At 43.9% G+C, this 144,179-nt stretch overlaps 1 protein-coding gene across 1 annotated transcript; it reads right to left on the bottom strand.

The window, feature by feature from the left end:
• Positions 1–45,292: 45,292 nt before the first annotated feature.
• NTRK1 (neurotrophic receptor tyrosine kinase 1) lies at positions 45,293–109,387 on the bottom strand. The gene is made up of 17 exons (XM_040411102.1): positions 109,146–109,387; positions 84,903–84,977; positions 84,021–84,092; positions 77,550–77,618; positions 76,945–77,099; positions 76,698–76,840; positions 76,282–76,417; positions 70,344–70,673; positions 70,050–70,067; positions 67,310–67,368; positions 65,284–65,386; positions 54,891–55,037; positions 52,876–53,006; positions 52,399–52,571; positions 49,254–49,494; positions 46,886–47,044; positions 45,293–45,478 (listed from the first exon to the last, which is right to left on the bottom strand). Exons 1-17 carry the CDS (start codon positions 109,385–109,387, stop codon positions 45,293–45,295), a joined length of 2,439 nt encoding a protein of 812 aa, XP_040267036.1.
• Positions 109,388–144,179: the final 34,792 nt, after the last annotated feature.

Here is a 144,179-nt window from a genome sequence, read left to right on the forward strand (position 1 = left end):
ATATCCTGTATTATACTCCAGAGCTGCACTCACTATTCTGCTGGTGCAGTCACTGTGTACATACATTACTTATCCTGTACTGATCCTGAGTTACATCCTGTATTATACTCCAGAGCTGCACTCTCTATTCTGCTGGTGCAATCACTGTGTACATACATTACTTATCCTGTACTGATCCTGAGTTACATCCTGTATTATACTCCAGAGCTGCACTCATTATTCTGCTGGTGCAGTCACTGTGTACATACATTACTTATCCTGTACTGATCCTGAGTTACATCCTGTATTATACTCCAGAGCTGCACTCACTATTCTGCTGGTGCAGTCACTGTGTACATACATTACTTATCCTGTACTGATCCTGAGTTACATCCTGTATTATACTCCAGAGCTGCACTCACTATTCTGCTGGTGCAGTCACTGTGTACATACATTACTTATCCTGTACTGATCCTGAGTTACATCCTGTATTATACTCCAGAGCTGCACTCACTATTCTGCTGGTGCAGTCACTGTGTACATACATTACTTATCCTGTACTGATCCTGAGTTACATCCTGTATTATACTCCAGAGCTGCACTCACTATTCTGCTGGTGCAGTCACTGTGTACATACATTACTTATCCTGTACTGATCCTGAGTTACATCCTGTATTATACTCCAGAGCTGCACTCACTATTCTGCTGGAGCAGTCACTGTGTACATACATTACTTATCCTGTACTGATCCTGAGTTACATCCTGTATTATACTCCAGAGCTGCACTCACTATTCTGCTGGTGCAGTCACTGTGTACATACATTACTTATCCTGTACTGATCCTGAGTTACATCCTGTATTATACTCCAGAGCTGCACTCTCTATTCTGCTGGTGCAATCACTGTGTACATACATTACTTATACTGTACTGATCCTGAGTTACATCCTGTATTATACTCCAGAGCTGCACTCACTATTCTGCTGGTATATAGAACATACCTGTGACTTACCTACAATAAAACATAGTGCAATAACTAAGGCCCCAAAGAAAACCAAAATGTCAGCCTGCCAATTGTGAAAAGCCTTGTATCTGCACAATGCTGGCGAGTGGTGTTTACCAATACTTCAGATACAAAAAGCTTTACTGGATACACTTAACAAATAAATAATAATAATAATAATAATAATAATAATAATAGCAGTGAATGTATTCTACTCAATGCTCGAAGACCAGCCTTATGGATGCTGTGGGGACAATTAGGTAATTGATGTCCTGGGATTATGTGGTCGTGTGGTGCTCAGATCTGAAAGCAGAGTCGTGGTGGTTGTCCACTGCAATGGCCTGTACTCAAATCTAGTCATCAAGTTACCAAATGTCCCATGCATTCCCCCGCTCAATGTCTGGTTCATTCAGGAGGCTTCTGTGCCAGAAAAGCATATGACATCCATCAAGGGAGATGATGCTCACACCAAAATGTCTTCACCAAGATGTACCTTGAGGTCATGGTATCATCTCCATCTATGCATTGTTTTACTCTCTTTGTACCATACTGATGATGTCTACAACATTCACAACATATTCCATACAGTTTTACAATTTTTATATATTGTATGAAAAATAATTCTTAAAAATGTCCACATTTCTGTCACTTCTCATGGACGTGCCTTGTCCTCCTGCTCCTCACACACACAATATGCAGGAATGTCCACATTTTCTATCACTTCATGGACGTGTCCCATATTCCAAGCAGTATTTGTAGAACCCCAGAGTGGTCACTACCATTTCTACAACCTTCTACTGTCTCTAATGCCTAACTAATTTGGCATAAGTGGGTTAGTCCTGCTTCCTACCAATGTAGGGGTTGCAGGAAGCTATAGGGAGTTGAGATATGGAAGAAGAGCAGACATGGCGCAATGAGGAGAGCGTTTCCCCCTCCTGCAGCAGTAGTCCCCCAGGGAATGCAGCTCCTAGAGCACCACGCAGTTCATAGACTGAGTATTATAAGGGGGTCAACAGCCCAAGGCACCCCACTGAAAGTTACTAGAGCTACTATAAAGTCCAGTAACCAGACTGAGACCGCAGGGAATTAGAAGGCAAATTGTTTAGGTTAGCCAAGAGAAAGAACCAGTATTGTTTGGATGCAATTTGATCCAAGTAAAAACTGTGGAACTTTACTACGCCTGGACTTGACTTATTTCTCCAACTACAGCTCCTTTTCACTATACGGAGCCTAACCCTGGGGAGTGATGGTATCCATGTAGGAGCACCGTGACACACAAACTCTCAAAGCCACATCACCACTTGGCATCCCTGAAGGGGGGCAGCCTGTTGCCTATGCAGGAATGTCCACATTTCTGTCACTTCCCATGGACGTGCCCCGTCCTCCTGCTCCGCACACACAGTATGCAGGAATGTCCACATTTCTGTCACTTCTCATGGACGTGCCCCGTCCTCCTGCTCCGCACACACAGTATGCAGGAATGGCCAAACCAATTGTTTATGGGCTCTTTGCTAATGGAACATCACCGCCCCATCCTTTCTTCTCCGCTTATAGACATAAGGATATACATCTGCCGGGGGCCTCAGCCCTCTGTAAATTAGTCACAATTACCATAAAGTGCCCGTATAAAGTGTGTCTTTAGAGGTAATTGATGTGACCGAGCTCTGCGCCTGGAGGGAAATTTAGTGTAGCTGACTTCACAGACAAATCCTCAATATGATTGTCAGATACTACAACTACTAGGAAGTGTGGTCTTATGGTTGGGGGTATATACAGTACAGACCAAAAGTTTGGACACACCTTCTCATTCAAAGAGTTTTCTTTATTTTCATGACTATGAAGGCATCAAAACTATGAATTAACCCATGTGGAATTATATACATAACAAACAAGTGTGAAACAACTGAAAATATGTCATATTCTAGGTTCTTCAAAGTAGCCACCTTTTGCTTTGATTACTGCTTTGCACACTCTTGGCATTCTCTTGATGAGCTTCAAGAGGTAGTCCCCTGAAATGGTTTTCACTTCACAGGTGTGCCCTGTCAGGTTTAATAAGTGGGATTTCTTGCCTTATGAATGGGGTTGGGACCATCAGTTGCGTTGAGGAGAAGTCAGGTGGATACACAGCTGATAGTCCTACTGAATAGACTGTTAGAATTTGTATTATGGCAAGAAAAAAACAGCTAAGTAAAGAAAAACGAGTGGCCATCATTACTTTAAGAAAGGAAGGTCAGTCAGTCAGCCGAAAAATTGGGAAAACTTTGAAAGTAAGGGCTATTTGACCATGAAGGAGAGTGATGGGGTGCTGCGCCAGATGACCTGGCCTTCACAGTCACCGGACCTGAACCCAATCGAGATGGTTTGGGGTGAGCTGGACCGCAGAGTGAAGGCAAAAGGGCCAACAAGGGCTAAGCATCTCTGGGAACTCCTTCAAGACTGTTGGAAGACCATTTCAGAGGACTACCTCTTGAAGCTCATCAAGAGAATGCCAAGAGTGTGCAAAGCAGTAATCAAAGCAAAAGGTGGCTACTTTGAAGAACCTAGAATATGACATATTTTCAGTTGTTTCACACTTGTTTGTTATGTATATAATTCCACATGTGTTAATTCATAGTTTTGATGCCTTCATAGTCATGAAAATAAAGAAAACTCTTTGAATGAGAAGGTGTGTCCAAACTTTTGGTCTGTACTGTATATATATACACTAACTTATACAATACTATATATAAACTATTCATTAGACAGACAGACAGATAGACATTGTGAAGAGTGGATCTCCCCTTTAAGTAGCTGTACGTACACCGTATAGCGATATTCACACTAGGCATGTCGCAGCCCGGTATATTTTCAGTACACAGAGCGGTTGTAAAGTTTCCAGTCCGTATCCACGATGTCCGAATCCCTATTTGGACGCAGACAAGTAAATCTGCTGACTCTGCGCATTATCGGCCGCAGGAACCCGTTATTTACATTTCCCATTCACCGCGCCCTCATACTTAAATGAAGCTTTTTCTCTCAATGAGGAAATTGACAAGAAAACCTAATATATCGACCCCGGCTCCTTAAAGCCCTCGCTCCCCCACATCTTAAGTACAGTATATGGAGAGAAACCTCTGTTTTGTGGTAAATAAGGGAGGAGATTCGACCTTTTGGGTCTTGAGATGGAGACGACCGTTAATTACATCTCACCGAGTTCTGCTCTTCAGTGGTTTCAGATGGATGCAGCTCACCATCAGGAGAGGAGATATCACTTAACTGATTTACCCACCAATGCATTGATGCCAGTAAAGACCATCTGGCCGCTATCAAGGCTTATATTGTGGTGTAAAATATTTAAAAGATATAAGAGCCCATGATATACAGCTATTAAAGGGGAAGTCCAGTCACCACAGATATCAGTGAAACTATATTATACCATTAATATTACTAAATACTTAATTTTTTTTAAATGTCACTCCCATCGTGCTACAGACTGCAAATTCTTAATTCATTGCTGTAGAGCGATTTTGTAATGCTTCCGCTACATTATTGACTATTCAGCAACTACTTTAATATATTAACAGTACGTATCAGATTTAACTACTATAATACTGCCTCCAATGTACAAGAATATAACTACTATAATACTGCCTCCAATGTACAAGAATATAACTACTATAATACTGCTCCTATGTACAAGAATATAACTACTATAATACTACTCCTATGTACAAGAATATAACTACTATAATACTGTCTCCTATGTACAAGAATATAACTACTATAATACTGCTCCTATGTACAAGAATATAACTACTATAATACTGCTCCTATGTACAAGAATATAACTACTATAATACTGCCTCCTATGTACAAGAATATAACTACTATAATACTGCCTCCTATGTACAAGAATATAACTACTATAATACTGCCTCCAATGTACAAGAATATAACTACTATAATACTGCCTCCAATGTACAAGAATATAACTAGTATAATACTGCTCCTATGTACAAGAATATAACTACTATAATACTGCTCCTATGTACAAGAATATAACTACTATAATACTGCCTCCTATGTACAAGAATATAACTACTATAATACTGCTCCTATGTACAAGAATATAACTACTATAATACTGCTCCTATGTACAAGAATATAACTACTATAATACTGCCTCCAATGTACAAGAATATAACTACTATAATACTGCCTCCTATGTACAAGAATATAACTACTATAATACTGCCTCCTATGTACAAGAATATAACTACTATAATACTGCTCCTATGTACAAGAATATAACTACTATAATACTGCCTCCTATGTACAAGAATATAACTACTATAATACTGCCTCCTATGTACAAGAATATAACTACTGTAATACTGCTCCTATGTACAAGAGTATAACTACTATAATACTGCTCCTATGTACAAGAATATAACTACTATAATACTGCCTCCTATGTACAAGAATATAACTACTATAATACTGCCTCCTATGTACAAGAATATAACTACTATAATACTGCTCCTATATACAAGAATATAACTACTATAATACTACCTACTATGTACAAGAATATAACTACTATAATACTGCCTCCTATGTACAAGAATATAACTACTATAATACTGCTCCTATGTACAAGAATATAACTACTATAATACTGCCTCCAATGTACAAGAATATAACTACTATAATACTGCCTCCAATGTACAAGAATATAACTACTATAATACTGCTCCTATGTACAAGAATATAACTACTATAATACTGCCTCCTATGTACAAGAATATAACTACTATAATACTGCCTCCTATGTACAAGAATATAACTACTGTAATACTGCTCCTATGTACAAGAGTATAACTACTATAATACTGCTCCTATGTACAAGAATATAACTACTATAATACTGCCTCCTATGTACAAGAATATAACTACTATAATACTGCCTCCTATGTACAAGAATATAACTACTATAATACTGCTCCTATGTACAAGAATATAACTACTATAATACTGCTCCTATATACAAGAATATAACTACTATAATACTGCTCCTATGTACAAGAGTATAACTACTATAATACTGCTCCTATGTACAAGAATATAACTACTATAATACTGCTCCTATATACAAGAATATAACTACTATAATACTGCCTCCTATGTACAAGAATATAACTACTATAATACTGCCTCCTATGTACAAGAATATAACTACTGTAATACTGCTCCTATGTACAAGAGTATAACTACTATAATACTGCTCCTATGTACAAGAATATAACTACTATAATACTGCCTCCTATGTACAAGAATATAACTACTATAATACTGCCTCCTATGTACAAGAATATAACTACTATAATACTGCTCCTATGTACAAGAATATAACTACTATAATACTGCTCCTATATACAAGAATATAACTACTATAATACTACCTCCTATGTACAAGAATATAACTACTATAATACTGCCTCCTATGTACAAGAATATAACTACTATAATACTGCCCCTATGTACAAGAATATAACTACTATAATACTGCTCCTATGTACAAGAATTTAACTACTATAATACTGCTCCTATGTACAAGAATATAACTACTGTAATACTGCTCCTATGTACAAGAGTATAACTACTATAATACTGCTCCTATGTACAAGAATATAACTACTATAATACTGCTCCTATATACAAGAATATAACTACTATAATACTGCTCCTATGTACAAGAATATAACTACTATAGTACTGCTCCTATGTACAAGAATATAACTACTATAATACTGCTCCTATGTACAAGAATATAACTACTATAATACTGCTCCTATGTACAAGAATATAACTACTATAATACTGCTCCTATGTACAAGAATATAACTACTATAATACTGCTCCTATGTACAAGAATATAACTACTATAATACTGCTCCTATGTACAATAATATAACTACTATAATACTGCCTCCTATGTACAAGAATATAACTACTATAATACTGCTCCTATGTACAAGAATATACCTACTATAATACTGCCTCCAATGTACAAGAATATAACTACTATAATACTGCTCCTATGTACAAGAATATAACTACTATAATACTGCTCCTATGTACAGGAATATAACTACTATAATACTGCCTCCTATGTACAAGAATATAACTACTATAATACTGCTCCTATGTACAAGAATATAACTACTATAATACTGCTCCTATGTACAGGAATATAACTACTATAATACTGCCTCCTATGTACAAGAATATAACTACTATAATACTGCCTCCTATGTACAAGAATATAACTACTATAATACTGCTCCTATGTACAAGAATATAACTACTATAATACTGCTCCTATGTACAAGAATATAACTACTATAATACTGCTCCTATGTACAAGAATATAACTACTATAATACTGCCTCCTATGTACAGGAATATAACTACTATAATACTGCTCCTATGTACAAGAATATAACTACTATAATACTACATCCTATGTACAAGAATATAACTACTATAATACTGCTCCTATGTACAAGAATATAACTACTATAATACTGCCTCCTATGTACAAGAATATAACTACTATAATACTGCTCCTATGTACAAGAATATAACTACTATAATACTGCTCCTATATACAAGAATATAACTACTATAATACTGCCTCCTATGTACAAGAATATAACTACTATAATACTGCTCCTATGTACAAGAATATAACTACTATAATACTGCTCCTATATACAAGAATATAACTACTATAATACTGCTCCTATATACAAGAATATAACTACTATAATACTGCCTCCTATGTACAAGAATATAACTACTATAATACTGCTCCTATGTACAAGAATATAACTACTATAATACTGCCTCCTATATACAGGAATATAACTACTATAATACTGCCTCCTATGTACAAGAATATAACTACTATAATACTGCCTCCTATGTACAAGAATATAACTACTATAATACTGCTCCTATGTACAAGAATATTACTACTATAATACTGCTCCTATGTACAAGAATATAACTACTATAATACTGCTCCTATGTACAAGAATATAACTACTATAATACTGCTCCTATACAAGAATATAACTACTATAATACTGCTCCTATGTACAAGAATATAACTACTATAATACTGCTCCTATACAAGAATATAACTACTATAATACTGCCTCCTATGTACAAGAATATAACTACTATAATACTGCTCCTATGTACAAGAATATAACTACTATAATACTGCTCCTATGTACAAGAATATAACTACTATAATACTGCCCCTGTGTACAAGAATATAACTACTATAATACTGCTCCTATGTACAAGAATATAACTACTATAATACTGCTCCTATGTACAAGAATATAACTACTATAATACTGCTCCTATGTACAAGAATATAACTACTATATGTAAACAGGGCGTCGTACTGCGCCATGTCCGTCAAGTAACATTGAATATACAATGGTGCATGTCCACCGTCATGTCTGCGCGGTATAATTACACATGAGGAGCATGACATAGAAGCACTTTAGGAGAATTTAGCCCTTTCAAAAAAAAAAATAACAACATAAAAATAAATAAATAAAATTGATTTCTCGGCCCATGTCCATAGACGGAAATGGCCCACCGTGCAGTAATGCTAAATAGGTCCAAGGAGGTTTGTCCTGATGATAAATAGGACACAGAGGCGCTAAATGCTCCAAGCTTTATACAGGATTAATCTGTTCTTCTAGAGACAAGTGGCTCCACTTAAACGACCCGTGTCTGTCAGGGAGGCTTATCCCAGGCCCCATATGTACACCGTGTAATCTGACACATACTGCATATGGCGGTACAACATACAATAAAACTTCACTTATGCTGGAGAAATGTGCAAGACTTGTACACAGATAACTAATTAGGAGAAGATACCCAGGTTCAGAGATGGTGTTGCAGTTCACCCGGCGGTTATTTCACGGCGCACTTTGCGCGTTCGCCGAACATACAAACATATGGCGATGTCCGATGGCGCCATATTCTTTTACAATGCGCCAAACTTCGACCCATGACACATCCATCAGGTGGGACAGGACAGCCAATTGTTTCAGCACATTGACACACCCCCTACCCTATCACAGAACCTGATCTGGCCGCCATTTTACATTCTGTGTTTTGCCAGTGTAGGGAGAGGTTGCTTTGTGGAGCAGGGACAGGCTGTTAGGGACACCAAACGCTAGCTAATAGGGCCACAAAAGTCCTTTTAAGGACTGGTATAGGTGTGATATACTGAGGGGTGTGATATACTTATAATATACTTTCTAACATAGAAAGTATATTATAGTGCATTTGTATTGTGCAGCAGTTGTATGCAGTTCTGCTGCGATACCGCAGCTATACAAAGGGACAAACGCTATTGGAACAACTAATTGTAACAGGTGCGATATACCTATTGCCCCAAAAAAAACTGATTGAGGGGTGTGATTTACCTATAATATACTTTCTAACATAGAAAGTATATAGTGCATTTGTATTGTGCAGCAGGTGTGTGCGGTTCTGCTGCGATACCGCAGCTATACAGAGGGACAAGCTCTATTGGAACAACTATTTGCAACGGGTGTGATATACCTTCTTCCACAAAATACTGATTGAGGCCTGCGATATACCTGTTGCCCCAAATAAACAGGGTGGTGTGAGATAACTGTTGTGGCAAAAAAAATAATTGAAGGGTGTGATATACCTGCTTCCACAAAATACTGATTAAGGGGTTTGATATACCTGCTTCCACCAAATATTGATTGAGGCCTGCAATATTTTTGCTTCCACAAAATTCTGATTAAGGGGATTGATATGCCTGCTTCCAATTATTGATTGAGGCCTGCAAGATACCTGCTTCCACAAAAAACTGATTAAGGGGTTTGATATACCTGTTTCCACCAAATATTGATTGAGGCCTGCGATATACCTGCTTCCACAAATACTGCTCTTCTCTAGGGACTTAGACACAGGGTCATTTTGAAAATGACAGGCAGAGGAAGAGGCAGGCCTTTCCACAGGGGTGGTAGGGGCCGGAGCCTAAGTGGGAAGTTGGAGAAGGCTTGTGCGAATACTTCAAAGGACGCACCAGAGTTGGTTGAGTGGCTCATTCAGCCTTCCGCTTCTGCACCCTCCTCATCCTTTGTATTTGCAACCTCCTCACTCTCTGCTGTGTGCACCCCCAAAGACACCACCACCACCACCATAGTCCCTCCACTCGAGTCAGAGGAATTATTTTCCCATCCATTACCAGACCTTACCGTGCGCAGCCATTCTTGACATCGGATGAGGAAGAGGCGGTAGCAACGGCCGCCACCCAGCGGTCTGACAACAGTACCCAGATCAGCCCAAGGAGGGAGGTCCCCGCTGTTGCCGTCTACTCCGAGATCTCAAATGTCAGTGGTGGTGAAGGGGACGATGATGACGTGTCAATGGACGTCACGTGGGTGCCCACAAGAGAGGAAGAGGAGGGGAGTTCAGAGGGAGAGACGGAGCAGCAGAGAAGGAGGAGAAGCAGGCAGAGCTCGCAGGGCACAGGAGGAAAAAATCAGACTGCAAATGTATCTGGAGCGAGCCATCCACCATGCACGGTCACTTCTGGCGCTCCCAGGACGTCGGCACACTGCTCCACAGTGTGGGCTTTTTTTAACGTGTCAGCTGCTGACAATAGTGTTGCCATCTGCAGCCTGTGCTGTCATGCATAAGTCGCAGTAAGACCAACACTCACCTAGGGACGACCACCTTAAGAGCACCTGGCCTCCCATCACCGAGCCCAGTGGGAGCAACGCCGTCAGAACCCACAAAGCCACACTCCCGGCGCTCCACGTCCTGCCTCTTCTCCTTCTCCTCCCCCCATTTGTCCTCCACTCCAGCTTCCACCGTGCCGTCTTCGCGTTCATCTCGCAGAAGGCAGGCTTCCGTGGCCCAAATGTTCGAGTGTAAAAAGTCGATGACGCTCGATAACGCTCTTGCCCAACAGCTGACCGCCGGCTTGTCGGAACTGCTGGCCCGCCAACTACTGCCATATAAATTGATGAACTCTGAGGCGTTTAGAAAATTTGTGGCCATTGGCACACCGCAATGGAAGGTCCCAGGAAGGAAATATTTCTCCCAGAAGGGCATCCCAGAGCTATATGGACACGTTCAGCAGCAAGTGAATATATCTCTGGCACACAGTGTCAGTGCCAAGATACATCTGACCACAGACACGTGGTCTAGCAAACACAGGCAGGGAAGGTACATAACTTTTACTAAAACAATACAATACTTCCAGTCCGTAAATAGATGGAATGTGCAGTGAGTCTCCAAAGTGATGTGGGTTCAGTTCACATGAAGCATAAATGGACAAATGAGACCGCGCGTTTTCCCTCCTCTTAAAAATCCAGGTGTATCCCTCTCACCACGTCAAGAGAAGACCGGGGTCCACAGACGTCCTTTCTTTTAACACGTCCTGTGAAACACCAAAGTGCGCTAATGGTGAAATACCGCTACTCTGATCTTATTATAATGCACTATTATACTCACAAGCGGGGGGCCTTCATGCTCCAGTTTGAAGAGGGACCCCCGTATAAATAGCATAAAGGGCAAGGACCAGTACTGGCTGGCAACGTACTTAGACCCCCAGTACAAACACAAAATGGCAGACATGTTACCAGCATCACAGAGGGCTGTCAGAATGCAGCATTTCCAGGCCTTGCTGCGAGAGATGCTGCATTCTTCTGTTGCGGGCACTGGCAGAGGAATTTCCACCCACAGCGAAACAGGTGCGGGTACCAATCCTACCGCACCTGCAAGAAGAGAGCGGTTTGAAGATGTGTTGTCACTTCGTATATGAGATCATTCTTGCAGGCAACCCATCGACAGCCGTCCTTTGGATCCAGCCTCAGGGAACGCCTAGACCGACAGGTGTCCGACTAAATCGGGTTAACGGCCGATGTGGACGCTCTGAGCAGCGAGGAACCCCTGGACTACTGGGTGTGCAGGCTTGACCTGTGGCCAGAGCTGGCCCAATTTGCCATGGAACTCTTGGCTTTCCCCTCGTCGAGTGCCCTGTCCGAAAGGACATTCAGCGCAGAAAGGGGGATCGTGACCGATAAGCGCACTTTCCTAGCTCACGACTAGCTCAGTGTGGACTATCTCACATTTCTAAAAATGAATGAGGCATGGATCTCTGAGGAATTCAACACCTGTGACTACCATGTGTAATTGAATTTCCTCATGCCAGCCCACACATATCCGCCACCACTCAGAACAAAGAATGGTCCTTGTCTTATGTATATACAGCGGCATAAAAAAACCTTTTCTGTCAGGTGAATGCCTAATTTTTGGTGCCTGTACTGGCCTACAGTAAAATTTGTATCCAGTGACCGCCTAATGTACCTCCAGCCACATCATCACAAGTTATTTTCTGTCAGGTCAATGTCTAATGTTTGGGGCCCGTACTCCCGTGGCCTAAAATAAAAAATTTTAGGCTCCAGCAGGGCACATTTTTGAGAGTTTCCCTTTAAGACGCATAAAAATGGCCCCTGATTAAAATACATATTTTTTGTGGGAATTTTTGCCATTGATCCCCCTCTGGTATATCACTGTCCATGTTGTGGGACTATTTGTGCACTTGAAGTAAGTATTTGGTGGCTGCAAATATGACTTGAAGGTTTTTCAGGTTCGTCTGCCATGAAAGTCAATGGAGCCCGCCGTGAACGCGCGTTCTCGAAACGTCCCGGCCAATGTTCGTCCATCACTACCCAGGTTATACCAGCATGGTTCATATCACTACATACAAGAAGATGTATAACTTATACCAGCTGTACATATATAATTATATACAGGAGATGCCCAGGTTATACCAGCATGCTCCATATCACTATTTACAAGAAGATGTATAACTTATACCAGCTGTACATATATAATTATATACAGGAGATACCCAGGTTATACCAGCATGGTCCATATCACTGTATACAAGAAGATGTATAACTTATACCAGCTGTACATATATAATTATATACAGGAGATACCCAGGTTATACCAGCATTCTCCATATCACTGTATACAAGAAGATGTATAACTTATACCAGCTGTACATATATAATTATATGCAGGAGATACCCAGGTTATACCAGCATGCTCCATATCACTATATACAAGAAGATGTATAACTTATACCAGCTGTACATATATAATTATATACAGGAGATCCCCAGGTTATACCAGCATGCTCCATATCACTGTATACAAGAAGATGTATAACTTATACCAGCTGTACATATATAATTATATACAGGAGATACCCAGGTTATACCAGCATGCTCCATATCACTATATACAAGAGGATGTATAACTTATACCAGCTGTACATATATAATTATATACAGGAGATACCCAGGTTATACCAGCATGCTCCATATCACTGTATACAAGAAGATGTATAACTTATACCAGCTGTACATATATAATTATATACAGGAGATACCCAGGTTATACCAGCATGCTCCATATCACTATATACAAGAGGATGTATAACTTATACCAGCTGTACATATATAATTATATACAGGAGATACCCAGGTTATACCAGCATGCTCCATATCACTATATACAAGAGGATGTATAACTTATACCAGCTGTACATATATAATTATATACAGGAGATACCCAGGTTATACCAGCATGCTCCATATCACTATATACAAGAAGATGTATAACTTATACCCGCTGTACATATATAATTATATACAGGAGATACCCAGGTTATACCAGCATGCTCCATATCACTATATACACTGCGTGCAGAATTATTAGGCAAATGAGTATTTTGACCACATCATCCTCTTTATGCATGTTGTCTTACTCCAAGCTGTATAGGCTCGAAAGCCTACTACCAATTAAGCATATTAGGTGATGTGCATCTCTGTAATGAGAAGGGGTGTGGTCTAATGACATCAACACCCTATATTAGGTGTGCATAATTATTAGGCAACTTCCTTTCCTTTGGCAAAATGGGTCAAAAGAAGGACTTGATAGGCTCAGAAAAGTCAAAAATAGTGAGATATCTTGCAGAGGGATGCAGCACTCTTAAAATTGCAAAGCTTCTGAAGCGTGATCATCGAACAATCAAGCGTTTCATTCAAAATAGTCAACAGGGTCGCAAGAAGCGTGTGGAAAAACCAAGGCGCAAAATAACTGCCCATGAACTGAGAAAAGTCAAGCGTGCAGCTGCCAAGATGCCACTTGCCACCAGTTTGGCCATATTTCAGAGCTGCAACATCACTGGAGTGCCCAAAAGCACAAGGTGTGCAATACTCAGAGACATGGCCAAGGTAAGAAAGGCTGAAAGACGACCACCACTGAACAAGACACACAAGCTGAAACGTCAAGACTGGGCCAAGAAATATCTCAAGACTTATTTTTCTAAGGTTTTATGGACTGATGAAATGAGAGTGAGTCTTGATGGCCCAGATGGATGGGCCCGTGGCTGGATTGGTAAAGGGCAGAGAGCTCCAGTCCGACTCAGACGCCAGCAAGGTGGAGGTGGAGTACTGGTTTGGGCTGGTATCATCAAAGATGAGCTTGTGGGGCCTTTTCGGGTTGAGGATGGAGTCAAGCTCAACTCCCAGTCCTACTGCCAGTTTCTGGAAGACACCTTCTTCAAGCAGTGGTACAGGAAGAAGTCTGCATCCTTCAAGAAAAACATGATTTTCATGCAGGACAATGCTCCATCACACGCGTCCAAGTACTCCACAGCGTGGCTGGCAAGAAAGGGTATAAAAGAAGAAAATCTAATGACATGGCCTCCTTGTTCACCTGATCTGAACCCCATTGAGAACCTGTGGTCCATCATCAAATGTGAGATTTACAAGGAGGGAAAACAGTACACCTCTCTGAACAGTGTCTGGGAGGCTGTGGTTGCTGCTGCACGCAATGTTGATGGTGAACAGATCAAAACACTGACAGAATCCATGGATGGCAGGCTTTTGAGTGTCCTTGCAAAGAAAGGTGGCTATATTGGTCACTGATTTGTTTTTGTTTTGTTTTTGAATGTCAGAAATGTATATTTGTGAATGTTGAGATGTTATATTGGTTTCACTGGTAAAAATTATTAATTAAAATGGGTATATATTTGTTTTTTGTTAAGTTGCCTAATAATTATGCACAGTAATAGTCACCTGCGCACACAGATATCCCCCTAAAATAGCTAAAACTAAAAACAAACTAAAAACTACTTCCAAAAATATTCAACTTTGATATTAATGAGTTTTTTGGGTTCATTGAGAACATGGTTGTTGTTCAATAATAAAATTAATCCTCAAAAATACAACTTGCCTAATAATTCTGCACTCCCTGTACAAGAAGATGTATAACTTATACCAGCTGTACATATATAATTATATACATGAGATACCCAGGTTATACCAGCATGCTCCATATCACTATATACAAGAAGATGTATAACTTATACCATCTGTACATATATAATTATATACAGGATATACCCAGGTTATACCAGCATGCTCCATATCCCTATATACAAGAAGATGTATGAGTTATACCAGCTGTACATATATAATTATATACAGGAGATACCCAGGTTATACCAGCATGCTCCATATCACTATATAACGTATATATCTGCTGTACATATATAATTATATATAGGAGACGCCCAGGTTATACCAGCATGCTCCATATCACTGTATACAAGAAGATGTATAACTTATACCAGCTGTACATATATAATTATATACAGGAGATACCCAGGTTATACCAGCATGGTCCATATCACTATATACAAGAAGATGTATAACTTATACCAGCTGTACATATATAATTATATACAGGAGATGCCCAGGTTATACCAGCATGGTCCATATCACTATATACAAGATGTATAACTTATACCAGCTGTACATATATAATTATATACAGGAGATACCCAGGTTATACCAGCATGCTCCATATCACTATATACAAGAAGATGTATAACATACCAGCTGTACATATATAATTATATACAGGAGATACCCAGGTTATTCCAGCATGGTCCATATCACTATATACAAGAAGATGTATAACTTATACCAGCTGTACATATATAATTATATAAAGGAGATGCCCAGGTTATACCAGCATGCTCCATATCACTATATACAAGAAGATGTATAACTTATACCAGCTGTACATATATAATTATATACAGGAGATGCCCAGGTTATACTAGCATGCTCCATATCACTATATACAAGAAGATGTATAACTTATACCAGCTGTACATATATAATTATATACAGGAGATACCCAGGTTATACCAGCATGCTCCATATCACTATTTACAAGAAGATGTATAACTTATACCAGCTGTACATATATAATTATATACAGGAGATGCCCAGGTTATACCATCATGCTCCATATCACTATATACAAGAAGATGTAGAACGTATACCAGCTGTACATATATAATTATATACAGGAGATACCCAGGTTATACCAGCATGGTCCATATCACTATATACAAGAAGATGTATAACTTACACCAGCTGTACATATATAATTATATACAGGAGATGCCCAGGTTATACCAGCATGCTCCATATCACTGTATACAAGAAGATGTATAACTTATACCAGCTGTACATATATAATTATATACATGAGATACCCAGGTTATACCAGCATGCTCCATATCACTATATACAAGAAGATGTATAACTTATACCATCTGTACATATATAATTATATACAGGATATACCCAGGTTATACCAGCATGCTCCATATCCCTATATACAAGAAGATGTATGAGTTATACCAGCTGTACATATATAATTATATACAGGAGATACCCAGGTTATACCAGCATGCTCCATATCACTATATAACGTATATATCTGCTGTACATATATAATTATATATAGGAGACGCCCAGGTTATACCAGCATGCTCCATATCACTGTATACAAGAAGATGTATAACTTATACCAGCTGTACATATATAATTATATACAGGAGATACCCAGGTTATACCAGCATGCTCCATATCACTATTTACAAGAAGATGTATAACTTATACCAGCTGTACATATATAATTATATACAGGAGATGCCCAGGTTATACCATCATGCTCCATATCACTATATACAAGAAGATGTATAACTTACACCAGCTGTACATATATAATTATATACAGGAGATACCCAGGTTATACCAGCATGCTCCATATCACTATATACAAGAAGATGTATAACTTATATCAGCTGTACATATATACTTATATACAGGAGATGCCCAGGTTATACCAGCATGGTCCATATCACTATATACAAGAAGATGTATAACTTATACCAGCTGTACATATATAATTATATACAGGAGATACCCAGGTTATACCAGCATGCTCCATATCACTGTATACAAGAAGATGTATAACTTATATCAGCTGTACATATCTAATTATATACAGGAGATACCCAGGTTATACCAGCATGGTCCATATCTCTATATACAAGAAGATGTATGACTTATACCAGCTGTACATATATAATTATATACAGGAGATACCCAGGTTATACCAGCTGTACATATATAATTATACACAGGAGATGCCCAGGTTATACCAGCATGCTCCATATCACTGTATACAAGAAGATGTATAACTTATACCAGCTGTACATATATAATTATACACAGGAGATGCCCAGGTTATACCAGCATGCTCCATATCACTGTATACAAGAAGATGTATAACTTATACCAGCTGTACATATATAATTATATACAGGAGATACCCAGGTTATACCAGCATGGTTCATATCACTACAGGGAGTGCAGAATTATTAGGCAAGTTGTATTTTTGAGGATTAATTTTATTATTGAACAACAACCATGTTCTCAATGAACCCAAAAAACTCATTAATATCAAAGCTGAATATTTTTGGAAGTAGTTTTTAGTTTGTTTTTAGTTTTAGCTATTTTAGGGGGATATCTGTGTGTGCAGGTGACTATTACTGTGCATAATTATTAGGCAACTTAACAAAAAACAAATATATACCCATTTCAATTATTTATTTTTACCAGTGAAACCAATATAACATCTCAACATTCACAAATATACATTTCTGACATTCAAAAACAAAACAAAAACAAATCAGTGACCAATATAGCCACCTTTCTTTGCAAGGACACTCAAAAGCCTGCCATCCATGGATTCTGTCAGTGTTTTGATCTGTTCACCATCAACATTGCGTGCAGCAGCAACCACAGCCTCCCAGACACTGTTCAGAGAGGTGTACTGTTTTCCCTCCTTGTAAATCTCACATTTGATGATGGACCACAGGTTCTCAATGGGGTTCAGATCAGGTGAACAAGGAGGCCATGTCATTAGATTTTCTTCTTTTATACCCTTTCTTGCCAGCCACGCTGTGGAGTACTTGGACGCGTGTGATGGAGCATTGTCCTGCATGAAAATCATGTTTTTCTTGAAGGATGCAGACTTCTTCCTGTACCACTGCTTGAAGAAGGTGTCTTCCAGAAACTGGCAGTAGGACTGGGAGTTGAGCTTGACTCCATCCTCAACCTGAAAAGGCCCCACAAGCTTATCTTTGATGATACCAGCCCAAACCAGTACTCCACCTCCACCTTGCTGGCGTCTGAGTCGGACTGGAGCTCTCTGCCCTTTACCAATCCAGCCACGGGCCCATCCATCTGGCCCATCAAGACTCACTCTCATTTCATCAGTCCATAAAACCTTAGAAAAATCAGTCTTGAGATATTTCTTGGCCCAGTCTTGACGTTTCAGCTTGTGTGTCTTGTTCAGTGGTGGTCGTCTTTCAGCCTTTCTTACCTTGGCCATGTCTCTGAGTATTGCACACCTTGTGCTTTTGGGCACTCCAGTGATGTTGCAGCTCTGAAATATGGCCAAACTGGTGGCAAGTGGCATCTTGGCAGCTGCACGCTTGACTTTTCTCAGTTCATGGGCAGTTATTTTGCGCCTTGGTTTTTCCACACGCTTCTTGCGACCCTGTTGACTATTTTCAATGAAACGCTTGATTGTTCGATGATCACGCTTCAGAAGCTTTGCCATTTTAAGAGTGCTGCATCCCTCTGCAAGATATCTCACTATGACTTAATAGGATGGAAGAATCTCCTCCGGCTACAAAACCTACCCTGCTATCCCCTTTAAATAACCACACCAACACTTACTCGCTTGGTGAAATGACCATGATGGCCTACTTTATTATTTCACAAATAACAAACCACATTGTACACCATATAACATCCATAATAATCATAATAATCATAACAATAACCATAATAAACATCAGGCATATTACACACACCTACTGCACCGTACCAAGGATCCTGGAGGGCAACCCAAACGAGCCGTATCCTCCTTCACCGCCTCACTTCGCACTTCAAGACTTACCCTTGGCCGCACTCACCGACCCAAGGGCACCAACTCCTTGAAGTATCCTAGCATCCCCCCCTGTAGGCCTTGTAGCCCAAACAGGGGCCCCATCCTCGGCATTAACAAACCATCTGAGATGCAGGCTCCAACATGTCCTGCACCTCTTAACCATTGAATTGCTCCCCAGGATCCAATTTCCAGCAGCCCTACTACAACCACCAATCTCCAAACCATAACAAAAGGGTGGGAGGGTGGGAAATTCACGCTGGTTAAGGCTGAACTGACCCTAAGCTCCACCTCCCAATCTTATATCCTCCCGCCGAAAACCCTGCTCCTCCCCACCTCACTCTACCAACCCCTTCACATACCACCATAACTTAACCCTTTCCTAGCCTGCGGTCTTCCCCCTAAGTCAGATAGCACTGCGCTATGCTGCGCCCCGCTCCGTTGCTTCTATGACTTAATAGGATGGAAGAATCTCCTCCGGCTACAAAACCTACCCTGCTATCCCCTTTAAATAACCACACCAACACTTACTCGCTTGGTGAAATGACCATGATGGCCTACTTTATTATTTCACAAATAACAAACCACATTGTACACCATATAACATCCATAATAATCATAATAATCATAACAATAACCATAATAAACATCAGGCATATTACACACACCTACTGCACCGTACCAAGGATCCTGGAGGGCAACCCAAACGAGCCGTATCCTCCTTCACCGCCTCACTTCGCACTTCAAGACTTACCCTTGGCCGCACTCACCGACCCAAGGGCACCAACTCCTTGAAGTATCCTAGCATCCCCCCCTGTAGGCCTTGTAGCCCAAACAGGGGCCCCATCCTCGGCATTAACAAACCATCTGAGATGCAGGCTCCAACATGTCCTGCACCTCTTAACCATTGAATTGCTCCCCAGGATCCAATTTCCAGCAGCCACCGACAACCACTGGTGACACCTCACCTGTGGGCGTCCCGCCACACCCTAATAGCCATCTCCAAACCTTCCTGGATACCCAACGCCCACATATCGATGCCCACATCATTCAAATGTACGCCATCCTCTCTCAAGAATTGAGGCGACGCCGCCTCCAACTCCCGATGACGCACAACAATACCACCTTGCCTGCGAACAAACCGCCCCACCTCCTTATTCAACTTCGCTCGGGCTTTGTTGATCCGCTCCACCGACCTCGCAAACCGCCAGCAACGTCTGGCCACCACCTCCGACCATACCAGCAACAAGTCCGGAAACTCCGACAATAAGCGCAGCACATCCAACTTGATATCCCGGATAACATCCCGGGAGCGCCGCACACCCAAATCGTTGCCTCCCACATGAAGCACCAATATATCAGGGGGACGATCTAAAATGGCATTAACGTGAATTTCGGGTAAAACCCTACCCCAAAGAAGCCCTCTCAAACCGATCCACCGGACCAGCAATTCCTCCATCGGAAAACCCAACTGTCGTCCATTCCTCCTCACATCTGCTCGTAAGGCCCCCCAATAGACGTATGAGTGCCCGAAGATCCATGCGAGACACGGCGCCGCCCCTAAAATAAATAAAACAATTGAGACAACACTACACCACATGCCACATACCGTTAACCAACAACACCCATCAATAATCACAACAGATGAGGCCGAATATAAGAGTGAAAACAATCCGACTCCCACCGCCCAATACGTTTTATAACCTCTTCCCCAAGCCCCCACCTGGAAGCCTCAGTCGCTGCACCTATCCGAAAAGAATGAGAAGCATACTCATTAACGGGAAGACCAGCTGCACCCAAACATTTTTTAAAAACAGCAATAAATTGAAAACGTGATAACCGTGAACCGTCCCGGTGAACTAACAACGAACCCCTACCATCAGGCCGCACTCCCAAATAATCCTCCACACAACGCACCGGACAAAGCACCGACCCAGCAAAAGGCCTGAGCCACAACACTGCCCCCTTACCTACCTGATCCGTTTTTGACTTGCGAATCACACACCGCAGACCGCCATCCCCCAGCCGAACATCCTCTCTCAACAAACCACCATCGCGCATACGACTGGAGGATACCAATTCCGAAATCCGAAAAGCTCCGAAAAAAGCCAATGAAAAAGCCGCCCTAAACAAAAGCGCTTCGAATACAGACACACAAATCAGCCCTGCCTTCTCCCAAAGGACCTGTAACACCTCAAAAGAAACCGGACGTCTACAATCCTTGCGAATCACTCCCCGCCGATATCCTTTTAGTGCCTGCCGAACCAAAAAACACCGAGAGACATCAGCAACACCCCGCAAGCGCAACCAGAAGGCGACGGCCGCCACCCTCTTAGACGCCACCGAGAACGACAAACCTTTAGCATAACACGAACCTACCCAAAAAACCAATAAGGTCCTAAAGTCATCAACCGAACTACACCCCCCAACCCGGTCTATCAACTCCTCCCACAATGACCACACCGACGAATAAGCCGACCACGTACCTCTACTGAGCGACTGACCAATCAGGCCCGCTGACACCCCAAGGCCACGCTCCAGAGCCACTGGGGACATGCTAACCCCCGAACTTCGGCGAACGGCGCCAAGCTGCGGAAACGATCCCACTGAAAACGAGAAAGGGAATCAGCGAGTGAGTTATCTACACCAGGCATATGCACCGCAACAAAACATGCATTTAACCGCAGCCCCCGCAATACCAAATGCCTGAGTAAATTCAACACTGGCGGAGAATTAGCCGTCTGGCTATTAATCGCCTGCACTACACCCATGTTGTCACAGTAGAAACGAACCCGCCGATTCTTGAGCCACTCCCCCCACAATTCCGTAGCCAAAACAATGGGAAAAAGTTCCAACAAAACCAAATTACTAAGGAAACCAGCCTGCTCCCACTCCACCGGCCACGCACCCGCACTCCATTGGCCCTGGCAAAAAACACCGTACCCACACGAACCCGCGGCATCAGAAAACAACTCCAAATCCACACTACTAATCGCTTCCTCCATCCACATAGACCGCCCATTATACTCCCCCAAAAAATCCTCCCAAACCGCCAAATCCTCCTTTACCGCCACAGGTAAACGCAAATAATGATAAGGGGCGACAACCCCCGCCGTAGCTAACGCTAAACGCCGGCAAAAAACCCTCCCCATCGGCAAAATCCGGCAAGCGAAATTCAATTTTCCTAATACAGACTGGACCCGCCTAAGCTGAACCTTCTTAGCTCTCCGCAAAAAAGCAACCTCCTCTAACAGATCCGACACCTTGCTGTCCGGTAACCGGCATTCCATGGCCATGCTGTCAATTTCTATCCCCAAAAACGTCATCACCGTGGAAGGCCCCTCCGTTTTTTCCCCCGCTAACGGAATGCCAAACCTCGCAGCCACTCGCTCCATCGTATGCAACAACACAGGACACACCCTGGATCCAGCCGGACCTAAGAACAAGAAATCGTCCAAATAATGCAGTACAGAATTCCATCCAGCCTCCTGTTTCACCACCCACTCCAAAAAAGAACTAAACGCCTCAAACAGTGAACAAGAAATTGCACAACCCATGGGCAAACAGCAATCAACATAAAAACAACCCTCCCATTGAAAACCCAGTAAATGCAAACTATCCGGGTGAATGGGCAACAACCTAAAGGCAGCCTCAATATCTGTCTTAGCAAGCAGGGCGCCTCGCCCGAAACGCCTAACCCACCGCACCGCCGAGTCAAACGACGTGTACGACACGGAGCACAACTCATCCGCTATCCCATCATTCACTGACCCCCCTTGTGGATAGGACAAATGATGAATAAGCCTAAACTTATTGGGCTCCTTCTTAGGCACCAAACCCAACGGGGACACCCACAAGTCAGGCAAGGGCCGCTCCTTAAAGGGGCCTACCACCCTGCCAGCCGACACCTCCTTCTCAATCTTCTCCTTTACCACCTCAGGCTGGCGCAACGCTGAAGACAAATTCCTTGCCGACAAACACGGCGCCATTGAACTACACGGGATCACGAAGCCCTCAGTAAACCCCGCCAACAACAACTGCCCAACCTCTTTATTTGGATAATTCTTTAAATAGGGCTCCATCTCTCCCACCCTCACCGGCGTCACCCCTCTTCTGCATAGCCTCGGGTCCCTTACCCCTCCCTCGCTTGAAGCAACGCGACAAACTATGTGATCCACCACAACCGGAACACTCGTGTTTATACCTGCAATCTGACAAGAACCTACAGTGTCCCTCGTTATATTGCCAACAACAGCCTTTTCTACCTCCTCCCTGGGATTCAGAAGCCGAGGCACCCCCGGCCGATCCCCGAAAGGGCTGAGGGCCACTCCTAGGCGCCGCCATCAACCGCATCCAGAGACCTATGTCCTTATGATCCCACCGTATGCTAGGCCTGACCGCCTTCCGCTGCCGGAACTGCTCATCATACCTAAGCCACGCCACACCCCCATAAGTCCGATGAGCCTCCCCTATCGCATCCATATAGCAGAACAATGCTGAGCAATGTTCCGGCGATTTTTCCCCAACCACACTAGCCAAAATCGCAAAGGCCTGAAGCCAATTCTGAAACGTCCGCGGGATCAACCTGTACCTCCTCCTTTCTTCCTCCTCTTTCTTACTCTCATCCTGCTTCCCCCTGTCCAGATTAAATTTTTCCAAAGGAAGCAATGAAAATATTTCGACATATTCATCCCTCCATATCTTCTCCCTGATTTCCTGCTTCAAATGAGCCCCCAACGGCCCCTCAAAGCACACATAAATCTCGCCTTTTGCCGCGTCCGCCAACCGAACGCTATCCCCCAAATCACTTCTAACCCCAGTCCCGGCCACAGCGGCCTGCCCATCACCTGTGACCACGCCATCCCCAACGCCAACCGAACCTTGCACCGTCCCCTGCTCTAAAGTCCCCACTGCCTGCACAGGCGCCCAGACCGACGCCGGAGATGCAGGGGCCCCTGACCCCAACCGTGACAACAAGGACAACATCCCTGACAGAACCTCCCGTGCCAAAACATCAGATCCCCCCACCCCCTGCGGAACTGCACCCCCAACTGGCAACTGACACGTCGTCATCTCACCTGGCCGTCCCCGGATGGATCCTCCGGCAGCCGCCGAATCACTCACAGACGTCCCCACCGGCGAGCTCACTCCACATGGCACAGCTTCTCCTGGACTCGCGTCGTCCCTTCCGCCTGCCGCAACCTCCTCTCCAGACTCCACTTCTCCTTCCTCCAGTCTCCATGCCTCCCCCTCAGGGCACCGACGTGAGGGGAGTGTAACAGTCCGAACCCCAGCCGGGCGGGCCTCATCCTCTGGCCGCAGTTCTAGTCCTTCTCCTGCCTCCAGTGACACAGACTCTGTAGCCATCCGGCCACCAGCCGCCCCACCATGCCGCCGTCCAGGGTGAGTAATCCCAGCATAGTCCCCAGCATCTGTCCGGCTGCCATGGCGCCGACCCGCCACAAGGGGTCGCGCCGCTCCAACATCCAAGCCGGCCGTTGCGCACTCATCCTCCTCACTCTGCCGGCCCAGATCCCTCCGCCGCAGAGCCGAAGACAAGCTCTCCTCCACAGAAGGTAGGCCCAGGCCTCTGGACAGCCCGGCCGCAACTTGACTGCCCACCACAGGTAAGGTTCTCCTGGCTCTCCCCCGGCGCGGAGCATCTCGCGGGGGCGTCGCCGCATGTGAACGTTCTCTCCCCCTCGCTGAAAGAGAGACGGGCCTAGGCGAAGCCTGACCCTCTCCCGCCGGCCTGCCACGCGATACGGAATTCCTCCCGCTGCGCCTGGGGGTCCGAGTGGCAACGGACACCTCAGACCGCAGCGGAGGGTCCCTGGCGGGGCTTCGAATGCGTCGGCGGACCCGAGGGGTGGCATCTGGGCTCAAGCGCTCAGGGGGGACAGATCGCCTGGCCCTGGCAGCGCGAGCTACTGCAACCGGCGGGGCGGGGGGGCAAAGGGCAGCTTGGATAGATTGCTGCATGAAGTCTATCCCGTGTACCTGCACCGCGGCCCGCACCGACGCCAACAGCTCATCCAAGGAGGCCATGTCTCCGAAATTCACGCTGGTTAAGGCTGAACTGACCCTAAGCTCCACCTCCCAATCTTATATCCTCCCGCCGAAAACCCTGCTCCTCCCCACCTCACTCTACCAACCCCTTCACATACCACCATAACTTAACCCTTTCCTAGCCTGCGGTCTTCCCCCTAAGTCAGATAGCACTGCGCTATGCTGCGCCCCGCTCCGTTGCTTCTATTTTTGACTTTTCTGAGCCTGTCAAGTCCTTCTTTTGACCCATTTTGCCAAAGGAAAGGAAGTTGCCTAATAATTATGCACACCTAATATAGGGTGTTGATGTCATTAGACCACACCCCTTCTCATTACAGAGATGCACATCACCTAATATGCTTAATTGGTAGTAGGCTTTCGAGCCTATACAGCTTGGAGTAAGACAACATGCATAAAGAGGATGATGTGGTCAAAATACTCATTTGCCTAATAATTCTGCACGCAGTGTATATACAAGAAGATGTATAACTTATACCCGCTGTACATATATAATTATATACAGGAGATACCCAGGTTATACCAGCATGCTCCATATCACTATATAACGTATATATCTGCTGTACATATATAATTTTGACTCCCGCTCAGCGCTTTCAGCTGAACAAGGTAAATTTGGAGCAGGATGGAGGGTGGAAGTTGCCCCCTAGTTATTTTATTATGATCGCCCCCTCGGGACCTGATTCCAGGCCTTTCCTTTTTAAATGCCGTTAATGAGCGGCAGAGCGGGGGGAGTCGGCCCTTTCTCCTGTGCAGGGTCTTATGTCCAGTGATTTTGCGGTCGGGGGTAATGCACTCCACTTACAGAGACCGAATAGGATTAATGTGCTCCACATACAGTCGAGTATCGATCCTCAGGCTGAAGAAGTAGGAAAGAATTGCGGTGGGCTGAGACGGAGGACCATGGTCGTCTAGCTAACATGGCCGCCATTTCTACTCCTCACAACGTCGCCATAAAGCAGCCGCGCCTCACCGTAGACGCTGAGATTTTTTGTAGAATGAAAAGCTTTTCAGCTTCATGATATACTTTGGGTTTCAAATTCTCACCATTTTTAAGATCTCTGCTTGCTGTCAATGCATGGGAATATTTGGCCTAATACAGGTGAAGGTTTGTTACAGTTTTATCCGCTATGCATAATTCTTTGCGAGGATGCCAGTCCAATACATTTTATCTGCACTGATACATTGTAACAAACTACCAGGACAGGAAAGAGATATGCTGAGCTCACGGAGGATTGCCTAGACTGGATACAATGGTAACAAACCCTCAGCTGTGTGTGGGTTCCAGTCTCTAGATGTACAGTAAGAAGGATGTGTCCATTCACTGACAGATGTTATGGGGGCACTCGAATATCAATAAGATCATGTTAGGACAACTTGCGATTAGAGATGAGCGAATCGAATCCAACAAAGTGGAATTCGATCCGAATTTCCGGATAAATTCGATTTGCCGCGAAGTCGAATTTCCTTGTGTTTTGTGGTAGCGAGTCCAGAAAGGTTTTTCTTTATCACGCCGCTTGTTCAAAAACGTCCTGATAGTTTCATTAAACTGTTCTTCAGATACAACTTCAGTCAGAGTTAGATTTTTTTTTCTATATCTGAACCCATGGCCAGGAGTGGGCCCCCCACAGAAATATGCCTGGCTGTGGTCCCCCTGCCAGAATAGCATATACCTAGAATCAGGGGCGTCGCTAGGGCCTTTTATCAGCGAACTGTGAGAGCTATGGGATAAAATAAAGGACCTTTGATGACATCATCACCATGTGACCAGTAACAGCAATATTACTGGTCACATGTCTATGAGGTAATCAAAGGTCCTTCGACTGCTTTTTTTTTTTACCAGGACTCCTTACTTGTTTATTTCAATCTTTTCACTAAAACAGTTAAGGGATTTGAACCAAATCACGTTCTTTAGGGAAATCACCCCACAGAGATGTTATTTTAAACATCTTCCGTGAATTGATCATCTCCCTTAGGGATTTGATCAAATCTCTATTCATTTTCATCATTTCCCTAAGGGATTTGATCAAATCTCCATTTTCATAATTTCAGACCATGGGACTGCTATAGGGCCCAGGGCAAGAGGGGGCCCAGTCTTAGGGTAGTTTCACACTAGCGGCAGGGGATTCCGGCAGGCTGTTCCGGCGGGTGAACAGCCTGTCGGATCCCTCCTGCCGCTAGTTCACGCGTGACCCCGGTCTGTCGCTCAGTCCCCATTGCCTAATGGGGACGTGGGCGGAGTTGTGGCGGCAGCACACGGCAACAGGCAGCCGAACTAAAAGTACTGCATGTCGTACTTTTAGTCCGGCTGCCTCTCGCCGTGCTGCTGCTGGAACTCTGTCCCCGCCCCCATTATAGTCAATGGGGACGGAGCGGCAGTCCGGGGGCACACGTAAAACTAGCGGCAGGAAGGATCTGACAGGCTGTTCACCCGCCGGAACAGCCTGCCGGACTCCCCTGCCGCTAGTGTGAAACTACCCTAAGACTGGGCCCCCTTTTGGGCTGGGCCCCATAGCAGTCGCATGGTCTGCCGGAACAGCCTGCCGGACTCCCCTGCTCCCCTGCCGCTAGTGTGAAACTACCCTAAGACTGGGCCCCCTCTTGGCCTGGGCCCCATAGCAGTCGCATGGTCTGCCGAAACAGCCTGCCGGACTCCCCTGCAGCTAGTGTGAAACTACCCTAAGACTGGGCCCCCTCTTGCCCTGGGCCCCATAGCAGTCGCATGGTCTGCCGGAACAGCCTGCCGGACTCCCCTGCCGCTAGTGTGAAACTACCCTAAGACTGAGCCCCCTCTTGCCCTGGGCCCCATAGCAGTCGCATGGTCTGCCGGAACAGCCTGCCGGACTCCCCTGCCGCTAGTGTGAAACTACCCTAAGACTGGGCCCCCTCTTGCCCTGGGCCCCATAGCAGTCGCATGGTCTGCCGGAACAGCCTGCCGGACTCCCCTGCCGCTAGTGTGAAACTAGACTTACAGTAGTTGGGATCATCTCCTCTTCTACTGGAGGTGAAAACTTGGTCAGGACTCTACCCTCTAAAAGGAACAACTTTTAGAAAATGAGCCAGTGGAAAAATGGCCCGAGGGTCATCGAAAGGGGTTTAGGCAGAAACCCTTCTGTCCTGTGGGGGGCCTGGTTTGATCCTTGCTATGGGGCCCTTACTTCTCTATGTACGCCACTGGCCTGATTTATAGCGATTCGTAACAAATCAAATTTCTTGTTGAACTTCGGCGAAGCTGCTGAATCGAATTTTTCAAAATTTCTCTCATCTCAATGTAATCATCAAAAGACCCAAGTGCAAGAAGTGTGTAACCAGTACTAAACCTATCTACTACATTGTAACATGAGCTAAACATGAACAAAGGCCATAAAGCCGTGAACGGTGAAATAATAAAATCCCGCTGTACTTTATTATGTTCTTATGAAACTAAAAGTCACAAAATGCAAGTCTCCTCCTCCAGGAGCATCCGCGAAAATCAGAACGCCAAGGCTGAGAACGAATGACAGAACGGCAAAAGTCCATTCTTAAAGGGTTAAATTATTATTAACAATATTATTATTACTAACATTACTAGCATTACATTATTATTACAACTACATTAATATTATATTCTTATTGGCACTATTATTACATTATTATCCATTACTTCAATCATTATTATCATTTATTTATAGTTATTTTCTCTAAATATTATATTTATTACGATTTTATGATGAGATATCACTTTGCTATTTCCGTCTCTACGTTTAATCATAATATGTGAAAAAGTATTAATACTACAAATAAAACAGTAATAATAATAATAATAATTAATAGTATTAATACTAAAAACATCAGTATTAATAAATATATAATAAAATAGTAATAATACAATATATAATAAAATTTTAATAATACTAATATATAATTAAATAGTAAGAAAAAAAGTATATAAAAATAGTAATAAGATCAATATATAATAGAACAGTAATAATAAATTAAATAAATAGTAATTATAAATATATAATAAATAGTAATAATAATTATGCTAATAATAAATATATCATTAAATAGCAATAAAAAATATATAATAAAATTGTAATAATAATAATATATAATTAAATAGTAAGAAAGTATATAACAGTAATAAGATCAATAAATATATCATAACACAGTAATAAATAAAATAATAAATAATAATATTAGTAATTATAAATATATGATAAATAAATAGTAATAATAATAATGCTGATAATTAATATATAATTAAATAGCAATAAAAAATATATGATAAAACAGTTATAATAAATAATAAAATTGTAATATATAATTAAATATTAAGAAAATATATAATAACAGTAATAAGATCAATAAATATATCATAACACAGTAATAAATAAAATAACAAAATAATAATAGTAGTAATTATAAATATATAATAAATAAATAGTAATAATGCTAATAATAAATATATAATAATAGTAATAACAAGATCAATAAATATATAAGGGCACAGTAATAATAAAATAATAATAAACACATAAAATACTAGTAATAATAGTAGCAATCAGAAATATATAATGGATAAAATAGTAATAGTCATTCTAATAATTTACATATTTACGTGCCTATTATGGCGGAGATTTATCAAAACTGATGCAAATGAAGACTAGCTCAGTCGCCCATAGCAACCAACCAGATTCCACCTGTCATTTTTCACAGGTCCCTTATAAAATGAAAGGATGAATGTGATTGGTTGCCAGTGTCTTATACTTTTCCACGTACACGTATTATCTACGGAAGGTAATAACTGGTCTGTAATAAGCTGCGATGTATTCTGTGAGATTTCCCTGTAAATCGTCATGTACATCTGTGCGGGGGAGGGGGTTATTATTGCTGACCTCGCTCTTGGATGGTTACGTGCAGGTGTCACAGGGGTTAATAGCGTTTCCACATTAATGCCGCCTGCGCTGATATATTGCGTTTTTTTTTTTTTTAAATGGAAACTGTTTTTGGCTGAGCGAGGCCAAGGAGGGATCCCCGTAATGGAAGGCGAATTTCAGAATTTCCATTTTTTGGTCTTCTCGCTGGAGGAAAGCACTCACCGGGGATGTAAAGGACTTAATTATTTATGGCCGGGAGGATTTATTACACAGCGAACCGCTCATCATCGCCGGATTTACCACAGCTGCAGCTTTGTTTCAGTGTCAACAATTCCCATCTGCCTCAGGCCTCCTGCACACGACCGTATGGCTTTTTCAGTGTTTTGCAGATCCGTTGTTCCGTTTTTTGTTTCCGTTGTGTTTCCGTTTCCGTTCCGTTTTTCCGTATGGCATATACAGTAATTACATAGATAAAATTGGGCTGGGCATAACATTTTCAATAGATGGTTCCGCAAAAAACGGAACGGAAACATACGGATGCATTTCCGTATGTGTTCCGTTTTTTTTTGCGGACCCATTGACTTGAATGGAGCCACGGAACGTGATTTGCGGGCAATAATAGGACATGTTCTATCTTTAAACGGAAATACGGAAATGGAATGCATACGGAGAACATTCCGTTTTTTTTGCGGAACCATTGAAATGAATGGATCCGTATACGGACCGTATATGGAACGCAAAAAACGGCCAGTAAACGGGGAAAAAAAACGGTCGTGTGCAGGAGGCCTCATACTGTAGGGTCCAACCGTACAGTATGGACTATTCGTGGTCACAGGATGGTTTCTACATTGTAGCAACGTTACCCTAGACAGCTGCCCACGGTCATGTGATAGGTCACATGACCACAGCAACATGGACGCCACAGCCCATCAGCATGCGTGGGCAGCGGTTCGTACACAATTCGCCATTTTCTTACAGGTTTCATGCCTGAAATAAGGGTTATAATAACGGCCAATTTTCAGTTTTTTTGCATTTTCATTTTTCACTCCCCGCCTTCCTAGAGCCGTAACTTTTTTATTTTTCCTTTCACACAGGGCTTATTTTCTGCAGGGCAAGTTGTTATTTATTTTTTGTTTCTATTACGGGATAAATATTGTTATTTTTTATAGCATGGGAGTTTTTGCAAGCGGTGATGCCCATGATGCGTATTTTTTTATTGCTTATGTATTTTGATTTTGGGGAAAAGGGGGTGATTTGAACTTTTATATTTTTAAAAACATTTTTACTTTATTTTTTATTATTATTTCACCGTGGATGACTATAACTTGCAATCCTCAGATTGACCGTTGTGTTTTGTGATGGGAATAAAGCCATCATAGAACACACCATTTACTATATAACAATACAGTGCTGCCACCTGCTGGTCTGTATTGATATATGGGTTGTAGGGATTCGCTCTGGTAGGCAGGGTAAGCGGACGCAGTACAGAGGCAAAACCACGGTAATAAAGCAAAAGTTCAGTGTTTATTCACACAAAAAAAGCTACAAAGCAAAAATAACACTGTGCAGAGTCCTGGTGTTAATTCACACCACATAAAGTCCGAAGCACAAACGTGTCTCCTGGTGGACTGTTTTGTCCAGGGCAATCCACAGCCGTCCACCGCAGGCTTCAGGCTGGGTTCACACTTGAGCATATTTGATATGCGCGTTTGTGTTGTGCATTTTTGTCCATAGTCAACGCACGTGTTACGCGCGTTTGTGTGATTAACAGCAGTGTCCTATGGCTGCAAACGCGCGACAAAACGCCCCAAAGAAGCTCAAGAACTTGTTTGAGCGTAGGGCGTTCAAACGCGCTGTAAAACGCTCAAGTGAGAACCAGGGCCATAGGGAAGCATTGGTTTTCATGTGTTGAGCGTTTTACAGCGCGTTTGAACGCGCTGTAAAACGCTCAAGTGTGAACCCAGCCTTAGGGCGCCTGATTTTCAGCACGCTACCAACTGGTTGGAACCCAAAAACCACAGTGCTTCACAGATCCACTATGAAAATGCAGGGTAATCCACACCCAGCTGAGCTGCTGGCTGGGTTTTTATTCCCAACCCAAAACCTGGCCCGGACGTGGGGAACAGCCACCCACCCTTCTCTTTGGCTGCTCCCAATAAGAACCGGCCCGGATTGACTTTACAGCCACACTAAGTAAAACAGTGTCAGCGAGCACTAGCTGCCGCTGACACACAAAATTACCAGTTCTTATCTCACTGAGGCCGGGAACCTCGGTGACACGTACCTTCCGTCAATGACGAACCCCTGCGCCTTCCTACATACCTCGACCCTTTTTTTTAACCCTGAGGGGGTAAACACACGCCAGACAGTGTACACAGGACAGGGCATCCGTGTTTCCCTGTAACCGGCCTGCCCTGTGTTCTACTGTTTTGCAGAGACAAGAACCACCTGGTGACCCGAGCATTCCTGTCATTGGCCTGGCTCATCCACATCCAGAGGGGAGTGATCGGTCACCAGACGGAACTTCCTCCCCAATAGATAATAGCGGAGAGACTCGAGTGCCCACTTGATGGCCAGGCACTCTCTCCACTATACTGTACCGGGTCTCTGCTGGGGTGAGCTTACGGCTGAGTAAGACAACGGGATGCTCCTCCCCGTTGACTTCCTGAGAGTACCGCACCAAGTCCTACTTCGGAGGCATCGGTCTGTACCACAAATTCCCTCTTGAATTTCGGGCGTCACCAAAACCGGGGACCCACATAGGGCCGACTTCAAAGCGGAGAAAGCCTCTTCCGCCTGGTCATTCCAGTGGACTAACACGGACTTCCGTCCCTTTAAGAGCCCTGTCAACTGAGCCGCTAAAGTGGCAAAATGGGGGACAAACCTCATGTAATAGCCCACCATCCCCAGGAACGACTTTACTTGTCTAGAGGTGACAGGTCGGGGCCAATTCCGTATCGCCTCTATTTTGCTCACTTGGGGTTTAATGACTCCGTGCCCAATGACATACCCCAGGTATTGAGTCTCCTCTAACCCTATCGAACATTTCTTTGGGTTAGCTGTTAGTCCCGCCTTTCGAAGGGAGTCCACTACAGCCTGCACTTTACCTGGCTTGGCCTAACTTTTCAATTAGTTCATCTACCCGAGGCATGGGATATGCATCGAATTTAGATATTTCATTCAACTTCCTAAAATCGTTAGAAAATCGTAACTTTCCATCTGGCTTAGGAATCAAGACTATAGGACTGGCCCACTCACTTCTAGATTCCTCAATGACATCTAGCCACAGCATGAGCTGCACTTCCTCTGAGATGGCTTTTCGCGGAGCCTCGGGTACTTGGTATGGCTTTAACCGGACTTTTGCCTGAGGCTCAGTGACAATGTCATGTTTGATTGCGGAAGTGCGTCCAGGGAGGTCCGAGAACACATCCGTGTTCCGATTAACAAACTCCCTGGTCTCCTGAGTCTGTTTAGAGGAGAGGCTGTCAATTTTTATTGTGGCAACCGCTTCCCTTGCATCAGACATAGGAGCCGGAACCTCTTCCCCTAGAAAACCCGGCCGCGGGCTGTCTTCCGTACACGTCTCCGTATCTTTCCAGGGTTTTAGTAAATTAACATGGTAAATCTGCTCCGGCTTTCGCCTCCCCGGCTGGTGTACCTTGTAATTTACCTCTCCAATTTTTTCCCGTACCTCGTAGGGCCCCTGTCCTTGGTCGGCACCAGAACCAAAACCCGATCGCCTGGGTTAAAGATCCGGACCCGAGCCTGCCAATTATATATCCGACTCTGGGCTCGCTGAGCGGCCTCCATATGCTCCCGGACAAGAGGCAAAACGCAGTTGTATCTTGGTAACATATTCAAGGACGCTTTTATGCGGAGTGGGTTGTTGTTCCCACGCCTCTTTGGCTACGTCCAACAAACCACGAGGATGTCTGCCATATAGCAATTCGAAGGGCGAGAACCCAGTAGAGGCCTGGGGCACCTCTTGCACTGTGAACATGAGATAGGGCAGAAGAAGGTCCCAATCCTTCCCATCTTTGGACACCACCCTTTTTAACATGGTTTTTAGAGTTTTATTAAACCTTTCCACCAGTCGGTCCATTTGTGGATGGTACATGGACGTCTGTAACTGTTTAATATGCAGCAACTTACAGAGTTCCCTCATGATCTTGGACATAAAAGGGGTCCCCTGGTCAGTCAGGACCTCTTTTGGAAGCCCCACTCGGGAGAACATCTCCATTAGCTCCTTAGCTATAAGTCTCGCCGATGTATGTCGCAATGGCACTGCGTCCGGGTACCGAGTGGCGTTAAGTACAACCAAGATGTGTTGGTGTCCCCTAGCGGACTTCGGTACTGGGCCTACTAGGTCAATAGCGATTCGCTCAAACGGTACCTCGATGATCGGGAGAAGTACCAAGGGACTGCAAAAAAGGTACTGGGTGCTAGTTGCCTGGCAGGTCGGGCAAGACTTACAGAACTCGTCCACCTCCTTAAACACACTGGGCCAGTAAAACCGTTGTAGTATCCGGTCCTGTGTTTTCTGCATTCCCAGAAGACCCCCGAGAACATGCTGGTGGGCTAACTCTAACACGAGTTTGCGATAAGCCTGGGGCACCACTAACTGTTCAATGGATTCACCTCGCAGCTGATTTACCCGATACAACATATCCTGATGAACCACAAACGGGGGAACACCAACTCTGCCCCTGGTTGTTGTGGTTCACCATCTATTATTAGTACATTTTCCCAGGCTCGGGATAAGGTTGGATCCCGGTGTTGTGCAGTACCAAAATTATCCCCGGAGACATTGAGGTCTGCCAGCTCAGGCCCCGGCGGCAAGTCCTCCATGTCTCCCACCATTACACTTAGCGGGGTTGTTTCCCCCTCTTCCACCAAAGTGGCAGTCACCCCTACCGCTGGCCCTTCGGACTCAGGTTCCCAGGGTTCTGGTCTCCCCCCTGAGCCGGGCCACTCTGCTAGGGTTACACCTGTCTCATGGGTATCAGTTACTCTCGGAACAGGCCACAGTGCCGGGAAGCTCGCGAAGTCTCTCCCTATTATAAGTTCATAGTGTAGGTTGGTTGCGACAGCCACCTCGTGGGTCCACCTGCCGGAAACCGTGAACAGAGACACTATAGCAGTAGGGTAGTCTTTTAAGTCCCCTTGTATACACATGACTCCGACCTTACGCCAGTGTACTCAGCGGAGTGTACCAGAAAAGCCCTTACCAGGGTCACCAGACTCCCTGAATCCAACAGAGCCTCCGCTGGAGTGTCTCCCACCTCAACCTGGCACAGGTGGTTCAGAGACTCCGGAGCACCCACTGCACACAGTTTTGTGGCATACAATGACTGACAGAAGCCATAGTTCGTGTCCATGGGTTCCCCCTGATGTGGACAGTCAGCTCGAACATGGCCAGGCTCCCGACACCGCCAGCAGATTATTGGAGCGGGGTCCACAGGGGTTATGTCCCGGGCGGGTTTGGGGGGCACCAGTCGCCGGGGCCGGGGTGGAGAGTTACGGGATTTGACTCCCCCCTCCCCCCATCCTGCAAGTTCCGGGTTGCCTCATAGCGCTCCACCAAGTCAACCATCTCAAGTGCATTACCTGGAGAGACCTGGCCAATTCATTGCTGGAGAGGGGGTGGCAGAGCCCTCCAGAACATATCTGCTAACAACCGATCCAGCATAGCAGTGGGGCTCAGCACGTCAGGCTGCAGCCACTTTTGCAAAAGGTTGAGCAGGTTATAATACTGGGGTCTCACTGGCTCAGCCGGGTTTAACCCCCACTGATGCACCCACTGGGCCCAGACCAGCACATTCACCCCAGTCTTGCCAAAATCTCACCCTTGACCTCTGGGTAGTCGGCTGTTTGATTGTCCGGCAAGTCGCAAAACACTCTGATGTCAGGAAAGGAGCAATGACCTCAGCCCACTGGTCCTGGGGCACCCTTTCCCTGGTGGCCACTTTCTCATACATCGCCAGGTAGGTTTCGATGTCATCTGTGGGTGTCATCTTAGGGATCACTGCACAGACTGCTTTCCGGGCATCGTGGACGCTTGGGGTTGCTCCTGCTGACTGCAAAGCCATCACGTGTTGTAGCAGCAACTGGTTGGTCTCTTGCTGCTGCTTGTTAGCCTCTCGCTGGTGCAGGTTGTTCTCTCGCTGTTGCAAATTAGCCTCCATGAGGGCCTTCACAAACAGCCTCCATTTTGTCGTGTGACACAGGTTTGAATTTAGCTGGCTTGATAACGGACATACAACCGTGCCCAAAAACGCAAACCAAAAATATTTCGGCGTTTACGCCAGCCTCACTGCGCTTGCCCGGTCCAAACCACCAACTGTAGGGATTTGCTCTGGTAGGCAGGGTAAGCGGACGCAGTACAGAGGCAAGAACACAGTAATAAAGCAAAAGTTCTGTGTTTATTCACACAAAAAAGCAACAAAGCAAAAATAACACTGTGCAGAGTCCTGGTGTTAATTCACACCACATAAAGTCCACAGCACAAACGTGTCACCTGGTGGACTGTTTTGTCTAGGGCAATCCACAGCCGTCTACCGCAGGCTTTAGGGCGCCTGATTTTCAGCGTGCGGCTCTCCAGCACACTACCAACTGGTTGGAACCCAAAAACCACAGTGCTTCACAGATCCACTATGAAAATGCAGGGTAATCCACACCCAGCTGAGCTGCTGGCTGGGTTTTTATTCCCAACCCAAAACCTGGCCTGGAACGTGGGGAACAGCCACCCACCCTGCTCTTTGGCTGCTCCCACTAAGAACCGGCCCGGATTGACTTTACAGCCACACTAAGTAAAACAGTGTCAGCGAGCACTAGCTGCCGCTGACACATACAATTCCCGGTTCTTATCTCACCGAGGCCAGGAACCTCGATGACCCGTACCTTCCGTCAATGACGGACCCTTGCGCCTTCCTACATGGCCTATAACAGTTTCTCCGATTTCAGCCGGGGAATGCCGCTACAAGTGCAGGAACACGCAGCTCCCATGTCCGCATCACCCAGTCACATTTAACCACAGCATCTGAGGGGTTAAATTCTGCTTTGTTTAAGCTTGTCCAGAGCCAGAGGCCTTTTGCATTCTGGACAATGTCTGCCATGGAGCCTATAAGCGTCTGGTTAATCAGTTTTTTCCACAGAGCTTCTGCTCGCACCTCCTCTCAACACTGGAATGCTGTTCACTTTAGCTGGTGTTTAGGCTTTAATGTGAGTTAATTTCTCCAGGGCTGTGTTCTGTTGCCTCAGCACATGCTACTCTCTGTAGACATCCACCATCTCAACAATGAATGCTCTAGCCCAGGGATGGCCAACCTGAGGCTCTCCAGGGCTGTGTTCTGTTGCCTCAGCACATGCTACTCTCCATATACATCCACCATCTCAACAATGAATGCTCTAGCCACTTCCTATAGGGAGGGTAACAACAGCCCCACCTAGCAACTGGTTGCTAAAGCCTGTTAACTATTCGCTGTTTAGTACACAGAAAATACATAGAGATACACTATTAGGGCTCATGCACACAAACGTATTTTCTTTCCGCTTCCGTTCCTTTGTTTTTTGCGGACCGTATGCGGAACCATTCACTTCAATGGGACTGTAGAAAATACCGAAGTTACTCCGTGTGCATTTCGTTTCCGTTTGTCCGCATGGCCGTTCTGCAAAAAAGTAGGGCATGTCCTATTATTGTCCGCAAATCACGGTCCGAGGCCTCATTCAAGTCAATGGGTCTGCAAAAAATACGGAACGCACACATAACACATCCGTATGTTATCCGTATTTCATCTGTATTTTGCGGATCCATACTGTAGAAATGCTATGCCCAGACCATATTGCTCATGTGTTTGGTGATTAATAAATTACTGTTTCCGTTTTCAATCTGCAAAAAACTGATAAAATACGGAAACCATATAACCATATGGATATGTTTTGTGCAATAACGGAACGGAACAGGACTTAAATCAAAGAAAAAAAAAACCTCAGATAGAGATCAACGGATCTGTGAAAAACGGACCGCAAAACAACAACGGTCGTTTGCCCTAATGGGGAATCTGTGGCTGGGACACTGTTAGGCCTCATGCACATGACCGTTGTTTTATTCCGCGTCCGTTGTTCCGTCTTTCGTGATTTTCTGTGGACCCATTGACTTTCAATGGGTCCGTTGAAAACTCGGCTAATGCACCGTTTGTCATCCATGTCTGTGATCCGTGGTTTCTGTCCATCAAAAAAATATAACCTGTCCTATTTTTTTCACGGAAAACGGTTCGCGGACCCATTCAAGTCAATGGGACCGTGAAAAAATGCGGAGGCACACAAGATTGTCATCCGCGTCCGTTTTTTTCCTATCATTTGCATGGCAAACTTGACTTAGACTTTTTTTTTACTTTCCTTCATGTCTGGTGATCCTCCAAAAATGAAACACGGAAACAAAAACGGATCACGGAACAACGGAACCCCATTTTGCGGAACGGAACACAACAACGGTCGTGTGCATGAGGCCTTAGGGTATGTTCACATGGGCAAAATACTCTGAAGGGTTTTCCATGTCAGAATCAGTGTCAAAAAACATGGTGTGAACATACCCTTAGAGGGTCATCTGGTCAACTACAGGGGTGTTTCCCGCAGGTCAACCACAATTAAGCTGTCTGTAAGGCCTAGTGTGCGCTCTGTGGCCGTATTGCGGACCACATCTGCGGATCCACAATACACGGGCACCGTTTCGTGTGCATTCCGCATCACGGACGCGGACCCATTCACTTCAATGGGTCCGCAAATCCGGAGATGCGGAATGGTGCGGAACGGAAGCACAGAACGGAACCCTACAGGAGCACTACGGAGTTTCGTCCCGGAACAGCCGGATCGTGGACCCATTAAAGTGAATGGGTCCGCGATCAGCTGCGGCTTCCCCGCGGATGGTGTTCGTGCATTGTCCTCATTTTGCGGGCCGCAGCACGACCACGGGGCGCACACGTTCGTGTGCAGGAGGCCTTAGGCTGTGTTCACATATCATGGTCAGAAAATGCCCAAAAACTGTCTCGCCATGGCGATTGACACATTTACCAAGGATTGCCGCTAAAAGCACAACATTCCTCAAAAATGAAAGTGCGGTCCTGTAAAACCATCTGCGCTGTGTGAACACTACCTCAACCTTTGAAGCATTGCTGCAGCGGCCACCTACCTGTGAGGCGGAGTGTGAGTGCACTGCACGGTATGTGCACTCTACAGGGTCCTTGACCACATTATGGAGGAACTTATCCCCCGGCACCATCACAGGTCACGTCTCTATCACTGTAAGCAAGGACACAGGTGGGCGGAGGAGCAGAGCTGGAGTTTTAAGGGGTGTGCCAGAATTTAAAGGGGCAGTCTGGAATTTAAAGGGGCAGGCCAGAATATCTGATAATCTGGCACCCCTCTGGTTATTTAATTTCCTTGTGTCCTTAGACTTGCGTTTCGATCAGTACGACTTCTTGACTGTCCGCCATTAGTACTACCCCCCCCCCCCCACCCCCAGTAAAATTTCTCTTCCCTCCTGTGAATCTCTGTGTTATGGGCTACCGCTCCCCTAGCGGGAACTGTGCGTCCTATAGTCAAGATGGCTGTCGCTCTCATTATGGGGGGCTCAGCACTATGTCTTTAACCCCTCTCTGCCCCGGGACACTTTATTTGGACGTCTATCCCCTAGTATGGGGTACCTCCGGTCAATGGCAAACGTAGGGGAGGTTTACGAAACCGTCTGAAAGAAAAACTGTCATGGTTAACCATAGCAACCAATCACAGTGCGGCTTTCATTTCATATTGTGCTCTTGGAAAATTAAAGCTAAGCTCTGATTGGTTGCTATCGGCAACAAACATAGCCCTTCCTATAGACAGTTTTAGAAATCTGCCCAAAACGTGCTCCTCCATTTTGTTAAACTTGAATTGATACCCAGGTGTTTTATTTACCAGGGGCCAATGGTTTCTCTGGAGGGGGAACTGTACATTGATTCCCATGACCCAATTGCAAAGGCATACTAATCGACATTTTCATTGGTAAAATTCTGGCATTTAAGTCCCTCCTTGTTATACAGGCCTGATAGGTCCTTTTGAAAGTACCCTAGGGCCGTCCTTTACACTGCCTGTTGGGGCATATTTTAGGAAGAAACATATGGTCCTTTGCAAGTACCCTAGGGCTGCCCGTTATACTGCCTGTTAGGGCATATTTTAGGAAAATACATAAGGGTCCTTAAAAGTACCCTAGGACTGCCCGTTATACTGCCTGTTGGGGCATATTTTAGGAAGAAACATATGGTCCTTTGCAAGTACCCTAGGGCTGCCCGTTAGGGCATATTTTAGGAAAAGACATAAGGGTCCTTAAAAGTACCCTAGGGCTGTCCGTTATACTGCCTGTAAGGGCATATTTTAAGAAAAGACATACGGGTCCTTTAAAATAAACTAGGGCTGTCCGTTATACTGCCTGTTAGGGCATATTTTAGGAAAAGACATAAGGGTCCTTAAAAGTACCCTAGGGCTGTCCGTTATACTGCCCGTAAGCGCATATTTTAGGAAAAGACATACGGGTCCTTTAAAATAAACTAGGGCTGTCCGTTATACTGCCTGTTAGGGAATATTTTAGGAAAAGACATAAGGGTCCTTAAAAGTACCCTAGGGCTGTCCGTTTTACTGCCTGTTAGGGCATATTTTAGGAAAAGACATAAGGGTCCTTGAAAGTACCCTAGGGCTGTCCATTATACTGCCTGTTAGGGCACATTTTTAGAAGAGAATGTTTCATCCTTTCAAAGTACCCTAGGGCCACTGACCACACTTCTTATCCACTATACTGCCTGTTAGGGCTAATTTCTAAGAAACATATAGAAATATGGCGGCATCATTTCAAATTAACTTTATTAAATACATATTTGGTATCCCCATAACATCCTTTACAGTACACATGTTTATGGTGATTAGTAACCACCGCAGTTATCTTGAGAAACCTACTAATACGGTTACATAATGATGCCCGCATCCCTCACCACATGGATCTACAGTCCGGGGACCCTCTAGAAATTTGACTGACGTAAGCAATAGGGGTGGAGACTATGGACTTAACAAGACTGCCAGAAATGGAGCTATGAAGCAGGTGCCTGGGTGTAGGTGGGTGACCAAGTGACCGAAAACAGCTCTCCATAACCTCCATAATAGTGACACATCCTCCATCTGTTTACAGGTGGTGAAGTTCAGCTCTGGAATACAAACTTCTGCTCTAAAAATAACATAATTGGAACCCACATGAAAACATGTAGAGTATCTTTAGAGCAGAGTTTCCTCACCTGCTCAATACTAAGGAAATCCTGAAGGCATGAATGGTAGGTGGGTCCCGAAGACCGGAGTGAGAAACCCTGCTTTAGAGACTTTCTCTATCATCAAGGATTGGGGCTTCAATTTTCTTTTGGTTAGGTGGCGCCCAAATTACCCCCAATTATAACTGCCTGCAGGTACAAAGCTAAATAAATATCAAGAGAAGCGTAATATACAAGAGCAAGGCAAAGATAAGTGCCCAAAGAGCTTGTAATCTGGAGTAACATAATAACCACTGCACATACACAGGAAGTTAACATGAGAAGATGATTGACTTAGGCCCGTTGCGCTTAGAGCTTACATTCTAATTATATCATACATGATACATCCAAGCACAATAAGAGAAAGGGTGGAGGGACATGTTGAGTTCTGGATAACTTTGGCACAAGAAACATATCTCCGCTCTTGTTCTTGGGCCCGTTGGCCTTTATACTAGTTCCAGCACAGGCGTAATCCATGTCCAATGTGTCTACAGCCAAAATGATTATTAATAACCCACAGAAGGTTCCATAGAATATCCCAAAAGTCCCATCATTTTCATGATTTAGTAGGAAAATACTGAAGGAACTTATCCAAAGTTACACGTAATACATCTGTTTCCATAAGGTCCACCACATGGTACGTCCAGGGATGAATAAGAAGAACCTATTACATGTTTCCAGGATTTTTTCTGACACCACACTCTTACTTGATACATAATTTATACTCCTATCATCCTGTGTAGTGGTAATGGTTGTAGGCCAGGAAAAGGACGTAATCTTTTTTGGTTTGAGGACCATGTTTATGATTGTGCTACTCTATGGTAGAGATTCCCAACCTTTTAACCACGAGGAACCCCAAAGAAATGCTGGAACCACTTGGTTAGGGCTACATTCAAACCAAGATTTGTTGAAGTTTCTTGCTTGTTACCCCACTAGTCATCTCATGGCAGGCTGAAGTAAGTTTTCTATTCCTACAGCAAAAATTATTTGTTGTTTACCACAACAGTCTTCTCAGGAAACTTCAACCAGGTTCTATGAACCTAAGAAACTTTCTCTAAGGAGATAACTTTAAGAATCTTCAGTCTACTCAAGATATAATGATGTTCTGTTCTAGATGGATCATCTAACTATACACTAAAACGTCCTTTGAATAGCATATGGCATGCTGTGGTCCTTTACCTCATCTATGGTGGTGAATACATGAAAATATTTTTGGTCTCTCGCGCATTGGTCAAGGTGAAGCCCAAAACCTGTAATAAATGACCTCCTGTTCTATGGGAAGGATCTTGGCTGGTTCCTAGACATGGAATACCTGAAACATATCTTTGGTTTTGTTTGATTCCCTCAAAACACTACTTATCCAACCTAAACCTCTAAACCATTCCCTACAGACACTGAGTTGAACCCTTCCTACTACTGGGAGTGCTTTGAACTGTAGAAGGTTGATTGGCCAAGTAATTAAGAGATAAAGATAGCATCCTAAATTTGCAGAATAGTAACGTTAAATACACTGACCACCACTAACAGGAATAATCTACATAAAAAAGTTAATTTGTAAATGCATTGCTTATCCTATACTGATCATGACTTACATTCTGTATGACACCCAAGAGCTGTATTTATAATTCTGCTGATTTTAGGTGGATACAAACTTGCTGACAGACAAATCCCTAACAGCTTTGCTGAGCTCCTGCAACTGATGTAACTCAGGGTCAGTACAGGATAAGTAATGTAATGTATGTACACAGTGACTCCACCAACAGAATAGTGAGTGCAGCTCTGGAATATAATATAGGATATAACTCAGGATCAGTACAGAATAGTACTCCACCAGCAGAATAGTGAGTGCAGCTCTGGAGTATAATACACTATGCAACTCAGGATCAGTACAGTATAAGTAATGTATGTACACAGTGACTGCACCAGCAGAATAGTGAGTGCAGCTCTGAAGTATAATACAGGATGTAACTCAGGATCAGTAAAGGATAAGTAATGTATGTACACAGTGAGTCCACCAGCAGAATAGTGAGTGCAGCTCTGGAGTATAATATAGGATATAACTCAGGATCAGTACAGAATAAGTAATGTATGTACACAGTGACTGCACCAGCAGAATAGTGAGTGCAGCTCTGGAGTATAATACAGGATGTAACTCAGGATCAGTACAGGATAAGTAATGTATGTACACAGTGACTGCACCAGCAGAATAGTGAGTGCAGCTCTGGAGTATAATACAGGATGTAACTCAGGATCAGTACAGGATAAGTAATGTATGTACACAGTGACTCCATCAGCAGAATAGTGAGTGCAGCTCTGGAGTATAATACAGGATATAACTCAGGATCAGTACAGGATAAGTAATGTATGTACACAGTGACTGCACCAGCAGAATAGTGAGTGCAGCTCTGGAGTATAATACAGGATGTAACTCAGAATCAGTACAGGATAAGTAATGTCATGTATGTACATAGTGACTGCACCAGCAGAATAGTGAGTACAGCTCTGGAGTATAATACAGGATATAACTCAGGATCAGTACAGGAAAAGTAAAGTGTTTACATTATGTCTTGACCTTTTATGTAGATGTATTCTATATGTAACTGTTAATTGGTGGTCACATTCTTTAAGTAAGATAATGAAATATATCTGACGTGTTCCTGTGGATCCCCTATGGCCATGAACATGATGATAAGGTCATTGTAGATATGGACTCTCCTGGTCCTCTGTATAATATACATCTGCAATATTCACAGTTGACACTATGGCTAAAAGACATTCCTGCAAATTATATGATTCAGCTTTCGACCAAAACAAATCTACCTACAGCAGTGACATGTAAATCATAGACAGGCAGCACATATATGTGAGGAACCATCTGCATTACAGAGTATAGAATTCTAATAAATTAACATATATGTAATAAAGTCCATTGTCTCAGAGGGTAGGAGGAAACCTTTTCAAGTAAACCTCAATGGACATAGAAGATATAGGACAGAGTCATGTAAAGTCTGCGAAATGTCCAACTGGACTAAACATTTATTCATGAAAGCCACAGCATAGTTGACTTAGCTAAGTATGTCTTCAAAAGTGTCTACAATGTAGAACCAGGCAAAAGGCTGGGGTAGGTGGTACTGCTAAAGTTTAGCTTTGTCTTAGGTAATGGACTCAGGATGTCGTACAGAATTCACTCATTTTATATTTCTTTTCCATTTGCCAGAGATATTGGTTAATATGATGATGTGAAGGTGATTGGTATGGTATGGACATTTGTCTTATATCTTGAGCAGTAGTTGGTGAGAAGACTTTTAAAACTGGTCTCCATTGTGCTGTTATAGTCCTCTCCTTATGGTCCCGTAACTTGTGCAGAACAGACATTCCATAAGCCTCTTCTACTACTAGCTCTCTTGGCATTGAAGATCCAGAAATCCCATTCCCCCACAACATAATTCAGAAGATTCAGTGGAGGCATTGTTGAGATTGAAGACCTTCTATAAATCAGAGGTCTAGGATGAATCATTAGCTAAGCTTCTTCTGCAGTGCATAAGAGAGTGATGGACTTGCAGGAGATGTTAAAGCATTCATGGTTGGTCTTCAGAAGTTGCTGCATATTCTACTGCAAAATGTCTAAGTATACCGGCGGGGCCTTAACTAGAGCTTGAAGCTTGCGGTGGATTTCTTTAATGTTTAGCCTCTGCTGAGGTTCTCTCTGCCAGCAGCCTTGCATGATGGTGTAGACTTCAGTAGGGCAGGTTCTTGGTCTTTCAAGTTCTCGTCCTTGAGTAATGCATTCAATGGCCTAGGGTAGAAAGAAGCTGGATAAGTTGACATGGAATGAATACAGAAAAAACATCTCAAGAAATAGATAGACAGATAGATAGATATAGAGATAGAGAGATGGATAAATAAATAGCTTTCAGCTTCTGCTGGCCAAGTAGAGGTAAATATAACGGCACAAACCTGAACTATTTCTAGACACTGTTTGTCCACCAATGTCACTATTGTTGGCCCACAATCCAGATACACTTCAGTAGAAGACACTTCTACTGAAGTGTATCTGGATTGTGGGCCAACAATAGTGACATTGGTGGACAAGCAGTGTCTAGAAATAGTTCAGCTTTGTGCCGTTATATTTACCTCTACTTGGCCAGCAGAAGCTGAAAGCTGTCTATTTACCTCCTATTTATTTATCCATCTCTCTATCTATCTATCTATTATCTATATAGCTATTTCCTATCTATCTTATATATATATATATCTCTCTAATATCTATCTTAGTATATCATACATATCCACCTGCCACTATCGGTCTAGACAGCGTGTGTCCCTGTAATGAGGTAAGTATCTCGCGGCCTCTGAAAAATCACAAGTACCTGTAAATACAATTACGTGTCAGGAATAAATAATGTTGTGTTTGTAAATGTTCCTCATCTCTCTGCCAAGACGCCTTGGGCTTCACGTAACCTAATCCTTCTTGATGTAGTAAAGAGCCACTTATCTGGGTGTCTCCTGAGTTCATTACCTTCTCCAGTTCCTGAGGAGGTCACTTACAGGACCCACAGGGCATCAGAATTAAATTATCCCTATTGAGCACTGGAAAAAATTAAAATCAGATTCTTCTTTCGTGATATTAATTTATTTATTGAGAAAGCTTTCTTGGCATCACTCGGAGAGACTCGCGTTGGGCAAGAGGAGCCTTTCAGTGCCCAGAGAAACCCCGAAATCGAGGCGCTTTATTATCCCACATGATCACATCTTAAAGGTGTTCTCCGGTCTTATGTATATTAATCATTGCATGATAGAAAGTTCTGAAACTATTTAATATAGTGTCTGTTTCATTTTCATTTTCAAGATCTCTGCTTGTCTTCTGTGAATGGAAACCTGTACAGATGCCAACTGAGGGTTTGCTACAATGTCCCTAGTCTAGAGAATCTTTCAGGAGCACAGATCTCTCTCCAGTTCTGATAATTTGTTACATTGTATCAGTAAAGGCTGGAGTCCAGGCTGTTTTGATTCTCCAGACTGGATACAATTGTGGCATATCTTCAGCTTTGAGAAGCATTAGGTTTGTACAGGTTTTCAGCCTCAACAATGTAAAAGAGGTCTGATTCACTGACTGCAAGCAGAGACCTTGAAAGTGGTGAGAATCTGAAACATAGAGATTTCAAGGACTGTTTCTTTACGAAATCTGCATTCAGCAATGTACCTCTGTATTGGAAAGCTGGTACCATGGTTGTTTCCCGTAGGTGAAGATCTCCCAGAGGACCACGCCGAAGCTCCATATGTCACTATCTGTGGTGAATTTACGATACAAGATGCTCTCAGGGGGCATCCAGCGGATGGGCAGCATCGTCCGACCCCCGACCTGTGAAGAGACAACAGACGCCCCCGGTATAAGATTGTTTTCCCTTTACTTATTAAGATAATATGAACAGCTTTGATTGTCAGTGTTCCTCCAACTTGCTAGCCTACAACCAGTTATATCCGTTAGGCTTAAAGAGCACATGTCAGCAGGATCAACCCTTTAAACCACACATACTGTTTGGTAGGGTGGATCTTGTTAATTAAAATGACACCTGTCTTGTGAAAATCGGTCGTGGGGTTCCTGAGAAACAGGACTTTGATTATCTCTGCAAATGATGGCTTCAGTGCACTGAGAGGCGTGGCCAGCACTGAGAAGCTGAGGGTATAGGCCCCTCCCCTTGATGCACTGAAGCCTTCACTTACATACAGAATAAAGGTCTTCTTTTCTCAGGAACACCACAACCGATTTTCAAAAGACAGGTATCACTGTAATCAGCAAAATCAACACTACCAGGCGATGTGCCTGGTTTTATATAGTCGATCATGCTGATAGCTACCCTTTAAGCCTTCTGTTTTTAGTTCTCAAGCCAAAAATGTTTTCATTTACTGACAGCAAGTAGAGATTTTGAAAATGATAGAGAGGGGAAGCTCAGTACTCAATGTGAAGAGGGAGGGTATATGACATGCTTGCTTGAGGCAACATAGTAGAGGTTATACAGTATAGGTGGATTTAGTGAACAGCGCCCCTAGAGCAAATATTTAATTCATTTTACTAATGCCTAGGACCCATTATTTTTTAGGTAGCGATGATATTACATCTATTGATCCTATTAGAAAGCTGACGTCGTGCTACATGCCCCACATCTCCGTCGCTCACTCCCCTAATTTTCCCCTCCGTTTATTTCCCTGGATTTTTCCGTTCACTTAAGTGATTTTCTTGCCTTCCCATCACAGGCTGCATTAAATATGAATACGAGTCTGACAAAGAGACAACTTCGGAGCACTAAAAGGGAAAGATAGAGGCTGGGGCAATTCAGGATGTCACAAGTTCAAATCCCGCTAGAGCCTTTGAACAGTATGAAGATGGATAGGATCTTCTGGCTGTGCCGAGGACTTGGCAGGTGCGTAGGGTTCACTCGGGCAATAAAATCCTCGATCTGGACCGGTGCCATCTCCCGAGCATGGCAGCTAAATGCCTGAAAGCATGTTACTTACAAATGCATTGGCTTTTTATTAGGATTACCATCAACACAAATCCTAATTTCATAGGGCTTTCCCAATGTTATGTCAGTACAAGCTCACGCAGATGGGGAGGGATTTGGTGCTGCATTTGTCACGGATCAGCGGATGTGAATCCACTGTGCCACTGACTGGCTATACTCTGGACGGACGTGTCTAAGCAACTACCTGGTTTTCACTAGAGCCTCAGATGGTGAGGATAGATTTGAGACGTTAGGGTAGTTGCCAGGAGCTCCCTCTATACATATATAAAGGTCACCTCAAGGGCAGTGACGCCACCTATATACATATAAATAAATAAAAATCTTAAGCCAAACTTTTCTAGTCAGTAGTTATTACACCATCCCATCTAGTTTGCACTTTTACACCCTTTCCAACTCTCCTAGATCCTCTGAGGAACCCAAAGCTACACCTCATATTCAGTAGAAGGGTTTTCTAAAGGGGTAAAATTGTATTTTAGTCAAATATTTCAATCTTTTTATGCATTTGCTTTTGCAGATGCCACTTGAATGGTGCTGCTTAGCTTATTGTTAGCTAGTATAGTATACACAAATATAGTCCTTTTCTTGCTATAGTCAGATTTCACATCCCCAGTTGGATATTGCATAACTTTGACTAGTGCAGGACCTACCCTTGGGACACTCACTGATCCCAAAAACAGAGTCTCCATTATACTGTATGGGAGATATGAAAACAACCTTGTGTTCTCAAGTGCAGCCACCTTTCTTCGTGACTCTAGCAGTTGGACTTCTAGCAGTTAACTATTAATGCTATATGCTACATGGACACTTGGTGTGTATGGAGAGTATTGGGAGGAATAGTAGTCAGCAAAACGAGCATTTGACCTATAGTTATTGAAGGCCTATAGGCACCTTTAACCCAAACACACCATCACATGATGGTAGACCCACTACTCTGTAAGAGCCATCATATATATTGCAGAAGTAATCTTGAGGAGACCATGCTGGAACCCAAGCCTCCTTACCTAAATAATAAACCTAGCCCTGTCTGAGATGTTTCGATGTCCTTACCCGGTAGTAATCGGTGCTATAAATATCTCGGGACATCCCAAAGTCACCAATTTTGACAACCAAATGGTTCCCCACAAGGCAGTTCCTTGTCGCAAGATCTCGGTGGACAAAGTGGAGAGATGCCAGGTAAACCATGCCCGAGGCAATCTGGCTGGCAATTTGTAACATCTGGGTCAAGTTGAGCTGGCCATATGGTTGCCCATTGCCGTTATCCAAAATCTTGGCGTCTGGTCCATGGGATCTGTGTAATAGATGAAGGGAGTCACATCTTATAATCTATCAGAAAATATCAGAGGTCAACAATCAGCAGATGTATAGTATACAGATTGATTTTGAAGGAGATGCCCAAACATCTGGTGGACTGTCAGCTTCTAACTGGCCAGCTCCCCCATATAGACCACATTCCTTATACTAAATTGTACAATGGACCCAGATTCCATAACTTAAAGGCTATGTACACCTTGGGGGCAATTTTCTTATGATTGTATTTTACTAATTTGGGTAAAAATCATTTTTTCAATTGGTCTTTATTAATAATATTCAACTGTTCTGCCACAAAGGGATAACTGTTTGTCTAGCTGTGTGAATCGTACTTTCACTTTGTGCCGGTCATCTAATAATCCTTATCTCTAAATTACTAACAGGTCATAAACACTTATTTAAGCCACATTCTTATCAGTAAGAAAAGAATTGAGCTATAATGAGTGTTTAGGAGGTCAGAGATAAGGAGCCATCAGCGGAACTGCCTGACGAGAAACATTAAAAATACAGAGCCTGCTACTAAAGAATCTCGAGGCTGTACAGAGAAAGGGGCTCAACATTTTTAATAAAAACCAATTTAAAATAATTTAGCTCAAAATGAATACAATGCAATAAAAACAAAATGTCCCCAAAGCTGTACATATCCTTTAAAGAGGTAAAATTCATAAACTTTAGTTCCTCACAATTTCAAGATCCGAGAATAAATATTTTGGTTCACTGGTTGAAAACCTGTACAAACCTGATACTCCTCTGAGCTGAAGGTTTGCTACTGATGTGTTTTACCTGCACAGATACTTTGCAGCAAACCATAAGAAGCAAGAGATTTTTACTGTTCAGGTATTTAGCAAAAATGAGTGTGGCTCCCTTCCAGAAAGAAGAAAGCTTTCTCAGTAGACCCACCTGTAGGCAGCTACCTTGTCTGATCCAAGGAACGTCCGACCCATAAAAAAGTCTAGAAACATGACTAGAAATATTAGCCACATCAAGCGCTCATCTGTAGATCATGTCATAGTAGCTAGCTATAAGTGGCACTCCTCCTTTTAGAGGAGAGCTCATTTGCATGTTCTAAAGTCACTGATTATAGGACTTCATGTATCAGCTGGATCTCCTCAATGAGAACCAGCATCCCCAAGAACTAGCTCAAGAATCATCATCTACTGTAGCTTTTCACAACCCTCAGCTGTGTAAGGCTATTATTTTAAGTCACTGGCACCAATGTCACTAGTCACTAACGGCAAACAGAGATCTTGAAAAAAAAAAACTTTTTTTGCAAAACAATTTTGTGGAATTATCATACAACACACAGATGCTTGGCCAAGTGACCTCTGTAGATCCTCCAGGTACAGTGTATTAAGAGGGGAAACCAAGTTCCTGCCCATCTTAGAAATATTTCATGTGACGGAGAGATGTGATTAGAGAGCAGCCGGCCCCTGACAAGATGCATTTCTCAGTCCCAGTGTAACAATAACCATAAAACACGGTGTCTCTGCGATCTCCCCATCAGTACCCGGACACTGTACAACGCCACTGGCAGCCCATGTCTATGTCTAATACCTACGGGACCAATCAAAAAGTCTCTGTTTATTTCAACTGATGGGCAATCTCCTTCTATTTAAGCCTCTCAGACAGATAATCTAATCAATATTGCAAAGAGGAGTGCATTAGCTGGAGAGATGGCAGCCGGAGAGAGGCAGCTCCACGGTTATAATGGTAGCTCGCTGGTGGGGGGGGGAGTATCAGCTGAAGGAGAACTGTAAAGATGACAATGGAAATGGGGAGCGAGCCTCAGCAATTATCATTGGGTGGGGCCTACAAGTTATTCAACTATAAGAATTGAATGAAAAAATGTATGGAAAATTCCTGGATATTTTGTAGCTAATTCTTTCCAGAAACTAAATCTAAGGAGGAAGAAGAGAACTGGAGGATCACAGAGCAACCAAGGTAAGTAGTCAGGTCTCCACTGTTTTGCAAGAGACTTTATTAGAAGTTGTCGTCAATGCATTTCGGGCCACCATTGGCCCCTTTGTCAGGCAATCACATACACATCACATAAGTTGTGACTGGACAACTTCTAATAAAGTCTCTTGCGAATCAGTGGAAACCTGACTACTTACCTTCGTTGGGCTGCTGCAATCCTCCAGTTCTCCTCTTCCTCTTTAGCCTGATCTCCACCCTCCCTTAATCTACAATCGGTGGAAAGTTGGAGCAGCTTCTGAATGATTGGTCTTACCAAAATTGATTAATTCAGCCATTACTCTAATGCCTATGACTGTCTATAAAGTTCCTTCAGAATCAATGAGATCCAAATTAACAGACCATTTCCCCAATCAAACAACATCTTTTGACTTGTCACCCTCCGGTCTCATCTTCCTGCTGTTCCGAAAGACCATTATTTCCAATGGAGGTCCAAATACAACCCAAAAAAGAAAACCATATGTCCGTACTTAAACCCATCCAAAACTCCTCAAACTTTTATTCCAACCATTACGACCTTATGTAGGCTGCTCCTCCACATATATGGCACCCTTCTCCTCCAGCTCCTAAATCATCCTTGACCTGAAAAAAATCTTTAAAATATTCTCAAAAAGGGGCCAGTGGGTCCAATCTGTGGGGTGGTCCTACTAGCTATAGCAGAGATAATCGTTTGGAAAGTCTTCGTTGTTTCTGAACAGAAGTCCATTGGTTTCCTCTGTGATCTACATAGATGAGCCTGGTTCTCTATGTAGAAGCTGTAATCTCTGGCTAATAGAAGGGTCCTGAATGAGCCGTACCCCTTATTCACTGAGAGAGTAGCCGGACAGAGCAATGGAAAAAAATAGTGTCCAAGCCGAAAAACTCTAATATATAATTTTTATCAGGAGTCAAGACCTTGAAGGTATCTAACCTGAGGAAGCGGTTGAGATCTCCATGCTTCATATACTCAAACACCATCATGAGTGGCTCCCCGTCAGTGCAGACACCATAAAACTTCACAATGTGCTCATGCTGAAGGACTGTGAGAAGCTCAGCCTCACGCTGGAAGTCCTGGCGGGCCATCTCGGTAGCTTCTTTAAGAGCCTGGATTCAGTCAAAAGGAGAATTTATTCATAAGTGGTAAGGAACATCATTTTTAAGGTAACAGCTAGAGTCAAGAAAATGTAGCGAAGGGTGAGGAAGGAAGGAATTGATATTTGTGGACATTTTTAAAGAAGAGGTTGACTATTGTGGTGGCATTTTTTTCATGTTCTCTATTATGCTCCCATTGCCCATAGCTATGTAGGGATCTGCAAAACCACAATGACATTCAACAGGTCAACCCCTTTAATGTGGTCCAGGTCAATGTATATATTATGTATATATTAGATATATACATCCTCATTACCTTTACAGCTACCAGAGTCTTTTCTTCATCTGGGGTCAGGTTGTAGCACTCGGCCAAATACACCTTCCCAAAGGCCCCTTCTCCCAACTCCCACTTGGGCAAAATGTCTCTTCTCTTGATGTGTTGAACACCTGGAATTAGAGACAGTGTCATTGCCCTGTACCCCAAGTGTCAGTGTCATTGACCTGTACCCCAAGTGTCAGTGTCATTATCCTGTACCCTACGTGTCAGTGTCATTATCCTGTACCCCAAGTGTCAGTGTCATTATCCTGTACCCCAAGTGTCAGTGTCATTATCCTGTACCCCAAGTGTCAGTGTCATTATCCTGTACCCCTAGTGTCAGTGTCATTATCCTGTACCCCTAGTGTCAGTGTCAGTATCCTGTACCCCAAGTGTCAGTGTCATTATCCTGTACCCCAAGTGTCAGTGTCATTATCCTGTACCCCTAGTGTCAGTGTCATTATCCTGTACCCCAAGTGTCAGTGTCAGTATCCTGTACCCCAAGTGTCAGTGTCATTATCCTGTACCCCAAGTGTCAGTGTCATTATCCTGTACCCCTAGTGTCAGTGTCAGTATCCTGTACCCCAAGTGTCAGTGTTATTATCCTATACCCCAAGTGTCAGTGTTATTATCCTGTACCCCAAGTGTCAGTGTCATTATCCTGTACCCTACGTGTCAGTGTCATTATCCTGTACCCCAAGTGTCAGTGTCATTATCCTGTACCCCAAGTGTCAGTGTTATTATCCTATACCCCGAGTGTCAGTGTCATTATCCTGTACCCCAAGTGTCAGTGTCATTATCCTGTACCCCGAGTGTCAGTGTCATTATCCTGTACCCCAAGTGTCAGTTTCATTATCCTGTACCCCAAGTGTCAGTGCGTCATTGTCCTGTACCCCAAGTGTCAGTGTCATTATCCTGTACCCCAAGTGTCAGCGTCATTATCCTGTACCCCAAGTGTCAGTGCGTCATTGTCCTGTACCCCAAGTGTCAGTGTCATTAGCCTGTACCCCAAGTGTCAGTGTCATTATCCTGTACCCCGAGTGTCAGTGTCATTATCCTGTACCCCAAGTGTCAGTGTCATTATCCTGTACCCCAAGTGTCAGTGTCATTATCCTGTACCCCAAGTGTCAGTGCGTCATTGTCCTGTACCCCAAGTGTCAGTGTCATTAGCCTGTACCCCAAGTGTCAGTGTCATTATCCTGTACCCCGAGTGTCAGTGTCATTATCCTGTACCCCAAGTGTCAGTGTCATTATCCTGTACCCCAAGTGTCAGTGTCATTATCCTGTACCCCAAGTGTCAGTGTCATTATCCCGTACCCCAAGTGTCAGTGTCATTATCCCGTACCCCAAGTGTCAGTGTCATTATCCCGTACCCCAAGTGTCAGTGTCAGTATCCCGTACCCTAAGTGTCAGTGTCATTATCCTGTACCCCAAGTGTCAGTGTCATTATCCTGTACCCCAAGTGTCAGTGTCATTATAATGTACCCCAAGTGTCAGTGTCATTATCCTGTACCCCGAGTGTCAGTGTCATTATCCTGTACCCCAAGTGTCAGTGTCATTATAATGTACCCCAAGTGTCAGTGTCATTATCCTGTACCCCAAGTGTCAGTGTCATTATCTTGTACCCCAAGTGTCAGTGTCATTATAATGTACCCCAAGTGTCAGTGTCATTATCCTGTACCCCAAGTGTCAGTGTCATTATCTTGTACCCCAAGTGTCAGTGTCATTATCCCGTACCCCAAGTGTCAGTGTCAGTATCCCGTACCCCAAGTGTCAGTGTCATTATCCTGTACCCCAAGTGTCAGTGTCATTATCCTGTACCCCTAGTGTCAGTGTCATTATCCTGTACCCCAAGTGTCAGTGTCATTATCCTGTACCCCAAGTGTCAGTGTCATTATCCTGTACCCCAAGTGTCAGTGTCATTATCCTGTACCCCAAGTGTCAGTGTGTCATTGAACCCCAGGTAAATGAATCCTAGTTTTCTGTAGATGTTTGCACAGGATGATTAATCTTACAGGCATCACAGAAGTATTGCGGGTTCTCAATGAAATTGTGCTTGCTTCCATCCAGCTTTCCTTCAGCAGAGGTGAATGGACTGCCGCCAAAATTCATGAAGTGCAAAGACATGGCCAAGTCATCCTCTTGCGCCAAGACTGCTGCCCCTAAAAAAGGGAAGAAGTAATGAAAACACTAGAAGATGCTTTCCGTATCCGTTCCGCAAAGACATAGAACATGTCCTATGAAATGCGGATTACAGATCCGCTGAAGTCAATGGGTCCACAAAAAAACCGAGGCAGCATGGATGTCCCACGGACGTCATCCATATTTTGCAAATCCGATTTCTGCAGACCGCAAAATACATACAGCTGTTTACTGGGGGCATATCCCTAGGAGGGGGAACCCGCACCTATCCTTAGAACGGAGCCCACAAAGTGACAGAGGGCGCACCACACATGAACAGCCACCCTCCACTCATTTATATAGAAGTGCCGAAAATAGACAAGAACTGGCTCGGCTATTTCCGTCAGCCCCATAGTGGATGGAGCAATGGCCGTGCTTGTGGGGTGCACTTACCATTCATTTCAATGGGACTCCCATTCTCCTTCACTTTGTGGGCCCCGTTCTAAGGACAGGTGCTGGACCTGCACCTATCAGACATTGAGGGCATATCCTAGCGATATGCCCCCATTATCCAAGATAATACCCCTTTATCAATAGATAATTCAAAGGACACCCACACCATTTGCTGTCAATACATGGCAACCTTCCTAAAGCCGTAAAACCCATAGAGAACCAGTACTTTTCACAGCTGAGGGTCTGTTACACTGGTCTGCAGTCTAGACAATCTTAGGGGGGGGGGTCCGATATGCTGTGCACCCCTACAGATATAAGACCCTATAGGCATCAGTTGCCTAATGGACATGACTGGCTATGTAATGTTGGTGGCCACAGGATTTTTCCACTGAAGCTTTGTAATCTGAGCCGGGATCAAGACGGATATCAAATCAATATATGTTTAGGAAGGAAGGAAGAAAAACCATAATATCATATATTAGTCGCTAGATTACACCACACAGGAATATCTGAATGAATTCTCCAAAGGACACTAGCCCTGAATAATGGCCCATTGTCAAGGTGCAGCCACTAACGTAATTCATCCTTAGGTATGTAATGAACCCGGAGATAACATAGTGGTCAATAAGAATACTACCATCAGTGAAAAGGCTGATAACAGGGAACAATAGATTGGGGTCCCCCCCCCCCCCAAATCACACGATGATAGCACTGTGAGGAGGAGGAGGGTGCGCTTCAACTTATATTGTAAAGTAATGACATCACTACTCTCCATATATATTGTATTTTATAGCAATGACATCACTATTCTCTATATATGTTGTAGTTTAAACAATGACATCACTACTTTCCATATATATTGTATTTTATAGCAATGACATCACTGCTCTCTATATACAGTACAGACCAAAAGTTTGGACACACCTTCTTATTCAAAGAGTTTTCTTTATTTTCATGACTATGAAGGCATCAAAACTATGAATTAACACATGTGGAATTATATACATAACAAACAAGTGTGTAACAACTGAAAATATGTCATATTCTAGGTTCTTCACAGTAGCCACCTTTTGCTTTGATTACTGCTTTGCACACTCTTGGCATTCTCTTGATGAGCTTCAAGAGGTAGTCCCCTGAAATGGTTTTCACTTCACAGGTGTGCCCTGTCAGGTTTAATAAGTGGGATTTCTTGCCTTATAAATGGGGTTGGGACCATCAGTTGCGTTGAGGAGAAGTCAGGTGGATACACAGCTGATAGTCCTACTGAATAGACTGTTAGAATTTGTATTATGGCAAGAAAAAAGCAGCTAAGTAAAGAAAAACGAGTGGCCATCATTACTTTAAGAAATGAAGGTCAGTCAGTCAGCCGAAAAATTGGGAAAACTTTGAAAGTAAGGGCTATTTGACCATGAAGAAGAGTGATGGGGTGCTGCGCCAGATGACCTGGCCTCCACAGTCACTGGACCTGAACCCAATCGAGATGGTTTGGGGTGAGCTGGACCGCAGAGTGAAGGCAAAAGGGCCAACAAGTGCTAAGAATCTCTGGGAACTCCTTCAAGACTGTTGGAAGACCATTTCAGGGGACTACCTCTTGAAGCTCATCAAGAGAATGCCAGAAGTGTGCAAAGCAGTAAGCAAAGCAAAAGGTGGCTACTTTGAAGAACCTAGAATATGACATATTTTCAGTTGTTTCACACTTGTTTGTTATGTATATAATTCCACATGTGTTAATTCATAGTTTTGATGCCTTCATAGTCATGAAAATAAAGAAAACTCTTTGAATGAGAAGGTGTGTCCAAACTTTTGGTCTGTACTGTATGTTGTAGTTTATACAATTACATCACTACTCTCCATATATATTGTATTTTATACAATGACATCACTGCTCTCCATATACAACGAGGAACAGAAGTATTTGAACACCCTGCAATTTTGCACGTTTTCCCACTTAGAAATCATGGAGGGGTCTGAAATTCACATTGTAGGTGCATTCCCACTCTGAGAAACAGAATTAAAAAAATAATTCAGGAAATCACATTGTATGATTTTTATAGAATTTATTTGTCTTGCACGGCTGAACATAAGTATTTGAACACCTGAGAAACAACAAGAATTCTGGCTCTTAAAGATCTGTTACTGTGCCTTTAAAAAGTCCACCTCTACTTCACTCATTAATCACAGTCAGTCAGACGCAAACTACTACCATGTGCAAGACCAAAGAGCTGTCAAAAGATACCAAAGACACAATTGTGGACCTCCACAAGGCTGGAAAGTGCTACGGGGCAATTGCCAAGCAGCTTGGTGAAAATAGATCAACTGTTGGAGCAATTGTTAGAAAATTGAAGAGGCCAAAGACAACTGTCAGTCTCCCTCGGACTGGGGCTCCATGCAAGATCTCACCTCGTGGGGTATCACTGATGATAAGAAAGGTGAGGAATCAGCCCAGAACTACAAGGGAGGAGCTGGTCAATGACATGAAGAGAGCTGGGACCACAGTTTCAAAAAGTCACTGTCGGTAGAACACTACGCCGTCATGGTTTCAAATCATACATTGCACGGAAGGTTCCCCTGCTCAAGTCATCACATGTCCAGGCCCAACTGAAGTTTGCCAATGACCACCTGGATGATCCAGAGGAGGCATGGGAGAAAGTCATGTGGTCAGATGAGACCAAAGTAGAACTGTTTGGTCTAAACTGTTTGGTTCCAAACACTCGTCGTGTTTGGAACAAAAAGAAGGAAGAGTTGTATCCCAAGAGCACCATCCCTACTGTGAAGCATTGAAGCATGGGGGTGGTAACATCATGCTTTGGGGGTGCTTTTCTGAGAAGGGGACAGGACGACTGCACTGTATTAAGGAGAGGATGAATGGGTCCATTTATTGTGAGATTTTGAGCAACAACCTCCTTCCCTCAGGCAGAGCATTGAAGATGGGTCGTGGCTGGGTCTTCCAACATGACAATGACCCGAAGCACACAGCCAGGATAACCAAGGAGTGGCTCCGTAAGAAGCATATCAAGGTTCTGGAGTGGCCTAGCCAGTCTCCAGACCTAAATCCAATAGAACATCTTTGGAGGGAGCTGAAACTTTGTGTTGCTCAGCGACAGCCCCGAAACCTGACAGATCTAGAGGAGATCTGTGTGGAGGAGTGGGCCTAAATCCCTGTTGCAGTGTGTGCAAACGTGGTCAAGAACTATAGGAAACGTCTGACCTCTGTAACTGCAAACAACGGCTTCTGGACCAAATATTAACACTGATTTTCTCAGGTGTTTAATACTTATGTTCAGCAGTGCAAGACAAATACATTCTTTAAAAATCATACAATGTAATTTCCTGATTATTTTTTTATTTTTTATTCTGTCTCTCAGAGTGGGAATGCACCTACAATGTGAATTTCAGACCCCTCCATGATTTCTAAGTGGGAGAACTTGCAAAATCGCAGGGTGTTTAAATACTTCTGTTCCTCACTGTATGTTGTAGTTTATACAATGACATCACTACTCTCCATATACACTACTTACAAAAAGTTAGGGATATTTGGCTTGTGGGTGAAATTTCAGAATGAACCTAAAATGCCCTCTAACCTCTACAGGTGAACTTAATGTGACCTACTCTAAACCTTTGAATGCACATGTCCAACTGATCAGTGTTTCAGTACTTTTTGCACAACTTGTTGTTCTGTAACAAGGAGCTTAACAGCAAAATTCACGACAGGTGTTTGATCCATGAAACACCCAATACATTTTCTGCTTCAATCTGAATCGGTATTTAAACAGTCCTCCTCATCATGCTGTTCACATTTTGACATCAAGACGACACCTTACAATTGATCAACAGTACCTCGCCATTGCGAGACTTCAAGCAGGATGTTCTCAGACAGAAGTGGCCACTGAGCTTAGAGTGTCACCAGAAGAGAGAGTGCAACAGAGAGACTGGAAGAGTCACAGAAAGGCAGAGAAAGTGGACGTCCTTTGGCCACATCCCACAATGATGACCGCTTAATTGTGAACAATGCCCTGCGGAACCGGATGATGAATGCCACACAACTCCAGGCACATTTAAGGGAGGTGAGAGGCACCCAAGTGTCACATCAGACCATTCAAAACCATTTACATCAGTGTGGTCTCCGTGCTAGACGACCTGCAAGGGTAACTGACCACAGGCGTCATCGTCCTGCATGGGCCAGGGAGCATCTACGCTGGACAAGGGACTAGTAGGCCTCAGTGAGGTTTACTGATGAAAGTCTATTCACGCTGATCAGAAATGATGGCCGTCAACAATGTTAGAGACGTCAAGGAGAGTGCTATGCATCAGCCACTGTTGTCACCAGATGAGCCTTTGGTGGTGTTACAGTGTAGGCAGATGTGTCTAGTCAATACAGAACTGCCCTGCACTTTGTGAATGGTACAGTGACAACCCCATACTACCTAAATAACATCATTAATCCAGTCATTGTGCCTCTACATTAACACCACAGGCCTAATCTCATCTTCATGGAGGACAATGCACCAGTTCATTGAGATTGCATCATTAGGGAACGGCTGCTGGAGACTGGATGACCTCAAATGGAGTGTCCTGCACTTTCTCCAGATCTGAATCCCACTGAAAACCTATGGAGTCGCAGTGTAGAGGCTTTTAACTCTGTACCACAGAACCTCAATGACCTGAGGGCCGCCCTTCAAGAAGAGTGGGATGCCATGCCTCAGCAGACAATAAGCCGACTTGTGAACAGCATGAGACGTCGTTGTCAAGCTGTAATTGATGCTCAAGGCCACATGACAAGTTATGGAGACACTGACATTTTGTGGGGGTATACCCAGCACTGGGGTGGGCTTTTGTCTCAATAAATTGTTCGAGATGAGAAATCACCATTACTGCTTGTATTTAAATGCCCAACTTTCATGATATATCATCACTGAAGCGGGAACTTTTTAAGTTTTCCATAAATTTCACCCGAAAGCCAAATATCCCTAGTGTATGTTATAGTTTATAGTAATGGCATCACTGCTCTCCATATACAGTATGTTGTAGTTTATAACAATGACATCACTACTCTCTATATATGTGTCACAGTCCCTCAGGTAACTGATGTCAGAAAATCAAGGAGACTGGCTGAGCGTGGGGGAATCTAACAGCCTCCTTGATTTCTCTTGATTCAGTGTTGATAGGGTTAATGACCACTTCCCTTGTCTCAGCTGTTGCTCAGTGGTCATCACTTCTACCCTTTATAGTCTGACCCTACCCTTCTGACTATGCGGTTTTGGAAAGAGCTGGAGTGTGGTTCTCCTTGAGTTTCTCCTCATCCTTCTACAACAGAAGCAAGGTGTCTTGCTTGTTTGTATTTTGTATTTTCCCCTTGGTTGTTGTTACTAGGCCTCAGGGAGACGCTTGTTCCTTCATCTGGGAAGGAACGGGTTGTCTCAGCCCTGCCAATATCTTAAGGGATCCTCAGGGTCTACAGGGCTTCCAGGTTCCTGTGTATGGGCATTTCTACCTTCAAGGGGTGCCCATGTGGTTAGGAGTCAGGGCCAGAAGTAGGGTTCTTTAGGTGGTGACCCTTTCCCTTCCCTAGCGTTGAGGCCTAGTGTCTTTTCCCTTCCCCCCTGGTTGTCGGTGTGGTGTTTACTCCTTTACCTTATCCATGACAATATGCTATATTATATTTCACAGCAGTGGTATCCAACCTGTGACTCTCCAGCAACTAAGAACGTATCCCTTGCAGGTACATTAACAGCTTGTTAGAGCACGCCGGGAGTTTTGCAACAGTTGAAGACTATTGTTTTAAAGCAATGACATCACTAGTCTCTTAATATCGGTTATTTCAAAAAGAAATGAATGACATCACAGCTCTCCAGTTCCCAGCAGTGATGGGCTCATTCTATCCTGATGCATTGCACTAACAATAGATGGAGTCTCTAGTATCACTGGAAGCTGTAGTTGTAAGGTCTCTGGAGATCTATTAATGTATATAAAGCTATAAGCTGCCTATATCTAATCCTCCCGGCTAGTTAAGAGATGCCTCCTGAGATCTACCATCTCCGCCTGATATACACATATACAAGAACGATTAATCTTCTTCATATTTATGGAATTCAAGGTCCATGATGCTTTACCGCATGGCCCCAAATTCCAAGATGTCCTAAGTATGGTTAGAAGGGAGAACCGTTAATATTGTGTAGGAAAGAGTCATATTCCTTTGTTAGCCAGAAGGTGTGCCCTAGCAGTAAAAAGTTCATGTACAGTCTGGCCTTTACTCCCAGGGAGCAGGAAAGTTTGGATCAAGGAGACCTGGGCCATGGAAAAGGGATCATTATGGGAGTAGGGCAACTTAATTCATTGTTATTTTGGATTCCATATTTTCTGAAATAAAGTTTAAAATCTAGAGTTGAAATACTGGAGTTTTATGGCAGAAAACACATAAATAGGAGCAGGACATGACTAGTGGTTAAGATCATAAAGCAAATTCTATGTTTTGTGACAAGCATTTGATTGGTGTCAATAGGTTTACTTGGTCCATAGCAAAGTAGGTAAAACTGGAGAGAGGGTCACTGTGACACTTTATCTCTACAGTTGATTAGAGGGAGTGTCCCTCCTGTGAATGTTACCCCTGAGAGTGGTAGAGGCAGAAGGAGAGGTGGTTTGCCTCCTGCAATTATGTTCCCTTTGAAACTGGGCCAGTACCAAAGACCACAGCACACATTCTCCTGTAGGAGGTGTGCAGAACTGGAAGACCTCAAGTCAACCAGAACTGAACTAAGCATCCGGTTAGGAACATGGAGCAGAGGTCAACGGCTGGTTAGTTGTGACAAGAAAGGCTGCTGAAGATCATGTTTGGGAGAAGATCGAGTCTACCTCCCGACAGGTCTGACACCAAAGAGATGACCAGCAGATGCAACAGCTGCAGGGACGACTGGCCAGTTGATGCGGAGTGTGAGTAGGGGAGTCTCGCTCCCTGCCAAAGTGCCAGGTCCCTTAGGAAGAAGACACACTAGGGTAATGCCACCAGATCAAAGAGTATCCAACTCCTTGGTCATTGTATCAGGCACTGGAGCCACAGTAAAATAAGTGCCCCGAATAAGGGTGACAACCTGTAAGTACAGAGAAAGCCCCAAGCTAAGGCACTTGAGGCACGGAGACCTGGGCATCACCCTTAATCAGGAAGGTTCCAGTTGGGACTATTAAAGGTACAAATACAGACTGTAGAGTGTTGGAAGGGCTGTGTCTCTACAGGAGATCTAATATGGTCACTGTGCCTTGTTGTGATTTTAACTGTCACATAGGATATGCTCTCATGTTGAGTGAAGCAACCATCATGTGAGAACCCAAGAATATGTTTGAATTACCCAACTAAAGATTCTGAAAGTGCACCTTCATATTACAAATACTGAAGTAATGTGTTCTGTTGACTATCGGGAAGCTGTTGATTGGACCCCCATCTAAGAATATTTTACTGCAACATAAAGGGTTACACATACTGCTCGGCAGCCAAAGACTATAGTGCTGAGGCCACTTTTCCATCTCACACTCACAGTCTCTCAGCTCTTCTCAGTCTTCGGGCCCTTGGGAAACAGACGCATCAAACCCATTTAAGCCTTGAATCAATTTCAAAAGTGAATTAGCTGCCTCTTACAGCCTGGCGTGGGGGAACAAGCTCTAATGAAGTGCGCTCTTCCAAACACTCTTTTCTTGCCTTAGTTAAAGTTGAGAAAATGCAGTTATGCATATTGTACAAAAACAATCTTAAGAACGCCGATTCCCGACTGCCGGTAACCCTTGAAGGGCCAGGGTGGCAGCATAAGTAGGGGCATATGGAAGAGTGTCCAGTATTGCGTTAATCTACTCATTGATTATTTCAGGTCCTAGTCACATTAGCAGGGTAGGGTCAAGTTTAGATGATGATCATTTTAAATGGAATGTCCTTCAGGAAAGGCCTTTAATGTCTGATCGGCAAGGTTCCCACACCCTGCATCCCCTGTCAATGAGCTGTTCTGCAGTACCTCTGGTGCCGGAAGGATGTCAGACCCCTCCGATCAGATATTGATGACCTATCCTGAGGATAGGCCATCAATAGTAAAATCCTGCACAACCATTGTCCCAAACATTGTCCATTCTCCTCATACTCAACTGGAGAGCAGGATGAACATGGGCTGACCCTCTCCATAGACTTCAATGAGAGTACTGGAAATAGTTGAATCATACTTACCAACATTTTGGTTGGAAAAGTCAGATGTTTTAAGCCCCGCCCCATTGACAATTTCCAAACATGTCAATAACACCCACTTCTGGGTAAGGTTATACATGACCCACCCATTTTGAGGGACAGGAAAGGGCAAATTTGCCAGGATTGTCTCTGAAAACTCTGGCCAATTCAGGACTATCAGCAACTATGAACGTGTTTGGCGAGTTGGGGCCCCCGTTCACCGAACAAGTGTTGCATCCACAAACATCAGGCATCCTGTGGATATGCCATAAATGTTGAAATGGAAACATCTCCTTTTAAGAGAGCCTGCCACTAGGAAATTCACTGGTAAGCAAGAAACAATGTCGTGTAGGGTTAGCTGAACGTCATGATACCTTTAACTTAACAATCTGTTGCTAAGTGGACCAAGTGTAGACCAAAGCCACTCTTGCTCCTATGCAGGAACCTGACTCTATGACTCATGAACGAGAGGGAAGGGCCAGCAGAAGAAGCAGAAGAAGCAAAGTTGCACAGACTCACTTGGGCCCACCCTCCGTGCACTTAACTGCTCATTTGCATATGCATTAAAAGTACGGCTCGCTAAGTAAAAGGTACCATTACATTCAGCTCAGCTAGCCCTACAAGGCATTGTGCCTGGTTTAACAGGGAACTTCCCGGTGATAGACCCCCTTTAAAGGGTTTGTTCCATAAACTATTTTTTACTCTAAAGTGTATTTTCACCGATTGCTCTAGCTCCTACTCCTCCTTTTTTTCTTTTTTCAAATTTACCTCATTTGCCGTTTTCTCTTATCCCCCATGCTTGGATCCTACTTCCTGGTTTGTCATGTGTCTGCTGTCCAATCAGGACTTAGGTCAGTGAGATTTGTCCTAATACCAGCAGATCATGTGACATGTGCCACACACCTTCTTCTTACCAAGGAGGCCTCCTATATCCTACAGTACAAGGCTCTAAGCAATGGTACGGTACGATGGGGGGCTTTGAACTTTTAAAAACGGCAATTTTGATAAACAGTGGTACTTAGTACTAATACATTTGTATTAGTGGCACAACCCCTTTAACTGCCCCACTGCATTATGGGAGCGGTTTATTCTTCACAGCTCCATTATGGTGGTTTTAAGGGGTTATAAATCTTGTTGTGTTTAGGTTCTCACTGAGGGCTAATGAATTTATTTGCGCATTCTTCGGGATCTATTTCCTCTCTTGATTCGGGCTATTCATGGAGGATTGTTAGGAAACGTGGCGCTCACTCGTGTTTATACAGCAAATAAAGAGGTGGAACCGGTCACAATGGGATCCATCTATTTACCCATCGACTCCTCACATTTTATTGAACCCACGAAACATGGAGAAAACGAAGTCCCACGCTCTTCCCCATCCCCCTGCTGTGGGGTCGATTATTCATTACTGCAAAGCCATAGAGCAGGCATCCTCAAACTGCGGCCCTCCAGCTGTTGTAAAACTACAACTCCCACAATGCCCTGCTGTAGGCTGATACCTGTAGGCTGTTCGGACATGCTGGGAGTTGTAGTTTTGCAACAGCTGGAGGGCCGCAGTTTGAGGATGCCTGCCATAGAGTTTCACATATATTTTATCATGGGTCAAATACAACATGTCCATCAAGTTGAGGGGAACTTACGGTTGATTCCAAACTTCGAATGTCTTCCACACTTATTAAGTACAATCAGCATGATGAGAAGGAACAGGCAGGCAAAGACAGCCAAGCCTACAGCCACAGAGACCTAAGGATGAAAACACAGAGCACATCAAACCTCTTGGCTTCACATCCTGTAATATACTACAGAGCTGCACTCACTATTCTGCTAGTGGAGTCACTGTGTACATACATTACTTATCCTGTACTGATCCCCAGTTCAGCCTGTATTATACTCCAGAGCTGCACTCACTATTCTGCTGGTGCAGTCACTGTGTACATACATTACTTATCCTGTACTGATCCTGAGTTACATCCTGTATTATACTCCAGAGCTGCACTCACTATTCTGCTGGTGCAGTCACTGTGTACATACATTACTTATCCTGTACTGATCCTGAGTTACATCCTGTATTATACTCCAGAGCTGCACTCACTATTCTGCTGGTGGAGTCACTGTGTGCATACATTACATTACTTATCCTGTACTGATCCTGAGTTACATCCTGTATTATACTCCAGAGCTGCACTCACTGTTCTGCTGGTGGAGTCACTGTGTACATACATTACTTATCCTGTACTAATCCTGAGTTACATCCTGTATTATACTCCAGAGCTGCACTCACTATTCTGCTGGTGCAGTCACTGTGTACATACATTACTTATCCTGTACTGATCCTGAGTTACATCCTGTATTATACTCCAGAGCTGCACTCACTATTCTGCTGGTGCAGTCACTGTGTACATACATTACTTATCATGTACTGATCCTGAGTTACATCCTGTATTATACTCCAGAGCTGCACTCACTATTCTGCTGGTGGAGTCACTGTGTACATACATTACTTATCCTGTACTGATCCTGAGTTACATCCTGTATTATATTCCAGAGCTGCACTCACTGTTCTGCTGGTGGAGTCACTGTGTACATACATTACTTATCCTGTACTGATCCTGAGTTACATCCTGTATTATACTCCAGAGCTGCACTCACTATTCTGCTGGTGCAGTCACTGTGTACATACATTACTTATCCTGTACTGATCCTGAGTTACATCCTGTATTATACTCCAGAGCTGCACTCACTATTCTGCTGGTGCAGTCACTGTGTACATACATTACTTATCCTGTACTGATCCTGAGTTACATCCTGTATTATACTCCAGAGCTGCACTCACTATTCTGCTGGTCCAGTCACTGTGTACATACATTATTTCATTACTACAACAAGTTTGAAGTCAGAAAAACCCCTAACAAGGAAGTAGCTATAGGGTAACTAAAGTCAAATTCAGTCCTTGGCATCACAGGGGGCCCAAAGACCCTTCTGCCACATAATAAGATATTAGTATTAAAAATGTCACGTGGTAGGTGGGGCACTGAGTCAAATCATGCATTGGACCCAGGAGCTTCACATGGACCTACTGTAGAGTGCTCAGAATATCAATCAGCTGAGGCACTAGACAGTTTTGGGAGACTTCAACTCTGATGTCAGTAGAATTACGAGTGCTGCTCTGAAGTATAACTCAGTACAGTATAAGTGCTGTAATATATTTAGTATTTTTTATTTAAATGGTAAAATGTTGTCCAGTGGTGGGCATGTACACTATGCTTCAAGGCACACCTACCAACCTGAAACATGTCAGCAAGTAGGGTAAACTAAAAGAGCAGCGCCGTCGCTCCAGATAAACTGTCTGCACTCATGTTATAAATGTGTGTTTCCAGGGACCAGGGTTTGACCTCTCTCCCCACCACACATCAGCTCTTAGGATGTTTTATAAAATTTACTATGCAGCTAGAATCAGCCGTATTTATTACTTAGTGGTTTTTGCTTTAGCCTCATTTTTAAATTTTTTTTAAATTACCAGCAAATTAACGCACTGTCAAAGGAGCATCAATTATGTCTTAAATTACCTCTGGCCGTGTAATTACACTGCGGTGTTAGAGTCTTGTGGTTCTAGGTGCCGGTACCTCGAGGGTTTGTGTGTATGTGCAGCAGCATCTACAAACTCACCCCAAATGTGTTGTCGTCCACCGTCTCCACTGGGTTCACGTACGTGCTATTGCCTCCGCCTGTTGTACGGAAATTGTTATAACTCTGTTAGTAAAATTCAATTAATTGGACGTGAAATTAATACATTTTTCGTTATAAATATTAGATAGCTTGCATTGATCCTGAATGACATCCTATTTTATACTCCAGAGCTGCAGTCACTATTCTGCTGGTGCAGTCACTGTGTACATACATTACTTATCCTGTACTGATCCTGAGTTACATCCTGTATTATACTCCAGAGCTGCACTCACTATTCTGCTGGTGCAGTCACTGTGTACATACATTACATTACATTACTTATCCTGTACTGATCCTGAGTTACATCCTGTATTATACTCCAGAGCTGCACTCACTATTCTGCTGGTGCAGTCACTGTGTACATACATTACATTGCATTACTTATCCTGTACTGATCCTGAGTTACATCCTGTATTATACTCCAGAGCTGCACTCACTATTCTGCTGGTGGAGTCACTGTGTACATACATTACTCATCCTGTACTGATCCTGAGTTACATCCTGTAATATACTCCAGAGCTGCACTCACTATTCTGCTAGTGCAGTCACTGTGTACATACATTACTTATCCTGTACTGATCCTGAGTTACATCCTGTATTATACTCCAGAGCTGCACTCACTATTCTGCTGGTGCAGTCACTGTGTACATACATTACTTATCCTGTACTGATCCTGAGTTACATCCTGTATTATGCTCCAGAGCTGCACTCACTATTCTGCTGGTGCAGTCACTGTGTACATACATTACTTATCCTGTACTGATCCTGAGTTACATCCTGTATTATACTCCAGAGCTGCACTCACTATTCTGCTGGAGCAGTCACTGTGTACATACATTACTTATCCTGTACTGATCCTGAGTTACATCCTGTATTATACTCCAGAGCTGCACTCACTATTCTGCTAGTGGAGTCACTGTGTACATACATTACTTATCCTGTACTGATCCTGAGTTACATCCTGTATTATACTCCAGAGCTAAAATCACTATTCTGCTGGTGGAGTCACTGTGTACATACATTGCTTATCCTGTACTGATCCTGAGTTACATCCTGTATTATGCTCCAGAGCTAAAATCACTATTCTGCTGGTGGAGTCACTGTGTACATACATTGCTTATCCTGTACTGATCCTGAGTTACATCCTGTATTATACTCCAGAGCTGTACTCACTATTCTGCTAGTGCAGTCACTGTGTACATAACATTACTTATCCTGTACTGATCCTGCGTTACATCCTGTATTATACTCCAGAGCTGCACTCACTATTCTGCTGTTGCAGTCACTGTGTATTTACATTACCTATCCTGTACTGATCCTGAGTTACATCCTGTATTATACTCCAGAGCTGCACTCACTATTCTGCAGAATCAGAATCAGTACAACATAAGCAGAATAGTGTATTTACCAAGTGAATCCACAGTTTATGTAGATTCTACAATGAAAATGGAAGAAATGTTGTAAATTTTCTCGTTGAAAAGTTTAGCAATTTTCTTTTTTGTCTGTGTGTCTCCATGGTTTCAGACTACAAATAAGCACAATGTAGTCTGATCCTGCAGTCGTGTGTTACTCCTCTCCCTCTGTTTGTTCTGCTACAGACTTTAGTAATCAGTCAGGTCTAGGGCCAGACACTGCAGCACCAGACACATCATCCCTGTAGCTTCAGGCTCCATCTTGTCGTAGTCCAGCTAGCCTCTAGGCAGGACTGATTTATCAGTTAGATTATGTTATTGCATTTACCAAGGTAAGGGAAAGAGCTAATCGGTTTAACTGCATAAAATGCGCATAAGACGTCTTATCATAGTAGCTGAAATCGGACATGGCAGTATCTGTTCAATACTGACCTGAGTATAAGGCAGGGGCCTATCCTGTCCTTGGCCTTAAAGGGCTCCTAATATTGATGCTTAATGGGGTTGTCCAGGGGACTACTTTTTAAGTAAAGGACCAGAATGTGTTAAAACTAAGAAAAAGTATTACTCACCTCACTGATCCCCTCTGCTCTCTACTTTCTAGTCCCAGACATGCAAGAAATGGCTGGGAAACCATGTTCAACCAATCACTGGCCACAGCAGAGATCCGCCTCAGTCAGTGATAGGCTGAACTGAGTGATAGGCTGGACAGGCATTTTCATCGGGGACCAGGAAGTAGAGAGCAGTGGACAACCCTTAGAGTTGTCTACCAAGGGTTATCTTCTTTTATGCGGCACTGCCCTTGATGGTGACCTGATCTCCTACGGTATGGCTGTGGACACAAGTTAGATGATACCTCTCCTATTATAGGGGTTTTCCAGGTTAAGAATGTTGATGGCCTATCCTCAAGGTAGAGTATCAATATTGGATCATGGGGAACCGACTCTCGGTCAGTCTCTGCCGATCAGGAGTTTGAAGTGGGCTCTTCATTCTTTTCATTGGTCCGTTTACATAGTAGTGGTGGTGCAGAATATTTCTGCTTTGTCCCATTTAAGTGAACGAGATGAAGCTGCAATATCCTGTACCTTGGCTACTAAGTAGAGGTAAAGAGGACACAGCACACAACACACAATCAGCTGATTGCACCCATCTTGGGACCCAACACCCAGACTACATGCACTGGTAGGCCCTCTAGCTGAATCCTTGAATATTAGAAATTTACCATATCTAAGTATAGTCAACCAATTTGGACATCTAGCAGAATGACTTACCAGATGGAGACAGCGACACTGCAAAAGAAAAAAGGCATAAAATTACTAAAAACTAAAAACTAAACTTAAAGTGGATAGTAAAGTAGTGTTACATATTATAAAAATTTACAATTCAAGGTACTCCTCAAAAACAATCAACATCTACTGTACCACTCCTATGGTGTGTGACCATCCTTGAGTGGTCAGCTCTTCAGCTAAGGAACAAGAACCTCCACCATTCACACTTTTACGACGAGTCTAACTAACTGACACAGCTCAAGAACCCTTTAATTACTATCCCCTCTCACTGCTCACCTGGAATGGGCTCTTCCGGGTCAAATTTAAATGGATTATCCATAAAGATACTGTAGACACTCTTGCTGTCCTCCCCGAGCCGGTTCCTCACCAGTAGCGTGTAATTGCCATTATTGACATGCGTTGGGTTATTAAAGTACAAGCAGCCATGGATTAGGGTCCCGTTTTCTCTGTACTCAAGCAGCCTTGTGTATATGTAGGTGTTCATGAATAGGGTCTCTCCATTTAACTGCCAGCTGACCTCCGGGGCAGGGTTCCCATCTATTGTATAAGGGATGCAGGAGTGATGTTGATGAATCACCTCGCCCAAGTCAATAATTACTGCAGAAACTGGTAAAGAAAGAGAATGGTCAAGGGAAGCAATATACACTGCTCAAAAAAATAAAGGGAACACAAAAATAACACATACTAGATCTGAGTTAATTAAATATTCTTCTGAAATACTTTGTTATTTACATAGTTGAATGTGCTGACAACAAAATCACACAAAAATAAAAAAATGGAAATCAAATTTTTGAACCCATGGAGGTCTGGATTTGGAGTCACACTCAAAATTAAAGTGGAAAAACACACTACAGGCTGATCCAACTTTGATGTAATGTCCTTAAAACAAGTCAAAATGAGGCTCAGTAGTGTGTGTGGCCTCCACGTGCCTGTATGACCTCCCTACAACGCCTGTGCATGCTCCTGATGAGGTGGTGGACGGTCTCCTGAGGGATCTCCTCCCAGACCTGGACTAAAGCATCTGCCAACTCCTGGACAGTCTGTGGTGCAATGTGACGTTGGTGGATAGAGCGAGACATAATGTCCCAGATGTGCTCAATTGGATTCAGGTCTGGGGAACGGGCGGGCCAGTCCATAGCATCAATGCCTTCGTCTTGCAGGAACTGCTGACACACTCCAGCCACATGAGGTCTAGCATTGTCTTGCATTAGGAGGAACCCAGGGCCAACCGCACCAGCATATGGTCTCACAAGGGGTCTGAGAATCTCATCTCGGTACCTAATGGCAGTCAGGCTACCTCTGGCGAGCACATGGAGGGCTGTGCGGCCCTCCAAAGAAATGCCACCCCACACCATTACTGACCCAATGCCAAACCGGTCATGCTGGAGGATGTTGCAGGCAGCAGAACGTTCTCCACGGCGTCTCCAGACTCTGTCACGTCTGTCACATGTGCTCAGTGTGAACCTGCTTTCATCTGTGAAGAGCACAGGGCGCCAGTGGCGAATTTGCCAATCTTGGTGTTCTCTGGCAAATGCCAAACGTCCTGCACGGTGTTGGGCTGTAAGCACAACCCTCACCTGTGGACGTCGGGCCCTCATATCACCCTCATGGAGTCTGTTTCTGACTGTTTGAGCAGACACATGCACATTTGTGGCCTGCTGGAGGTCATTTTGCAGGGCTCTGGCAGTGCTCCTCCTGTTCCTCCTTGCACAAAGGCGGAGGTAGCGGTCCTGCTGCTGGGTTGTTGCCCTCCTACGGCCTCCTCCACGTCTCCTGATGTACTGGCCTGTCTCCTGGTAGCGCCTCCATGCTCTGGACACTACGCTGACAGACACAGCAAACCTTCTTGCCACAGCTCGCATTGATGTGCCATCCTGGATAAGCTGCACTACCTGAGCCACTTGTGTGGGTTGTAGACTCCGTCTCATGCTACCACTAGAGTGAAAGCACCGCCAGCATTCAAAAGTGACCAAAACATCAGCCAGGAAGCATAGGAACTGAGAAGTGGTCTGTGATCACCACCTGCAGAACCACTCCTTTATTGGAGGTGTCTTGCTAATTGCCTGTAATTTCCACCTGTTGTCTATCCCATTTGCACAACAGCATGTGAAATTGATTGTCACTCAGTGTTGCTTCCTAAGTGGACAATTTGATTTCACAGAAGTGTGATTGACTTGGAGTTACATTGTGTTGTTTAAGTGTTCCCTTTATTTTTTTGAGCAGTGTATATATATATAAACATCTGCCACTCAGCCGCCTCTAAACTCCTATCGCTGTCTTCCTCCTTTGGCCTCTCACAGTGGTCTTCCGCTCCCACCCACAGAGATGGTCACACTCTGGATCTGATCTTTACCCACCTCTGCTCCCTATCTAACCTTTCTAATTCGCCTCTCCCCCTATCTGACCACAACCTACTCACCTTCTCTTCACTGGTCTCTTCTTCTGCTCCCCTGGTTCACACACTAGCACCCCCTGCAGGAACCTTAAACATCTTAACTTTCGCTTGCTTTCTGACTCTTTCTGGCACTCTCTACCATTTGTTCCCTCCAAGACCCACATATTGCCACCATCCTATATAACACCACAATAAGTACAGCTCTGGACATTGTTGCCCCCCCACACACAATAAAACCTGAAAAATCAACAGACAACCCTGGCACACCAACCGAACCAAAAAACTCAGACAAGCTTCCAGGGCCTCTGAGCGGCGATGGAAGAAATCCCATTCTAAGGATCACTTCACCACATACAAGCAATCCCTCTTCATTTTTAAATCCTCACTCGCTGATGCAAAACAGGCGACTTCTCATCTCATATCTTCCCTGTCCCACAGCCCTTAACAACTTTTTAACACTTTTAACTCCCTTGTCCGTCCCCCAGCCACCCTCTCCTCTCATCTCAGCTGAGGACTTTGCCACATACTTCAAACAAAAGATAGTCAACATCAGAGAAAACTTCAGTACACAGTCCCCACAGACCCTCTACTCAACTGCTCGGTCCTCTTCTCCCAAAACCCGTTTCTCCACCATTAAAGAAGAAAAACTCTCCACTCTACTCTCCAGATCACATCTCACCACCTGTGCACTTGACACAATTTCATCCCACCTCATCCCTAACCTCACCACAGTGTTTATCCCAGCCATACCTCACCACTTCAACCTATCACTAACCTCGGGTGTCTTCTCCTCTGGTATTAAACGTGCTACCATTACACCCATCCTCAAAAAGCCTTCACTTGACCCATCTTCTTTGACCAGTTATTGCCCCATATCACTTCTTCCATATGCCTCAAAGCTACTTGAGCAACATGTCAGTTCTGAACTGTCCTCTCATCTCTCCTCCTGCTCCCACTTGGACCGGCTATAATCTGGCTTCTGACCCCACCACTCAACTGAGACTGCCCTCACCAATGACCTACTAATAGCCAAAACCAAAAAAACATTACTCTATCCTCCTTTTCCTTGACCTGTCCTCTGCCTTTGACACTGTCAACCACTCTCTTCTGTTACAAACTTTCTCATCTCTTGGCATCACTGACCTGGCCCTCTCCTGGATCACATCATACCTCACAGACCGGACATTTAGAGTCCCATGGCTTTCAGTATCACTTTTATGCTGACGACACACAAATCTACCTCTCTGGTCCATACATCACCACCTTACTATCCAGAATCCCACAATGCCCATCTTCCATATCCTCCTTCTTCTCCTCTCGCTTTCTAAAACTTAACATGGATAAAACAGAATTCATCATCTTTCCCCCATCTTGCTCAACCCCCCCAACAGACCTATCTATCACGATCAATGGCTGCACACTCTCCCCGGCCAACCATGTCCGCTGCCTTGGAGTGACCTTGGATTCTGCCCTCCCCTTCCGACCACACATCCAAGCCCTTTCCACCACCTGCCACCTCCAACTCAAAAACATCTCCTGCATCCTTGCTTTCCTCAACTTTGAGTCTGCAAAAATGCTTGTAAATGCCGTCATCATCTCCTGCCTAGACTACTGCAACATTCTCCTCTGTGGCCTTCCATCTAGCACTCTCGCACCCCTCCAATCTATCCTCAATTCTGCTGCCCGACTAATCCACCTCTCACCCTGTTACTGCTCTGCCTCTCCCCTCTGCCAATCCCTTCACTGGCTCCCCATTGCCCAGCGAATTCAGTTCAAAATATTAACAAATACATACAAGGCTGTCCACAACCTGTCCCCTCCCTACATCTCTGAGCTACTTTCCCGATACATCCCCACACACAATCTCCGATCCTCACAAGACCTCCTTCTCTCCTCTTATCACCTCTTCCCACAATTGCATCCAAGATTTCTCCCGTGCATCCCCCACACTCTGGAACTCACTACCCCAACATTTTAGACTCTCCCCTACAGTGGAATCCTTCAAATAAACCTAAAAACCCACCTCTTCAGACAAGCCTACAACCAGTAACCCTGCTGCCTCTACACCGCCATGACCAACTTTACCCTCTCCTACTGTGTCCTTCTCCGATACCATGTACATTGTAAACCCTCACAGGCAGGGCCGTCTCTCCTTCTATACCAGTTTCTAACTCGTCTTGTTCATGCTTCGTGCAATTGTCTGTATTATGTATGTATACCCCTTTTCATATGTACAGTGCTATGGAATGAATGACGCTTTAATAATAATTAATAATAATAATAATAATATTATAGCAAACTCAAAAAATCCACCCAGTGAACCTCCAAAATACAAACTGGAGAACACAAACAAGTAACTGAAATAGAGATGTCCTAGACCATGGGCTACCATGTGAAATTGATGTTTGGCTTTTTGGGCTGAGCATCAAAAATGCCCCAGGAGGTAATTTTTAACTACATAATGTTGGCATCCACACGTTGTAACAGAGGGATGGAAATTGTCCTTCTCCATAACTGTAGCAGCTAAATACTTTTGCGGCAGTAGATCTACTAAAACCATGTGTAGCTCTAAATGGATGAGAGTCTTGGGCAAGAGATGTACAATCCTGAAAGGGTCAATTAGAGAGTTGCGTTAGAGTTAAATCACTTGTTTGGAATATTTCCTACAACAATTCCATTAGGTTTTGTGTGGGTATTGGTTCTCTGAATTAATCAGAAGGTTTTTCCAGTGAGTAAGATTTTCTTCCCATAAATCAGTTGGAGAGGTGTCTGCCAGGAATAGATACTTTCTTCCATCGTGTCGTTCCCCAGACGTACGTTGTCTAGTGGCTGAAGGTGCCCATACATTTTCAGTAGCTGCTGGCCAAGTGCTCACTCGGCTGACAGCTATACTCCTCAACTCCCCTCGGCTCAACCATGCATACATGTCTTTTTAGTGGGGAGAGGAGAGTGACTCACTGCCAGAAAAGCACCAGTGGAAGCTTATCTCCCAGGGAACAAAGGATTAGGCATGATAAAATTCCACATGAATCCTTTCTTTCCCTGAGATCATAGGAGATGGGAGGCCTTCATACACATAAGAAAGTTATCTGCTCCCACCAAGATCAGCAGGCTTTTCCGACTTTTCTCTGTTTATGGGATCTTATATGGAACCATAAGGTGGTCAACCAACTACAGTAGGACACCTTTGAAAAGGCAAAACAAGTAGAGATCGTCTTCTAGAAATCACATTTTATAGTCACCAACCTTCAGACCAATACCTAATTCTTGGACACTAATGAATTCAAATATCTCCTGACATATAATGATGAAATAAGCCTAGATCATCCATAGCTCTGATTTGTACATCATTATGGCTGTTTCAACAGACTTCAGTTCTGGCCACCCAGTTTGGAGAAATCTTGGGTAGACCAATCTATGAGAAGGCCAAAAGATACACTTTTGATCTTCAGCCAAAACATCTATTGGCTTACAGATTACCTCATTTACTGACATTCAACACCAATTTGCTTTGATATGTTCTCCTCTTTTGTGTATGATCTATTTATCAGTCCACCTTATGGTAAATCGTGGCCCTGATGGCGAGCAGGCCATAGCCTGTGTGGAGTGGCAGAGCAGACCCAGGAGCCGGACCTGCTGGAAAAAAGGCAACAGGAGGCGGGTCTGGGTTGCCTAGCAGGGCAAGCAGGAAAGGGGAGGCTCATGGCTGCCACTGTAGCAATACTCATACAGACAAGTACCCAATACCATTGCATCTCTACAGCCACTTCTGTGTAAGGTTCTAAATACATACAGATCAAAGCTTGAATGTGAACTTACAGTGGACATCTATCTGAACTGACTTTTTGGTGGGACCAGCCATGTTCTCAGCCCAGCAGCTGACATCACGCTTGTTGAATCCGGAAGAGATATTGAAAATATGCAAGAAGATCTCAATATCAGGACCATCAGACTGCTGCGGATGAAAGACATAGACAACATTGCAAAAGAGTGTTGCAATGATGGAGAAACTACAACATGATGTTCACAAGTCTATTGACATTTATAGTACACTTAGATCCCATGGGAAACCATTCCAAGTATGATTTTTTTGTGTTGTCCCCATTTGGACATTCTTAGATAATGATAATGAACTATCAACAGGACAACTGTTGTGACTATCGGGAAACATTTCTGAATTTTTTATCAATTTACTCTGTCAGTGATTACTCTAGCCAGACTCATTTTTTTCATACCTCAATTTCAAATTGAACGTTCAGATCTGGTAAAATCCAGGTAGCCGTTGGTGTAGGCTGACCAGCTACATTACACTGAAGGGTCAGGTTGTCCCCATAAAGAACTGTCAGATTTTGCTCTGCAATGAAGACATCTGGACGATCTACAAGAAGAAAACTAAACTAAAACTAAGCAATCATAGGTTTCATCTACCTATCAGTTGTCAATAAACACACCATCTCATTTGTGGACACGTGAGATGCCTACCACAGTTCGAGATGTTGTCGTCTTCTATAAAAATCTCCACCCCATATTTCCAGCAGCTTAAGGATTGGTTTCCAAGATCAGCCCAACCTTCTTCTCTACGAAACTGAATCCACCGCACTTCACAGGAGCACTGGAATGGGTTCTCAGTCAGGACTCTAGCAGAGGAACAATGAGGTTAAAGAAGGCCATAAATTATGGTTAAATTCCCTTTCTTGGTTCTCATAATGGTTCAAACATAACAAGACTTCTTCATGTCCGATTCCTAATAGGTACAAGTTCTCCTTGTGGAGCGGCAGACAGTAGGCAACCTACCTAACAATAGTATACAAAACTCTCTGTACTAATGGGGAGCAAAAATTCTGAAACCATGCTGTCTACAGATGAGTGTCTGTGGTTTGGCTGATCACCCAAGTCATGTTTCATGACACTTTAAGGGGTTAATTGACTTGCAGGGTAGTCACCTATAGATGGCACTAGAGGTACAGCATTATTTCTTCTAGAGGAGAGCTATCCTGTATTCTTCACAAATAATTGCTTATGTCTTCAGAAACAGTTATGCACACACATAGGACTAATTTTCATAGTAAGAAAGAAGTTTGACCTACAACTCCTGTAGAGGTAGACCATGAAATGTCCTCCAAGACAGCGAGACCAAGGAGTTAGAAGATAGGTTGCTGTTGAAAGAAGAAGAAAAAACAGCTTAGACAAGACTCCAAACATATGTGTTCTGGTGTGACAAGACCGAAGACTACAGTTGTCAACATCCGAAGGAAGAGGAAGGTGAAAGGGTGAGGAGTTGGGTTCATTAAGACACATGGCTGCTTGTGTTGGCTCCAAAGCTAGACTATGTCCTCTTGATAGATGGAAGAGTTTCCAGTGTATAAACCCTCCTCCCACAGGAACAAAATAGTCTATACAAGAGTCCTCTTAGCACTTTTAGTAAATGCTTGTATTACCCACTGCAACAATTCTGGATCATCATTTCTTTTGGCTCCGCAATGTGCCATTCGTCTGTTATTCCCACCCAAAAAATTTAGGACTAAATTGAAAAATAGGTGTTTCCCCTTGTCAAATGATGTGTCCTTCCGAACTGTTCGGACAGTATCAAACTATTAGGGAACACACTCCCAAATGTTAACACCCAGTTGACAATTTATTTGTCCCTTTGCAGTAGTTATAACAGAGGAACGCCACATTACTAAGTGAAATTTGTAGCTTTTCCATCTTTCTCGCCTGCTTTCAGCTAAGTAACGACTGATGTAAATGGCTGTAAATAAGCCTGCACGTGCCTCCATTTGGAAAGATTTCCATGCAGCCTTGGGTAGCGAGGGCAGATACATTTCAGCTCTTGTCAGGTCAATGATTGTCCACAGGGGAGTAAATATGAGCGCTCGCTGTCAGTCCCCACACTGAGTCCCCGCTGTACCCAGCTGCTGAGAGATTGTATTCTGCTGTAAGCATTGATTTCAGCAAACAAGACATCTGACTGCAGTCACTTTTCACTGTCACTTATTGCTCTCAGGCCTAAGATGAGGCGTAACACCTGGAAAAACAGCGCCAAGAATATGACAGCAATTATGTAATAATTTTTTTTTTATTATTACATTATTATATTATATTATCATTATTGTTTTATTAATCATTATTTTATTATTAGTACCAGTTTATTATTCCTATTTTTGCAATAATTACTATTATTTTATTTACATGACTAATTAATAGTTACTTTTAAATTGTAATTGTTATTTTATTAGTATGAATTTATAATGATATATTTATTATTCAGATTTTGTGTTAATCATTTGTAATTATTATTATTTTATCATTACCATATTATGTATTCATAAATATAATCACTTATTAATAGTCATTGTTATTATTAATACATATTTTACCTCTATTATTTCTGCATTTAGTGCAATTATAATTTATTTTTACAAGAAATTTTTCTTATTTTTAACTATTTTGTGATTGAATTTTTTGAGTGCTTATTTAAAATCTTTGCTTATTAGTCTTTTTTCAGTTTCCTTTCTCCCTAGTTATTTTTATCTATGAATCTCTTTTAGCATAACCTGTAAAAAAAAAATACTATAAATAAATTTTTGTTTAGTTTATTTTTGAAGAATATTTTACATGAAGCTAAAACCAAATTTGCATTTGCCTGGATGGAAGTGAATTAAATTATAATAAAAGCATGATATTTTTATGTATGTCAATTTAAAATATATTACAGTCCTTGGCTACTTTATGAGCTGTAATTAGATTATAATTTTTAAGAGACAGATTTTTCTCATAGATACGCGGTACAAATAAAAAATAAATTTAAATTTAAATAGATTAAAAAAATATATTTTATGTTGAGATTTTCTTTTTTATGGTTGGCATTGTCAAGAATATGTACTTTTAAAAAAAAAAAATTATGTGTTTAGTGATATGAGACCTGATTTTATGTTGTGTTATGATTATGTCCTTTTTTATAGTAATTTTTCAAGCAAAATCCACATTTGAATTCTTGGGAGGAAGTAAAATAAAGCCATTTTCATACAGTACAGTTACGTGTGGGTTTTTGACATATAAAAAATTGCAAAAACTGCATCTAAACGAGTTTGCCCTTCAAATTTTTGAAGTATCCTTTATTTGACTAAAATATGCAGGATAAAAGTATAAATTTAGATTTTGTATATACCGTAAATGTACAGTGTATTTCCACAGTATAAAATATATATATAAAAAAAGAACAGTATTTATTCCTTTTTTACTGTTATACATAAATTATATGAAAATACAAAAAGCAAAAAAAAAAAAATCACACAAAAAGAGTTGACCTTTGATAATAAGAACCTTTGCATTTGTGCTCTTCGGGATGGGAGCTCCCGTTGATTGATGATAGTAAAATATTGAGATTCCCCTCCTACCATGAATTCGATACCTACAATAACATTTTGCTTGGCAGAAGATCTGCTTCACAGAAGCTCTTTGTTTCAGACGAGGTGGAGAAAGAGATCACACAGAACGTAGCCGGTGGAGATGGCGTTTATGTTCTCATAATAATATTGTATTATACTACTTTACTACAATATTTTATTATACTACCCTATAATTATTTTAGTGGAAGCATGGCCTATGCATGATCTAAAAGCCCTGTTCTGTTTTCATGCATGGAACAGAAGTTCTGCTTCTGGGAAGGGACTGAAAGTCTGGTCAGAGCCTAATTTTGATTTGCATTGTTTGACTCTTCTTCTGTCTCACTCCCAACAGTACCACATATCTAGATCTGCATGAAAACCAGTGCCAAATCCTTGGCTATTCTTGGTGACTACTCTCCTGTGCTACATGTTATGGTATCATATACCTGCTTCTGCTTGACTATGTGACTGACAATCCTCTGGTACTCACCTCCTTGTTATACCCTTCCCAATACTTTTATGTTGGCTCATAACAACCATAGCTCTTATAACTCCAACTTGACTTGATCCTCCTACTGAAAGAATTGTCTCATCAGATACAAGACCCTTAGTAATGGGGCAATCAGTTGATCCCGCTCCCGAAACCTCTACAGCCTATTTTGCCAGCAGAAGACACAACCAGACTAGCATTCACTGCAGGGAACCGTAGTGTTGCCTGGTGGCCATTTTGATGAATGGTCATCCATGTATTGTAGTGATAGCTCGGGTCCACCAGAACAAGAGGGGGCCACCCTCTATGATATCCATCTTCCCTAAAGGGGCATATAGGCAGAGGTTGCTTTTAGACTTCGTAATTTAGAGAGTTTTAACCTTCATCTAAAGTAGACAACCCCTTTAAGAAAGGCTGTTAAATGAAAACTGGCATTATGAATTGGAATTACCGAAGGAAATATGAAGAAATAATGCACTGTGTGTAGTATTAGTAGGAAGATAAGACTTTAGTATGCTCGGGACATGATGTACACTTCAAAACAGAGCTGCTTTGACCCAGGTCCTCTTGTTTAGTGGCCTGTAGCCAAAAACATCACAAACGGGAACTGAAAACCCAAACAAAGCAAGACGATGGATGCACAAGAAGAAGGCAAAAACACAAATAAAAAATAACAACTACAAGATCTAAACATGGATTGTAATCATCCGCAGATGATGGCCCTTTGTAGAATGTCAGGAACCGTCATCTCCTACTTTTTTTATAGGGACAGGACCTTCGGAGAGTTGATATTGGCTTTGTTTGTGATTGTTTATGTTTTTGTCATTTGCAGTTGACATGATAGCTCATAAATGAATGGGGGTAAGGATTTCAAGGCAGTGTTTTATTTGATGTCTTCCCTTGGAATCTTCATTCTAGCGTGAAGCCTTCACTAAACCTTCTCCCTCCATACGCAAGTATGTACATCTTTATTCAAGCCATAAAATTCTTAGCTCAGCCCAAAAAGTCCTCTTTTTGCATGTACTAAGCACCAGTACTCCATCAGGGAACCCACATGTGTAAGGTTTATATTGATCTTCAAAGGGAGTTTCAGTCAACAGAAATGCTCAGGTTGGAGCATAGATGTTATATTTTCTCTTTGGAGGGGCTCTTTTTCACTATCCTTCGCTTTACCAGCTGCCCTGAAGAATGCGGGAAGAGAAGCAACAATAGCTCTAAGTTCATTTCTGGCTCAGAATGCTGGTTGTCACTTAGGTTATGTCGCCTAGGCTTAGCTGAGTCCCATTCAAGTGAATGGGGCTGAGCTGCGATAACAAGCCCAGCCGCTACCCAATGGATGGTGCTGTGCATGATAGGCAAGGATGGGAGGACCCCCATGGATCAGATACTGATGACCTATGCTGAGGCAAGGTCACTAGTATAAAACACTCCGAAAACTCCAGCAGAATAGGGTCCAGTGTTTTGGAGCAGTTGCATTGGGTTAGCAGGCGGAATTGCTTAGCAGAAGAGTCAAGGTCAAGATCATGCCCTAAACCCACCCAATATGACATAAGGCTAGGGATGAGCAAATCAACAAGTCGATATGCATAAAACTTTGTTTCAATACTGTACGGAGTGAGCGCTCCGTAAGGTATTAGAATGTATTGGCTCCGATGAGCCGAAGTTATTACTTCGCATAATAATTTCATAAATTAATTTGTGCTGTAAAAAAAACATTTCCAAAACTCGGGTTCGGTTCCAAGGTACCACTTGTAACCGAACCCGAGTTCGGGAAATGTTTTTTTTACAGTATAAATCAATTTCTGAAGTTATTATGCGAAGTCTCGAGAGACTTTTCAAAGTAATAACTTCAGCCAATACATTCTAATACCATACGGAGCGCTCGCTCCGTACAGTATTGAAAAAAGTTTTATGCGAATTGACTTCAGATGTTTCATCCGAAGTCGATTCGCTCATCCCTAGACAAAACCTATCCTGGTGATTCCACCATCTCCATTGAAATCAATGAACTGTCCAGGTAATGCATGGACATGCCAGGTCTTCCAGAGTGAGTAGACACTCTTTGTAGCCCCTGGCTAATAGAGGAGGGGTACTGAAAATAGGTTATCAAAACGAGACAATTCCTTTATGAACGTAATTACTTGGAACATACCAAATATTAAGGCTATGACCCCATTTAAACCCTAGAATGATGAACAATAGTTTCACCTATACTAGGATGGATCTAGTAAATTCACTGGAGGATAAATATGGTGCCAAGGGATGAAGAATTGCCTACCTATGAAAATCATATTCCCATCAAACTTTAAAAAATAAAGGGCTTTTATTTTATTTAATTGCTTATTCAAATCACCTCATCGGTGAGAAGTCCATTAGTGGTGCAGTTCGTGCCAGCAACACTCTCCTGCAATTAGGAACGCTCCAGGAGAACACTTAATAACTTTGCAGAACAACAAAACAAGTGCTCAATAAGCCACATTATTAATGACAAGGCAAAATCAGCCTAACGAAGCAAAAAATCCTCCGAGACCTCTACAGGAGATCATCAGTGTAGGAAGTCGCATGGAAAACTGGGCACACGGGGGTCTTAAAATGATTTTACTTATGTAGCCTCCAAGTGAATGCACCATATCTACAGTACAACGGAGAGGCCCCTTACCAGCTAAAAAAACTGTCCCTACTGGAAGAGGCTCACTTCCATAGGAGTCTATGCAGCTCCATGTGAGTCTACACAGTCTGTGTACGCCTGGAACAGAGGCAGAACTTCCATTTCCAAAAATAAAAATTTTCGAACCGAGTTAAGGGGTTGTCTGGTAAGCACAGATTGTCCACAAACTGAAAAACATGGCTGCTTGTTTCCAATGGAAGTAAGCTTTAATGGCAGACATAACCCATGGAGAGGTGCAGCACTGTTTCTGGAAGAAAGTAGCCATGTTTTCCTAATCCTGTGCAAGCCATAGGGTTCCAACAGCAGGAACCTTCAGTGATCAGTCCTAATCAGTAGAGGAGCCCATTGCAAGTGTCTGATTTTTCTGCAGTGCCACCACAGGAAAAATGAAGAATTACATGGTTTTCCGTTAAATCTATGGGCTGTTTGGGAAGTGCATTCCAGGTCCTGTAGAATGAGAGGCCTTCTCATTATCCAATCTGGCTACTAGATGAAGGTCATGAGCAAGGAGCACCCCTTTCTATTAGGTCAGAATTTCCTATTTGAAAATTGATTTTCTGAACCAGGCAGCAGCATTTGGATCTCCCACATCATGAATTTAATTCATTATGTATTCATTCTTGGCATTCTAGGAGTCCATAAAAACCTTTCCCCAACAGTGTCTTCTACCTAACATGCATAATAGAAGCAGTTTGTCTTATCATTTTCAGTTTCTACCCCCCTCCTGATTTTCGACTGGCCTCCGTTGTAGACATTCTTTGCTTCCTGCTGTGGAACATGGGTGTAGTTTCAGCATGAAGCTCTAAACATTAGTTCCCAGCATGCAACACAGGAGGAGTGTTCTTCAGGGCGAACCCCTCCCACCAACTTCAGCCTATTAGACTCCATACATGTGCAATGAGCTCTGAAAAATTTAGTCTGCGCATGCGCAAGGGGTGAGTATAGGTTACATCCTTTTCCAGACACGGATAATGTCCTGTACCAAAAAATATTAAATATGATATTCACTTACATGTGAGTCATTCGCGGATTCATGTGAAAAGCGTCTTCAGAAATGTACTTTAAGCCGGTGTTCGAAATGGTCCTGTGAAAAGAAAAGAGAGCATTCTTAAAGGAAAGACCTCAGATTTTCTGTCTAGATTGCTTGCAGCTCAATCCTGTTCACTGTCTCTATGTGGTGAGTAGACTAAAAAATTTGTTCTAGTGCTAGAAGGAGATACTATGACAAAATAAGGGAATTTTTACGGTTGCAACAATTTAAAAGAAGGCTCAACTCTATTCAACCAGGCATACTGCCCAGTAGGGCTGATTTGGCTGATTCGGCTGATACCCGTCTTGTGAAAAACGGTTATAGCGATCCATAGAAAAAGACTTTTATCCTTTATACAAATGTGAGCTTTGGTGCACTGAGGGGGCGTGGTCAGCATGAGGTGCACCGACAGCTTAAGCCCCGCCCCCACCGTGCATTGAAGCACTCATTTACCCAAAGAGTAAGTTAGCCTTTTTATCAGGAACGCTATAACCGATTTTCACAAGACAGGTATCATTTTAATCAGCAGGATCAATCCTGCCAGGTAGCATGCCTGTTTTCATAGGGTTAACCCTTCTGACAGGTGCTCTTAAATAAAAAATGAATGCAAGGAATGTAGACTGGCTGATGATGAAATATGGGCCTTCATCCTCATCCTCTGTGAGGAAACCAGGGATGTTGGAGTGAACTTTGTCTTCACTCTGGCCCTAATTATGCTTGTTTCATTCCACCCTAGGCTCAAGGTCATGTCCCTTCTCCTCACACTTCCTGAACCATTTGTCTTACATTCCCCTTATGGCATCAAGAGACATGATGACAAGAAGAATTAATGTCTCTACAGAGAGCGTAGAGCTGAGTACTCACAGATTTTTCAGCTCTCTGAAGTTCTTCATGTCCATCTGAGTTAGGTTCAACAAGTCCTTCTGGTTTTCGATCACACTGTTGGAGAGGAGACAACTGTCAATCAAGATGTAAGGATTCCCCGAGGAAGAGCTTCTTGAAGCTTCAATGTCTACTTGACAATGTCACTGAAGATACTTAGATTGGGTCATTATATTGTAATGCTTCACTGGGCAAAATCCTTTGCCTCTCAGTGTGACCTCTACAGTCTTATGGACAATTAGAATCATTAGGCAAGAAGATCGTTACAAGGATGCCCTCACAAAATATTCTGCAATCACATTGTGGTCTATTAGAGACTTCCTGGGCCTAATAAAATATGTAGTCATATACAAATGTGGTTAAATGGAATTTTTTTTAATTCATAAAAATTGTATTTTTTATTTTTTTACTATTTTCATCTCTTGACCTTATATCTAGTTTCCTTAAAGTTGTAAAAACATGGCTGCCATACCTGTGCACAGGTTGGTTGTGATATTTTAGTACACTCCATACAATTCAATGGAGTTGAGCTGCAATACCAGACACAACCTGTGGACTGGTGTGGCGCCCTTTCTGTAAGAAAGCAGTCGGAAATCAGTTCTCCTGTCTGTTCTAGTAAATACATGCATTTCCTATAAATCAACATATCGGAAGCTTTTTTTTAGGACTCTGCATTCAAGTGTTCCTCTCTTATTCCTCTTGGAGTGCAATTATTAATTTATTCTTTTATATGGTGCTTCAGATACCAATTGATGTATAGAAATTGTCATCACTCACTGTGACTCTTAAATTTACTTACTGGTATGTGTTTGGAATGTGGGAGGAAAGTCACGCAAACATAGAGAGGACGTAGAAACTCGATGCAGATGTTACCCATGGTCAAATTTGAACCCAGGACTCCAGCATTGAAAGGCCACTGGGTATATGACAAATGGATGATACCTTTGCCCTTTTCAATAGTTCCTACACACGCGACACTATCAGCACTGATTGGCACAGTGGTCAACTATGTTCTAAGAGGAATAACAGATGAATGGCATAACGCAAAGGTCTAAGAAACAACGTTTTCCAGAGTTATTATTTCATAGGGAATACATGTTGCTACACAAACAGAAATTCCAGGAAAGCTTCCCGGTCCTGTCCAGGTCTAAAATTTGACTATGCCCACCTAGGTAGGTGCAACCGTCTTTTAGTTTCCACCATTTGTAACTGCTCATAGGGTACTGTTATCCTGGGCCCCTCCAACCACCTGGAGCCAGGCTTCCAACTTAGCTCATTAGGTTTTCAGCCGCAGGCTAAATGTAAATTGGCCAAGTCAAGATAATAAAATGTTCCAGCCTCTAGAGACTAGTTCCCAGTTGGATTTCCTAGTCTGAGGTAGGTGCAACTATCTTTTAGTTTCCACCATTTGTAACTGCTCATAGGGTACTGTTATCCTGGGCCCCTCCAACCACCTGGAGCCAGGTTTCCAACTTAGCTCACTAGGTTTCCAGCAGCAGGCTACATGTAAATTGGCTAAGTCTAGATAATAAAAAAAATTCACCCTCTAGACTGGTTCCTGGTAAGATTTTCCAGTCTGAGGTAGGTGCGACTATCTTTCAATTTCCACTACTTTTAACTGCTTATCCTGGGCCCCTCCGACCACCTGGAGACAGGCCTCAAACTTAGTTCACTAGGCTAAATATAAATTGGCCAGGTCTAAATAAAAAAAAATCCCAGCTTCTAGAGCAGGGGTCAGCAACCTCCGGCACTCCAGCTGTTGTGAAACTACAACACACAACATGCTCCATTCACTTCAATGAGAGTTCTGAGAACTGCGAAGCAAGTGTTCATGCTAGGAGTTGTAGTTCCATTACAGCTGGAATGCCGCAGGTTGCTGATACCTGCTCTAGAGACTGCTTACCAGTCTGATTTTCCACTCACTGCTCATGGGATTATGTTATCATGGCCTTTCCAACCACCTGGAGTCAGGCCTGCAACTTAGCTCACTAGGCTTCCAACATATGAGCATTGGCCTCAGGTTGGGTCCCCATACATCCGGGCTATAAATCTGGGACTTTGATGTGCAAGAACTATTTCTGAAATGAAGACAGAGCACTGTGTCTTATGACTAGGCCACCCACTTACAAACTCCTCAGTAGTCTTGAGCTCCAGTGAAGACCACCTGAACTTTGGTTCTTCCCTTTGAGAGTTCACAGCTGCAAAATCATTGGCCAGTGGCTCAAACCTAAAATCCTTTGAAGGTTCCCTAGAGGATTCTTGTGCAATGACATTAATAAATAACCAGATTAGGAAGGGAATAATCCTGCTCGGCTGAGGCAGTAGTCTGAAGTCACATCTGGAGGAAGCACAGGTGTAAAGACTAGCCAAAAGGGACAGCCAGTTTTCAGATTAACTCTTCCCATTCTATTTGTGTAGAGTCATCCACCCAAACCTTCCAAAATTCTATTTTTTTAAAATAAATTGAATTCCAATTTTTGCACCCAGTCTATTAATTAGAGTTTGAAATATAGAAGACAGGAAGGGGGAGATGTGGGAGCTTGTTTTCGTTCTCCTCCTCCACCAGCCACGTACATGATTTTTCAAAAATTTTAATCAGGGTTGTAGATAGTATAACTATAAGATCCTGGAAGTTATTACAAATTTCTGTTGAATTTATGATGTCAAATGTTAACATTTTGGCAAGATTATTAGGAAGAAGTATGTAGGACCATGCCTACAATTCCCTAGATGTTAGATGGGTTGTCCTATGACTCCTCTGTATTAGCGTCAGTGGAGGGGAGCTAGCAAAGATTATAGCTTACTCTGGTGGATCCATACTTAGTCTGGGAATTTAGGCCCCACTCTGAGAAACACTCACTTCTGGATGGGGCTTACATAAGCCATTTTCAGCCTAGGATAGCCTCAATTTCTCAGAATTGTCTTTGAATATTAGGGACAGTCCATGCAAAACAGGCCTGGTGGCCACTAAGTTTATTTGATCATCCGTTCCTTATGTAGTTGGCCATGTAATACTACATTTCTCCTGCAGCAACCTTCGAATGGCCCCTGCAGCTTCCCTCGTTGCTAGCATTTGACTGGCTGGGATTTCCAGAGCAATCAGCTGATCCTCATGTCGGCTTCAATCTAAACAGGGGTAAGATAACCCCTTTAAAAACAGATAACTAGGAAATATCTAGGAGAACCATATTAGTGTTGTTTTAATGTGTTCCTACTTATGGTCAAAAGCCCTAAAAAATAAAATGAATGTGAATATTATACGTACTGCAGCTCTGACGCAGACAGGACTTCATCTAATTTCACCAGTAAATTAGGAGGTCAGATATTTCAGATCCCTGGATTATAAGGATCTGAAGAACCAGGCGCACATTCTGTGTTCCTCGTTACGTAAATTCAAAATGGGACACAAACGTCTTCAACATAGAGTACAGTATACATATAAAAAAGGCATAAAATGATATCAACTTGTCTTTAGATCCAAAAGCATAATTATACTAGCTGAAGACCATGTAGTTAATCTGGTCCAATGAGGTTGTGCAGAAAACTCATTGTACCACAATTCCCAGCATGCCCTTCCTTGACCTCACTGTTTGTGTATATGAAAAGACTGAGAAAGTAGACAGATGACATCGTTCCCAGACAGGTATTAAATTTCTCCGTCCCCCTCTTCTCCCTCCATCCCACCAATAACACCCACTAGTAAAGAGCGTGCTTTTAATGAAGTGGGTGTCCTCTTACAACATGAGGTCATCGCTCTTCATCTACAGAGTGGGCTTCTCCTATTATCACCTTCCATAAATGGCCTCCACCGTTGTATCAGATGAAGATGGAGAATGTACGACACACACGTAATCAGGGCAAACACTAAATAATTTCTTGATCTGTCAAAACAGTCACAACTGGATGCCAAGGAGGTGTGAACCCTGTGGATTTATGACCTCGATACATGTCCTCCATGCTAAGGTGCCACCATGACTCATAGGGATTGTTTCATGGGATACAGAATTTTCATGGAAAGAAAATTCTTACATGGGCGGAATGTATAAACAGCATAAAAAATCCCTCTGTGTAACGACATAAAAAACGCTCTGTGAATGCAGATATTTTGGCAGGAAAGTCCCCAGACATAGAAAAGTCTATGTTTTCCGGTATAATGGATGGCACATCCTAATGTTGATAGCAGAGATTTTCCATAGTCCGTCTGCATCTCATGTGCCAACACGTCCACGAACCATGGGCCACAATTGGCTGCTGTGGGCAATCGAATGGTGGAAATTTAGTAGGTCACATGCCAATCTACCCAAGCCAAAGCTAAGCTATGACTTAATAGGGGGCACATCTCAGGCAGGTTCTTGAAGTGCAACACCTGTCACAAGGCACTTGTGGTGATTAGGACACTCAAGGAGGTACCCTTGGGACTGGGACATTTAAGGGTGCACATTTGTACATGCAGGGCCGGATTAACGTAGGGGCGGATGGAGCTGCAGCTCCAGGCCCCTGCATGAAAATAGGCCCAGCAGCCCGCATACAGGGCCGCACTGGCACGGCCCGTTAGCCTTGACTGCTGCATGGCCGGCCGTGCCGACAGTGAGGAGGCTCCTTGACTGGTGCAGTATTACACAGAGGGACTGACAGAGAGAGGAGCCCATCCCCCGGCCCCGCCCCCAACAGCAGGCTCCAGCACGGACATTGCCCGGAGCCTGACTCCTCCCACACATGTGACTGATCACATGATCATGACATCACGGAAGGTCCTTCAGCCTGCTAGCTGCTGCTTGTGCAGAGCTGTCATCCGGCTGTTCAGGGCTGTGTATCAGGTAGGACTCGGAGGCTGAGTACAGAGTACAGTCATAGCACACATCCCCTATAACAGTGCATCATCCATAGGTCCCCCATAACAGTGCCAACCACAGATCCCCATAACAATGCCATCCACAGATCCCCATAACAGTGCCAGCCACAGATCCTCCATAACAGTACCAGCCACAGATCCTCCATAACAGTACCATCCACAGATCCCCATGACAGTGCCATCCACAGATCCTCCATAACAGTGCCATCCACAGATCCCCATAACAGTGCCATCCACAGATCCCCTCCATAACAGCGTGATCCACAGATCCCCCATAACAGTGCCAACCACAGATCCTTCATAACAGTGCCATCCACAGATCCCAATAACAGTGCCATCCACAGATCCCAATAACAGTGCCATCCACAGATCCCCATAACAGTGTCATCCACAGATCCCAATAACAGTGCCATCCACAGATCCTCCATAACAGTGCCATCCACAGATCCCCCATAACAGTGCCATCCACAGATCCCCTCCATAACAGCGTGATCCACAGATCCCCCATAACAGTGCCAACCACAGATCCTTCATAACAGTGCCATCCACAGATCCTGTATAACAGTGCCATCCACAGATCCTGTATAACAGTGCCATCCACAGATCCTGTATAACAGTGCCATCCACAAATCCTTCATAACAGTGCCATCCACAGATCCCCATAACAGTGCCATCCACAGATCCCCTCCATAACAGCGTGATCCACAGATCCCCCATAACAGTGCCAACCACAGATCCTTCATAACAGTGCCATCCACAGATCCCCATAACAGTGCCATCCACAGATCCTCCATAACAGTGCCATCCACAGATCCCCATAACAGTGCCATCCACAGATCCCCTCCATAACAGCGTGATCCACAGATCCTTCATAACAGTGCCATCCACAGATCCCAATAACAGTGCCATCCACAGATCCTGTATAACAGTGCCATCCACAGATCCTGTATAACAGTGCCATCCACAGATCCTGTATAACAGTGCCATCCACAGATCCTTCATAACAGTGCCATCCACAGATCCCCATAACAGTGCCATCCACAGATCCCCTCCATAACAGCGTGATCCACAGATCCCCCATAACAGTGCCAACCACAGATCCTTCATAACAGTGCCATCCACAGATCCCAATAACAGTGCCATCCACAGATCCCCATAACAGTGCCATCCACAGATCCCCTCCATAACAGCGTGATCCACTGATCCCCATAACAGTGCCAACCACAGATCCTTCATAACAGTGCCATCCACAGATCCCAATAACAGTGCCATCCACAGATCCTCCATAACAGTGCCATCCACAGATCCCCCATAACAGTGCCAACCACAGATCCTTCATAACAGTGCCATCCACAGATCCCCATAAGAGTGCCATCCACAGATCCCAATAAGAGTGCCATCCACAGATCCCCATAACAGTGTCATCCATAGATCCCCTCCATAACAGCGTGATCCACAGATCCCCCATAACAGTGCCAACCACAGATCCCGTATAACAGTGCCATCCACAGATCCTGTATAACAGTGCCATCCACAGATCCTGTATAACAGTGCCATCCGCAGATCCCCCATAACAGTGCCATCCACAGATCCCCATAACAGTGCCATCCACAGATCCCCCATAACAGTACCAGCCACAGATCCCCCATAACAGTGCCATCCACAGATCCCCCATAACAGTGCCATCCACAGATCCCCCATAACAGTGCCAACCACAGATCCTTCATAACAGTGCCATCCACAGATCCCCATAAGAGTGCCATCCACAGATCCCCATAACAGTGCCATCCACAGATCCCCCATAACAGTACCAGCCACAGATCCCCCATAACAGTGCCATCCACAGATCCCCCATAACAGTGCCATCCACAGATCCCCCATAACAGTGCCAACCACAGATCCTTCATAACAGTGCCATCCACAGATCCCCATAAGAGTGCCATCCACAGATCCCCATAACAGTGTCATCCATAGATCCCCTCCATAACAGCGTGATCCACAGATCCCCCATAACAGTGCCAACCACAGATCCCGTATAACAGTGCCATCCACAGATCCTGTATAACAGTGCCATCCACAGATCCTGTATAACAGTGCCATCCGCAGATCCCCCATAACAGTGCAGGGGTGTGAAAATTTTAAAAAAAACTACTTGTCGAAGGACTAAAGCGGGGGCTCGATCTACTTGTCCCTTATGACAACCTACTTGTCCTGATACAAAAAATAATTTTAAATCAAAACCTTATTTCAATGCACCGCCACGCTTTCTTATGCAGGGATGGGTGGCTGGCTTGCGTTCCAGCCTTTGTGGTGTGAAATGACTAAGTTTAGGCCTCGTTCACACCAGATGATTCTGTCCAGAATGCCTACATCGTGGCCGGCTCACTATGTTGTGGGGCAGGAGGGGGCGTGACAATCCATTGAAGTGAATGGCACCTTAGCCACAGGCGCAGGCGATCGGATGCACGGGATCGCAAGGCACAATTATGCCTGAGGTCCGGTCACAAGGCTGCTTGCAGCATTTTGTTTGGACTGGACCGCAGGCATAATGTGCCTTGCGATCCTGTGCAGCCAATCGCATTGCAGCCGTTGGGCATGGTTATGGTGCCAATCACTTCAACAGACCACTACACCCCTTCCTGCCTCACAATATAGTTAGCCGGCCGCAATGCGGTGCAGGGCATTCTGGACAGAATCAGGCCGGAACACACTGCCTGGTGTGAACGAGGCCTTAATGTGATCACTCTTGCTAATCTTAGCACATTACTACCCGTACCTCTAGGTGGTTTAGGCAAACTAGCTGCTGATGTGGCATGGAAAGGACCCCCCTCACCTTCCCAGTTTGACAACACATGCAGAAAGGGGGTCCTCTGAGGGGTGCTGGCAGAGGTGAAAGTTCTATCAATGCCCCTGGCTCTGTAACGGCTGTCACTGCTCCTCCCCCAGAACCTTTCTTTGCTCCACCCCTCCAGCTCTGTAATTTCTTCTTCCCCACGCTGTCACTACACCACGCCCCCCCTTCCCACTCTGTCACCGCGGCTGCGTCACTGCTCTTAGAGATGGGAAGTTCGGATCTTTTTCATGAATCGGATCTTCGGTTCACTTCCTGAGCCGGCAGAAGCAAGTGAACTGAAGATCAATGCGCATGCTCAGCTCATCGAATCTTCGGTTCACTTGCTGAGGCTACTTTCACACTAGCGTTCGGAACGGGTCCGTCTGATGTTTCATCAGGCGGATCCGCTCCTATAATGCAGACGTTCGCATCCGTTCAGAACGGATCCGTCTACATTATAACTTAGAAAAATTTCTAAGTCTGAAAGTAGCCTGAACGGATCCGTCCAGACTTTACATTGAAAGTCAATGGGGGACGGATCCGCTTGAAGATTGAGCCATATGGTGTCATCTTCAAGCGGATCCATCCCCATTGACTTACATTGTAAGTCTGGACGGATCCGCTCGCCTCCGCACGGCCAGGCGGACACCCGAACGCTGCAAGCAGCGTTCAGGTGTCCGCTCACTGAGCAGAGCGGAGGCTGAACGCCGCCAGACGGATGCATTCTGAGCGGATCCGCCTCCACTGAGAATGCATTGGGGCCAGACGGATGCGTTTGGGGCCGCTCGTGAGCCCCTTCAAACGGAGCTCATGAGCGGACACCTGAACGCAGGTGTGAAAGTAGCCTGAGTTGGCTCTCAAGTGAACCGAAGGTCAGGAGGGACTGGCTCCTGGCAAACACAGCTCTGCTGCAGTGAATGCAGTGGAGCAGACTGTGATGTAGTGGCTATAGTTATTGCAGGGACTCAGATAATTGTCTGAGAGTTTATTAGTTAAAAGAATGGTGTCACTGAGTCCCTACCAGGCTTCCTGCTCTGCTACACTGCTGCATGCACCCTGTACACACACAGCTCTGCTACATGCTATACTAGCTCTGCTACATGCTCTCCCCCCCCCCCCTCCATGGGGGTTCTACAAAAGAGCTATTGTGGGGCAAAATTCATATTCGTGTTTTAAAATGAATGCTTTCTCCTATTATAAACAAGTAAATAAGGACACAACGCTGTGGGGCTGGTGTGCAACTTTTTCCAGGGCTGGTTTTTATCCCCAGTCCGGCCCTGCCCGCATAGGCCAACCGGAGCTAGGCCCGCATAGGCCGCCTCGCTGAGGTTGCCTGGCGGCCGCCCCGCAACCCTTTAGTAGGACCGAACCGTGCTGACTGTCAGATGATGACAGGGCCGGCGCGCAAGGAGAAATCTCCCAGGCCAGCCCTTTACAGAACTCACCAGGACAGTGACAGCTGACAGATCAGGTCAGGTGACAGGTCAGCTGTGCACGCCGCGCTGCGTCGTCACGTCAGGCTTCTCCCCTGGGGCCTAGGCCATGCCGTAAAGTGAAAGACCGTGACGGCTGCTGCGCGCGGGAAGTTCAAAATTCTTCCTGCATGGAGTCAGGGGTGCTGCCAGCGGTGAGTCGCGTTCAGCAGCCTTCAGTGTACTGCCCAGAAAACAACTCATAGGCGGTAAGTAAATCAGCATTGGCTCACCTCACCTATTATACTGTATACTGTATCATTTATACATGTCATTCAGGAGCATGGAAAAGCTGGGTGATGATTTTTTTCACCTAGCTTTTCCATGCTCCTGAATTGCATATCTGCTTATAGTCATATATATCTTTATAATAGCTGAGCCTGATCTATTATAAACAGATCTGCCATTCAGGAGCATGGAAAAGCTAAGTGAGAACTAGTCACCTAGCTCTTCAATGCTCCTGAATGATATATCTGCTTATAATAGATCAGGTATTACAAACAGATATACCTAAAGGCAGATCTGCCATTCAGGAGCATGGAAAAGCTAGGTGACTGTTTCTCACCTAGCTTTTCCATGCTCCTGAATGGCAGATCTGCATATAATAGCTTGGCTATTATAAACATGTATGCATATAAGCAGATATGCCATTCAGGAGCATGGAAAAGCTAGGTGACTATTTCTTGCCTACCTATCTTTTCCAAGCTCCTCAATGGCATATCTGCTTATAATAGATTAGCTTTTATAAACACATATGCCATTCAGGAGCTTGGAAAAGCTTAGACGTGAATAGCTTTTTCATGCTCCTGAATGACATATCCAGCAGCACTAGTTAACTCCTTGGGGGGTGGCTATACATAATACAGCCATCTATATAGATGGCTGTATATTTAAACTGTGGCCAGAGATGTACACTTAGGCTAAGTTCACACAGCAGATTTTTCACACGCAAACCCGTGCGTAAATCTGCTTCAAAATTACGCATGAACTTTAGTCCAATAGACTTGAATGGGATTATGCAGACCCGTTCACACTTCAAACTTTATGCATGCGTATTTTCACATTCGTAATTTTGCGTAAATTCACACTTTATTTGTGCTATAAAAAGTTGCTCTGCGTTGCGTTTTCATTTTCTATAAAAAGGCCCATTAAAATCTTCAGCACCAGGCCCATGATGCTCTTAATCCGGCCCTGTGTACATGGGGAACTTAAGGGGAAAGACTTGTGACTAATTACATAGGTATCTCTGGCTATGACACTTAAAAATCATATGGACATTTATTGGGCAGATAAGACTGGGGACTTTATGTGAACATCGAGAGTTCTTGTTGATGCACTTGGGCAATTTGAGGGTGCATGTGCTGTATTGATAAGGGACTTATGAGGCATCTGTGGCTGTGGCCCTTAAGGGGAATCTATATCTAGGACACTTATCAGCATACCAGTGGCTGGGGCACTTATGGGAGCATCTGTGGTTAGAGCACTTATGAGGGAACATCAGTGGATGATGCACTGAAAGGGGTTGCAAATATGGCTAGGCACGTATGGGGCAAATAGGAGGATGGGGCATTACATATATGGGTGGGGCAGGGATTTATGGGGCATCTATGTATAAGATCTTATCAAGGGATCAAGGCTTCTGTGGTGAGGGCACTTATGGTGGCATCTGAAGCTGGGGCACATCTGTTGATGATACACTTATGGGGGAATCTGTGGCTTGGGACACAGGTATTTATAAGTGACTTATGAGGCATCTTTGTAGACACTCGCCAAGGCAAAAGTGGCTGTAGCACTTTTGGAGCATCTTGGCTTATGCTGGCATCTGAAGCTAGGGCATCTATGGCAATTAAGAGGGTACATTGGGGATGATGCACTTATAATGGGTTAAACATATGACTGGGCACTTATGGAGGCATCTGTGGCTAAGACAGTTAACAAAGCATCAGTCACTTAAGTGGTTGGTGCACTTATGGGGGCATATTGATAAATGAGGCACATATATGGCTGGGGCCATTTATGGTGAAATCATCTCTAAATAAAAAACCTTGCCTTCATGGGTCCCAGTGAGATTTGGCACCATTTGGAAACGAGAAACAATTCCATTCTAAACTTTATTCATATATTCTCCACAGCAGCCATTAAACAAGTCCACGTCCTCCTGTTCAAGTTGAGTTTCAGCATACGATCACCTTATTATAAGTGATGTCCAATCAAATATTCATACATTAAACCCATGCTGGTTGTTTGCCGTGTCCTTGGCATCGCCTATATAGTATTTGCTCTTGAATCGTTTCCAGGTCTCAGGAGGGTTTATTAAGCACAATAGAGGGAAGTAATTATTTGTTATGCTCAAGTCGAGTCGTCCATCTCTGGAGACCTGATGGATAATGTTAATTTACCCAGTGATGCAAAAAGCAGGGACTGGGTTCAAATCAGATCAACTCATGCAAGGTAATGTCACTTCTATCATCTCACCCCATGTGCTCCCTGCTCCCAGGAGTGATGTAGGCTGAGATTTCTGCAGATTCTTAAGGTGTACAATCACAGGGTGGATATTAGAGGCAAAGGAACCCATAGATCCATGGCCATCAGGGTTCTACCAAAGTTGGGGGAGGCCCCTAGGTGATACTTACCAACACACCCAAAATTCCTGTTTTTGAGGTGAAAATTTTTCCACCCTGTTTGCAGAATTGTCTAGACAAAATTAGGACTGTTGGCAAGTAGTATGCCCTAGGTGGTGTAGTTGCCCCATTTGCCCTCTTTATAATTATTCATTAAGTTGAAGCTAAAGTTTCTAGGATGGAAAATGGGTTGCAACTTGTGTTGAGAGATTACAGAGACCCGCCACTGTGTAGTAATGAGGAGTAGGACACACATAGGTGATAATATCAGCCAATACCATTACAAACCACTAAGGTTTCCCCTCATAAAATCATTATGAGATGATCCCAGGGTCTGGAATTGATTTACAGGCTCCTCTCCACCCATTAGAGCAGACATGGACCAGAAATGTGACAATTATCAGACCATTTTCTATTAAAACGTCGAACATTTAATTGCATTCTCAATATTCTTTAAATAACCATAAATCTGCCACAGGGTTTCACGACTTCTATGATATTACCGTCTTCAGTGTCAAGGCAAAATGGGAGAAGATGGACATTTCACAAAGCCAAGCCAAAGCTTAGGGCAATATTCTTCTGAGAGCACGTCTATGATGTGTGTAGCAATGACACCTGATCTAATTAACCTGACAGATTAGCGTGAGGTCATACAGCCTATAAAATCCTGGGCCCAGATAGCAGCCTATAAAATAGCCCCAAAAACCATCACAAGGCTAGCCTTAGGGATATGCGATCTGAGTCCACAGGATATACCTGTATCTTCTGTTACTCTTGTAGGGGGTGCCACCTGTTTTGCTGGTCTGGGCATCTGGAACTTCCCTAGTCTAGCTGTAATACTGGAGCAAGACACCACAATGTTATTTGGGAACTGTATGATTCTATTATATGGGCACCACATCGTACACAATAAAAGGTATTGCACAGGGCACTAACCTACCTATGGTCTGAATGATCAGATAACATTTATACTAGCCATGCTGGAATTCAGTGTTGGTCCGCCTTATCTGACTACAACTTACATCCTCCCATTGACTATGCGAATATAGAATTTGATTCCTCAGCTTGTAGAGTCAAACCTAGGAAATAGTGGCTAAGGTGTATCTTCTCCAACTTGACCTCAGACCTTGAGGGCCCCATGGAGTCATACAGAACTTTGCATGCCTCAGTATTACCAAATGGACCATGGATGAGCTTCATTATTCTCATTACATGATCACAGTGCTCTACAAGAGGACCTGAGGATCTTCTACTGGGCACCAGGTTGTGACTTAGTAATGAGATTGACACAGGAGACAACCATAATTCCTGTTGGAGTCCTTTTTGGGGGGATATTCCACAGAGAACCTTCCAGTCTTAGAGGTTGTCCCCTCAGAATGTGTTTCTTTGGTGGGCCCATGGTAACCCCCAGGGGCGTAGCTAAAGGCTCATGGGCCCTGGTGCAAGAGCTCAGCTTGGGCCCCCTACTTTGTGGCAAGGGACAGGGAAACACATAGCCTTCGTGCCACCTGAGGCAAAAATTGAAACAGCACCCCCCCCTCAATCGAAATTCTTGACCTAACCCCTTCCCTTCAGCCAGAGGTGTAACTTGACCAGCATGTACTTTCTATAATACCAGTGTCCTCTTATACGGCACAAGGAACTTTGGGCCCCCTCAGGCTCCTGGGCCCGGTAGCGACTGCTACCTCTGCACCCCCTATAGCTACGCCCCTGGTAACCCCCTCCAACACTGAGGGCCTCATCTATCAAAACTGTCTAAAGGTACGTCCATGCAGGACGGAAATGGCAACAGAAGAAATCTATGAGGAATCCATAGCAAGATTTACATTTGTTATATACGGATTATTTGTGGATTTTGCTGCGGCTATGCATTGCACATAAGTTAAATTTCCATACTGATGCCACTTAGAGGTTTATACACAGCACGTGCACTTTGCTACTACTGTACATACTGTGTATTGTCCGCCCATAATGCAGCTGAAAATCCACAATTTATATACGTCCCATAGCAACCAATCAGAACTCAGCTTTAATTTTCACAGAGCAGTTTAATAAATGAAAGCTGTGCTCTGATTGGTTGCTATGGGCAATAAATACAGCCAGTTTTCAAACAGTCTTTGGTGCCCATAGCAACCAATCAGAGCTCAGCTTTTATTTTTCCAGGGCAGTTTACGAAATGAAAGCAATGCTCTAATTGGTTGCTATGAGCCTGGGCCTTAATACAGTGCATATAATATGCTTAACTTACAATGACCTGATAAATATTCATAACCTACTGAAGATACAATAATAATTCTTGTAATATCACTTGTATAAAAGAGCCTGATGTTGACGGCCAGGCTTTTGGTTGAGCGCTGCAGGCTCTTCCTGGGATAAAACCCTTTTAGGACTGAGCAGATTATCACTAATAGCCTCTAATGCAGCTGGGATTCGATTAGGAGCAATGATTAAACTTGGCCGTCCTTATTCGATGGCGCTCACAAGTCCCCGAGCTTCCTGGTGTAAATAGAATATTCCGCCGTATACCTTGTCCTACACATGTTCTGATCACATCTCCAGACTCCGTACATTCCCACAGTACGGGTGAAACATTAAGCTCCCTGGCCTCCTCGTAATTCACAGCGGACTCAAGTAATGTAAGATTTTATTACAAAATAAGTACATTATACATGCAGAGAGCTCCCAGAATATTATATGAGACCCCCCCCCCACCACCACCTCCTCCGATCCAGGAAATATATGATGTTATATCTCTGCTTCCTGCTCCCTCTGGTGATATACCATATAAATCATCATTGCCATGATATATGATCAAAATCACAGCCAAAATGCACACAGATCGTTGGGAATAACCTGTTCGGGCCGTGATTCTCAACTAAACTCCTAAAATGTATCTTTAATGGGTCAAAAATGATTCATTTCATAATATATCTTTTATAGGGTCAGAGCTCGGTTTCTAGGAGACAGAGCTGTAGGATTTATCAAGGGATGTATACAACTTTTCACATAACATTTTGCACATAAACTTTCCAATTTTACTCCGCTCTTGGGAAAAAGTTGGGTGGGGCTTAACGTGACCTCCCATGACCCAAAATATTTACAATAAGCCCTTCCAACTCTTCTCATATGGGTGAGACAATCACAATTTTGGGATCCTTAAGGGGTGTACAAATGCACCGGATAAGGGGATCATAAAATACAGGTCTGTTCAAAATGGTTGGACATGTGGACAAAGTAGGCACTGGCATTGGCCAATTATAGGTCAACGGAGGTAAAATAATGGATGAGGTGGTCAAAAAAAAAATTGGGATGGTCAAGAAGCAGAAGACTGAACAGTCTTTAACCAATTACAAGACCCAGAATAAGGAGAGGTGGGACAGGATGTAGGTTTTGGGATTAGATACTAGAGGCAGACCAGGACCTTTGGAGAGAGGGAGCCCAGCCCTGGTCAGTTCCACCCTCTTTTCTACTTGGACAGACAACCTGTGTAGGAATTCCTTCTCCATAGGAACTGGTTAGTAAAGAATTGGCCAAAGACCATAGACAAACACTAGGTTTTTCTATCCCATGAGGCATAACCTTGGTACCATAACAGATGCCCATTTTGATCTTTGCTATAAGCCCCCTTCTGTTTTGGGTCTTGGGTCAAACCTATAAGGAACCCCATGGTGAAAGTTCTTCTATAAGCCCAGCCACTTCCTTATCTCCTCTAGCAGACAGCGGCCTCAGTCAGATGTAATCAGCACTTACGACAGTGATGATAATGTACGGAATTAATTAGTCATTTTTATTTAGTCCTGCATTGTAGCTTCGGCTTGATATCATCAACCTTCCAGTCAATAAAGGTCTGGGAGATTAAAGAGGTTTTAAAACTCCATTACCCCCAACCTATAAATTAACTGAGATTATGATCTGTGACTGACTCTTTAATGATGCGTTATCTGCTCTGTAAAGCAGTAACTAATGGAAGCCATGCTGTTCTCCTGCAAATGTAATTGGTTAAAGACCTTGCCGTCTCTATCTTCTCAGACTCATGAAAGATCAAAGAGCCTGCGTCCTTCATGTAATTAATAAAGAAACGTGGTACCAGAGCTGTTAACAGGGAAATCTATTCATTTATAGACCACAGGGAGAACAGGTGACGGTATAACATGCTGTCACTGACTGGATGAACTGGGGACACAAATCAGAGGGTTAATGATAGAAGGAGATCTATTGTACTGCCTGAGCCAAGATAAGCAGTTTTCACCATTTACCACTAGTTGACACCACTACAAGCTACACTCCAGACTCTTCTAAAAGCCTTCAATGAAACTGAAACACCATATTATCACTAGCAGGCAGTAGGATAATGATAGAATGCTAGCTTTATTGTACTGCCTGAGCCAAGATAAGCCATTTTCACATTTGCCACTAGTTGACACCACAATCAGCTACATTTCAGACTTTTTAGACAGCCCACATTGAAACTGAATCATCATGTTATCACTAGCAGACAGAGGGTTAATTAAATGACAGCTCTATTGTACTGCCTTAGCCAAGATAAGCAGTTCTCACATTTACCACTAGTTGCCACCACTACAAGCTACACTCCAGACTTTTCTAAAAGCCTTCAATGAAACTGCAATACCATATTATCACTATGAGGCAGTGGGTTAATGATAGAATGACAGCTCTATTGTACTGCCTGAGCCAAGATAAACCGTTTTCACATTTGCCACTAGTTGACACCACTACAAGCAACACTAACTCTTCTAACACCCCACATTAAAAAATGAATCATCTTATATTACAAGCTGTCATAGGGGCAATGCTAGAATAGAATGACAGGTCATTTGTACTGCCTGAACCAAGATAAGCAGTTTTCGCATATGCCATCTATTGGCTACACTCCAGACTATTCTAACAGTCCATATTGAAAGTTTATCATCTTATTTGAATAGCAGGCTGAGAGTTAATGATAGAATGACAGATCTATTGTAACTGCCTGGGCCAAGATAAGCAGTTTTCACATCAGTTTTTAAGTTGACACCACAACAAACTTTGCTCCAGACTGTTCTAGAAGCCCAATGAAACGGAAACACTTTATTATCACTAGCAAGCACAAGGTTAATGATAGAATGACAGATCTATTATACTGCTTGAGCCAAGATAAGCAGTTTGCACGCTGGCAATTTTAAAGGGGATATTAAAGACATCTGACACAGAGTGATGTCTCTAACCATCTCCAGTGACAGATACCATCTGCAGACAGGAAGGGAAAGAGTTTTTTAAGGAACTAGTAACATCTGCAACTTACTAAGCCAAGGAAATAGTGTCTATAACACTAAAAGGTGTCTGCTTCCCTCTTGGGTATATAGGGGGGGCTAAATATTTGCTGTATCCCATTTCCTCCTAGGTGGGACTAGTAAGAAAACAGGGTAAGATATCACGGGTTGGCCTGTGGTGGGTCAGTGCCCTGTGCAGTAGTTTCTGTTGACACCCCTTTACCATATAGTGCCCAAATAATGCAGTTATATTGGGGCTCAAATCAATAAACTTAGGAATAAGGCTGAATCCTGTACGGTTGGATCTCCATCGGATGAGGCATTGGTGGCACCATCTGAGTGACTAGGCCATCTTGGACAGTCATGCCTCCTTCAGTAGAGAAAAAATTATATGTCCGGTGGAAACTCTCTCCGGGTCCGCACACCTAAGGTTGGTTCTGAGATGGTTGGGAATGTACCAGATGGTCACCAGGGAGTGGACATTTGGAGTCTCCAGTGAGTGGTCACTTATTGGCTACAAATGGTTTTGTTGACCTGATCTGGGCTTTTAAGGTGATATATGGTCCTGTCATGTTTGCTTCTTTTCAAGAAAAAAAATTGGGCGGATTGTATGTATTAAGGCCACATTACACGACAGGAAATCCTAAATTTCATTAGCATTGCTTGAGATGTAACTAGAGCACATTGCGGAGAATGCTCATTCCAGCTTAGAAAGCCTTTAATTGATCTGCTGAGCTCTAACCTTTTATCATTTGTGTCAATTTAGTCATAAATCTTCCACTAAACTTGCTCTGACAATAGAGGGCGCTATAGGGAACCCCCCAGTGAAGGATATGTTGTAGGTCTCTTCTACCTCTTGTCTCTGGGTTCTAACTATCAGTATTCACCAGGGCTGGCAGGAGACCCTGGTAAAACAGGAACCCCCTCTTCATTCCATCCATTATTCCGCTGGTCTGTTTATGATCCCAGGGCTAATCGACAAATATATTTTTATGTGTCATTATTTGGACACCCATGAAATGATATGTGACAGCTGCACGTCAAGAGCCTTAGGGGTAGGCGCTGCACCTCATTCCCTTCACTGCAGGGTCCATCTGATGAGCAGATAATGTGTGCAGAACAGGAGAGGGGAGGACTCCACGCTGGTCATTAATGAGCTTCACCCCCAGGGGACGTCCATTAAATAATATAATGTTGGAGAAATGTGGCTGTGTATAGAAAATCAATACGGAGCTCTCCCAAGGATGGGGCCTGCAAGGTGGAAAGTGGAGCTGTCGACACCAACAAAGGACTTCACAGAACTGGAGCATGGCATAGGTTGAAGGGAACACCATCCTGCTCTTCCCTTGTCAGGATATTTACATCTAGATAAATAGATGGATAGATATGAGATAGATAGATATGAGATAGATAGATAGATAGATAGATAGATAGATTAAAGTGGCCCTGGAACAAAAACTAAAAGTGGCTCCATGTTGTAGGGGAGTACAACACAAGTACGTGGGCCTACCAAGACCAGTGTTGCACAAAATGCAGCTCAAGCTGAATGAAATACCACAAAATACTGCCCAGAAGGTGCCCCTCTTATGTAGATGTTATCTTTCCTTCTCTTCTCCATTCAGTCCAGACCACCATGATGACCTCTGAGGACTCACAGTTGAATTCAGGAGGGGATCTGCAGGTGGCACCTGACCTTTTTTTTTAACACTGGAGGCATCAGATCTTTATAGACTTAGCTTAAGAGAAGGGCTCAGTCCAACAGGAATTTTCCCTGTAGGTCAATGGCCAGTCCACCCCTGGACTTGCCCCCTAGTGATCCTTATGGCACAGGACTCTGTGACTCCTCAGTGGAGGTCTTGCTTCATTTTCAAAGGTATATCAATTAAGGGCAATTTTCTTAAGATTCTATATCTCACCAGATATAGAGTCACCCTCAAACATTCACCATCATCACCATGACAGGTTGGATCGCCGCCGGTCTGGTGTAGGGTCCCCGGTCACAGATGAATCTCTCCACACTGAGGCCTTTCTATGTATAAACAACACACTCAACTTAAAAGCCCTGTAAAGTGATATGTCCCAATATGCAAGGCAGCAGTCGTGTGTCATCCCCCCAGCCCCCATATCACCACCATCATCCACCACCACTGCCTACACGCTCCATACACACATATATACTGTCCTTGGAAGAGACCACCAGCTCAGTACTGTGGGTGGGCAGTCTGATGGACGTTCCGGACCCAGACTTTTTTCTTCTCTGTGCCAATCACAGGCTCCCCTGGGGAGAGGTAACCAAACTCCTGAGCTTCGTGGTCCTGTTAAAAGCCTTCAATCATCTTCACACGGTGATCCTGCTATGTAATGGCCGGCCAGGCTCAGAATTTAACCTTTTGCCGCTCCCTGTGGGTACAGTCAACACCTGGGTTTAAAAAATTCAGCATCTTATGAATAACCGGCCTGTAAGTGGGCAATTCTCCAGGAAAATCACAGACTGGGAGGACTGGTCTTCCCAGCTCTTCCATGATGGGTGGGTGTAGTGCTCCATGGTTCTCCGAGACAGTATCACACAGGATAGGCTTAGATACACCCCAGGCCAGCCACCTTATGTTGGATAATCCCGAGATATGCTTAGGTACTTAAACTCTACAACACTGTATAATATATACATTGTTACAACAAGAGGCTTAGATACACCAGCTCAGCAGATGGTATCACACATGATAGGCTTAGATACACCAGCTCAGCAGATGATATCACACGATAGGCTCAGATAAAATGGCTCTGCAGATGGTATCCCATATGAGAGACTTAGATACGCAGCTCAGCAGACTGGATACACCAGCCCAGAACACAGAAATGCATATGATAAGCTTAGATACACCACTTGCAAACTGTACAACCCATAAACGCCAGCCTTATTTGTGATGGTGCCCAAGGCAGTACCTTCTATTGTCGTATATATACCGTCATACCATGTGCAACCAATCATACCAGAAGTGCCACACAGCATGGGGCCCAAATAACAGCGCCATACCTTGACCATATAATGCACCCATAAAGTAACTTAAATAATGCTGCTATACTATGTTGTCACCACTGTGCACTTCATAACCTACATGATGTAAAATACCTATCAAGACAGTCCATTAATAAGTCAGGCGCAGCAGGGGGGCATTGTCATTAGAGGGGGGGGGGGGGGGGGTGCCACTAAATGCACAGAACATTAGAATAAACTGCATCTGATGGGATCATTATAACAAGTATTTCAGTTCATTCATAACAATCCAAATCTATTGTCCCCAAACATACTTTGTATTTAAATACTTGAAACTGCATCTGTGATAAAAGATAGATAAAGATAGATAGCAGAGAGGGAGACTGACTTCAGGAGACTGTCTGATCTCTGCCCAGACTTCACCTCCATGGAGGAGGAAGAGAGACTCTCCATACTGCTGGGGGAAGAGGAGAACACAGCAGCACAATATATTACTGCCTGCATAGACTGAGAGGAGCCTGATATACCATGGACTCCTATACCCCCACCCTGTATATGTCCCCATCCCCCAACCCTACCCAATTATTTCCCACTTGCTTTGGCAACCTACATAATGTACAATACCTATCATGGTAAACACCATAATATAGTGACCAAATAACAGCGCCATACCTTGGCCATATAATGCTTCCATAGAGCAGCCTTAATAATGATGCTATACCAAGTGGTCACCTCTGTACACTACAGAAGTCACTCGATGTACCGTAGCTATGGTGGTAAACACCGTAATACAGTGCTCAAATAATACCAACATATAGTGACCAAATAGTGGCACCGTACATACCGTAATCTAATAAATAATACCGCTATGCAATTAATATTAAGATTCTCTCCTAGGTTGCCAGACGATCTGTGGCCCCCACGCAGGGGGAGCAGCTGCTGTGCCATTTGTGACGCCCGGTGGTACTGTCATCTGGTGGAGCTCCCCTTTACTGGCTGTCAGTGAGGTGTTAGCGGACCTCCTAGTACATTTATTTTCTATCCCTCCGGAGAGACGCCGCTATAGTCTGAAATGAATTACAGAAGCATTTATTAAGCTCACAGCTACGTTACAACACGTACAGACAGGGAACGGCCAGCACAACCATTTCCTTACTGGGCAGTCTAATGGGGGAGTTTGGTGAACTACCTTTAGTAAATACTTGAATTTCTTTTTTTTTTAACTCTGAATTGTTATGTCCCTCTGTTATTCCTCCTAGAAATACATGAATAATTGACCACTGTGTTCGCATTCACCCAAAAAAAAAATCTGAAAAAAAAAAAAAGAAGGCAAACTAGGCAACTGTACAGGGCCTCATCTTTTAGGTTCCAAGGAGTAATCTGAATTTACCACTGACCACTTCACTGCCCTAGACCACCAAGGAATAAAAAACCTCATTCAGGCCTTAGTCTGGGAATGCTGTGGCCTGAGTGCTTCAGAGTAACAGCGATGCCTCCTGACCCCGCCTGAGCTCCGCCAAGTGGACATGTCTTCTGAATGGGGCATAGAAGCCGCTGCCAGATACCTCTGGCGGTGACTTCTCTCCCTTGATGTCCATGGATCGGGCATGTTGAAATCCAATAGAACATCTGCCATGGGAAATGTCGGGCACTCCATGCATAACAGATGATTGTCTGGCGCCTCCAAAATCGTCAGATTTGGAAAACTTAAAAGGTGCATGGTCAGCATTAGACCGCAAGGGATTTTATAACTACCCTCTCACTGCCCTAGACCACCAGGAGTGTTAAAATGACAAGACAAAATGTATTATCCAAATCATAGATATCTCATGAAAAAGGTGGTTGGTGCATTAGCGGGCGTCATTGCCCCGTCATTGGAACAGATCTCAGCTCACAGACAACTATTATACTAAGATAGATAGATAGATAGATATGAGATAGATAGATATGAGATAGATAGATAGATAGATAGATAGATAGATAGATATGAGATAGATAGATAGATAGATAGATAGATATGAGATAGATAGATAGATAGATAGATATGAGATAGATAGATAGATAGATAGATAGATAGATAGATAGATAGATATGAGATAGATATATATGAGATAGATAGATAGATATGAGATAGATAGATGGATAGATAGATATGAGATAGATAGATAGATAGATATGAGATAGATAGATAGATAGATAGATAGATATGAGATAGATAGATAGATATGAGATAGATAGATAGATAGATAGATAGATAGATAGATAGATAGATAGATATGAGATAGATATGAGATAGATAGATAGATAGATAGATAGGAGATAGATAGATAGATAGATAGATAGATATGAGATAGATAGATAGATAGATAGATAGATAGATATGTGATAGATAGATAGATAGATAGATAGATATGTGATAGATAGATAGATAGATAGATAGATAGATATGAGATAGATAGATAGATAGATAAGAGATAGATAGATAGATAGATAGATAGATAGATAGATATGAGATAGATAGATAGATAGATAGATAGATAGATAGATATGATATAGATAGATAGATTTTACCTTTTGTGTCACCCCCACTTCCTCATAGATTGTAAGCTCTTGGGAGCAGGCCCTCGCCCCTAGCCTATCACTTGTATATTACCCTGTAACTTTGTGATGTCTATTGTTTTGTACATGAACCTTCTGGATTTGTACAGTGCAGCGGAATATGGTGGCGCTATATAAATGGATGTTATTATCATTATTGGATAGACGGGTATGAGATGAGAAGGACAGGGTCAGATATGACAGATATTTATGACTATATTTCCAGTCTGATACTCCTTACATATATACATCATTACAATAAATAAATAGTTATCTCAGCGGATATTTCCGGAGAACCCGGCTGGATCACTGCCGCTGTATGACGCCCAGTGCCTCTGCTTCTATTCAGCCCCAACTGTTGTGGAGCGACCCTCAAGTGCTCCTGTAGTACACAAACACTGCACCTTGGGGGGCAATCCATCAGAGCGGGCAAGTGCCGGAACTCCCTCTCAAGACAGTCCATTAATAAGTCAGGCGCAGCAGGGGGGCATTGTCATTAGAGGGGGGGGTGCCACTAAATGCACAGAACATTAGAATAAACTGCATCTGATGGGATCATTATAACAAGTATTTCAGTTCATTCATAACAATCCAAATCTATTGTCCCCAAACATACTTTGTATTTAAATACTTGAAACTGCATCTGTGATAAAAGATAGATAAAGATAGATAGCAGAGAGGGAGACTGACTTCAGGAGACTGTCTGATCTCTGCCCAGACTTCATCTCCATGGAGGAGGAAGAGAGACTCTCCATACTGCTGGGGGAAGAGGAGAACACAGCGGCCACAGCAGCACAATATATCACTGCCTGCCATAGACTGAGAGGAGCCTGATATACCATGGACTCCTATACCCCCACCCTGTATATGTCCCCATCCCCCAACCCTACCCTTGATTTGATATGAGATAGATAGATAGATATGAGATAGATAGATAGATAGATAGATATGAGATAGATAGATAGATAGATATGAGATAGATAGATAGATAGATAGATAGATAGATAGATAGATAGCAGTGAGGGAGACTGACTTCAGGAGACTGTCTGATCTCTGCCCAGACTTCACCTCCATGGAGGAGGAAGAGAGACTCTCCATACTGCTGGGGGAAGAGGAGAACACAGCTGCCACAGCAGCACAATATATTACTGCCTGCCATAGACTAAGAGGGGCCTGATATACCATGGACTCCTATACCCCCACCCTGTATATGTCCCCATCCCCCAACCCTACCCAATTATTTCCCACTTGCTTTGGCAATGGTAAAATGTATTTAGTCCTGCCAATAAAGCTGATTTGATTTGATTTAGATAGATAGATAGATAGATAGAGATTCCTCAGTAGTAAAGATCTGCGGAATATGTTGGCGCTGTATAAAGATTATTACTATTCATCTCCTCTCCAATCTATCTATACAGGTGTCTATGTTTCTATCTCTCACTGCTTTGGCTCAGTCTTAGGATCTTGTCTCTGTATCACCAGTCTTCCCCGTCTCACTTGTTTTCAGGCTCAAGAACAAAGTTTAGACAGAAAACTTCTACAGAACATCCTTCTTCCTCTAGAAGTTCAATAAGACAATACACTCACGCTTCCGTGATGTTCTCCACGTCTCTGAAGAGCGAGATGTTGCTGATAGTGTTGGGCTCCAAGCACTGCATCAGGGTCCCGTAACACCTGCAGAACTCCGGACAAGAGGTCACCACACCCGACAGAAGGAAGACCATGAGGCCCGCCAGGATCCAGGAGGTGGGACATTGCACGACCATCTCCACAACCGTCGTAGAATCCACATGGGATCTCAGGCGGTGGCTTCTGTACAAAGCCCCCATCTTCCAGGAGGTCCCCACCAGCACTTCACTGCTGGTCCTGGATGATCATAGCTGTGAGCTCATCTAGCACTACTAGTGAAGTGATGCTACTGCCCCTCCTTGTGAAGACTCCTCTCGTCAAAAGCATCAGCCTGGGATAGGGAGGGGCTGTGCAACTCTCATCATCCCCCTGGACACACAGCTCGCTGATGGCCACATTAATAAACACTTAGAGACACCAATAAAAATGTCCACACACCATATTTATCCCTCAGCCACCTACCAGGCGGACCCTCCTCAATTCAGCTCAGGATCGGGGGATGGGGGGACTTTTATTTTTGCAGGATTAGGCAGAAACTCATGGAAGAAAACTAAGACTTTAGAACCTGAGATTTACCTGAGGAAGGAGGGGAGGCTGAGAGAAGAGCACAGCAAGAGACATATGCCAGGACTTACCTGCAAGGGACAGTGCTGATGAGGTGGTGTATCTAAGCTTATCATGAGTGATACTGTCTGCTAAGCTGGTGTATCTAATCCTATCATGTGTGATACAGTCTGCTGAGCTGTGTATCTAATCCTATCCTGTGTGATACTGTCTGCTGAGCTGTGTATCTAATCCTATCCTGTGTGATACTGTCTGCTGAGCTGTGTATCTAATCCTATCCTGTGTGATACTGTCTGCTGACTGTGTATCTAATCCTGTCCTGTGTGATACTGTCTGCTGAGCTGTGTATCGAATCCTATCATGTGTGATACTGTCCGCTGAGCTGTGTATCTGAACCCATCATGTGTGATACTGTCTGCTGAGCTGTGTATCTAATCCTATCATGTATGATACTGTCTGCTGAGCTATGTATCTAATCCTATCATGTATGATACTGTCTGCTGAGCTGTGTATCTAATCCTATCCTGTGTGATACTGTCTGCTGAGCTATGTATCTAATCCTATCATGTATGATACTGTCTGCTGAGCTATGTATCTAATCCTATCATGTATGATACTGTCTGCTGAGCTATGTATCTAATCCTATCCTGTGTGATACTGTCTGCTGAGCTATGTATCGAATCCTATCATGTGTGATCCTGTCTGCTGAGCTGTGTATCTAAGCTTAGCGTGAGTGATACTGTCTGCTGAGCTGTGTATCTAATCCTATCCTGTGTGATCCTGTCTGCTGAGCTGTGTATCTAATCCTATCCTGTGTGATACTGTCTGCTGAGCTGTGTATCTAATCCTATCATGTATGATACTGTCTGCTGAGCTGTGTATCTAATCCTATCATGTATGATACTGTCTGGAGAGGGTTAAAGCTCTGCACTGCAATGTCCCATAGACTGCATTGCTTTGGGGAGAATTCTCACTGCTCCCACCTTTCCCGTTGCAGTTGGTAACTCATTCAAAGAAATCCATCTTTACTCCTAGAGCAGGAATGTGGAGACCCATGCCCACATAATACCGCCATACAGCGCCCATATCATACTGCCACACAGAATCCAAAGACCTGGAGGAGTCAGTCAAACTACCTACTATTGGAAATAGTGGAGTCTATATGGGGACTGCTTACAAGGTATCTTGTTAGATGGTTGGGATGACCATGCCATGAAAGATGAGGCATAAAGGACAGAAAAACATGGCTGCTTTCTTCTAGAAACAGCATACCCCTTGCCCTTGGGCAGGGCCGTCTTTAATATTGATTGGACCCTGGGCAAGAGGGAGGGCACAAGTGCCGTTGCTGCATTCATGGGTCCATACTTTATTAACTAAGTAGCAGGACATGTAGGGCATACATGGGGGATGTCCCTGCACTTACTATTATTTCTGTGTGCCGCTCCGTTGCGCTGCTGTGGCCCCCGTTACATTCTCCCACGCTGTATGCTAAGTAACAGCATCGGAACACCAGGGAGGAGACATCTGCTTTTCTCCCTGGGCGTTCCTTCTCCCTGGCTGTAGCGCTGTCCAATCGCAGCGCAGAACCTCACAGCCAGAGAGAAGGTGAGTTTTCTTTTCTCCCAGTCAGGGAGAAGGAACGCCCAGGGAGAAAAGCTGATGTCTCCTCCCTGGTGTTCCGATGCTGTTACTTAGCATACAGCGCGGGAGAATGTAACGGGGGCCACAGCGGTGCTACGGAGCGGCGCCCAGAAATAATAGTAAGTGCAAGGACATCCCACATGTATGCCCTACATGTCCTGCTACTTAGTTAATAAAGTATGGACCCATGAAAGGTCCTCCAGTGGCCAGCGGGGCTCAAGAGGCAGTTGCCTTGCGCCCCCCAGGAGCAACTGGGCCTGGGGCAGCTGCCCCTTTTGCCCTGCGATAGAGACGGCCCTGCCCTTGGGCAGTGTCTGGTATTACAGCTCAATCTGATTCAAGAGGAGGTCCAGAAACTAGCCAAAGCCATAATTTTGGAGACACCACACAGAGTTACCCAAGCTTAGGTGAAACTCCCATCAGAGGACTCCTACATTTTTCCCATAACTTCTTAATTTTTTTTTTGTGTTTTCTTAACATCCATCTTTCAGGCGAGGTATGCTAGATCCATAAAACATTCCTAGCTTTATCTTACTCCTCGGAAAAACAATGTAACTCGATATAACGGCCTCGTCCGTACCAGAGGCCTACCATGTTTAATGCAGCCCTGTCAGGTCTATAACTACAAAAACGTCAGTCATAACTCAAACGATGGCTCCTGGCCAATTCTTACATATCTGAGCCATCTTGAGATCCCTGGAGGTCCACATCTACAGAAAATACGCTCAGGTCTTTTGCCCTTTCTCTCTCTCTTCTTCTTAAAAGGTTTATAATGAAACAATTCTCTGATAAGCCACGTTATCAAGGCCGACTGCTGAGGCTCACCTTGACCTAGAGTAATAGAGGAAGACTGCTTGGCCCTCCTGGTCCCTCATAACAGCCATGAAATGATAAGACAGGACTATGCAGTGAAATAGTCCATCGTACAGGGGGCTCCACCCAGAAGCTTTTCAGCTGCTTTAATTTAATAGCACCAGAAGCTCCTTACACAGTAAGTTTCCTATCTCGAGTCCGACTCCTGACTAATGATTTATGGTCATGAGAAGAAAACTGATGGAAAACACATGGATGTTTATATGTCTTCTTTGTGCTTTCAGGGTGCAGTCTCTTGGTTTTTCTGAATATTTTGGGACAGGTTCTACCTGGTTTATAGGTTTGCATACACAGTGAACCCTCCTTAAGCCGAACACCCAAATTGGTACAGAAAATGGTCTTTATGTGGGTGGTCCTCTAAAAGAAATAAGGTTAAAGTTTCTAATGGAGTCAGCAAACATGTACAGCCCACCAAAACAAATGTCTATTAAAGAGGCCGGAATCATTCTTGGCAACAGTATGTAATACCCCGGAGTGGTATTACTGTTCTTTCTCCGTGCTACTGTCTTTTATTGCGAACACCAATGTCATTCTTATTTATTTCCAGATCTTTCGCAATTGTGCATTGATAATATTGTTATGCAACTGTTTTCTACATGTAATATGCCTGGTTCACCAGCAGGTGGCAGCATAAATGGCAGACAGATGCTTAGATAGAATGGAACTCACCATTCCATCCCCCCCACACACACACATTTGGCGACAAGTGGGCCAGTCCTGCTTCTTACCAGAAGGGAGGGGCAGCAGTTGTAGTTTAGACTCGATAGTGGAGCTGAGAAGGCATGAAAGATGTAGCAGAAAGGGGAAAAGGTTCAGTGGCTGCGGCAGGAGTCTCTCCAAAAGGAAGTAGCTCATAGAGCCCCCTGACTCCTTACTAGTTTATTTACTAAGTGTCAGGAGGGGAACAACAGCCAAAGGCACCCCAATCAAGAGATACCAGAACTGACCGAAAGTCCAGTAACCAGACCCAAGCCGAGTTTAGCACAGCAAAGAGAGAAAGCAGAGTACTCAAATTTGCCTGCTAATTTATGCTAAAACCTGCTGGAACCAAGAGAAAGCCTGAATATTGTCTGGATACAAGTTGATGCAAGTAAAGCTGTTGAACTTTATGAAGTTCTGGACTCGATATTTATTCTCCATCTCCTACCTCAACTATCCCCCGTTATTGCTTCAGCGCCTAACCCTGGGGACACTATCGGCCCTTTGGGGGCGGCACGTTGCAAGTATATCAGATAGAACTAGCCCTAGACTAGGACAGGTAAAACTGCCAAGGCACTGTACACAAGTCGCTCGATCCAACACATGTAACCGTTGGTGATCCCCTGTCTTTCTGAGTCTCCATTATGACTCCTCTCTTACCCATTTCAAGAAGGACCCGTAATTCTTGGTTCACAGCATGGTACTCTTACAAATTTTGGTCCCCTGCTCACTACTGGTCTCCAGTAAGACTCACCTCTGAATTCTCATCCCCAACTTCGTTCCGCTCTTGGTCTCCAGCATGGTTTCTTCTCTCATTCCTGGTCCCCAGCATGACTCCAGCTCTCATTCCTGGTCCCCAGTATGGCACACCACTAAATCTTCTTCCCCAGCTTGATTCCACTTTTGGTCCCCTTCATGACTCCACCTCTCATTCCTAGTCTCCAGCATAGCTCCACTTCTTATTCCTGATCTTCAGTATGGCTCCACCTTCCATTCATGGTCTTTAGCATGGCTCCTTCTCTCATCCCCAGTAAGGCTCCACCTTTGATCCCTGGTCCCCAGCATGGCTTCTCCACTCATTTGTGGTCACCAGCATGGCCTAACCTCTCATTCCTGGACTACAGCATGGCTCCCACACTACTTATTCGTGATCCCTACTATGTCTCCCCTCTCATTTCTGGTTCCCACCATGGCTTTCTTTCTCACTTCTGGTCACCAGCATGACTCAATCTCATTTCTGGTCTCCCGTTCTGGTACTTTCTCTCCCTTGATGTTCCTTGCAAGTCTTCTGCTCCTACTCACCCTGATCCTATGATGCGCCTCAGCATTGAATTGCCTCCAAACATATCTTAGCACGTCAAATTCCAATGTGCGTGTGTTTTTTTTAAAGAGGTTCCCATTTAAAAAATGTGATCAAAAATTGGTCTTTGGTTGGAATAGGGGGTGGCCTGCTTATCGGGGAACATCTTCCACAGAAGAAGGAAGTACGATTATACATACAGTATGTATGTTATACATGGGTACTGTGTCACATAATATTACATGTGTGTGGTGGCGGTACAGTATTGTATAGCGCTATTATTAGATTAGTTTACTTTTCTGTTATGTGGTCACTGTATGTTGGTACATTGTAAGCACTGCACAGTGCAGTATATTATTTTTACAGTGTATCACAGTGGTGCCACTATATAACATTGTTATTTGGGCACCTATATGGAAGTATTATTTGGCTGACATATTTGTCCACACTTTTTTGTGTACCGTACTGTATAGCGCTTAAAATTAGGCATTATTTGGTACGGTTATTCAGTCACTGTATGGTAGAACACCATATTGGGGCACCACAGCCTGCACCGCACACACAACACAGACTGCATGTTGATTAAGAATGATTTGATGATATGCTGTGGATGAGGGGCCTTATTGTCATTTTTGTCCCATCAACTAAGGCGTTTTATGCAAAAAGAAAAAACATATAATGTTACATAATCATACACATTGCGCAAACGTACCAAAATGATGACCAATGGAGAGTAAATCAATGAGATCGTCCTCCAGGTCAAAGCACTTAAAGAGCAAATTGATTTAACCTCTCATTAGCCATAGTAAAATAAAGTCTATAATGTGCTCAACATGGACCTGGTCATGGATCCCATAAGGCCTGTAAATCTGTCCCCTACTATGACAGCGTCCAACAATAACATTCACTGAAAAGCTAGTGGACCAGAAGACAAGCACCTGGAAGGTCACCTTTGGTGTATGGGTCCTGAATAGACTGCTGGAGATCCAGCTTCCATCTTAATTAGGTTACTTTCACACTAGAGTTTACGTTTTCCGGGATTGAGTTCCGTCAATACGGAAAAAAACACTTCAGTTTTGTACCCATTCATTGTCAATGGGGACAAAACTGAACTGAACAGAACGGAATGCTCCAAAATGCATTCCGTTCCGTTTGGTTGCGTTCCCAGACCGGAGAGCAAACCGCAACATGTCATGACCCCCAATGCAAGTCAATGGGGATGGATCCGTTTTCTCTGAAACAATCTGACACAATAGAAAACGGATCCGTCCCCTATTGACTTTCAATGGAGTTAATGACGGATCCGTCTTAGCGATGTTAAAGATAATACAACCGGATTCGTTCATAACGGATGCAGAAGGTTGCATTATCAGTAACGGAAGCGTTTTTGCTGAACCCTGCCGGATCCAGCAAGTGTGAAAGTAGCCTTAGTCTGTATTCTTCCACTTATCTCCATTCCTCTCCTTATATCCTAATACTGGCAGCATTGTAAGGGTAGACAGGTCACTGCCCACAGCATGAACAGTCCTGATGTACTCTGTGGTAATGAGATGTTCTTCAGAATCTTTTTACTTGACTTCAACACACAGAGACACTGCTGTGACATCTAACCCAAGCAGAGGGCACCAGATCTTTGGTCAGGGAAGGTGATTCAGTCTGCACAGGAAGTGGGCAGGGAATACTGTTCCAGTGTGTGCACATGTGTGCAGAGACCAGGTGTGTAGCTCAGTCATAGAGCCAGATTATCAGGGCAGACAGAGTGGAGAACTGATTTAAGGAGAGAAGAAGTTTCTGGTGCCTGGTGCAGACTATTGGCAGCAGAAAGTCAGAACCAACTAGATACTGGATCAGCTGGCAACAAGCTGAACTTAAAGGAGCTCAGAAATGCCAAAGCCACAGCAGTGCCAGAGAACACAGGCAAGTCGCAACCCAGTCTAAGTCTGTCGCCCTCTAGCAGCACCTTTCTTGCCCATCACCAGTGAAATCAAAAGGGTCGTCTGCTCCTTCAGAAATGTAAAGAAAATCAAGAGAGGAACACTGGTGAAAGCCTCCCCACCTTCTTTGACAGATCTTAAAGGGGTTCTCCAGAATTCAAAGTGATTTGTTTTCCACTGTAGTCCTTCAAATGTGTCTGTATGGGAGCTCAAACAATGGGGCTTAATTGTAATACCAGACAAAGCCTACAGACATGTGTGGTGCTGTTTCTGGGGAAAAAAGAGCATCCTATTTTTTTCTAATCCTAAACCAGTTTGCTCAACCAACCATCTGATGTGTATGGGGGTCTCCCAACTTTACCCCAATGACAGATGTAGAGGAAGAGAAGGATTAGGCAGTTGGTTTCAACATTGCCGATCCTTTTGGACTTCAAGGGAGATGTCAATAGTGGCTTATTCTCCTTTCCCTGCTGAGAACACAGGAACATTTGGTAGAGCCTGCCTATCTATGGGGAGTTCGAGAGGGAACTGACCGCTCTTCGGTTGTCTTCTTAACGATTTTATTTCTTCTCAGAGCATATCTCTGCTGTGCATGACGTGAGTCGGCACAGCCGGCAGTGAGTCAGACATTGGAGCTGGAATACCTTTTAGGAAGGTGAGTTAGACCAATCTCAAGGGTGCTTATAAGGGGAAATCAATGATCGTCAACCAGTATTTTACTACTGTATCTTCTGTTGTGATGTAGCTCCTCTCTTGCACAACTTATAAATGATCTGTCACCAGATAAGTTCTATCTACATTAGGGCAACTTTACTGGAGGTCTAACGGGCTGTATATTTTTTCTTTTACCACAGGAGCCTATAGATGACGTATGTAACTGTATGCCCACGGAGTGGTGTCCATCAGAGCCTGGTATACGGTAGGAAATCCTTCCATCTGATGGTAAAAATGCAGCATGAAAAGAGCTCTCCTAGAAGTCCTGGATGAAGATGTTCTGAGAAAGAAGGTGTCACAACCCAAGGCGAGCCATATAACTTCTCACCCTGCTTACAAATAGGTGCAACGCAAAGCCATTGCGACTCTTACAGGTTACAGGTACCACGACCCTTCAGGCTTCAGACATGGTCCATACCATCCTGACCAAAGTGCTCCGAAAAGTTTCTGCAAACTTCCTCCCCTCAGTTTATGTGATCAGCACTGAACCTGCAGACTGCTGGCGTTTCAGAAACGGATCTCCTTGTGTCTGCAGACTCTAAATACAGCTCATTGACAGAGCTCTATGGGGATAAATGGTTCCCATTATGTTCTTTAGGTCCCAAGTGACCACCACCGACAGAAGAGAACCAGGAGTCACTAGAGGAAGAGTAACGTAGCTCAGCTAAAACCGCAGCTGTGGCCTTCTTTCCTGCCCATAAATCATAGCGAAGGTCCCCTCCAATTCCCGTCCTTTGTGAGGGATTTCAATGGTACCCCAGAGGTCCATCCACCTCACTCTCCTCCAACCTTCAGCCCTGCCACAAATCTGTCAGGAGATGAATGGTGCTCACCTTAGTTTGCTGCCCCCCAAGTGCTTAGCTTCCCATCACCATTAATCCCTAATAAATGAGTCATAGATTTACACTCAATCAAGGCTGCTATGTCCCCTTAAAGCAGGTGCCTATGTCCCATTTATCCCCGCCGGGCGGGGGTTAGGTTTACAGAGCCTCCTAAAAGGACATCTCAGAAATCGAAATTGGATGGCGAGATCTGCTGCTGAGTGCATTACAGTTCCTCATCCTCATTAAGACGATTGGGTTTAATTAGGTAACGTGTTGTCTTCAGCTTTTTCTTCTAGACGGGAGGTCGGGGGTCCAAGCCAGTGATTTTGAATTTGGTAGATAACAACTCGACTATTAAATTTAGCTGTCATATTAAAGAACTCCTGGCAGGAAGAGTTGTGACTATAGTGCTTGCAGGGGAAACATGGAGGCCCATAAGACCACACTCTGCGATGTGATAATCGGGGGCCCTGTTATACATTTTTACATTGGACCCTGGAAGCCTCAAGTTACGCTGGTAGACATGACCCCCTATGATCAGTCCCCACCCCCTTTAAACATAAAACTATGAGTAAATAAGCCAGATTTCCTTTGCACCAGTTTTGGCCCAGCTGTCTTTATTGCCCCTAACAACCAATCACAGTGGAGCTTTCATTTTTCAACAGCACTCTATGAAATGTAATCTGCGCCGTGATAGGCTGCCATGGGCAACAAAGACAGTTTTGAGCTACTAGGCCTCAATGTAAAATCTATTACAGGCCTCAACCTGCCATGTGCCATTGTGTCTGTGGCAAATGGACCTTTGGGCCCTCTCAGGAGCGAGGGCCCATCTCAGACTGCAACCTCTGTCCAATGCCCCTTATTAGAGGGGTGCGTGAGGCGAGGCCAAATTTCCTCTATTCTCCAACCAATGGTGGTCATAGTTTATGGAGTCCTCTGGGTGACATTACCAAGGCCAAAATGGAACCCATTTCCCCACAGCTTTCATACAATGTCCTCTGTATGAACACATTTTCCATATTATCTCTCTAGTCAAGAAATAACTCTTGACAGTCAAGGGGTCTCCTCTATATACAGTACTATATACAACCTATACCAGCTATTACTAGTGCATCATACGTCCTGGCAGTGAAGGGGTCTCTTCTATATACAGTGCTATATACAACCTATACCAGCTATTACTGGTGCACCATACTTCCTGGCAGTGAAGGGGTCTCCTCTATATACAGTACTATATACATCCTATACCAGCTATTAGTGGTGCACCATACGTCCTGGCAGTGAAGGGGTCTCTTCTATATACAGTACTATATACATCCTATACCAGCTATTAGTGGTGCACCATACGTCCTGGCAGTGAAGGGGTCTCCTCTATGTACAGTACTATATACATCCTATACCAGCTATTACTGGTGCACCATACGTCCTGGCAGTGAAGGGGTCTCTTCTATATACAGTACTACACTGCTCAAAAAAATAAAGGGAACACTTAAACAACACAATGTAACTCCAAGTCAATCACACTTCTGTGAAATCAAACTGTCCACTTAGGAAGCAACACTGAGTGACAATCAATTTCACATCCTGTTGTGCAAATGGGACAGACAACAGGTGGAAATTATAGGCAATTAGCAAGACACCCCCAATAAAGGAGTGGTTCTGCAGGTGGTTACCACAGACCACTTCTCAGTTTCTATGCTTCCTGGCTGATGTTTTGGTCACTTTTGAATGCTGGCGGTGCTTTCACTCTAGTGGTAGCATGAGACGGAGTCTACAACCCACACAAGTGGCTCAGGTAGTGCAGCTTATCCAGGATGGCACATCAATGCGAGCTGTGGCAAGAAGGTTTGCTGTGTTTGTCAGCGTAGTGTCCAGAGCATGGAGGCGCTACCAGGAGACAGGCCAGTACATCAGGAGACGTGGAGGAGGCCGTAGGAGGGCAACAACCCAGCAGCAAGACCGCTACCTCCGCCTTTGTGCAAGGAGGAACTGGAGGAGCACTGCCAGAGCCCTGCAAAATGACCTCCAGCAGGCCACAAATGTGCATGTGTCTGCTCAAACAGTCAGAAACAGACTCCATGAGGGTGATATGAGGGCCCGACGTCCACAGGTGGGGGTTGTGCTTACAGCCCAACACCGTGCAGGACGTTTGGCATTTGTCAGAGAACACCAAGATTGGCAAATTCGCCACTGGCGCCCTGTGCTCTTCACAGATGAAAGCAGGTTCACACTGAGCACATGTGACAGATGTGACAGAGTCTGGAGACGCCGTGGAGAACGTTCTGCTACCTGCAACATCCTCCAGCATGGCCGGTTTGGCATTGGGTCAGTAATAGTGTGGGGTGGCATTTCTTTGGAGGGCCGCACAGCCATCCATGTGCTCGCCAGAGGTAGCCTGACTGCCATTAGGTACCGAGATGAGATCCTCAGACCCCTTGTGAGACCATATGCTGGTGCGGTTGACCCTGGGTTCCTCCTAATGCAAGACAATGCTAGACCTCATGTGGCTGGAGTGTGTCAGCAGTTCCTGCAAGACAAAGGCATTGATGCTATGGACTGGACCGCCCGTTCCCCAGACCTGAATCCAATTGAGCACATCTGGGACATCATGTCTCGCTCTATCCACCAACGTCACGTTGCACCACAGACTGTCCAGGAGTTGGCAGATGCTTTAGTCCAGGTCTGGGAGGAGATCCCTCAGGAGACCGTCCGCCACCTCATCAGGAGCATGCACAGGCGTTGTAGGGAGGTCATACAGGCACGTGGAGGCCACACACACTACTGAGCCTTATTTTGACTTGTTTTAAGGACATTACATCAAAGTTGGATCAGCCTGTAGTGTGTTTTTCCACTTTAATTTTGAGGGTGACTCCAAATCCAGACCTCCATAGGTTGAAAAATTTGTTGTTTTTTTTTTATTTTTGTGTGATTTTGTTGTCAGCACATTTAACTATGTAAAGAACAAAGTATTTCAGAAGAATATTTAATTAACTCAGATCTAGGATGTGTTATTTTTGTGTTCCCTTTATTTTTTTGAGCAGTGTATATAAAACCTATACCAGCTATTACTGGTGCACCATACGTCCTGGCAGTGAAGGGGTCTCCTCTATATACAGTACTATATACATCCTATACCAGCTATTAGTGGTGTACCATACGTCCTGGCAGTGAAGGGGTCTCCTCTATGTACAGTACTATATACATCCTATACCAGCTATTACTGGTGCACCATACGTCCTGGCAGTGAAGGGGTCTCTTCTATATACAGTAATATATACATCCTATACCAGCTATTACTGGTGCACCATACGTCCTGGCAGTGAAGGGGTCTCCTCTACGTACAGTAATATATACATCCTATACCAGCTATTACTGGTGCACCATACGTCTTGGCAGTGAAGGGGTCTCCTCTATATACAGTACTATATACATCCTATACCAGCTATTACTGGTGCACCATACGTCCTGGCAGTGAAGGGGTCTCTTCTATATACAGTACTATATACATCCTATACCAGCTATTACTGGTGCACCATACGTCCTGGCAGTGAAGGGGTCTCTTCTATATACAGTACTATATACATCCTATACCAGCTATTACTGGTGCACCATACGTCCTGGCAGTGAAGGGGTCTCCTCTATATACAGTACTATATACATCCTAAACCAGCTATTACTGGGGTCTCCTCTATATACAGTACTATATACATCCTATACCAGCTATTACTGGTGCACCATACGTCCTGGCAGTGAAGGGGTCTCCTCTATATACAGTACTATATACATCCTATACCAGCTATTACTGGTGCACCATACGTCCTGGCAGTGAAGGGGTCTCCTCTATATACAGTACTATATACATCCTATACCAGCTATTACTGGTGCACCATACGTCCTGGCAGTGAAGGGGTCTCCTCTATATACAGTACTATATACATCCTATACCAGCTATTACTGGGGCACCATACGTCCTGGCAGTGAAAGGGTCTCCTCTATATACAGTACTATATACATCCTATACCAGCTATTACTGGTGCACCATACGTCCTGGCAGTGAAGGGTTCTCTTCTATATACAGTACTATATACATCCTATACCAGCTATTACTGGTGCACCATACGTCCTGGCAGTGAAGGGGTCTCTTCTATATACAGTACTATATACATCCTATACCAGCTATTACTGGTGCACCATACGTCCTGGCAGTGAAGGGGTCTCTTCTATATACAGTACTATATACATCCTATACCAGCTATTACTGGTGCACCATACGTCCTGGCAGTGAAGGGGTCTCTTCTATATACAGTACTATATACATCCTATACCAGCTATTACAGGTGCACCATACGTCCTGGCAGTGAAGGGGTCTCTTCTATATACAGTACTATATACATCCTATACCAGCTATTACTGGTGCACCATACGTCCTGGCAGTGAAGGGGTCTCCTCTATATACAGTACTATATACATCCTATACCAGCTATTACTGGTGCACCATACGTCCTGGCAGTGAAGGGGTCTCCTCTATATACAGTACTATATACATCCTATACCAGCTATTACTGGTGCACCATACGTCCTGGCAGTGAAGGGGTCTCTTCTATATACAGTACTATATACATCCTATACCAGCTATTACTGGTGCACCATACGTCCTGGCAGTGAAGGTGTCTCTTCTATATACAGTACTATATACATCCTATACCAGCTATTACTGGTGCACCATACGTCCTGGCAGTGAAAGGGTCTCCTCTATATACAGTACTATATACATCCTATACCAGCTATTACTGGTGCACCATACGTCCTGGCAGTGAAGGGGTCTCCTCTATATACAGTACTATATACATCCTATACCAGCTATCACTGGTGCACCATACGTCCTGGCAGTGAAGGGGTCTCCTCTATATACAGTACTATATACATCCTATACCAGCTATTACTGGTGCACCATACGTCCTGGCAGTGAAGGGGTCTCTTCTATATACAGTACTATATACATCCTATACCAGCTATTACAGGTGCACCATACGTCCTGGCAGTGAAGGGGTCTCCTCTATATACAGTACTATATACATCCTATACCAGCTATTACTGGTGCACCATACGTCCTGGCAGTGAAGGGGTCTCCTCTATATACAGTACTATATACATCCTATACCAGCTATTACTGGTGCACCATACGTCCTGGCAGTGAAGGGGTCTCTTCTATATACAGTACTATATACATCCTATACCAGCTATTACTGGTGCACCGTACGTCCTGGCAGTGAAGGGGTCTCTTCTATATACAGTACTATATACATCCTATACCAGCTATTACTGGTGCACCATACGTCCTGGCAGTGAAGGGGTCTCTTCTATATACAGTACTATATACATCCTATACCAGCTATTACTGGTGCACCATACGTCCTGGCAGTGAAGGGGTCTCCTCTATATACAGTACTATATACATCCTATACCAGCTATTACTGGTGCACCATACGTCCTGGCAGTGAAGGGGTCTCCTCTATATACAGTACTATATACATCCTATACCAGCTATTACTGGTGCACCATACGTCCTGGCAGTGAAGGGGTCTCCTCTATATACAGTACTATATACATCCTATTCCAGCTATTACTGGCGCACCATACGTCCTGGCAGTGAAGGGGTCTCTTCTATATACAGTACTATATACATCCTATACCAGCTATTACTGGTGCACCATACGTCCTGGCAGTGAAGGGGTCTCCTCTATATACAGTACTATATACATCCTATACCAGCTATTACTGGTGCACCATACGTCCTGGCAGTGAAGGGGTCTCTTCTATATACAGTACTATATACATCCTATACCAGCTATTACAGGTGCACCATACGTCCTGGCAGGGAAGGGGTCTCCTCTATATACAGTACTATATACATCCTATACCAGCTATTACTGGTGCACCATACGTCCTGGCAGTGAAGGGGTCTCCTCTATATACAGTACTATATACATCCTATACCAGCTATTACTGGTACACCATACGTCCTGGCAGTGAAGGGGTCTCCTCTATATACAGTACTATATACATCCTATACCAGCTATTACTGGTGCACCATACGTCCTGGCAGTGAAGGGGTCTCTTCTATATACAGTACTATATACATCCTATACCAGCTATTACAGGTGCACCATACGTCCTGGCAGTGAAGGGGTCTCCTCTATATACAGTACTATATACATCCTATACCAGCTATTACTGGTGCACCATACGTCCTGGCAGTGAAGGGGTCTCCTCTATATACAGTACTATATACATCCTATACCAGCTATTACTGGCGCACCATACGTCCTGGCAGTGAAGGGGTCTCCTCTATATACAGTACTATATACATCCTATTCCAGCTATTACTGGCGCACCATACGTCCTGGCAGTGAAGGGGTCTCTTCTATATACAGTACTATATACATCCTATACCAGCTATTACTGGTGCACCATACGTCCTGGCAGTGAAGGGGTCTCTTCTATATACAGTACTATATACATCCTATACCAGCTATTACTGGCGCACCATACGTCCTGGCAGTGAAGGGGTCTCTTCTATATACAGTACTATATACATCCTATACCAGCTATTACTGGTGCACCATACGTCCTGGCAGTGAAGGGGTCTCTTCTATATACAGTAATATATACATCCTATACCAGCTATTACTGGTGCACCATACGTCCTGGCAGTGAAGGGGTCTCCTCTACGTACAGTAATATATACATCCTATACCAGCTATTACTGGTGCACCATACGTCTTGGCAGTGAAGGGGTCTCCTCTATATACAGTACTATATACATCCTATACCAGCTATTACTGGTGCACCATACGTCCTGGCAGTGAAGGGGTCTCTTCTATATACAGTACTATATACATCCTATACCAGCTATTACTGGTGCACCATACGTCCTGGCAGTGAAGGGGTCTCTTCTATATACAGTACTATATACATCCTATACCAGCTATTACTGGTGCACCATACGTCCTGGCAGTGAAGGGGTCTCCTCTATATACAGTGCTATATACATCCTATACCAGCTATTACTGGTGCACCATACGTCCTGGCAGTGAAGGGGTCTCTTCTATATACAGTACTATATACATCCTATACCAGCTATTACTGGTGCACCATACGTCCTGGCAGTGAAGGGGTCTCTTCTATATACAGTACTATATACATCCTATACCAGCTATTACAGGTGCACCGTACGTCCAGCAAGTGAAGGGGTCTCCTCTATATACAGTACTATATACATCCTATACCAGCTATTACTGGTGCACCATACGTCCTGGCAGTGAAGGGGTCTCCTCTATATACAGTACTATATACATCCTATACCAGCTATTACTGGTGCACCATACGTCCTGGCAGTGAAGGGGTCTCCTCTATATACAGTACTATATACATCCTATACCAGCTATTACTGGTGCACCATACGTCCTGGCAGTGAAGGGGTCTCCTCTATATACAGTACTATATACATCCTATACCAGCTATTACTGGTGCACCATACGTCCTGGCAGTGAAGGGGTCTCTTCTATATACAGTACTATATACATCCTATACCAGCTATTACTGGCGCACCATACGTCCTGGCAGTGAAGGGGTCTCCTCTATATACAGTACTATATACATCCTATTCCAGCTATTACTGGCGCACCATACGTCCTGGCAGTGAAGGGGTCTCTTCTATATACAGTACTATATACATCCTATACCAGCTATTACTGGCGCACCATACGTCCTGGCAGTGAAGGGGTCTCCTCTATATACAGTGCTATATACATCCTATACCAGCTATTACTGGTGCACCATACGTCCTGGCAGTGAAGGGGTCTCTTCTATATACAGTACTATATACATCCTATACCAGCTATTACTGGTGCACCATACGTCCTGGCAGTGAAGGGGTCTCCTCTATATACAGTACTATATACATCCTATACCAGCTATTACTGGTGCACCATACGTCCTGGCAGTGAAGGGGTCTCCTCTATATACAGTACTATATACATCCTATACCAGCTATTACTGGTGCACCATACGTCCTGGCAGTGAAGGGGTCTCCTCTATATACAGTACTATATACATCCTATACCAGCTATTACTGGTGCACCATACGTCCTGGCAGTGAAGGGGTCTCTTCTATATACAGTACTATATACATCCTATACCAGCTATTACTGGTGCACCATACGTCCTGGCAGTGAAGGGGTCTCCTCTACATACAGTACTATATACATCCTATACCAGCTATTACTGGTGCACCATACGTCCTGGCAGTGAAGGGGTCTCCTCTATATACAGTACTATATACATCCTATACCAGCTATTACTGGTGCACCATACGTCCTGGCAGTGAAGGGGTCTCCTCTATATACAGTACTATATACATCCTATACCAGCTATTACTGGTGCACCATACGTCCTGGCAGTGAAGGGGTCTCCTCTATATACAGTACTATATACATCCTATACCAGCTATTACTGGTGCACCATACGTCCTGGCAGTGAAGGGGTCTCCTCTATATACAGTACTATATACATCCTATACCAGCTATTACTGGTGCACAATACGTACTGGCAGTGAAGGGGTCTCTTCTATATACAGTACTATATACATCCTATACTAGCTATTACTGGTGCACCGTACGTCCTGGCAGTGAAGGGGTCTCCTCTATATACAGTACTATATACATCCTATACCAGCTATTACTGGTGCACCATACGTCCTGGCAGTGAAGGGGTCTCCTCTATGTACAGTACTATATACATCCTATACCAGCTATTACTGGTGCACCATACGTCCTGGCAGTGAAGGGGTCTCCTCTATATACAGTACTATATACATCCTATACCAGCTATTACAGGTGCACCGTACGTCCTGGCAGTGAAAGGGTCTCTTCTATATACAGTACTATATACATCCTATACCAGCTATTACTGATGCACCATACGTCCTGGCAGTGAAGGGGTCTCCTCTATATACAGTACTATATACATCTTATACCAGCTATTACTGGTACACCATACGTCCTGGCAGTGAAGGGGTCTCTTCTATATACAGTACTATATACATCCTATACCAGCTATTACAGGTGCACCATACGTCCTGGCAGTGAAGGGGTCTCCTCTATATACAGTACTATATACATCCTATACCAGCTATTACTGGTGCACCATACGTAATGGCAGTGAAGGGGTCTCCTCTATATACAGTACTATATACATCCTATACCAGCTATTACTGGTGCACCATACGTCCTGGCAGTGAAGGGGTCTCCTCTATGTACAGTACTATATACATCCTATACCAGCTATTACTAGTGCACCATACGTCCTGGCAGTGAAGGGGTCTCCTCTATATACAGTACTGTATACATCCTATACCAGCTATTACTGGTGCACCATACGTCCTGGCAGTGAAGGGGTCTCCTCTATATACAGTAGTATATACATCCTATTCCAGCTATTACTGGCGCACCATACGTCCTGGCAGTGAAGGGGTCTCTTCTATATACAGTACTATATACATCCTATACCAGCTATTACTGGTGCACCATACGTCCTGGCAGTGAAGGGGTCTCCTCTATATACAGTACTATATACATCCTATACCAGCTATTACTGGTGCACCATACGTCCTGGCAGTGAAGGGGTCTCCTCTATATACAGTACTATATACATCCTATACCAGCTATTACTGGTGCACCATACGTCCTGGCAGTGAAGGGGTCTCCTCTATATACAGTACTATATACATCCTATACCAGCTATTACTGGTGCACCATACGTCCTGGCAGTGAAGGGGTCTCTTCTATATACAGTACTATATACATCCTATACCAGCTATTACTGGTGCACCATACGTCCTGGCAGTGAAGGGGTCTCTTCTATATACAGTACTATATACATCTTATACCAGCTATTACTGGTGCACCATACGTCCTGGCAGTGAAGGGGTCTCCTCTATATACAGTACTATATACATCCTATACTAGCTATTACTGGTGCACCATACGTCCTGGCAGTGAAGGGGTCTCCTCTATATACAGTACTATATACATCCTATACCAGCTATTACTGGTGCACCATACGTCCTGGCAGTGAAGGGGTCTCCTCTATATACAGTGCTATATACATCCTATACCAGCTATTACTGGTGCACCATACGTCCTGGCAGTGAAGGGGTCTCCTCTATATACAGTACTATATACATCCTATACCAGCTATTACAGGTGCACCATACGTCCTGGCAGTGAAGGGGTCTCCTCTATATACAGTACTATATACATCCTATACCAGCTATTACTGGTGCACCATACGTCCTGGCAGTGAAGGGGTCTCCTCTATATACAGTACTATATACATCCTATACCAGCTATTACTGGTGCACAATACGTACTGGCAGTGAAGGGGTCTCTTCTATATACAGTACTATATACATCCTATACTAGCTATTACTGGTGCACCGTACGTCCTGGCAGTGAAGGGGTCTCTTCTATATACAGTACTATATACATCCTATACTAGCTATTACTGGTGCACCATACGTCCTGGCAGTGAAGGGGTCTCCTCTATATACAGTACTATATACATCCTATACCAGCTATTACTGGTGCACCATACGTCCTGGCAGTGAAGGGGTCTCTTCTATATACAGTACTATATACATCCTATACCAGCTATTACTGGTGCACCGTACGTCCTGGCAGTGAAGGGGTCTCCTCTATATACAGTACTATATACATCCTATACCAGCTATTACAGGTGCACCGTACGTCCTGGCAGTAAAGGGGTCTCCTCTATATACAGTACTATATACATCCTATACCAGCTATTACTGGTGCACCATACGTCCTGGCAGTGAAGGGGTCTCCTCTATGTACAGTACTATATACATCCTATATCAGCTATTACTGGTGCACCATACGTCCTGGAAGTGAAGGGGTCTCTTCTATATACAGTACTATATACATCCTATACCAGCTATTACTGATGCACCATACGTCCTGGCAGTGAAGGGGTCTCCTCTATGTACAGTACTATATACATCCTATATCAGCTATTACTGGTGCACCATACGTCCTGGCAGTGAAGGGGTCTCTTCTATATACAGTACTATATACATCCTATACCAGCTATTACTGGTGCACCATACGTCCTGGCAGTGAAGGGGTCTCCTCTATGTACAGTACTATATACATCCTATACCAGCTATTACTGGTGCACCATACGTCCTGGCAGTGAAGGGGTCTCCTCTATGTACAGTACTATATACATCCTATATCAGCTATTACTGGTGCACCATACGTCCTGGCAGTGAAGGGGTCTCTTCTATATACAGTACTATATACATCCTATACCAGCTATTACTGATGTACCATACGTCCTGGCAGTGAAGGGGTCTCCTCTATATACAGTACTATATACATCTTATACCAGCTATTACTGGTACACCATACGTCCTGGCAGTGAAGGGGTCTCTTCTATATACAGTACTATATACACTGCTCAAAAAAATGAAGGGAACACTTAAACAACACAATGTAACTCCAAGTCAATCACACTTCTGTGAAATCAAACTGTCCACTTAGGAAGCAACACTGAGTGACAATCAATTTCACATGCTGTTGTGCAAATGGGACAGACAACAGGTGGAAATTATAGGCAATTAACAAGACACCCCCAATAAAGGAGTGGTTCTGCAGGTGGTGACAACAGAGCACTTCTCAGTTCCTATGCTTCCTGGCTGATGTTTTGGTCACTTTTGAATGCTGGCGGTGCTTTCACTCTAGTGGTAGCATGAGACGGAGTCTACAACCCACACAAGTGGGTCAGGTAGTGCAGCTTATCCAGGATGGCACATCAATGCGAGCTGTGGCAAGAAGGTTTGCTGTGTCTGTCAGCTTAGTGTCCAGAGCATGGAGGCGCTACCAGGAGACAGGCCAGTACATCAGGAGACGTGGAGGAGGCCGTAGGAGGGCAACAACCCAGCAGCAGGACCGCTACCTCCGCCTTTGTGCAAGGAGGAACAGGAGAAGCACTGCCAGAGCCCTGCAAAATGACCTCCAGCAGGCCACAAATGTGCATGTGTCTGCTCAAACGGTCAGAGACAGACTCCATGAGGGTGATATGAGGGCCCGACATCCACAGGTGGGGGTTGTGCTTACAGCCCAACACCGTGCAGGACGTTTGGCATTTGCCAGAGAACACCAAGATTGGCAAATTCGCCACTGGCGCCCTGTGCTCTTCACAGATGAAAGCAGGTTCACACTGAGCCCATGTGATAGACGTGACAGTCTGGAGACTCCGTGGAGAACGTTCTGCTGCCTGCAACATCCTCCAGCATGACCGGTTTGGCATTGGGTCAGTAATGGTGTGGGGTGGCATTTCTTTGGAGGGCCGCACAGCCCTCCATGTGCTCGCCAGAGGTAGCCTGACTGCCATTAGGTACCGAGATGAGATCCTCAGACCCCTTGTGAGACCATATGCTGGTGCGGTTGGCCCTGGGTTCCTCCTAATGCAAGACAATGCTAGACCTCATGTGGCTGGAGTGTGTCAGCAGTTCCTGCAAGACGAAGGCATTGATGCTATGGACTGGCCCGCCCGTTCCCCAGACCTGAATCCAATTGAGCACCTCTGGGACATCATGTCTCGCTCTATCCACCAACGTCACGTTGCACCACAGACTGTCCAGGAGTTGGCAGATGCTTTAGTCCAGGTCTGGGAGGAGATCCCTCAGGAGACCGTCCGCCACCTCATCAGGAGCATGCACAGGCGTTGTAGGGAGGTCATACAGGCACGTGGAGGCCACACACACTACTGAGCCTCATTTTGACTTGTTTTAAGGACATTACATCAAAGTTGGATCAGCCTGTAGTGTGTTTTTCCACTTTAATTTTGAGTGTGACTCCAAATCCAGACCTCCATGGGTTGAAAAATTTGATTTCCATTTTTTAATTTTTGTGTGATTTTGTTGTCAGCACATTCAACTATGTAAAGAACAAAGTATTTCAGAAGAATATTTAATTAACTCAGATCTAGGATGTGTTATTTTTGTGTTCCCTTTATTTTTTTGAGCAGTGTACATCCTATACCAGCTATTACAGGTGCACCATACGTCCTGGCAGTGAAGGGGTCTCCTCTATGTACAGTACTATATACATCCTATACCAGCTATTACTAGTGCACCATACGTCCTGGCAGTGAAGGGGTCTCCTCTATATACAGTACTGTATACATCCTATACCAGCTATTACTGGTGCACCATACGTCCTGGCAGTGAAGAGGTCTCCTCTATATACAGTAGTATATACATCCTATTCCAGCTATTACTGGCGCACCATACGTCCTGGCAGTGAAGGGGTCTCTTCTATATACAGTACTATATACATCCTATACCAGCTATTACTGGTGCACCATACGTCCTGGCAGTGAAGGGGTCTCCTCTATATACAGTACTATATACATCCTATACCAGCTATTACTGGTGCACCATACGTCCTGGCAGTGAAGGGGTCTCCTCTATATACAGTACTATATACATCCTATACCAGCTATTACTGGTGCACCATACGTCCTGGCAGTGAAGGGGTCTCTTCTATATACAGTACTATATACATCCTATACCAGCTATTACTGGTGCACCATACGTCCTGGCAGTGAAGGGGTCTCTTCTATATACAGTACTATATACATCCTATACCAGCTATTACTGGTGCACCATACGTCCTGGCAGTGAAGGGGTCTCTTCTATATACAGTACTATATACATCTTATACCAGCTATTACTGGTGCACCATACGTCCTGGCAGTGAAGGGGTCTCCTCTATATACAGTACTATATACATCCTATACTAGCTATTACTGGTGCACCATACGTCCTGGCAGTGAAGGGGTCTCCTCTATATACAGTACTATATACATCCTATACCAGCTATTACTGGTGCACCATACGTCCTGGCAGTGAAGGGGTCTCCTCTATATACAGTGCTATATACATCCTATACCAGCTATTACTGGTGCACCATACGTCCTGGCAGTGAAGGGGTCTCCTCTATATACAGTACTATATACATCCTATACCAGCTATTACTGGTGCACCATACGTCCTGGCAGTGAAGGGGTCTCTTCTATATACAGTACTATATACATCCTATACCAGCTATTACTGGTGCACCATACGTCCTGGCAGTGAAGGGGTCTCCTCTATATACAGTACTATATACATCCTATACCAGCTATTAGTGGTGTACCATACGTCCTGGCAGTGAAGGGGTCTCCTCTATGTACAGTACTATATACATCCTATACCAGCTATTACTGGTGCACCATACGTCCTGGCAGTGAAGGGGTCTCTTCTATATACAGTAATATATACATCTTATACCAGCTATTACTGGTGCACCATACGTCCTGGCAGTGAAGGGGTCTCCTCTATGTACAGTAATATATACATCCTATACCAGCTATTACTGGTGCACCATACGTCCTGGCAGTGAAGGGGTCTCCTCTATGTACAGTAATATATACATCCTATACCAGCTATTACTGGTGCACCATACGTCCTGGCAGTGAAGGGGTCTCTTCTATATACAGTACTATATACATCCTATACCAGCTATTACTGGTGCACCATACGTCCTGGCAGTGAAGGGGTCTCCTCTACGTACAGTAATATATACATCCTATACCAGCTATTACTGGTGCACCATACGTCTTGGCAGTGAAGGGGTCTCCTCTATATACAGTACTATATACATCCTATACCAGCTATTACTGGTGCACCATACGTCCTGGCAGTGAAGGGGTCTCTTCTATATACAGTACTATATACATCCTATACCAGCTATTACTGGTGCACCATACGTCCTGGCAGTGAAGGGGTCTCCTCTATATACAGTACTATATACATCCTATACCAGCTATTACTGGGGTCTCCTCTATATACAGTACTATATACATCCTATACCAGCTATTACTGGTGCACCATACGTCCTGGCAGTGAAGGGGTCTCCTCTATATACAGTACTATATACATCCTATACCAGCTATTACTGGTGCACCATACGTCCTGGCAGTGAAGGGGTCTCCTCTATATACAGTACTATATACATCCTATACCAGCTATTACTGGTGCACCATACGTCCTGGCAGTGAAGGGGTCTCCTCTATATACAGTACTATATACATCCTATACCAGCTATTACTGGTGCACCATACGTCCTGGCAGTGAAGGGGTCTCCTCTATATACAGTACTATATACATCCTATACCAGCTATTACTGGTGCACCATACGTCCTGGCAGTGAAGGGGTCTCTTCTATATACAGTACTATATACATCCTATACCAGCTATTACTGGTGCACCATACGTCCTGGCAGTGAAGGGGTCTCTTCTATATACAGTACTATATACATCCTATACCAGCTATTACTGGTGCACCATACGTCCTGGCAGTGAAGGGGTCTCTTCTATATACAGTACTATATACATCCTATACCAGCTATTACTGGTGCACCATACGTCCTGGCAGTGAAGGGGTCTCTTCTATATACAGTACTATATACATCCTATACCAGCTATTACTGGTGCACCATACGTCCTGGCAGTGAAGGGGTCTCTTCTATATACAGTACTATATACATCCTATACCAGCTATTACTGGTGCACCATACGTCCTGGCAGTGAAGGGGTCTCTTCTATATACAGTACTATATACATCCTATACCAGCTATTACTGGTGCACCATACGTCCTGGCAGTGAAGGGGTCTCCTCTATATACAGTACTATATACATCCTATACCAGCTATTACTGGTGCACCATACGTCCTGGCAGTGAAGGGGTCTCCTCTATATACAGTACTATATACATCCTATACCAGCTATTACTGGTGCACCATACGTCCTGGCAGTGAAGGGGTCTCCTCTATATACAGTACTATATACATCCTATACCAGCTATTACTGGTGCACCATACGTCCTGGCAGTGAAGGGGTCTCCTCTATATACAGTACTATATACATCCTATACCAGCTATTACTGGTGCACCATACGTCCTGGCAGTGAAGGGGTCTCTTCTATATACAGTACTATATACATCCTATACCAGCTATTACTGGTGCACCATACGTCCTGGCAGTGAAGGGGTCTCCTCTATATACAGTACTATATACATCCTATACCAGCTATTACTGGTGCACCATACGTCCTGGCAGTGAAGGGGTCTCCTCTATATACAGTACTATATACATCCTATACCAGCTATTACTGGTGCACCATACGTCCTGGCAGTGAAGGGGTCTCCTCTATATACAGTACTATATACATCCTATACCAGCTATTACTGGTGCACCATACGTCCTGGCAGTGAAGGGGTCTCCTCTATATACAGTACTATATACATCCTATACCAGCTATTACTGGTGCACCATACGTCCTGGCAGTGAAGGGGTCTCCTCTATATACAGTACTATATACATCCTATACCAGCTATTACTGGTGCACCATACGTCCTGGCAGTGAAGGGGTCTCCTCTATATACAGTACTATATACATCCTATACCAGCTATTACTGGTGCACCATACGTCCTGGCAGTGAAGGGGTCTCCTCTATATACAGTACTATATACATCCTATACCAGCTATTACTGGTGCACCATACGTCCTGGCAGTGAAGGGGTCTCTCTATATACAGTACTATATACATCCTATACCAGCTATTACTGGTGCACCATACGTCCTGGCAGTGAAGGGGTCTCCTCTATATACAGTACTATATACATCCTATACCAGCTATTACTGGTGCACCATACGTCCTGGCAGTGAAGGGGTCTCCTCTATATACAGTACTATATACATCCTATACCAGCTATTACTGGTGCACCATACGTCCTGGCAGTGAAGGGGTCTCCTCTATATACAGTACTATATACATCCTATACCAGCTATTACTGGTGCACCATACGTCCTGGCAGTGAAGGGGTCTCCTCTATGTACAGTACTATATACATCCTATACCAGCTATTACTGGTGCACCATACGTCCTGGCAGTGAAGGGGTCTCCTCTATATACAGTACTATATACATCCTATACCAGCTATTACAGGTGCACCATACGTCCTGGCAGTGAAGGGGTCTCCTCTATATACAGTACTATATACATCCTATACCAGCTATTACTGGTGCACCATACGTCCTGGCAGTGAAGGGGTCTCTTCTATATACAGTACTATATACATCCTATACCAGCTATTACTGGTGCACCATACGTCCTGGCAGTGAAGGGGTCTCTTCTATATACAGTACTATATACATCCTATACCAGCTATTACTGGTGCACCATACGTCCTGGCAGTGAAGGGGTCTCCTCTATATACAGTACTATATACATCCTATACCAGCTATTACTGGTGCACCATACGTCCTGGCAGTGAAGGGGTCTCCTCTATATACAGTACTGTATACATCCTATACCAGCTATTACTGGTGCACCATACGTCCTGGCAGTGAAGGGGTCTCCTCTATATACAGTACTATATACATCCTATACCAGCTATTACTGGTGCACCGTACGTCCTGGCAGTGAAGGGGTCTCTTCTATATACAGTACTATATACATCCTATACCAGCTATTACTGGTGCACCATACGTCCTGGCAGTGAAGGGGTCTCCTCTATATACAGTACTATATACATCCTATACCAGCTATTACTGGTGCACCATACGTCCTGGCAGTGAAGGGGTCTCCTCTATATACAGTACTATATACATCCTATACCAGCTATTACTGGTGCACCATACGTCCTGGCAGTGAAGGGGTCTCCTCTATATACAGTACTATATACATCCTATACCAGCTATTACTGGTGCACCATACGTCCTGGCAGTGAAGGGGTCTCCTCTATATACAGTACTATATACATCCTATACCAGCTATTACTGGTGCACCATACGTCCTGGCAGTGAAGGGGTCTCCTCTATATACAGTACTATATACATCCTATACCAGCTATTACTGGTGCACCATACGTCCTGGCAGTGAAGGGGTCTCCTCTATATACAGTACTATATACATCCTATACCAGCTATTACTGGTGCACCATACGTCCTGGCAGTGAAGGGGTCTCCTCTATATACAGTACTATATACATCCTATACCAGCTATTACTGGTGCACCATACGTCCTGGCAGTGAAGGGGTCTCCTCTATATACAGTACTATATACATCCTATACCAGCTATTACTGGTGCACCATACGTCCTGGCAGTGAAGGGGTCTCCTCTATATACAGTACTATATACATCCTATACCAGCTATTACTGGTGCACCATACGTCCTGGCAGTGAAGGGGTCTCCTCTATATACAGTACTATATACATCCTATACCAGCTATTACTGGTGCACCATACGTCCTGGCAGTGAAGGGGTCTCCTCTATGTACAGTACTATATACATCCTATACCAGCTATTACTAGTGCACCATACGTCCTGGCAGTGAAGGGGTCTCCTCTATATACAGTACTATATACATCCTATACCAGCTATTACTGGTGCACCATACGTCCTGGCAGTGAAGGGGTCTCCTCTATATACAGTACTATATACATCCTATACCAGCTATTACTAGTGCACCATACGTCCTGGCAGTGAAGGGGTCTCCTCTATATACAGTACTATATACATCCTATACCAGCTATTACTGGTGCACCATACGTCCTGGCAGTGAAGGGTCTCCTCTATATACAGTACTATATACATCCTATACCAGCTATTACTAGTGCACCATACGTCCTGGCAGTGAAGGGGTCTCCTCTATATACAGTACTATATACATCCTATACCAGCTATTACTGGTGCACCATACGTCCTGGCAGTGAAGGGGTCTCTTCTATATACAGTACTATATACATCCTATACCAGCTATTACTGGTGCACCATACGTCCTGGCAGTGAAGGGGTCTCCTCTATATACAGTACTATATACATCCTATACCAGCTATTACTGGTGCACCATACGTCCTGGCAGTGAAGGGGTCTCCTCTATATACAGTACTATATACATCCTATACCAGCTATTACTGGTGCACCATACGTCCTGGCAGTGACTGGTGCACCATACGTCCTGGCAGTGAAGGGGTCTCTTCTATATACAGTACTATATACATCCTATACCAGCTATTACTGGTGCACCATACGTCCTGGCAGTGAAGGGGTCTCCTCTATATACAGTACTATATACATCCTATACCAGGACGTATGGTGCACCATACGTCCTGGCAGTGAAGGGGTCTCCTCTATATACAGTACTATATACATCCTATACCAGCTATTACTGGTGCACCATACGTCCTGGCAGTGAAGGGGTCTCTTCTATATACAGTACTATATACATCCTATACCAGCTATTACTGGTGCACCATACGTCCTGGCAGTGAAGGGGTCTCCTCTATATACAGTACTATATACATCCTATACCAGCTATTACTGGTGCACCATACGTCCTGGCAGTGAAGGGGTCTCCTCTATATACAGTACTATATACATCCTATACCAGCTATTACTGGTGCACCATACGTCCTGGCAGTGAAGGGGTCTCTTCTATATACAGTACTATATACATCCTATACCAGCTATTACTGGTGCACCATACGTCCTGGCAGTGAAGGGGTCTCTTCTATATACAGTACTATATACATCCTATACCAGCTATTACTGGTGCACCATACGTCCTGGCAGTGAAGGGGTCTCTTCTATATACAGTACTATATACATCCTATACCAGCTATTACTGGTGCACCATACGTCCTGGCAGTGAAGGGGTCTCCTCTATATACAGTACTATATACATCCTATACTAGCTATTACTGGTGCACCATACGTCCTGGCAGTGAAGGGGTCTCCTCTATATACAGTACTATATACATCCTATACCAGCTATTACTGGTGCACCATACGTCCTGGCAGTGAAGGGGTCTCCTCTATATACAGTACTATATACATCCTATACCAGCTATTACTGGTGCACCATACGTCCTGGCAGTGAAGGGGTCTCCTCTATATACAGTACTATATACATCCTATACCAGCTATTACAGGTGCACCATACGTCCTGGCAGTGAAGGGGTCTCCTCTATATACAGTACTATATACATCCTATACCAGCTATTACTGGTGCACCATACGTCCTGGCAGTGAAGGGGTCTCCTCTATATACAGTACTATATACATCCTATACCAGCTATTACTGGTGCACCATACGTCCTGGCAGTGAAGGGGTCTCCTCTATATACAGTACTATATACATCCTATACCAGCTATTACTGGTGCACCATACGTCCTGGCAGTGAAGGGGTCTCCTCTATATACAGTACTATATACATCCTATACCAGCTATTACTGGCGCACCATACGTCCTGGCAGTGAAGGGGTCTACTCTATATACAGTACTATATACATCCTATACCAGCTATTACTGGTGCACCATACGTCCTGGCAGTGAAGGGGTCTCCTCTATATACAGTACTATATACATCCTATACCAGCTATTACTGGTGCACCATACGTCCTGGCAGTGAAGGGGTCTCTTCTATATACAGTACTATATACATCCTATACCAGCTATTACTGGTGCACCATACGTCCTGGCAGTGAAGGGGTCTCTTCTATATACAGTACTATATACATCCTATACCAGCTATTACTGGTGCACCATACGTCCTGGCAGTGAAGGGGTCTCCTCTATATACAGTACTATATACATCCTATACCAGCTATTACTGGTGCACCATACGTCCTGGCAGTGAAGGGGTCTCCTCTATATACAGTACTATATACATCCTATACCAGCTATTACTGGTGCACCATACGTCCTGGCAGTGAAGGGGTCTCCTCTATATACAGTACTATATACATCCTATACCAGCTATTACTGGTGCACCATACGTCCTGGCAGTGAAGGGGTCTCCTCTATATACAGTACTATATACATCCTATACCAGCTATTACTGGTGCACCATACGTCCTGGCAGTGAAGGGGTCTCTTCTATATACAGTACTATATACATCCTATACCAGCTATTACTGGTGCACCATACGTCCTGGCAGTGAAGGGGTCTCTTCTATATACAGTACTATATACATCCTATACCAGCTATTACTGGTGCACCATACGTCCTGGCAGTGAAGGGGTCTCCTCTATATACAGTACTATATACATCCTATACCAGCTATTACTGGTGCACCATACGTCCTGGCAGTGAAGGGGTCTCCTCTATATACAGTACTATATACATCCTATACCAGCTATTACTGGTGCACCGTACGTCCTGGCAGTGAAGGGGTCTCTTCTATATACAGTACTATATACATCCTATACTAGCTATTACTGGTGCACCATACGTCCTGGCAGTGAAGGGGTCTCCTCTATATACAGTACTATATACATCCTATACCAGCTATTACTGGTGCACCGTACGTCCTGGCAGTGAAGGGGTCTCCTCTATATACAGTACTATATACATCCTATACCAGCTATTACTGGTGCACCATACGTCCTGGCAGTGAAGGGGTCTCCTCTATATACAGTACTATATACATCCTATACCAGCTATTACAGGTGCACCGTACGTCCTGGCAGTGAAGGGGTCTCCTCTATATACAGTACTATATACATCCTATACCAGCTATTACTGGTGCACCATACGTCCTGGCAGTGAAGGGGTCTCCTCTATGTACAGTACTATATACATCCTATATCAGCTATTACTGGTGCACCATACGTCCTGGCAGTGAAGGGGTCTCCTCTATATACAGTACTATATACATCCTATACCAGCTATTACTGGTGCACCATACGTCCTGGCAGTGAAGGGGTCTCCTCTATATACAGTACTATATACATCCTATACCAGCTATTACTGGTGCACCATACGTCCTGGCAGTGAAGGGGTCTCCTCTATGTACAGTACTATATACATCCTATATCAGCTATTACTGGTGCACCATACGTCCTGGCAGTGAAGGGGTCTCTTCTATATACAGTACTATATACATCCTATACCAGCTATTACTGGTGCACCATACGTCCTGGCAGTGAAGGGGTCTCCTCTATATACAGTACTATATACATCCTATATCAGCTATTACTGGTGCACCATACGTCCTGGCAGTGAAGGGGTCTCTTCTATATACAGTACTATATACATCCTATACCAGCTATTACTGGTGCACCATACGTCCTGGCAGTGAAGGGGTCTCTTCTATATACAGTACTATATACATCCTATACCAGCTATTACAGGTGCACCATACGTCCTGGCAGTGAAGGGGTCTCCTCTATATACAGTACTATATACATCCTATACCAGCTATTACTGGTGCACCATACGTCCTGGCAGTGAAGCGGTCTCCTCTATATACAGTACTATATACATCCTATACCAGCTATTACTGGTGCACCATACGTCCTGGCAGTGAAGGGGTCTCCTCTATGTACAGTACTATATACATCCTATACCAGCTATTACTAGTGCACCATACGTCCTGGCAGTGAAGGGGTCTCCTCTATATACAGTACTATATACATCCTATACCAGCTATTACTGGTGCACCATACGTCCTGGCAGTGAAGGGGTCTCCTCTATGTACAGTACTATATACATCCTATACCAGCTATTACTAGTGCACCATACGTCCTGGCAGTGAAGGGGTCTCCTCTATATACAGTACTGTATACATCCTATACCAGCTATTACTGGTGCACCATACGTCCTGGCAGTGAAGAGGTCTCCTCTATATACAGTACTATATACATCCTATTCCAGCTATTACTAGTGCACCATACGTCCTGGCAGTGAAGGGGTCTCCTCTATATACAGTACTATATACATCCTATACCAGCTATTACTGGCGCACCATACGTCCTGGCAGTGAAGGGGTCTCTTCTATATACAGTACTATATACATCCTATACCAGCTATTACTGGTGCACCATACGTCCTGGCAGTGAAGGGGTCTCCTCTATATACAGTACTATATACATCCTATACCAGCTATTACTGGTGCACCATACGTCCTGGCAGTGAAGGGGTCTCCTCTATATACAGTACTATATACATCCTATACCAGCTATTACTGGTGCACCATACGTCCTGGCAGTGAAGGGGTCTCTTCTATATACAGTACTATATACATCCTATACCAGCTATTACTGGTGCACCATACGTCCTGGCAGTGAAGGGGTCTCTTCTATATACAGTACTATATACATCCTATACCAGCTATTACTGGTGCACCATACGTCCTGGCAGTGAAGGGGTCTCCTCTATATACAGTACTATATACATCCTATACTAGCTATTACTGGTGCACCATACGTCCTGGCAGTGAAGGGGTCTCCTCTATATACAGTACTATATACATCCTATACCAGCTATTACTGGTGCACCATACGTCCTGGCAGTGAAGGGGTCTCCTCTATGTACAGTACTATATACATCATATACCAGCTATTACTGGTGCACCGTACGTCCTGGCAGTGAAGGGGTCTCCTCTATATACAGTACTATATACATCCTATACCAGCTATTACTGGTGCACCATACGTCCTGGCAGTGAAGGGGTCTCCTCTATATACAGTACTATATACATCCTATACCAGCTATTACTGGTGCACCATACGTCCTGGCAGTGAAGGGGTCTCTTCTATATACAGTACTATATACATCCTATACCAGCTATTACAGGTGCACCATACGTCCTGGCAGTGAAGGGGTCTCTTCTATATACAGTACTATATACATCCTATACCAGCTATTACTGGTACACCATACGTCCTGGCAGTGAAGGGGTCTCTTCTATATACAGTACTATATACATCCTATACCAGCTATTACTGGTGCACCATACGTCCTGGCAGTGAAGCGGTCTCCTCTATATACAGTACTATATACATCCTATACCAGCTATTACAGGTGCACCATACGTCCTGGCAGTGAAGGGGTCTCTTCTATATACAGTAGTATATACATCCTATACCAGCTATTACTGGTGCACCATACGTCCTGGCAGGGAAGGGGTCTCCTCTATATACAGTACTATATACATCCTATACCAGCTATTACTGGTGCACCATACGTCCTGGCAGTGAAGGGGTCTCTTCTATATACAGTACTATATACATCCTATACCAGCTATTACAGGTGCACCATACGTCCTGGCAGTGAAGGGGTCTCTTCTATATACAGTACTATATACATCCTATACCAGCTATTACTGGTGCACCATACGTCCTGGCAGGGAAGGGGTCTCCTCTATATACAGTACTATATACATCCTATACCAGCTATTACTGGTGCACCATACGTCCTGGCAGTGAAGGGGTCTCTTCTATATACAGTACTATATACATCCTATACCAGCTATTACAGGTGCACCATACGTCCTGGCAGTGAAGGGGTCTCCTCTATATACAGTACTATATACATCCTATACCAGCTATTACTGGTGCACCATATGTCCTGGCAGTGAAGGGGTCTCTTCTATATACAGTACTATATACATCCTATACCAGCTATTACTGGTGCACCATACGTCCTGGCAGTGAAGGGGTCTCTTCTATGTACAGTACTGTATACATCCTATACCAGCTATTACTGGTGCACCATACGTCCTGGCAGTGAAGGGGTCTCTTCTATGTACAGTACTATATACATCCTATACCAGCTATTACTGGTGCACCATACGTCCTGGCAGTGAAGGGGTCTCCTCTATATACAGTACTATATACATCCTATACCAGCTATTACTGGTGCACCATATGTCCTGGCAGTGAAGGGGTCTCTTCTATATACAGTACTATATACATCCTATACCAGCTATTACTGGTGCACCATACGTCCTGGCAGTGAAGGGGTCTCTTCTATGTACAGTACTGTATACATCCTATACCAGCTATTACTGGTGCACCATACGTCCTGGCAGTGAAGGGGTCTCCTCTATATACAGTACTATATACATCCTATACCAGCTATTACTGGTGCACCATACGTCCTGGCAGTGAAGGGGTCTCCTCTATATACAGTACTATATACATCCTATACCAGCTATTACTGGTGCACCATACGTCCTGGCAGTGAAGGGGTCTCCTCTATATACAGTACTATATACATCCTATACCAGCTATTACTGGTGCACCATACGTCCTGGCAGTGAAGGGGTCTCCTCTATATACAGTACTATATACATCCTATACCAGCTATTACTGGTGCACCATACGTCCTGGCAGTGAAGGGGTCTCCTCTATATACAGTACTATATACATCCTATACCAGCTATTACTGGTGCACCATACGTCCTGGCAGTGAAGGGGTCTCCTCTATATACAGTACTATATACATCCTATACCAGCTATTACTGGTGCACCATACGTCCTGGCAGTGAAGGGGTCTCCTCTATATACAGTACTATATACATCCTATACCAGCTATTACTGGTGCACCATACGTCCTGGCAGTGAAGGGGTCTCTTCTATGTACAGTACTATATACATCCTATACCAGCTATTACAGGTGCACCATACGTCCTGGCAGTGAAGGGGTCTCCTCTATATACAGTACTATATACATCCTATACCAGCTATTACTGGTGCACCATACGTCCTGGCAGTGAAGGGGTCTCTTCTATATACAGTACTATATACATCCTATACCAGCTATTACTGGTGCACCATACGTCCTGGCAGTGAAGGGGTCTCCTCTATATACAGTACTATATACATCCTATACCAGCTATTACTGGTGCACCATACGTCCTGGCAGTGAAGGGGTCTCCTCTATATACAGTACTATATACATCCTATACCAGCTATTACTGGTGCACCATACGTCCTGGCAGTGAAGGGGTCTCTTCTATATACAGTACTATATACATCCTATACCAGCTATTACTGGTGCACCATACGTCCTGGCAGTGAAGGGGTCTCTTCTATATACAGTACTATATACATCCTATACCAGCTATTACTGGTGCACCATACGTCCTGGCAGTGAAGGGGTCTCTTCTATATACAGTACTATATACATCCTATACCAGCTATTACTGGTGCACCATACGTCCTGGCAGTGAAGGGGTCTCTTCTATATACAGTACTATATACATCCTATACCAGCTATTACTGGTGCACCATACGTCCTGGCAGTGAAGGGGTCTCTCTATATACAGTACTGTATACATCCTATACCAGCTATTACTGGTGCACCATACGTCCTGGCAGTGAAGGGGTCTCCTCTATATACAGTACTATATACATCCTATACCAGCTATTACTGGTGCACCATACGTCCTGGCAGTGAAGGGGTCTCCTCTATATACAGTACTATATACATCCTATACCAGCTATTACTGGTGCACC

The sequence above is a fragment of the Bufo bufo genome, chromosome 11, assembly GCF_905171765.1.
Source record: "Bufo bufo chromosome 11, aBufBuf1.1, whole genome shotgun sequence".
Taxonomy (NCBI): domain Eukaryota; kingdom Metazoa; phylum Chordata; class Amphibia; order Anura; family Bufonidae; genus Bufo; species Bufo bufo.

Excerpts from the sequence above, each read along its gene's own strand:
- NTRK1 (XM_040411102.1), bottom strand. The coding sequence starts at position 109,387 with ATGGGGGCTTTGTACAGAAGCCACCGCCTGAGATCCCATGTGGATTCT. Across the intron at positions 76,418-76,697 it reads ACGTTCAATTTGAAATTGAG|CAGTCTGATGGTCCTGATAT; the intron begins GTATGAAAAAAA and ends TTTCATCCGCAG. Across the intron at positions 70,674-76,281 it reads AGTTCAGATAGATGTCCACT|TTTCTGCAGTAATTATTGAC; the intron begins GTAAGTTCACAT and ends TTTCTTTACCAG.